This window comes from Anolis sagrei, chromosome 3, assembly GCF_037176765.1.
Source record: "Anolis sagrei isolate rAnoSag1 chromosome 3, rAnoSag1.mat, whole genome shotgun sequence".
NCBI lineage: Eukaryota > Metazoa > Chordata > Lepidosauria > Squamata > Dactyloidae > Anolis > Anolis sagrei.
The window spans coordinates 259,061,324-259,205,502 of record NC_090023.1 but is presented as its reverse complement, the minus strand read 5'-3'; positions in this window follow the sequence as shown (position 1 = coordinate 259,205,502).

Genomic DNA, 144,179 nt, shown 5'->3' with positions numbered 1-144,179 from the left:
TTGCCATAGATGCAGGCGAAACGTCAGGAGAGAATGCCTCTAGAACATGGCCATATAGCCCGAAAAAACCCCACAAGAACTGAGTGATTCCAGCCATTAAAGCCTTCGACAATACATTTAAAAAGAACCTCAAAACCTGGCTTTTCCGCTGCGCCTTTGGCGAGTAGGTGCTCAGCATGATATTTTATACCTCCTCAACGTTTTTGGCTAATGGAGTTCGTGCCCTCCAAATAGGATGTTCTGCCCCACAACTCTGTGTGTTTTACGAGTTCCATTTAAACTTCCTGCTAGAAAGTTCAATGAAAATGTTGATCTAAAGGCAAATTTTATGTTGGGTATAATTTGAAAATTACAATGGAGCTTTGGTATCCACAGGGTTCCAAGACAAACCAAAATTGGTGAATGCTCAGGTATATAGTGGCATAGTAAAATGGCCACCCTAGCAGATCTTAAAGCTCTAGTTGGCTCATAAAGGGATGCAGGATGTGCCTTCCTTGAGGCAGACCAGGAGAGGAACTCTGCTTAGTGAAGCCACGCAAACCTCCAGCTCTTCTCTTATGCCAATAAATGCCAAGGGAAGAAACTGCCCAAATTGTAGGGTGAATCCCTGGGGCAAAGGCATAGCAATTTGTCCCAGGGAACAAGGAAAGGCCTAATTTCCCATTTGGAACTTGCCTCCTACCTCATGCTGAAGCAGAGGGGCTTTAAATAGCCTGCAACTCCGCCTCTGTCAACCGCCCCCACCAAGTCTAGTCTCTTTCACGAGAACCTTCAAGTCCCCCCCCCCCCCATGCCTTAGGTTTTGCCTGCCAGTTATGGGTGGGCCAACTTGGTTGCTTCCACTATATCAGCTATTGCTGCAAGTAATGACAGTGTGAGATAGTGCTTGCAGTCCTGGAGGGACTCGTTTAATTTTTGCTTCTAATAGAATTAACGAGGGGATTTGGTTAAAATGGGGGGGGGGGGTTTGAACCCTTACTCCCACCCCTTGGCTACAGGCTTGAGTATCTTCTAAGAAAACAAGTGCAATGGCAGAGACAACAACACTGTGTTAGCAGTCGATTTCCTGTGTCTTTGGATGAATCACTACACACCTGTCTTACAATTCCATTTGTAAAACGGGAACAGCGATATGTGTTATATGTTTTCTGTGTGTATGATCAAGAGGAAGACTTTGATTCACTTTTTATCTATTTTATTCTTTCTAATATCTTCTTTGATAATTGGACAGTGAGCCGTTACATCTTGGGAGACTGATGAGTTCTATTTCTTCTTGTGTTATTAAAATATTGTTTACATTGTCCTGCTCAGTATTTATTTATATATCATGTCAGAAGCGAATTGGGAATACAGTGTTGCATGCTGCAAGTCGCTTCTGCATTAGAGAGAACCAGCAGTCTACAAAGATGTTGCCTAGAGGATGCCCGGATGTGTTACTATCCTGCAGGGAGGCTTCTCTCATGTCTCATGTCATCCGTTATCGTGGATGAAATCATTAACTCAAAAAAAAAAAAAGCAAAACAAAAACAATTCACTAGGCTTTATGCATTAATTCACATTTTCTCTCTGAGTTGTTCTATTTAATTGTTGTAGTTTGTTTTGTACATCACTGTGTGAAATTCAATTTAATATTTTGACCTTTCCCCCAGTGTTTTCTGTATTTTCTGCTTTTTTGGCATTATAGGTTGAGTCTTCCTTATCCAGAAAGAGCTTGCACCCAGGAGTTTGTGAGTAGTGTTGGTATCCTGCATTGTAGTTATGGATTTATAACATAGAATTACAGATCTGCAATTTTTCTGTATTCATGATCACGACACTAATATTGCAGTCATAATTGTACCCCCAAACCCACCTTAAACTCCAGGGAGCCACACCAAGAGATGGAGGTTTCTTTTGCAGGTGCATAAAGAGTTACAACAGGGGTCCTTCTTCACCAGTTTCTAAACAAATGTTAAAAAGCCTACTCTGAAATCCCTGTGGTTTGAGAGCGGGGGGAGGTATTTTGTTTTTGCTTTGTTTTCTTGAATGTATGATATCTGTCAGGTTTATACAAGCTGAGCATATAATGGACTGATAGCACCGAATGAACGTAATCTCTGGACGTTCGTCTCTTTCTCTGCAAAGGTAGGAGTTGCTAATGGTTTCCTTCTCAGTTAGGAAGCGTAAGTGTCAAAACATGCCAACAAGAGAATTAGGGGTTTACTTAGTATATTTCCCAGCAGGATCTGTTCTTAAAGTGCATCCCTTCCTTTCATTATAATTTTTTTTTTGTTCAAAGGCAGAATGTTGAACCTTTGGTCATTCAGATGTTGCTGCCAATCCATGTGATACTGTAGACTTTAACTTGACTTATCTTGGCCAGCGATAAGCGGTTATGGGAGCCGACGTCCAAAGCAGAAGGCAAAAGGTCACTCCATGTTGACCTAAGAGCTTAGATTGAAATTAATATCTAAGGTGGTCTACGAGGGGTATTTTTTAAGTAAGGTCCATTTTGTTGTAGACACTAGTAGTTCGCGCGCATACTGCAACGAACGCGTGCGTCATGTACCGCAACGAATGCGGTACCGCAACGAATGCATGCGTCATGTACCGGCATGCCTCGGGAACAACTGTGCTCAGTTTCCGCTCTGTAGCTAACCTGTACGGTTCTGTTCTGTGCTTTAAAAATATTTAAGACTATCAACTCACCCGCCGCATGTGTGGTTCGCTCAGTGATACGGTTTTTGTCAGCAAAGAACCTGCCTGCTGCAGAAATTCATCAACAGATTTGTGAAGTGTACGGTGATACTGTTATGAGTGAAAGCAAAGTGCGTAAGTGGGTACGACAATTCAAAGATGGCCGTGACAACGTCCATGATGAAGACCGCTCCAGTCGCCCTTCTTTGATTACAGACGATTTGGTTATCGGAGCAGGCGGCAAGTTTTTATGAAGAGGGTATTTTAAAATTGGTTCAGAGGTATAAGTGTTTGAACAAACTTGGCAACTATGTCAAAAAATAGAGTGAAGTAAGTACTTTCTGAAAATAAATTTACTTTTTTGAAATAAACTTTCATTGTGTACTTATGTTCCAACGGACCTAACTTAAAAAATACCCCTCATATGTAGGACAGAACTGAGCTGAAGTTTGTGGTACATATGAAAATGTCTTATATGACCTCAAATATTTCCCCTTTTTTTGCACAATATGGTCTCTTCTTATGAGCGGCACCTCTTCCCCTTTGCAGGTGGGCTTTCCAATCACCTGCTTGATCCTTTTAATGATAGCATTGAACTTGGGATGTTCTGCACGCAAAACATGGGATATACTAATTAAGTATGAACTCTAGCTGCATCCTGCATTGAGCAATGGGTTGAATGTGAAGGCCCACAGAGCTCTTCCAAATGTATGATTCTTTGATTCTTCTTGGCAAAAAGATATAATAAAAACGATTAGGCTTGTGTACAGATTCGGTTTGGTTCCCTTTGACCAATCCGGATGGTCGGATGGCCATAATGGTAAGGGCTCAGCCACCACAAAATTAGCTAGTCATTTTCTTCTTCTTTTTTTTTTTACAAAAAGAAATTCTACTAATGTTTTCTTTTTTCTAATCAATGCTGTGAAATCGTAGAAGTTGTAGTTTGCTGAGGCACTACCCTTCTTTGGCAGATAAGGTTAAATACCTTATAAAATGATGACTTCAATGATTCAGTAGCACTGAGTCATGGCAGCTAAAATGCTGTCAAACTGCATTAATTCTTCATTGTAAATGCTTCCCTAGTCCAGCACTCGAACCACTATACCATGCTGGTTCTCCTGATTTTACAACATGGATAGAAATGGAGCTGACTTTTTCTGAACTCTCCTTTTGTCATCTGGGAGTATCATAAATGATACTTGCTACACATCAGCGGTTCCCAACCTTCCTAATGCCAAGACCTCTTAATACAGTTCCTCATGTTGTGATGACCCCCAATCATAACATTATTTTTGTTGCTACTTCATAACTGTAATTTTGCTACTGTTATGACTTGCCATGTAAATATCTGATATGCAGGATGTATTTTCATTCACTGGACCAAATTTGACACAAATATCTGATAGGCCCAAATTTGAATACTGGTGAGATGGGGGGGGGATTGATATTGTCCTTTGGGAGTTGTAGTTACTGTCATTTATAGTTAACCTACAATCAAAGAGCATAGCTGAACTCCACCAATGACTTGGCACACAGAACTCCTAAGACCAACAGAAAATACTGGAAGGGTTTGGTGGCTATCCGTCCGGGGTGATTTTCTTGTGTCTGGGCAGGGGGTTGGACTGGATGGCCCACAAGGTCTCTTCTATGTTTCTATGACCTTGAATTTTGGAGTTGTAGTTCACCTACATCCAGAGAGCACTGTGGACTCAAACAATGTTGGATCTGGACCAAACTTGGCACAAATCCTCAATATGCCTAAATGTGAACACTGGTGGACTTTTGGGAAAATAGACTTGACATTTGGGAGTTGTAGTTGCTGGGACTAATAGTTCACCTACCACCAAAGAGCATTGTGAACCCCACCAATGATAGAATTGGGTCAAACGTTCCTTACAGAACCCCATGACCAACAGGTGATACTGTGTTTTCTTATGGTCTTTGATAACCCCTCTGACACCCCCTTGCTACCCCCCCCCAGAGGTCCCGACCCCCAGGTTGAGAAACACTGCTATATATGAATATAGTGAAATTCTTCTTTAAGACTGCATAGTGTGTAGAATGTGTTTAGAGAGTAAACTATCTTATCCCCATGCTACTTATCTCATTTCCTCCTTAACTATAATCTTAACAAAGCTTCTTAATTTGGAACCTGTGGACTTGACTGTATATTTTTAGCAGTGAAGGGGCTTTCTCCCTATGCGCCAAATCACTAATTCTCTGAACATGCAGGAATGCCTTTCAGGAAACTATGATTGGCGACCGTTCTCTAGGATGCATCCATATTCTGTATGTAAGAACATGTGTCAGCCTTTCATATTTTTTCCCCAAGATATGTGTAAGCCCTTAACTGCGAGAAATGCTGGCGCAGCCACTGTAAACACTTGAAGACACAGCTCAGAGTGTGAAACAACTCAGAAATATGATTTAATCGTCTGAGAGCTAAAAATGGCGAGCATTATATTTTTAAACGTCCTTATTCATTGGCTGCTTGAATGTGCAGTACAGGAAAAAGGAGTAAAAGAGAAGGAACCAGAATTTAGGTAGCAGCAATTATTGGCATATTTCAGATAGCAGAGTATGAGGAATGAAAACTGAAGAAAGATTTGAGAGCCAAATGCGAGGAAAGAAACAGAGAGTATATATACGAAAAGGCAGACTAAAAAGAGGTTCGATACATGGATAGGTATCTGCAGGAAGCGCATATTCTTATGTGAGGTGTGAATGACCCATTCTAGGGTAGGGTGCTATCACCATGTGATCTGCAGAATTTCTTCTCTCATCTGTGGCAAGTCTACAAGAGCAAATTAAAGTTTTTCGGGGGGGGGGGATCAATAAAGGGAGGGAGAGAGTGAAAAATATGGCGGGAACATGGTCTTTTCAGTAGCTGTATGATGGTCTCTGGAATGATTGAAGGCAAGCTGATATTGCTCAGCTCTTAGGAGAGACAGGCGGGAGGGAGAGATGCTCCTCAAATCAACACAAAACACAAAGAGGTTCTTTCTTTCATGGGTTCCTGGAGGAAATTTGCCAATTGGCCACCACTGGTTGAAGCAATGCTTCCAAGAGCAGATACAGAATATTTCTCAGTTGCAGAGGCAGAAAGCTGGGGTAGGGCAGCAGGCAGCAAAAAAATGGATGCAGAACACAATTCTTGAAACTGAAGGGCTTCCATAATGGAAGACAAACATTCCTGGAATGTATTTGGGTTACTGCTTTTCGTCTTGATTCCCCTTAAAAATGTAAATTCTATCACATTTATAAAGAAATTTGTGGATTTAGGGAAAGTTGTTGAGGACAAAGGAGGAAAGTTGGAGTATAAGAGAGAAACTGGGACATTTGAAAAGTAGCTTTATTTTATTTTTATTTCTCGTGTCAGGGCAGCCAGTCATTTATATTACATTTCTAACAGAACAAAGCAAACAAACAGAGAAAATACAAAATGTGTGAGTTTGGTAGTTGATTAAATGTCCTTTGACCAGTATCTGGCCACTTGGAGTGCTTCTGGTGTTGCTGCAAGAAGGTCCTCCATTGTGCATGTGGCTGGGCTCAGGTTGCATTGCAGCAGGTGGTCAGTGGTTTGCTCCTCTCTGCACTCGCATGTTGAGGATTCCACTTTGTAGCCCCATTTCTGAAGGTTGGCTCTGCATCTTGTGGTACCAGAACGCAGTTTGTTCAGCGCCTTCCAAGTCGCCCAGTCCTCTGTGTGCCCAGGGGGGAGTTTCTCATTTGGTATCAGCCATTGGTTGAGGTTCTGGGTTTGAGCCTGCCACTTTTGGACTCTCGCTTGCTGAGGTGTTCCAGCGAGTGTCTCTGTAGATCTTAGAAAACTGTGTCTGGATTTAAGTCATTGACGTGCTGGCTGATACCCAAACAAGGGATGAGCTGGAGATGTCTCTGCCTTGGTCCTTTCACTATTGGCTGCCACTTCCTGGTGGATGTCAGGTGGTGCGATACCGGCTAGACAGTGTAATTTCTCCAGTGGTGTAGGGCGCAGACACCCCGTGATAATGCGGCATGTCTCATTAAGAGCCACATCCACTGAAAAGTAGCTGAAAAAGTGAAAAAGACAGGGAATTAATAAGGTCTGTCAATTGGAACAGATGGAGAGTATGTTCCCAGCCACAATTACAGTAGAGTCATAGAAACAGTTGGCTTGACCTACATCATGAATCAATGGGTCTACTCGAGTTGGAACTAACAATTCCAGTTATGCAATGGCATGTATTTATCAGTGTATTCAATGTACCTCTCTCTGGAACTAAAGAACCAGGCAATGAGCATTCCTCACTGCACAATGGGTCAAGAAGCAGGCACTCTGTCCAATGTACTAAGACTTGCACACATGTTTTGTATTCTTCAGAAAAGAGGGTGTAGCCCAACCATTGTAGTATTACCTGATTGTGCATTTATACTGCACAGGCAAAATCTTGGCCTATATGTGCTAAATGCTCCGTGACTATTGTGATCACAGGAATTAAAACAGGTTGCCTGAATTTGTCCCACATTCTTGCCGAGTTCACACTGGCTCTCTTGTTTTTCCAAGCGCTGAGGTCCGTAGTGCTTTGAACGCTCCATTAGGGACTGGAAGTGGTCAGGAAAAGACCCGAACAGCAGGCTGGTGAGGACAGAGTGAGGTATTGTGGGTAATTAGAGATTAATTACAATCCCATAGTTTGTATCATGGTTCGGGGTCAGTGCAGGGTCAGTGCACATGGCAAACTTAGAGAGCTGTGACTAGATGGATGACGCCAACTCCGAGTGGCCTAGGAAAGTGAAGCGTGTAGAAATGAGGAGCCAGCGAGGCTGGGGAGTGGACTCACAGCCAGGGTGCTGGCGACAGCAATGACACAGGCTGCTGGGTGGGGTGGGAGGGAGTGGGGTGCAGGCTAAGCAGCAAGCATGTGGAGGAAGCGGCCGCTTCGCCTGCCTCTCGGCAGCCCAGCTTTCTCCAATTAACCTCTTCCAAGCACTCTGCAATTTGGCAAATCTGGGGCACAGTTCTGTTGTTGTCGGGGAAAGCTGTGTGTTCTTATTTTAGTCCCTTAAAAGGATCAAGTCAGAGAGAGGAGACATCACTTACCTCGACTTTCCTTTCCTTTGCTGGTTGCATTCAGGGAGTTGACTTGAAAAAGCAAAATGTTGCCTGCAGAGTCTCAGGTCTCAGCACCACAAAATACCCATAAACTGGATAAACGTGCTGGATTACCTTTCTTTCGCAATGAGAATGTTTTGTTGGCTTTTTAATATGCATGGTACCAGAAGCAGCAATCACATTTTTGTTCTGGTCGGATCATCCTGACCATCGTTATTTTCTTTAATCTGTCTAAATATTTGCAAATTGACATTCACGAGCATTCACCGCCACCCAAGAATTGCCAATGGCTCCTCTTCATCCTGGAAAGAAGTGATTAGCAAGGTGCCTCAAGGTCTGTCCTGGGCCCAGTGCTACTCAGCATCTTTATCTATGACCTGGATGGTGTAGTAGAGGGCATGCTTATCAAATTTGCAGATCACACCAAATTGGGAGGGATAGCTAATAACCCAGAGGACATGATCAGAATCGAAAATGACCATAAGAGATCAAAGAGCTGGGCCAAAACCAACAAAATGAATTTCAACAGGGAGAAATGTATGATACACTACACTTAGGCAATAAAATTAAAATGCACTGATATAGGATGGGTGACAACTATTGGAAATACCACAATCTGTTGGAAATTCAGTGCACCATAACCTTATTGCAAAGGTTAAAATGATGTCACCTCCGTTTGGCAAATGTGAATCTCCATAAACACAGAGACCGCCTGAAAACAACTACTCAAAAGAAAAGTATGGCCTTGTTAGAAGTCAACCCTTAAGACAAGTGATACAGTATTAATGCGTGACCGCATCTCCGTATACGAACCCACACGTTCCCTCCGTTCATCTGGAGAGGCCCTGCTCGCGATCCCACCTGCATCACAAGTGCGCTTGGTGGGGACGAGGGACAAGGCCTTCTCTGTGGTGGCCCCCATCTCTGGAACACCCTCCCCAAAGACATCAGACAAGCCCCAACGCTAGCAGTCTTTAGGAAGAGCTTGAAGACTTGGCTGTTCCGGTGTGCCTTTCCAGAATAGGAAACTCCCAGCATCATGTCCCATACGCACTTCATTAGAGATTTAAGATTGCCTGCACATTGCACCTACCCTAGAACCCTTACATTTTACCTTGTCATGTCCAGCACTTTTAACTGTACCCATTACATTTGGTCCGGCCCTAGTTTTTAAATGTGTCATGGTGTATTGTTTTGTTGTCTTACTTTTACTGCTTTAATGATTTTTGGTTTGCTTATGAGTTAGATAATTGTATTTGTTATGCTGTTGTTTTATTGAGGGCCTTGGCCTTTGTAAGCCGCATCGAGTCCTTCGGGAGATGTTAGTGGGGTACAAATAAAGATAATAATAATAATAATAATAATAATAATAATAATAATGCAATAGCACACAGATAGCTCAGCTGTTAAACTGAAGAACCATGTCTTTAAACGGGCAAGAATAAAGACAGGCCACTACAAAAATATATCTGGTTAGCAGAGGATGGTTCTTTCTTTGAAGTAGAATTTGTTGTTGTAATTGCCCAAATATATATATATATACACTCTCAGGCAAAACAAAGTAGTCTTCTTTGAAAAATAACATATTAGATTTCCTAACAAACTTGCATATATTCACCATATAGGCACATCGTCTTTTAAATGTCTTTAAGTACATCTGTAGTCACTCAAGTCTGAAAGAAGACAAATTGCAATCCACCTCCATTGAGGTCTAAAAGCAAACTTATAACATTGACGTCCAAAAGCGAACATGCATCCACCTCCACAGAAGTCTGATGCAAACCGAATACAAAATTGAGTCCTGTGTCTGAAGACCCTCCTGCACCAAAGAGGTACGGTCAAACTGGAAAACCCAAATGTACATACAATATAGGTTAATAATTATACACAGCGAAGGCTTGGAAGTTTGCTATTTCCAACAACTGGCTTGAAAACAATCCATGTGAAAGGGATCTAGGAGTCTTAGTAGATCACAAGCTGAGCATGAGTCAACAGTGTGATGCAGCATCTTAAAAAAGCCAATGAGATTGAGCTTCATCAATAGTAATATAATATCTCGATCAAGGGCAAACATAGTACCAGTCTATTCTACAGACCTCACCTGGAATACTGTGTCTTGTTCTAGGCAAAACAATTCAAGAAGGATATTGACAAACTAGCGTCCAGAGAAGAGCGACCTAAATTATCAAAGGTTTGGAGGCCAAGCCCTATGAGGAGTGGCTTAGGGAATTAGGAATGTTTAACTTGGAGAAAAGAAGGCTGAAAAGAGTCATGATAGCCATGTTTAAATATGTAAAAATATGTCAGATTGGTGTGGTGTTGGAGGAAAGTTCTGAGAGTGCCTTGGACTGCCAGAAGATCCAACGAGTCCATACTTCAGGAAATAAAGCCTGACTGTTCACTGGAGAGGAGGATAGTAAAGGCCAAGATGAAGTACTTTGGCCACATCATGAGAAGACAGGAAAGCTTAGAGAAGACAATTATGCTGGGGAAAATGGAAGGAAAAGGGAAGAGGGGCCGACCAAGAGCAAGATGGATGGATGGTATCCTTGAAGTGACTGGATTGACCTTAGAATCATAGAATCATAGAATCATAGAATCAAAGAGTTGGAAGAGACCTCATGGGCCATCCAGTCCAACCCCCTGCCAAGAAGCAGGAATATTGCACTCAAATCACCCCTGACAGATGGCCATCCAGCCTCTGCTTAAAAGCTTCCAAAGAAGGAGCCTCCACCACACTCCGGGGCAGAGAGTTCCACTGCTGAACGGCTCTCACAGTCAGGAAGTTCTTCCTAATGTTCAGATGGAATCTCCTCTCTTGTAGTTTGAAGCCATTGTTCCGCGTCCTAGTCTCCAAGGAAGCAGAAAACAAGCTTGCTCCCTCCTCCCTGTGGCTTCCTCTCACATATTTATACATGGCTATCATATCTCCTCTCAGCCTTCTCTTCTTCAGGCTAAACATGCCCAGTTCCCTAAGCCGCTCCTCATAGGGCTTGTTCTCCAGACCCTTGATCATTTTAGTCGCCCTCCTCTGGACACATTCCACCTTGAAGGAGCTGGGGGTGGTGATGGCCGACAGGGAGCTCTGGCGTGGACTAGTCCATGTGGTCACAAAGAGTTGAAAACGACTGAACAAATGAACAACAAACATGTCACATTGATGAGGGGGCAAGCTTTTTTTCTGCTGCTCTGGAAACTAGACTTGGAGCAACTGATTCAAATTGCAGGAAAAGAGATTCTGCCTAAAATTTAGGAAGAATTTTCTAATGGTAACACCTGTTAAACAGTAAAATCTACTGCCTCATGTGTGGGTGTGCATGTGTGGAGTTTCCTTTTCTGGAGGTTTTTAAACAGAGGCCAGATGGCCATCTGTTGAGAGTACTTTGAATGTTTCTGCATGCCAGAATGGGGTTGGACTGGATGGCTCTTGTGATGTCTTCCAACTGTATGATTCTGTGTGTGTGTGTGTGTTATTTTAACATGGATCGAAAACAAAGTTTTCAACTAAAAAATAAATGTATTTTTCTAGAATCATCTTAAGCTAGGCTTGCTTTGTCCAGTTTCAAATTACCTACTTGTCCCAGGATGGCTGGGATCCAAAACATGCTTCTTTTGAACCGAGTTCCATTCAACTGAATGGGATCTCCTTCCGAGTAATTATTCCCAGGACCAGGGAGATAAGAAAGCCAACTGCTGGTTGCGTTCTGCAGAGGAGGATGTTGTCACTTGCTTCGGCGGAGGACAGCTGCTCTGTAAGAGACATACCCATCCCCTTGTGTGCCACCAGCCGTGTCTGCAGGTGGTGACTGCCGCTGTGCTTTACTTGAATGAGGGTCTCTGTGAGTTCCTCAACATATGATCATCCGTTCCTTGTGCACAACAAGGGGGCATTTTCCCTTCTGCCTGGATTTGATATCCACATGCATCTGCGTGCGTTTCTCTGGTGCCGGGAGGTGCTTGCAGTAATTATGCTTTATCGCTGGAGCAGGCAGCCGTCACATTTCTATCGCTTATAAATAGCACAATCAAAATATCCTCCCACTGCAGGGTTTTTGGACACTTGACATTTCAGAACTTTGTAAATGACTTCATTATGAACACACACGAGTCTCTCTGCACCCTTCTCCCGGGTCTCCTGTCTTCATCCGTGCTCATGGCTGGAGGCTACTACATCTTTATCTGAATGCTTCCTTGTATGTTTATCACCTTGCAAACTCATAAAGTGTTTCTACCTGGGGCCTCTTGCTGTGTCTGAAGTTTGACATCACTGAAGGCAGAATTCCTAATTCCTTGATCTTTCCTAGCTATTACTGTCACAGCATTGTGTCCCCCTGTTCATTCCCATCACCAGTCTCACTGGCATGAAAACATGTCTTTATTTTCCATCGCATATTTAAAACCAAGGTTAAGTTCCACTCCATTTTCTCACCCCGCTCCCCAGATCTGTTGTAAACTCACTTGCCCTTCCTCAAAGAACACAGTATAAATTCAGATTCTTATGACTCTGTACTATTATAGCACTATACAGTGCAGCCCCCATACACGTGAAACTGGTATACACAGTTTCACCTACACACTGTCACCATAATAGATCATCCCTAGGAACTTTCTAGGTACTCCAGGGCAACCCTATGGTAATTTCTTTTGGAAGTCATTCATTTCAATAGGGTTTGCTATTATCCATGGTTTCCTGCTTCCTATTGGCACTTGTAGTTCTGAGAAGCCCAAGACCACTCTAGTGATAATTGTAAATTAGTACATCCCAAACTTGGGTTCCCCAGATGCTCTAAACATCAGCTCTCATAATTCCTGACCATTGGTCAAGGTGGCTAGGCCATCTGGGAACTGAAGCCCGGCAGACCAAAATCTGGGAGCCACTGTTCTCAGTGCTTCTCACTGAACCGTAAATCCCAGGAATTCATAGGATGCTTCTTTGGCTGTTAGCGGAATATACTGGAGAAGTGAAGAGACACCATGATAGTCATGTTTAAATATTTGAAAGGATGTCATAACCTTCGTGGAATGCTTTAGCAGACCTGGGCAGGACCATGATCCTTGACCTTCAACTGTTCTGTTAATCTATATTTAGCTGCCATATTGCTCTAATGAGACAGTTTTGTGCTCAGAAGAACAATGTATTAAAGCTGTTAATGGACTGTTAATGTTCTGCACCATTTCAGAAGTTTGCATTTGGGAATTTTTTTCTAAAGCAAAACAGTAATTCCCCATTACATGTCTTCTGTTTTCTTTGACATTACAAGGGCTTCCTGGTGGCACAATGGGTTAAACCACTGAGCTGCTGAACTAACTGACCGAAAGATCGGCGGTTTGAATCCAGGTAGCGAGCTCCTTTGCTAGCCCAGCTCCTGCCAACCTAGAAGTTTGAAAACATGCAAATGTGAATAGATCAATAGGTACCACTTTTGCGGGAAGATAACAATATACAATATTGTTATCATATTCATATTCATGCAGTCATGCTGGCCACATGAGCTTGGAGGTATCTACGGACAATGCCGGCTGTTCGGCTTAGAAATGGAGATAAGCATCACCCCACAGTCGGACATGACTAGACTTAATGTCAAACCTTTACTTTTTATTTGCTGAGTGAATAAAAAAAATGTGAAATTCCAAGAAAAGCTTTATCGCTGGCTAAATTGACTGCCCCTTGGTTATTTATGATCCAACTTGCTCGATTCTGTGGTTTTTCCCCCCAGTTCTGTGCTGAAAGTACTCACTGCTTTAATGAAAATTTATAACTTCAAAAAGCACCCCCTTTTAGAGCAAAATTCTGTTGGTTTTGTAATGGTTAATTCTCTTTGTTTGTTTCCAATGATGTTAGCATATAATCAGATTTGAGTAGTTTTGAGGTGATATGACATCAGAACATCATGATTTCCAAGTAGTGTATCGCTGTGTAAGTGCCTTCAAGATGCCTATCGACTGGGGGTGACCCAAAACATTTCATAAGGTTCCATAGAGGTGTTTTAGGCAAGAAATACTCAGAGGTTGTTTTGCCCATTCATTCCTCTGAAATATCGCTGACGGCGAATAGTATTCATTGACAGTCTCCCATCCAAGTTAGGCAACTCTTCATTAGCTTAGTATCACACCCATGTTCTGACTAATCAAGAAAACATCACTTTCCTCCTGAACTAACTGGTTTGATCCCAGTAATCTTAGCCCATTGTCATATCTGATTGGATATTTGTGGTTATGACATGATCACATTCATGGTGTGGTTCCCAATCAGCTAGAATTAGTGTAAAATGTTTAGGATAAGCAAAGTTTGCAGAAACTACTAGAACTAGTCACTAGAAGATCATTGGTCATCAAAACAGAGGCTCAAATCCTCTATTTGCTTTCAGAGTATAGATCTATATAATAATAATAATAATAATAATAATAATAATAATAATAATAACAACAATAACAACAATAACAACAATAATAATTGTGCGGTTTTCTGGCATTGTATATTTTTGCTGCTTCTGTGATGGTTCATTTGTATTTTGATTCTGTAGCTCACTTGTCGATGGATGTCCAGAATCAGCAGCATCCACCACGGTCCTTTTTATCCTAGGCGTCGATCGAGCCAGTATAGACTTCGTTTTGGTTTGCTTCTCCATAGTGCTAATGGGTTAGGTGCTCTTGGTTCCACTCCTCAACTGAGACCTTTCTGGCTTGGTTGGACCTGCTGGTAGTTACACTACCTCGAGCACAGCTCTCAGCATCCTTGGAGCAGTTAAACCCCCCACCACGACAAGGTGGCACCCATCAGGGGCATTTGGAAACAATAAACATCGACAAAATCACCATCTGTCAACTGCAAAAGGCCACCTTACTTGGATCTGCGCGCATCATTCGAAAATACATCACACAGTCCTAGACACTTGGGAAGTGTTCAACTTGTGATTTTGTGATACGAAATCCAGCATATAGATCTTGTTCGCTGTGACATACTGTGCTTTTGTGTCAATAATAATAATAATAATTTATTTATACCCTGCCACCATCTCCCCAAGGGGATTCGGGGCGGCTTACATGAGGCCAAGCCCAACAAAACAGCAAATCAAAAATACAACATGAATATAAACAGTAAAATATAATGAAAATAAATAATAATAATAATAATAATAATAATAATAACCCTTTATTTATACCCTGCTACCATCTCCCCAATGGACTTGTGCGGCTTACATGAGGCCGAGCCCAAAATACAAGAATACAAGCAATAACAACAACAATACAAGCAATTTAAAACAACAAAACAATAAAACAATAACATAAGCATTATCAAATAGGACAACACACTTTAAAATCTATGGGTAGGTCAAATGTAATTAAAATTAAAAATAATGCTGGACATGGGCAAAAAAGTGATGGGGCGGTTTGGGGAAACATACAAGCAGACCTAAAACAATATAAAGTGCTATATAAAGTGCTTTGGCGGACAAAGTGCTATGGTATCATTATTCTGGGAAGGCACACTGGAACAACCTCGTCTTCAATACAAAACAAAATAATTGAACACACCGAACAATATAAAATCACAGTAATCACAGTGGGCAGGGCGAGTTGCAAAGATTAAAAGTTTAAAATCCTGGGTAAACAGGCCATGTAATGTATCTAGAATAGGATCAGAGGGACGAAAGTAGTTTTAAATTGCTCTAGAAGATAGAATAATGCGCTTGTTACACCACAGTTGGGCTACCTTGCTGGATAGCAATATTGTATAATGGATTGTGTATCTGTCTATGTGTGCATTTATTGTACACAGTGCTTCTTTGTGCAATCTCAGTGAATAAAGTAGTACACTGAAGACAATGAGAAATAATAACCACCCCAAACATATAACTGTATGGCTTGAATCCAGTTCATTAGTCTGAACTAGAGCAGACCCACTGGATCAAATGCAGAATAGTATTGGTAATTCAACACAAAAAGAAAACTGCAAATGCTGGATGGTACTTGGAAATGTTGCCTTTTCGAGACTATAAATCCCATCCCTTCAGCCATCATCCTTCATTATGAGGTTTATAAAGCTATGGCAAATAAAGCTGAGGTTGTACAGGTCAATAGAAGAAGAAAAAGGGGAAGAAAAGCAGAGTTACATCATTGGAGTAAATCACACAGAAAGTAAAGAAGGAGTAGAAGGAGAATAAGAAAGGGGAGGAAGAGGAGGATGAAGAAAAGGAGGAGGAATAAGAATCTCCTAGGTAGGAAATGAATCCAGAAAAAGGGGAGGATAGGAGTAAGTGGGGAAACACAAACACTAGAACAAATCCTTTTGAGAAATCAGTTGAAAATTACTGTAGCCATTTCTTCAGCCAAATCATACTCATCCACTTGTCTGAAGCAAATAATTCTTATTTCTCTTGACAAATATCTTCCTTTTTTATTTAAAAAAATAATCCTCTCATCTTTATCATGATGGGTGAGTAGGTTTTGCACCTGGGCTGGCAAATTGTCTTGACAGCTCTGCACGGGTGAATGACTCACTGGAGCCCTGGCATTCATGCACTGCCGCTACAGCTACACAGAACCTTAAATGACTGTAGTTAATAAAAGCAAGATCCTGTGACACAGAGCAAAATGCAGCATAGGTGCAATTACAGCCTGTGCATTTGCTGAGTAATGAGCATGAAGCTAATTAATATCCTCCTGCCTCTTTGGGGATTTGAAAAATGTGTTTGGCACAGAGTTGGGTTGAGTCATTCCCATCAAGAAAATTGTTTCAAATATTGAAATATATATATTTATATTTCCATGCATGTATGGAAAAGTGCAGGAAACAGAGATGTGTTTTGGAAGAATCATCAAGGTGTGAACGGTAGGACCTGTGAAAATATTCCGCCTTCTTTTGATACTTTTGGAGAGGGGATGTCATAGAAACCAGGCAAACCTGGCAAACTGAGTTAATTTATGGAAAGCCATGGTTTGATTTGTTGAAATGTGTTTTTTGCCATGTGAATCTGTCTCTACTAGTTTGTTAACAAGGTAACATCACCATCATGGCATATATTTTACATCTTGGGTTATGAACTCTGCTTATTTGTTTACTTATTTATTTATTTAAAACATTTACAGTATATTCTGTCCTTTTCACCCCAAAGGGGACTCAGGGCAGAGCACAACATACAAACGGCAAACATTCAATGCCGGGACATGAATTAATATGCATACATAAACATTAGAAACATTCATCTCAGCAATAAACTACACTGCTGAAGCCGTCTCGATCATCTACATCAAATCTAATTGGTTTCCTATAGCTGCTTTATTGCCTTGTCCCGAAAGCTTGGTCCCACAGTTTTTAACATCCTTCTGAAGGACAGGAGGAAAGGTGCCAATCTGATCTCACTAGGAAGGGAGTTCCATAGCCGGGGGGGGGGGGGGGGCAATCACCAAGAAGGCCTTCCCTCTCATCCCCACCAATCACGCCTGTGATAATGGTGGGATGGAGAGCAGGGCCTCTTTGGAGCATCTTAATCTCCGATGGTTCATAAGGGAGATACGTTCGGACAGGTAATTTGGGCCAGGACCATTTACGGCTTTATAGGCCAAAGCCAGCACTTTGAATTTAATCCCTGGTTTGTTGTGAGGCTAGAAGTGATTAGAATAATAGAAACATAGAAGCATTGAGTTAGAAGAGACCTTGTGGGCCATCCAGTCCTATCCCCTGCCAAACAGCAGGACAATTGCATTCAAAGTACCCCAAAGCACCCTATCAAAATTGCATTCAAACCCCATAGTTTGTCCATGACTTCTTTACTCGGGTGTTTTCCCTGAAACAGGAGCTGGAAAAAAACAGGAGAAAAGTAAGTCAGAAATGGTTTATCTGGTCATTTGTCATGGAATTCGTGGTTTAGGCAACAAGCCCTGGTTGACACAAACCATGGCTTATTGTGACATGTCACTATAAGATTATACAACTTCTTTCATTTCTGTCAGTCAGTGATAACAATACTTATTTATGCAGTGCTTTAGCACTTTCAAATATGCAAAACATTTCATAAATTTTATTTTGTTATTCCATTACATCTTTGTCAGATAAGTCAGTATTGGCTGGAACGCTATTGATGTGTTTAGTTTACCTAAGTTTCCCCATGGAAATGGTTGGACATTGCTATCCAATGTAAATACCTTTATTGAGTTCAAGGTTGAAGAAACAGGACTGTACATAGTGGAAATCACTTATGTTATAAGAAACGGGACTGGCTTGACTGTTTTCTAGTTCAGCAGTCAATGCCTAGAAGGGCAATCGGGATCTACCACACAATGATGATTTTGCAAATAATCTAATACACTTAGCAAACTCAAAGTGCTGAAGCCCCTCCTATCTTAAGTGTTGTTACTTATTAGTAATTTTTGCCATCTTGACTGATGGCAAAACATATGCTGATGTTACTTGTCTCCTTGTGTCCAGATTTTCATTTGCAACATTTTGGAACCATGTACTTAATCTTGAAATTTGGAGGAATGGAAGGTGAGAGATAATATAGTGCCTAGATCAAGGGAAGTCATGGTAACCCTCTATTCTGCTTTGGTCAGATCTCACCTGGAATACTGTGTCCAATTCTGGGCAACACAATTTAAAAAAGATATTGACAACCTGGAAGGTGTCCAGATGAGGGCAACTAAAATGATCAAAGGCCTGGAGACCATGAATCCCTATGAGGAGAATCTTAAAGATACTTAGCCCGCAGAAGAGAAGGTTGAGAGGAGACATGATATGGGTGTTCATCAGGAAGAGGGAGCAAGCTTGTTTTCTGCTGCTCTAGTAACTAGGACTTGGAGCAATGGATTCAAACTACAGGAAAGGAGATTCCACCTAAACATCAGGAAGAACTTCTGACCATGAGATCTGTTCAACAGAGGAACTCTGCCTCAGAGTACAATGGAAGCTCTTTCCTTGGAGGCTTTTAAACAGAGGCAGGATGGTCATCTGTCAGGGGTACTTTGATTGTGCTTTTCCTGCATGGCAGAGGGTTGGACTAGATGGGCCATGCGGTCTCTTCCAATTCTATGATTAATCCATGTGAGCATATCTATAGAAGAGTAAGGGAAAGTAACCAGAGAAAGACATCCATCCCTTCACAAAAGCAAACCAACTAATTCAATGGCACAGAGATGAGGGTGTTTTTTTTCCTGAATTCCCCTTCCACATGAAGTACACCACATAAACCTTGGAATGTAAGATGATTCTTGAGAATGGCGGGTAAGGGACTGGGATGGTTGATGAGGAGGAAGAGGAAATAATATGCAGGATTGTTTGTAGTTAACCATTTAGTAACATAAAATTAAATTAACATCTCCTTTGTAAGCATTGGACCCCAACACTTGAGTCCCTGTTCACCTTGCCAGTTGCCGGTGCCCTTTGCCAACAACAAAAGGTTTAAAGCTAGAAATGGGCCCATTTAGCCTTCATTAATCATTCATACTGTTCAAACACATCATCCTGTAACTGAAGAGGGGCTAATGGTGGCTAAGCTTGAGGCTGTTGTCAAAAGTAGGTTTAACTTTCTATGAACTCACTGGACACAAAGAATGCAGCCTGCTTACTATTCCGAATGTCACCAGCTAGCAGCAAACCGATGATTACTAATGGTAATTAAATACCTCTGAAGCCATTTGTACCAATAACAAAGAGTTACTGTCAGAACTTGAATAAGGTCCATCTGCCTATTTGGAAAGAACGTTAACACCATGTAAGTGATAAAGCAGATGGCAACTCCCAAAAGAAATGGTTTGTTTGATTATCAAGGGTTTGTTATTAGAGTTCCACTTGTTCTCTGGATTCACTCAATTCTCCTTTTGAGACAAAAATGTTAACAGTTCAGTTGTTTAATAGCATCGTTTAGGTATTTATTCATGACTTTTTCAGGGATATCCAAAGAAGATGCTGAATGCACAGAGGGAAAGTGAATGTCTGTAAACTTCTACTTTGCTAATTCACTGGAAGAATGGCAGACTGATTTAGTGCTGCCCACTTGACCACAAGAAATCATTGGCTTGGGTGCTGAAACAGGGACAACTTTCCGGTGTTAAATATCAAGGCAGTCCAGTGCATAACAACTGCATTTTTAAAAATCAATGTTCTGTGACAACTAGACCAGTCCACTATGACTTATCAGCTCTGTATTATTATATATCAGTGTCATACCACTTTTATAAACTGAATTATGGTTCCCTTTTAAGGAATTTTATGAGGTACTTGCAATTTTTGTAGTCAGGAACTAGAGCTCCCTAGGAGGAAATTCAAGGTACCAAACTGCAAATCCCAGACTCCCATGTTGTTGTTCATTCATTCATTTGTTTCCGACTCTTTGTGACCTCATGGACCAGCCCACACCAGAGCTCCCTGTCAGCCATCACCACCTCCAGCTCCTTCAGAGTCAAGCCAGTCACTTCAAGGATGCCATCCATCCATCTTGCCCTTGGTCGGCGCCTCTTCCTTTTTCCTTCCATTTTCCCCAGCGTCATTGTCTTCTCTAAGCTTTCCTGTCTCCACATGATGTGGCCAAAGTACTTCAACTTTGTCTCTAATATCCTTCCTTCCAATGAGCAGTCGGACTTTATTTCCTGAAGTCTGGACTGGTTGGATCTTCTCACAGCCCAAGGCACTCTCAGAACTTTCCTCCAGCACCACAGTTCAAAAGCATCTATCTTCCTTCACTCAGCCTTCCCTATGATACAGCTCTCACATCCATAGGTACCTATGGGGAATACCATTGCTTTAACTATGCAGATCTTCATTGCCATTGTAATGAATCTACTCTTCACTATTTTATCGAGAATGGACATTGCTCTCCTCCCAAGAAGTAAGCGCCTCCTGATAGCCAAGACTCCCATAGTCAAGACAAATAAAATGGTTTGTGTGATCTTTAAAATCTTTAAGATCTTTCAGGGAGTCTCTCCTCTGACTCCCAACCCTGTCACAAGCATGGCTTGTAGAACAAAAGAGAGGGCATTCTTGACAGTGCCCTCCCCCACCGGCTCGGGAACCCTATTCCCTGGGAGATTAGGATGGCACCTACCCTGTCCACTTTTTGTAAAGATCTTAAAACATGGTTGTTCCACTGTGCCTTTGATTAAACAGTTCCCCAGATATATTCTCGAAGGCTTTCATGGCCGGAATCACTGGGTTGTTGTAGGTTTTTCCGGGCTATATGGCCATGTTCTAGAGCCATTTTTCCTGACATTTCGCCTGCATCTATGGCAAGCATCCTCAGAGGTAGCATCCTCCCTACCTCTGAGGATGCTTGCCATAGATGCAGGCGAAACGTCAGGAGAAATGCCTCTAGAACATGGCCATGTAGCCTGAAAAAACCTACAACAACCCAGTTCCCCAGATAATTTTGGCCCCAGATCTAGTCCTTGCACTTTACTACTGTCCCCTGCCCATAGATATAGTGTTCTACTTTGTATTGCCCTTCTGCTCCTAATTCTGTCATCTGACTTTTGCACTTTATCCATAAGCCCTGTCCTTGCAATGGATTGCACAAGCCCACCAACCTGAGCCCAGTAAATGTTTACTATGTCAGGCAACTGGTTGTTTGCTCGATGGTTGTTTTTATACTGTGTTATGATGTTGTTTGCTTACATGGGGCTTGTTCCCATGTAAGCTGCCCTGAGTCCCTTTGGAGAGAAGTAGTGGGGATACAAAACTAAAGTTATTATTATTATATTATTGCTATAACTGTGTAGAGAGCCAGCATGATGTAGAAGCTTGAATGCTGGTCTATAAATCTGGAGAACAGGATTCAATTACTGTTCAGCTATGGAAGCCCTCTGGGCAATCTTGGAAGAATCACAGACTCTCAGCTTCAGAAAACTCCATAGGGTCACTATAAGTTGGAAACAGCTCGAAGGTACATAATAGCTCTGTAATATATATGCCTGACAAGTTTGTAAAACAAATAGCTCGATGTTAGGGCTAGGTTAAACCATACAATTTGGCAGAGGTCATGTTTTCTGCTGCTTCAAAAATTACAAAGAGAACCAAGGGATTTAATTTTCAAGAAATTAGAAAAAAATGTTTGTATTTGCTCTTTCCTCCTAATTGACAGTGGAATAGAGTGCCTCAGAGTGTGGTAAGCTCTCATTCTTTGGAGGTCCTTAAACAGAAGTTGTAGAAGCATCTTTCGGGATATCTCTCCATCACTGTTTCCCTTCTCACTTACAAATCTGTAGCCTTAATCATTTTACACTCTTTGCAAAGGAGTGGGGGATCACTAGCAATGATGATGATGATGATGATGATGATGATGATGATGATGATCATCATCATCATCATCATCATCATCATCATCATCACAGGGTTCTAAAACATTTCTGAAAAGTTCCTCTCTCCTTTTCCTTCTTTGCACTAAATGAAACAGATGTTTACAACCTCCCTTTTTCCAATTAAGAACAAAGATGAAGAAAGCCAAATGCCTCTCTTTAAAAAAGAATACTAACTGCCTCTGTTTTTTTTAAAAAAGAAAGAAAACCTTTTACTGGCTTTTTATCCTAAGGGCAAGTAAAGAGAAACTGTTCTGTTGTGAAGTGCACTGCACACAAAAAACAGTGCCTGAGGCATTTTAACTCCTCATTAAATCCCTGGCAGACAACCAACATGTCATATATTATGTCTTAACTGCAACATCTGCATTTGCATCTGCGTTTCTGCTTTTAAATGCTCTTCTCTGCATGTGCCACTGAGAGGCAGAAAAGTGGGGTGGGCAATATGTCTTTTCAGGACAATGGGACGTGTAGCGAAACCACCTTGCTGTGTCCTGGTACAGGTCTGCTCTCAGTGCCATTTGAGGTTGTGGCAATAGTTCTATGATTGCAAATGTGAATACAGAAGTTATGAGGCTACAAGGCTAGCTCATGACATTGCCTACAACCAACTGAATGCCAGATAATGACAATAACCACCCCTCCCTTTCATACTGGAAAGTTGTGCTGCATGTGGGATACATTGGGCAGGTTTTGACTCATGTCCATGCAGTGAGTTTGAGGGAATACGAAAGCCACCACGAAAGCCACCACTGCCGTATAATGTATTACATGGTTCGTGTAGACTCATATAATGCAGTTCAGTCCAGTTAAACTGCATTATATGAGGCTGGATATTCATTGCCATATTTTTCTAATTGTGTCAGAAGCGACTTGAGAAACTGTAAGTTGCTTCTGGTGTGAGAGAACTGGCCATCTGCAGAGCCGTTGTCTAGGGGACATCCAGATGTGTTACCATCCTGTGGGCAGCTTATCTCATGTCCCTGTTTGGGAAGCTGGAGCTGACAGGCAGGAGCTCACTCAATCTCATGGATTCAAACCACCAACCTTCAGGTCAGCAGTTCGGCCGGCACAAGGGGTTAACCCATTGTGCCACCACAGCTAAACATTGCCATATAATGCAGTTTCACAATGTAAATTAATTACATTTAACAGGATTATATGGCAGTGTAGACTCATATAACCCAGTTCAATGCAATTAATCTGCATTCTGAAACTGCATTATATGACAGTGTAGATAGGGTTAATTATGGGATGTGATAATATCCTATTTTTGATCTTGTTGAGATTACTCTGAATCTTGACCTACATTTCCTTCCCATCTTTTTTTAAACTTCTGGTTGCATTTTCCCTAGGTTACATATTTATTTGTGCAATATACCTAATAGGTGAAATTTCATTTACCTAATATATGCAACTTCATCTATTATTTAAGTTATGTTTGGGTGCATTTTTCTCAATGTGCACATTTTATGTCTTCTTGCTGTAAAATACGCACATTGCTTTTTGCAAAGTTTATAACTCAGAAGTGCCTTCCAATCCTTGTATCAATGTGGATGGTCAACCAAGATGTGCATCTTCTTGTGAATCATAGAGTTGGAAGATATCTCATGGGCCATCCAGTCCAACCTCCTGCCAAGAAGCAGGAAAATCACATTCAAAGCACCCCCAACAGATGGCCATCCAGTCTTTGCTTAAAAGTCTCCAAAGAAGGAGCCCCCACCACACTACGGGGCAGAGAGTTCCACTGCTGAACAGCTCTCACAGTCAGGAAGTTCTTCCTAATGTTCAGGTGGAATCTCCTTTCCTGTAGTTTGAAGCCATTGTTCCATGTCCTAGTCTCCAGGGCAACAGAAAGCAAGCCTACTCCCTACTCCCTATGACTTCTTCTCACATCTTTATACATGGCACTCATCATGTCTCCTCTCAGCCTCTCAGATAAGTGTTGAAAGGTATAAAAATGCAACTTTGCCACAACCTTGGGACTGTCAACTTACCCTAATTTCTTTCAATTCCTGCTACTTTTCAACTAGCTAGTGTCACACCATAGGAACCTGGACTGTAAGATCTATGAGCCAGGGCAAACTGGATGTTGTTACTGGTGAGATGTCAAGACTAAAGATAGACATTTTGGGGTCAGCGAATGGAAATGGACTGGAATGGGCCACTTCACATCAGATGACCACCAGATCTACTACTGTGGACAACAGGAACACCAAAGAAATGGAGTAGCCTTCCTAATTAATAAAAAAGTCGCTAAAGCAGTGCTTGCATACAACCCAAAAAATGACAGAATGATCTCAATTTGAGTGCAAGGAAAGCCTTTCAACATTACAGTGATCCAAATATACACCCTAACCACAGCTGCTGAAGAAGCAGAAGTAGATCAGTTCTATGCGGGTCTGCAGCACCTACTGGATAATACACCAAAAAGAGACATTATTTTCATTACAGGAGACTGGAATGCCAAGGTGGGAAGTCAAATGACAACTGGGATCATAGGCAAGCATGGTCTGGGTCAACAAAATGAAGCGGGACACAGGCTGATAGAATTTTGCCAGGAAAACCCGCTATGTACAACAAACACTCTCTTCCAACAATCTAAAACACGGCTTTACACATGGACTTCACCAGATGGTCAACACTAAAATCAGATTGACTACATCCTTTGCAGTCAAAAGTGGCGGACATCCATCCAGTCGGTGAAAACAAGACCTGGGACTGACTGTAGTTCAGATCACGAACTTCTTATTGCTCAATTTAGAATGAAACTAAAGAGATCAGGGAAAATACACAGACCAGTTAGATATGATCTCACTAACATTCCTAGCGAATATACAGTGGAAGTGAAGAACAGATTTAAAGGACTAGATTTAGTAAATAGAGTTCCAGAAGAACTATGGACAGAAGTCCTCAACATTGTTCAGGAGAAAGAAAAAGAAAACCAAGAAGACAAAATGGTGGTCTGCTGAGACACTGGAAGTAGCCAAGAAAGGAGGAAAGCAAAAGGAAACAGGGATAGGAGGAGATATGCCCAATTAAATGCACAATTCCAAAGATAGGCAGGAGAGATAAGGAACTATTTTTAAGTGCCACCATTAACTTTTCTTACAATGCCATGGAAAAATGCTACCTTATGTTTTTGGCCTTGTGTGATGACACTGAAGGGAAACTGGAGGGGCAAGCAATAGTCGAGAAGAATTATAAGAGCATCAATAAAATCCACCCACTCCCAGAAGCCTCTCTTGTGTCAATCCTACATTGCCCTCCTCAAGGCTATTTTTTCTTGTATGGAAAAAAAAACTTCACCAGCAGAGAACATATAATAGATGGCAGTGGAAGTTTGGGTTGGACCCAAGTCAATTGTGTTTGGACCCCCTCCCAGTGTTGATACTGACCTATTTGGATGGAGGAGTTCACATTTCAAGTCTAGCTTTTCTAATATTCATCCCATTGTGTGTCGCGGGGATGTGTGTGTTATTAGGTCTGCATGATACTTTTTCATCATAAATATTTCAATTATGTTGAAATATAGTTAGTTTATTTGTCATCAATATTTAAAGCATATTCATGTGTCAAAGGTGCAGGGCCTTCCATTTCTGCTGCAAGATGATTCCAAAAATATGAATTAGGAATGGGAAGCTAATGCTGTGGTGTGGCTCAGATGGAAGAATTATGGGGCATGACACACGAATACCCCCCCCCCCACCTCCTGAAGTCTTAAGGGATGGCTGTCTGTCATGTTCTACAAAGGGCAGTCCTCCACTTGAAAGTATAATCTCTATAAAGGGTGCCACATTGAAATCTAAATTAAAGATTTGTAGGGTTTGTCTACACTAGAATTAACACAGTATGACAGAACTTCAACTGCTATGTATCAGTGTCATCTAATCTTGGTGGCCATAGTTTGGTGAGACAGAAAAGGCTAAAGTAAAACTAAACTTTGAGGATTCCATAGTATTGAGCCATGGCAGTTAAAATGGTATTAAATTGCATTAATTCTGCAATGTAGATGCACCCAAAGTTGTCCTTCAGCGGTAAGAGCAGAGCCAGCAGAGTATGCAAATATGTGCATTACCTGCCTGCAATCTTCCCTACTAGTTAAGATTCCCAAACTTCCTGTTTTCCGTGGGACATCCAATGTTTTACAGTAGACTCAGTTAGTGCCCCACTTTTCATCCGCTCCTTTTTTCATGTCAGGAGTGACTTGAGAAACTGCAAGTCACTTCTGGTGTGAGAAAATTGGCTGTCTGCAAGGATGTTGCCCAGGGGACGCCCGGATGTTTTGATGTTTTACCACCCTTGTGGGAGGCTTCTCTCATATCCCTGCATGGGGAGATGGAGTTGACAGAGGGAGCTCATCCGTGCTCTCCCCAGATTCAAACCTCTGACCTGTCAGTCTTCAGTTCTGCTGGCACAAGGGTTTAACCCATTGCACTTACCAGGGGCTCCTAAGTAAATGTAATCACCTGCCTAGGACCTAATTGCATATGGAACATAGGAATTCACTACTGTATATACACATGTACAAGTTGGGCTCATGTATAAGTTGAGAACAGATATTAGGCTCAAAATTTTGGATTTTGATATAACCCATGGATAAGTCGAGGTTCATTCTGCACAGAGAGGAAAGCGGCAGTACCGCTTCCAAGGGGCAGACACTTTTCTCACCTCCATTTTCCATCAAGAAACTCAAAAAGGCCAGAAGTATCATGGTAGTAGAGAATGTAGAAGAGTTGGTGCTTCTGTTATGTTTGCCCAACTAAGCTCTCAGCTTTCACCACCCTACTCAGAGAAGATGTTCCTTTTTTTAAAAAAAAATAGAAATGAAATACAGTACAGTTCCTTGGATAAGTTGGCCCAGATTTTTTGGGTTGATATTTCGACTAAAATTTCTAGACTTATGCATGAATATATGCAGGAGGTTAATGCAGTAGGTGATTTTGATGCAAATTATTTCCAATTTTGAGAAACTAACCCCTAAACATGTATATTTAAAAAGGAAAAATAGGAAACATCAATAAACTGGTACAATTTTACTACACCATTAATATAAACTTTGCATTAGGGTTGCACCTTTGAAATGAAATGTTGTAAACAAGATTATAAATATCCTTTCACTACCTCTGCCACCTCACCTACTCTTTACAGGGTGAGACATTCTGAAACACGGACTTTCTGCAATCTTGAGAATGACTCTTTAACCTAGTATACCTTCTCGGGTTCGTAAATTCAACCGGAACAAGCAGAACATTTCCCTTGGCAAAGAACACAGCATTACAACAAGGTACATGCCTAGAGGTCAAGCAACGGGCTGAAGCAGACATGAGAAGCAGAACAATTGAAGGAAAAGAGATGGACTGAAAACAAGTCAGGGAAAACCAAGCAACAAGAGCAAAGCAACAAAGGATTATATAGAGAAAGGAAGAGGCAGCCCTGCCCACCCTTTGAACATTTACCTGTGAAGCACCTGTCAGGTAGACGAACAAAGATTTCCGTTCTTGAGATCTCCATGCGGCACAAAGGCCATTCACCAACACATGGGAAGGTTCTGAGGTCAACTGAAGGTTCCTATTGAACCCAATGTATAACTATTTTCCTACCATGGTTACAAATATGTATAAATAGTGTTGAACAAAGGGGGCAAGATATAAACATGAGCATCAGTTCCTGCATTAGCTGAGTCCCCTTTACACATTTATCAGCAAGAAAACAATCATGGAAGGGACTGCTAAATTGTATTGTTGAAGATGACAGAGAAGCAAACAGACAACAATAAATAAGGTTTTGCATGAGGAATAGCTAAAGTTGCTCAGGCTCCATCTACACTGCCATAGAATCCAGTTTCTGAATTCAGAATAACTGCATTCAACAGGATTGTATGGCTGTGTATATCTGGTTCAAAGGAGTTAACTGCATTCAGTGTAGATCCAGCCTCAGATTCCATGGATTGCTCATATCTTTGCTGCTCATCCTATCATGTCCTCCTTTTTAAGGCCCCTTCTACACTGCCATATAAAATCCAGATTATCTGCTTGTTGTTGTTCATTGGTTTCCCTTTATAGATGATAACCTGCACCTTGAATTGAGATTGGAAGCTTATTGGCAGCCAATGGAGCTGTGTAAACAGGGGGATTGATGGCTCCTGTAATTCACTCCAGATAACAACCTGGTTGTTGACCTTTGTACTGTCTTCAAAGGCAGCCTCACGTAGAGTGCATTATAGTAATCCAGCCTGGAGGTAACTAAGGCATGGACCACCATGGTCAAGTCAGACTTCTCGAGGAATGGTTTGCAAAAATGCAAAAATTGGATGATTCTGTGCATACTAGGCTATGTAAAATTATAACTTAAAAAAATCAGTCTGGATTAAACACAAAAGTGGAAGTATGCTGTATGCATTTGGAGTGGAGGGCAGTTGACTGAGTAGGGAAAGCACCTCAGCCTGAAATGGAGAAAGGATGCGCGTATCCCCTTCTGCTCGGTTTGCAAGCCTCAGAGATGCCAAATTTGGCCATTGTTGGCTGCGACTGTGTTAGAAAGTTCAGTGGATTGTAGCAATGAGTGATGGTTTTTCCCTCCCCATCCCTTCGGAAGAGGTGAGTATCTAGATACGCTCTCTTTTGTGCTAAAAATAACGAAGGGCTCTATTTGAAAGAAATCAGGATAGGGGAACTGATCCATTATTGATAGAAATTTCAAGCTGGCTTGCCAATCTGTTTTGTACTGTGGTCAACCCTCAATTTTTAATGAAGGAACTTATGAAAGTCATAGAGGGTGTAAACTGGTGACCTCTCCATGATACTTTGCAGCAAAAGTTCCCATCATAGAACGGAGCTGCCTGCCCTCACATCTTTTTTCTGAGCTTTACCTCAACCTGACCTTGGCTTTTGAAGGTAAAAGAAACAATACCGGCGTCAGGTACAATACCTTGACTCAGACAGGAAAGGCAGATTTAGGAAGATGCGCCGCACTGAAAGAAGACTAAACAAACCAACCTGCTCACCTATTGTGCGCAGTTTCCATACATTACCCTCCGATTAATGCCCTTGCTCTGTTTTGCTGTGCACTCCTCCTGTTTATTGAGACCCTGTTTAATCAAACAGTTTTTATAAAGACAATTCTCTTGGGAGACTGGCAACAAAGGCGGAGGATGAGCCACAGCCCAGAGTAAAGAAAGAGCAGAGATGAGGTCAGGAAATTTCAAGATGGGCTAAAGGGCATCAGCATGCCAATATGGAGAAAGAAAAAACTCAAAAGAGAGCATTGTGTGTATGGCGAAGGGGATAAAGTGCAGCTCTGGAACAGGATCTGCATGCCGTATGCAGGTCTGCCAGGTCAGGATGATCACAGATCCTGGGATTTCAGGGCCTAAACCTGAGACGTGGGGATGTTATGTTGCAGGAGACCCCAGAGTTGTTATAAGAGTGGGTATTAAAAGAGTAGTCTCATTCAACATGCAAAGGGACATTGTAGTACTTCTGAGGCTAACTGAGAACCTAGCTGCCAGCATTTCACAAATTAAAATTGGAGCACATTTGGCTAAGTAACATCAAAGTGGACTTTGATGTTCCTTTGCTTTTTTACCACAGGACTTTGCTTTTGGCTATGCTTACTTGGAAAGGTTCGAATCTGAGAAGCGAAGTGATCTCCCGCTGTTAGGCCCAGCTTCTGCCAACCTAGCAGTTCAAAAACATGCAAGTGTGATTAGATAGATAGGTATTGCTTTGGCTGGAAGGTAACAGCACTCCATGTTGTCATGCTGGCCACATGACCTTGGAGGTGTCTATGGACAATGCCGGCTCTTTGGCATAGAAATGGAGATGAGCTCATCCCCCAGAGTCAGACATGACTAGACTTAAAGTTAAGGGGAAACATTCACCTTTACTTTAATGGGAAAGGTAAGACTCTGCTCCTTTCTCACCAAGAAGGTTAACTGAGTGTAACTACTTTTGAACTTTCAACTTAATTTGCAGCAATTAAAAGCATGAAGGCAGACAGTGGGAAGAAAAGAGAGAAACCGGGACATTTTTGAAGCAGTCAAAAATTGGGAGGACAGAAATTAAATCAGGACAGTTGGAAGATATGAAGGAGGGAGAATATGCTTTCATGCATTCATTGTATTTTGCCTGTCTGAATAATTCAACATGATAGGATCATTCAGGATGAAACATCGAATCAATCACTGAATATACCATTTAAATAATAATAATAATAATAATAATAATAATAATAATAATAATGGGTTGTTGTAGGCTTTTCCAGGCTATACGGCCATGTTCTGGAGGCAAGTTTTCTCCTGATGTTTCGCCTGCATCTATGGCAAACATCCTCAGAGGTATCCTCTGAGGATGCTTGCCATAGATGCAGGCGAAACGTCAGGAGAAAAACTGCCTCCAGAACATGGCCATATAGCCCGGAAAAACATACAACAACCCAGTGATTCCGGCCATGAAAAGCTTTCGATAATAATAATAATAATAATAATAATACAACCCCAAAAGCTAAATACCATTTAACAAATAAAATATAGACACGCTTTTCAAGGTTGTGATGTTCCTGACATTACCTATCACCAGAAGAGGAGCCAAACCTGAGATCTGGGATGCCCAGCTGCATGCAAAACTCTGCATTTGAATCAATGTTCTTATGGTTACAGGATACAGGCAGCCCTCCAGATTCACAAGTTAGGGCCTCAGGACCTCCATGAAAGTGAAAAAAATGAAGCAAAGGCATTGCTACTTTTTTAACCTGAGAGGACACCTCTCTATGAATGCCTAGGTCTTCCAGCACATCCATATAGTTGATTTCCACTGGAAGCTGACCACAGAACTGCATTGGAGGATCTCAAGATTCAATGAGAGATATTTCTTTCGAAATCCCTAGATCCTCCAGCATGACTGAAGGAAGTTGACTATAGAAATAACACTGGATGACCTAGAGTATGGTTCACAACATGCGGATCCCCAGGTGTTTTGGCCTACAACTCCCAGAAATCCCAGCCAGTTTACCAGCTGTTAGGATTTCTGGGAGTTGAAGGCAAAAACACCTGGGGATCCACAGGTTGAGAACCATACTCTAGGTCATCCAGTGTTATTTCTATAGTCAACTTCCTTCAGAAATATCTCTCATTGAATCTTGAGATCCTCCAATGCAGTTCTGTGGTCAGCTTCCAGTGGAAATCAACTATATGTGCTGGAAGACCTAGGCATTCATAGAGAGGTGTCTTCTCAAGCACCACTGACATAGAGGTTCTTTGGGAGAAAATTTTAACACATGAATAATCAAATCCACAAAAGTCAAAACTACAAATGTAGAGAGACAACTGCATTTAGCAACAGGGCTTGGGCGGGATGTTGGTATTAGGGTGTCTGTATATATGCCTATGTGTTATATGCATTCCATGGCCAATTGTGGCTAGTAAATAAACATGACTGGCTAGTAGTTACTGAGACATCTTTTCCCACAGAATACGTAGACCTACTTTGTTTCTTTCCCAACCTCCAGAGGTTTTTTTTCCATGTCAGGAGTGACTTGAGAAATTGCAAGTTACTTCTGGTGTAAGAGAATTGGCCATCTGCAAGGATGTTGCCCAGGGGATGCCCAGATGTTTTGATGTTTTATCATCCTTGTGGGAGGCTTCTCTCATGTCCTCACATAAGGAGCTGGAGCTGACAGAGGGAGCTCATCTGCACTCTCCTGGATTCAAAACTCTGACCAGTCAATCTTCAGTCCTGCCGGCACAAGGATTTAACTCCACCTCCAGAGTGCTTCTGTTCCATTCCATAGTTTACATGTTTTGGTTATCAGATCATTTGGGGGCAAGAATTGTGTGCTTTTGCTACCCCAATCATTTTCATCCTTAACATTATACTTTGAAGAAACTTCACCAGAGTGTGGCTGCAGAGAAAGCATTAAAGACTTCAGCTTTACCTGGCAAACGGAAACAACAACCCTTTTTAATCTCTGCCCTCTAATTATCAGAAAACAAAACACAAAACTCCTACTTCGATTCTTCCTTCACTCTGCCAATCTCTCCAAAGGAAAGTGATTTCTACCGAACACAGCCACAACCTCCATTGTTACAAATGCTGTCATGAAGTGTTGTGTCCTTACTATTCCTGTCGAAATTGGTATAGTTTTAGTAATATTTGCAAGTGGACAAAGCGGAATTACAGAGCTGCACTGAAAATGCTCTGAATTAGAACAAGGGGAAAGGTTAGTTTCATGAGTGCTATATTCAATATTGCAAATTGCTACACTCTATGGACACTGGACTCATAAATTGAATTATAGAATAGGTTAACAAGTGTGAATCATGAGGTGAAACTATTCAAAGGTTCCCCGAGTACAAATGAAAACATTGTATGCAACACAGGGTTTTATAAAACCATGCATAGAAGGACCAGGTTCCATTACTTCAACTCAGTTATTCCCAAACTTCCTAATGCCAGTTCTTCATGTTATGCTGACCCGCAACCATAAAATTATTTTTGATGTTGCTTCATAACTGTGATTTTGCTACTGTTATGAATCATAATGTAAATCTCTGATATTCAGGATGTTTTTTCATTCACTGGACCAAATTTGGCACAAATATCCGATATGCCCAAATGTAAACACTGGTGGAGTTTGGGGAAAATAGACCTTGACATTTGGGAGTTGTAGTTGCTGGGATTTATGGGTAACCTACAATCAAAGAGCACTCTGCACCCATCCCACAATGTAGCTGCACCAAACTTGTCACATTACGTACATGGTCAACATTGAATACTGGTGGGGCTGGGGGATGCTGTTTTTGAATTCTGGGAATTGTAGTTCACCAACACCAAAAAGGAAGAGAAGGACAGGCAGAGAGATCTTCGGCTTTCTCTGCCAAAAGGGTTCCTAACACTATCTGATATAGGTGTTTTCTGAAGCTCTTTGGAGATCCTCTGAAACCCCCCTCATGACCCCCCTAGGGGTCCCAACCCCTATGTTGAGAAACATTGCTTTAACCAAATGTTTCATTTAGATTAGGAGCTGAGAGTCTTCTGAGGGTCGTGGGGCCTTTTTGGTCCTCTCCTTTATCTTGACAGGTTTTTGGAGGGTGTGTTTTGAAGACATGGGGCCAAATCAAATAGAAAATCATGTCCCACATACACATTTTGGAGCCAATATTTCTAGAAAGGATCCACCTGTCCTATAACGTTTCACAGAGGAAAACTAGGATATGATGCCAGTCAACACTGGAATCTGGTCAAGATGGTAAATGTGATTATTGAGGAAAGACATACTGACTAGAAAAGGCTACAACAGTTTGTTTTTGTCTGTCAACTGGAAAAAAATAAGATTCTGCCTCTCTTCCCCTCTCCTCTCTCAGAAAGTTAATTGAGAACAAACTGCTTTTGAACTTTCACTTCTATTTTCAGCATTTGAAGCAAGGTGAGGACAAAGGAGAAAAGTGGGACAGCATAGGATTAATCAAGACTAGATTCAGGGCATTTGAGAGGTTGGAAGCTCAAGAGCAAGGCCCTACAGAAAGGCTGGGCTGTGCCCTCCATCATAAAGAGATTGTGATGTGATTGGACAAACCCTACTATACATATTCTACCCCAGAATACATATTTCTGCCTGACCATTGTCAATGTATCTACAAATATATATATATATATATATATATATATATATATATATATATATATATATATATATATTCAGTCTGCTTATTCCAGTAATAGCAAGTTCTGTTTGTGCTACCGTTCCCACATGACAATCAAGCATTTATTTCAAATAAAGGCAAATTTTGCTTTCATTTTCATTGTGTCATAGGTTTTGTGACCTTAGGTTTGTACTGTTCATATAACTTTTTTTAAAATGGGAGGAATTCCAGGAAAGATGACTCTATAGTAGATTTCTCTGCAGCCTCGAATGGCCAAGTATGTTGAGATAAAATCAATATTTAAACAAAATTTTAAAGGAGCTGGGGGTTTGAATTGTTATTATATCCCTGTTTCCCCCCTACCTTGTAAGGCACTGATGTCTTTGTGTGTAGATATGTGAGTGCATGTGTGTGTGCATATCAAACCAGAGATCTTCTCTCTTCTGCCACCAGCACTTTGTCTTCTCCTTCTAACCACACTTTGATTTCACTTTAACATGAATGCCGGCATCCAAAGCAACCCATTTGGTGAAACAATCTCTGGCAGAAAACTTTAAATAATTCACTGACTACAATTCCCTGGATTCCATAAGATAGATCAGGCATGGGCAAACTTCAGCCCTCCAGGTGTTTTGGACTTCAATTCCCACAATTCCTAATAGCCAGTAGGCTGTTAGGCTGTTAGGAATTGTGGGAATTGAAGTCCAAAACACCTGGAGGGCCAAAGTTTGCCCATACTTGGGATAGAGCCATGGCTTTCAAAGTGGTATCAAAGTGCTATATAGTATAACAACACTTATCTGCAAGTGATATATTCCTGGACTTACTGTGGAAATTCAATTGTGGAACAACTTCCAGTGGAAACATACAGAATCACTCTGGAGGACTTAGAAAATGCCTAGAGATAATTGCATTCTAGCATTTCTAGATCCTCCAGTGCAATTCTAGTCAACTTCTGACCAAAGCATACCATAGAATTCCACTGGGGGACCTAGAAAAGAAGCAAAAGCATGGATATCAGTGTAAGGATATGGGGATTGCTCAATATAAACCATACCTCTATCCATCTGATGTCTGATCCTTTTAGAACAAATGTTAAGTATTCAGTCATTGGACCTCCACAGTCAAACCATGTTCCCCAGGATAGAACTGTTTGTCTCTGGTTGGAAGGCACGACTTGCCTAAGCAATCACTCCATTGAGAATCAATTACTGCTTTTGACTTTTTTCTATTTTTTACTATTTTTCACTATGCAACTGTTTCTAGTCTCATGTCTGGGCCCTGACTATTATTGAATCTTCACATTATTGAATCTTCACATCTGTAGCTCTTGTTCCTTGCTGAACTAGACCTAGAAGTTCTCCCTTTGGTTTTGCATTTGTATTCTTCCTTTATATATTTGGAGAATTTTGTATTACAGGTATCCCTTATCCAAAATGCTTGGGACCAGAAATATTGGAAATTTTGGCTTTTTTAAATTTTGGAATACCGGCATAATGAGATATTTTGGAAATAGCAGCCAAGTCTGAACTTGAAATTCATTATGCTTTGCTGATGTTTCCTACATATAGCCAAAAGGTAATTTTAAATACGGTGTTTGTAATTATTTTGTGTATAAAATCATCTTTCCCTGAATGCCCCTTATCCAAACCACTTGGATTTTCAGAGAAATTCGACATACCACCTGTCACACCCAGCACTTTTTAATCTGTACCCATTACTTGGCCCGGCCCTAGTTTTTATTGTGTTATGGTGTATTGTTATTGTGTTATGGTGTATTTGCTATGCTATTGTTTGTTGAGGCCTTGGCCTTTGTAAGCCGCATCGAGTCCTTTGGGAGATGCTATCGGGGTACAAATAAAGTTAATAATAAAATAATAATAATAATAATAATAATAATAATAATAATAATAATGTTTTTTAATGTCTGTATTTGTATGTACATACATACATGTATACATGCATAATGTACTGTCCAGGAGACATGAAACATGAAAATTCATGTGTGTGTGTGTGTGTATATACATATATATATATATATAGCACATGAATTTTCATGTTTACATTTGATTCCCATCTCCTGGACAGTACTATCTATCTATCTATCTATCTATCTATCTATCTATCTATATACACACATAGTCTGAAGGTAATGTTATATAATATTTTAATCATTTCATGGATGAAGCCAAGTTTGCACACACTAAACCATCAAGAGCAATAGTTTCTCAGCCCTCCATGTGGACACTTGTAAGTTTAGAATTCCAAATAAGAGATGCTCTACCTATAGTGCATGTAAACTGGGATTTCTAAAAATGTTTTTTGTGGTTATATCAAACTATGGGGATGTTTTTAAGATAAAAAATAGTAAATCTCTGCTAAAACACTGAAGAAAAATATATAGACAATTCATTTTGTTGTCACTTGCTTTGAGGGTGCCATCTGGTGTGGTTTGCACCCCTCAAGTCCCCCTAATGATGGCATTGCACTCTCTTTCTCTCTCTCTTTCTCTCATCTCTCTGTGTATGTATCTCCCAAGTCTCACATTCATGTGGCCACATCCCACCATTTCAGAAGGACTGGCTTAGCATATGTGTTGGTTGCAGAATGAATGAACAAACAGTATTCCCTTTCACAAAAAGTGGGGAGTGCCTTCGCTCCCCTCTCCCTCCCTCCCTCTAGTTCTGAGGGTTAACTTTTTGACACACTTGACTGATGGGACAATGTTGGATTTCAGACCCCCGAGCCCACCTTGCATGCAGCTCGAAGGAAGCGCGAATTACCAAGATGTCCCCGATAATTTGTGTGTTTCTCATGCAGTTCTGTTTACCTTGGAGAATAGCTCGGATTCGTGGGGTGGCTCATCTGTTTGTTTCCCAGGAGTGTCCTCCTCCTCAGGTACAAATGGCTTGTTGTTTCCCCAAGCCTGTCTGCCTCCTTGGTGACTGATAGATGAGAACCATTCCCTTTGCTTTGGGAATCTAATGTGATCTGGGTCGTTTCGGTGGCGGGCACAGAGCTGAAGGGATTTAAAGGGAGGGCACTTAACACACGGTGAGAACTTGAGCAGGCAAGGAGCTTCCTATCTGTTTCCTGAGCTGTGGGATTGTGCGGCTTTTAACATAATGCCTTTCCAGAATTTGCAGCAAAACAAGTACCTGCAGGGGGAAAGCATAACACAATGGCCAGTCGTAAACAGAGCAGACTGTCAATTCAACTCCATGAAGACTCAATACACTTGGCAAGTTTATATTCATATTTTGAGTTTGATTGAAAGGTACCAAAGGGTCGTCCTTCCTTCACAACAATCGTGATAGGTAGTTGATGAAAATAGAAAATGACTGGTAGCTTCATGTCTCAGTGTGGATTTGGAACCAGGTCTCTCCATTCCTTTTCCAATTGTCTAACCAAGACATTGTACTGTATCTCTACCAATAATGATCCATAGGGCAGTGGGACAAATTGTGGGAAAGCAGGACTAATCTGTCACCCAGCAGGACTAATCTGTCACCCAGCACCCTGCATCACCCACTTGCCCATCACACGCTGCAAAGCGTACCATTCCAGCTTGTTCTTGCGCTCTCCCCGGCATTTTCAGTCTGAACATGGGTAGTCTCCTGTGTTCATTTTCCCTTCACCACTGCAACCAGCATGGGGCCCTGCTGAAAGTAGATGTGCATCATGTAATGAAATCCAGCAGGCTCTGTGCTGGTTGCATCAGCGATAAGTCTAGTTAAGATAAGAATATGTGATGAGGTCACAAGTCACAATTCAACTGTAAAATACCCCATTTCCCCAAGACATCCCCTGAAAATAAGACCTAGTAGAGGTTTTGCTGAATTGCTAAATATAAGGCCTCCCCTGAAAGTAAGACCTAGCAAAGTTTTTGTTTGGAATTAAAAATCTGGATGTTCCGTTGTGCTTTCAATTAAGCAGTTTTCACTGGAGAATTATTTCAATCCTATTCCAAGTCCTGCACTTTATTGTGGCCCTCCTATCGGCTTACTATGACACGTTCTCTAAGGATATTCCTATTCCTTAATTATTTGAATCTTGCACTTTCGATTGGCCCATTTAGGAAGCTTTGCCCTTATTCGTACCTAAACCCAGCATCTTGTGCATTGTACATAAAATTCAAGTAGGTAGCTCTTGTAGTTTTTTAAAAAAATATTTATTTATTTAGGGCATTTATATCCCATCCTATCTCACCTCCACAGAGGGACTCAGGGCGGCTAACAACCGGCACAGCATAGTGCCCACAATAAGAAAAGCATAAATATATATAATATAATACAAACAGTATAAAAACAATATAAAACCATTAAATTAAACGCCAAATTCAGTGGTAAATGTTGTTTATAAAAAACCGTATATAAGTAAAACATTCCTAAATTTGGTGGGCTAACAGTGGTAAATGTTTTCTACCATTGTAGCAAGTTTCATTCCAATAGCTTTAAAATGAGGGAGAAGAAAGCCTCTGAAGTTTCATCAATTATAGTAATTATGTGCAATTACTATTTATTTATTTACTTCATTTATACACTCCGCAGGGGACTCAAGTCAGCTTACAAACTCCCAACAAAAATTCAATACCGTATTATGAACATAACAATAAAAACACACCACATCAAACTATAAACGAATTAAAACACATAGGCAAATAAACACATAGAACAATAAAACAGATTAAAAACATATAAAGTGCAGAGTCTCGATACTACTGTGTTCTTTTGCTACTTCGTGGTTCGCTTTTGGTGGACTCGCTGTTTCACGGGTTTTTGAAAATAGAAATAAAAATTATAAATAGATAAACATATAAATATAATGTAAGGTAAAGGTAAAGGTAGTCCCCTGACATTAAGCCCAGTCATGTCTGACTCTAGGGTGTGGTGCTCATCTCCATTTCTAAGCCGAAGAGCCAGCGTTGTCCATAGACACCTCCAAGGTCATGTGGCCAGCATGACTACATGGAGCGCCGTTATCTTCCCACCGGAGCGGTACCTATTGATCTACTCACATTTGCATGTTTTCGAACTGCTAGGTTGGCAGAAGCTAGGGCTGACAGTGGAAGCTCATGCCGCTCCCCGGAATCGAACCTGCGACCTTTCGATCAACAAGCTCAGCAGCTCAGTGCTTTAACCCACTGCGCCACCGGGGGCTCCAAATGTATAAACATTAAAATTAATATGGTGTCCCTACTGCACGGATTTTCACTTATCATGGGTGGTCTTGGAACAGAACCCCCGTGATAAGTGAGGGAACACTGTATAACGAAATAGTAATGAAATTTTGTTACTCTCATTATAGTAATGAATTTTTCACTAACTATACTTTAGAAACACTTCAGAACTGAAATGCCATAGCCTCCCAGTTTTGTAATTACTTTTGAACCATTTTTAATGGATTGCACATCCCTATTAACTACGCAACTGGATGTAAACCTCTGTCTGTGAAGACTGTGTTGAACAGGCGTGCACTAATCTCCACATATAATACAAATTCACGCACAGGTGTCTTCCAAGAAAAGATCTGGGAACTCTAATCACAATACTCATAAATATAAGTTTGGGGGGGGGGGACACACACCCAAATGTATTATGTGCAGCTCCCCCATCCTCATTGAATGAGAATATTGTGGATGAAGGAGGTGTGTTGCTTAGATTTTTTTAGCCCAGTTTTAAAACCCCTCTGAGTTTATTTTTAGCAAAATTTGTGCCGCTCTATTTGGGCATGTGATAGAAGCCAGGCAGGTTTGCCCACTCTGCCTTCTTGGATGCCTCCGGCTAGGGGTGGGAATCCTGTTGATTTGATTCTCCCCTCCCCCCCCCCACCCGCAACTTGTCCCTCCATTTGAAAACAGAATCTATGATTTCTATCATTTCCACTTAGAGAGAAATATGTTGTGAAAGGTAATTTTATTGCAGAGAAATAATCTTCCTAATGTCAGCCATTATTTCACTCTCAGTGTGACAAGCAGGGTAAGTGTTGGAAATCGCTGTATATTTCAGCTAAAGTATCTTGACAACACAAACCAAGAGGAGAGAGGCAGTCTCTTTTGTTAATGAAAACTGCACTGTTATTTCGGCGTATAATGGAGAGATTCATGTAAATGATTGCCTGTCGTCTGCTTGAAAGAAAAAGAGAGGAAGGAGGGGGGAGGCAAGGAAGAAATAACACCCATCAGGAAAAACGATGGCTGTCCTTCTTCCTTGAATATCTTAATCTTGTGTGCTCCCCCCATTTATATATTTGTTGTTATTATCAACATCTTGATAAGCCAGCCCCCCTGGGTGGAAAGTACTACTGTTGAATGCCAGGTGAATAAATGGGGAAACAACAGCCATCCAGGGCTTGATCTCAGATGATTCAGCTGACCAGGCTTGGATCGCAGAAACCATATGGATGAGATGGTTGTGTATGTGTGTACTTTCCAGTTTTGTTTCCCTTGGTTCTCTGTGATGTAGCAGGTAAGAGCTGGGTGGTAGGGATGTGGCACAGTGATGTCACAAAGAGGAGTATGAAGGGTGCGAACCAGATCAGGTGACACCATCAGGAGAGTAACACCAACATGGTTGTCTATAGGCTCATAGAATCATTGAGTTGGAAGAGACCTCATGGGCCATCAAGTCCAACCCCCTGCCAAGAAGTTGGAAGATTGCATTCATCCCAACAAACGGCCATCCAGTCTCTGTTTAAAAGCCTCCAAAGAAGGAGCCTCCACCACAAACCTGGGGCAGAGAGTTCCACTGCTGAACAGCTCTCACAGTCCGGAAGTTCTTCCTTGTTTTCAGGTGGAATCTCCTTTTCTGTCGTTTGAAGCCATTGTTCCACGTCCTAGTCTCCAGGGAAGTAGAAAACAAGCTCCCTCCCTCCTCCCTGTGACTTCCCCTCATACATTGATACATTGATATATGGCCCTCAACATGTCTCCTCTCAGCCTTCTCTTCTGAAGGCTAAACATGCCGATAAAATCTTTGTGTAGTGTTTTAGCACAAAATACATTTTCATAAGCCCAGCTTACCTGTACTGTATCAGTATATCTACAAGGCTAAAACTCTACACATGTGCTCTGATCTGAGCTGTCATTATTACCCAGTTATGGTTTTTGATGCACACCCCACAAGTATGCACTGCTGTTTTATGGGCACTGATTTCACCAAGTTTTCTGGAATTTGTAGGTACAATATTATTATATGGTTTGGTATCAAGAATTTTGAGTACAAAATTCTCGAATATCCCAACCTGTGGATAGGTTGGGTCATTTCACAGACGGGAAAGTGCCATTGTTTCCTCAGAAGCCAGTTGACACCATTTTATCCTCATAAACATTCAAAAAGCAAAAAAACAAAAAACAAAAAACTTCAGTGCTCTGTTGTGATCCTGTCCCAATTAGTAAGTGCAAAACCTTCAAGTTTTGAGGATACATATGACCACTCTTCTCTGAAGACTTGACATCTATGGTTTTACTTACCCACACTAAAAACAAAAATCTCCCAGATGTGTTTTGGACTCATTTCTATTCTATGATTTGCTTCTGGCTTATGTATAGTCAAAACAGGTTTCACTATAATCCATTGGTTAAATTTCGGGAGCGGGGGGATCTTGGAACATATCTGTTGTGGTCAGGGGGCTGTACTGTATGTATCTGAAGATTATTGTATGTATCCTTAAAATCAGCAGGGGAAGGTTTTCACTTGGTCCTGTCCACTATTACAGGCTTGCTTGGAGAAGATATGAGAGAGGGGCTTCTCAATGGTGATTCTCAACCTCTGGCATAATCTCCTGCAGCATACAAGTCTGGCCTCTATCAATGGACAGACTTCACAATCTGAAGTCTGTCCATTGTCAATCACCTGTCATATACATGATTATCACTGCGTCTGCTGCTCAAATGCTTAGTCCCACAACCATGATGTATTTTTTTTCCTAAGTGATAGGAGGGAGGGGCCAACCTGATCTTATTACGGAGGGAGTTCCATAGATAGGGGGCCACCACTGTGAAGGCCCTGTCTCTTGTCCCCACCAATCACACTTGCGAAGGTGATGGGATTGAGAGCAGGTCCTCCCCGATGATATTAACCTCTGAGGTGGGTCAGAGGTTAATATCGTTCTGACAAGTATGCTGGGACAGAACCATTTAGGGCTTTATAGGCTAAAGCCAGCATTTTGAATTGTGTTTCTTAGGCAGAAACATGAACTTTGTGTAGAAAAAAAAAACAGTAAATCTCCACCTGTGTATTTCTGGTTGTGGTTTTGGGAGGTTCTCAAAGTTGACCCTTGTTTCCCAACATCTTGGACAATCTGCAAAGCCAATTTGTTCTGGTGGTAGAACTCAGAAATGGCAGCAGCCATTATGCTTCTGTGGCTATAGTGTTCAGTAAAGGAGGTACAGTGGGCCTCTGGTATTTACTGGAGTTTGATCCCAGGACTCCAATGAATAAATACCAACACCTATGGTCACTCGATTCCCATTAAATGCAATAGCAAAGTAAAAATGCTGACCTTGACATGAAATGGAAAAATCAAGGTTTGTTTTTTTGTTTTGTTTTGTTTTTGTTTTTTTTGTTTTTTTGCATTCTTGCATTATTCTTTGCATGGCAAGGATGGTTGAATCCATAGATGTGGAATCCATTAATTTGGAGAGCCAATTGTACTGGATTATTTCTTGTTTGACTGCAGGAAACAATACTTATGTTGTTATAACCAGTCATATAAGTCATCAAAACACTTCTGCTCTTTGTCTTTATCTTTTTGTAATATCTTATTTCTCCTGTTCTCACCAGTGTTGCCTGCTTGAACTTCTTTATTTGCTAGACACTGGTCTTCCCAGGCCCTAGAAAAAGAGTAGAGGGGACTTGGGCACCGAATATGTTTATGTTGGGTCTTGTTTTTCGGGGGCAGGAAAGGGAAGCAACAGACAATCATTGTGTGCTTACATTTCTTAGTCCGTTCCACGCATCTGATGAAAGTAGCCCATGAGAAAATGTACCCTTAAATACAAATGTGTTGGTTGTTAATCCTTATTGTCCCCCCATGTTACTAGTCCTTGCATTGGGTTTCTTCTCCTTCTTTGATCCGCTGCCATTGCTTCAGATATAGCTCCATCTCGTCATTGTTTCTTGAAATGCTCCATTTTATTTGGTGTTCTCATGATACTTATCAATGTAGTTTGTTACCAGGTGTGGGTGGCACAAGACTGATATGAAATTCCTTCTTCAAACAGCCTTCTCATGTATTCTGAAAACTGAGTCACATGCCCCTTTTTGCCGAGCTTCTGGAAATTTTTCTTTGCCCTTATCTATCATTTCCTTGCTGCATTTGCTCCTTGATTTACTACCTGTTTATATTTTAATGTGTGGGACACCAGATCTCCTCCCTGGGGAAGGACTTGGCTGTAAGTTGACTAAAAAGTTTCTTTCAGGTTGGAAATCTCATCTTGATTTCTCATTGTATTCAAGGTGCAGTTTACAAACTCTGTGGGACAAGCCCACTCCTCTGTTTGATTTGGAGCCTAGTCATAAAAGCACCTCTGAGACAATTCACACGACCTTTGCTCACTATTTTAAAAAGTAATGTTTCAGATAGTTTAACTGTCGAAAAAAACATTCAGATCAGTTCTGAATTTAATTTAGAGTAAATATTGAGCTGGCGTTTTCAGATCTAGTGGCCAGGAATCAATGTATTTCCTCTGGATCCTGCGGTTCCCATCAAAATCAGTCCCTCCTTTCTTCTTTCCCTCTTGTCTGAATTGAGACCTGATGGCTTTGGTCCACAAGGAGGTGAATCTGCCCTGAATATTAAAGGAGTTGTCCAAGCTGTAGAAAACTATCCCAAACTAGTTCCAAACGAAAGCATAGAATTGATCCATAACCTCACCATAGTTATGGTTTTTGATCCAGAGCCCCACCAAGATGGGCACAACCAGCTGCCTTCCGACCATACACCTAAAAAACCACTGTGGAGCCAGTGCTGACTTTACAAATAATTAACATTTAAGGAACACGAAAGACACTGCAGACTTCTTCAACCAGAGAAGTCAGCCATAGCAGATGAACCAACCTGGACACAGAATATTATTTAATAACACTGAAATGCTGGACGACTCTAACAACTACCATGTCAGGCTACGGAGAAGCCACTGCAACAACACTGTGGACAATTTCAACAGAAAGGAAGAAACCATGAAAATGAATAAAATCTGGCTACCAGTATTTGAAAACACTCTAAAACTATAACAGTAAATAAAGAACAACACTCAAATACAGGGGAAATCCAAACAAGAAACAATCAGGGACTGCTGATCACCTCTCAACAAAAGATTCCCCCAGGCAGTAAGAAGCCAGACCTTGAAAGTGTCAGCCCATTAAATGCTAATCAAGGTGGTCAATTGAAACATTCTCACCTACCTCAAACAGACAAGAGTTCTTTCTCCCACCATTATATGAACCCAATTTTCCTAGTTTCCAACAGACCTCACAACCTTTGAGGATGCCTGCCATAGATGTAGGTGAAACATCAGGAGAGAATGCTTCTGGAACATGGCCATAAAGCCTGGAAAACTCATAGCAGCCCAATTAACATCCATACTGTCTGTATTTTGGGATCAAAATGTATACAGTGAGCCTTTGGTATCTTCTGGGGTTTGTTTCCAGGTCCCCTTGTGGATAGCAAAATCCATAGATGCTCAAGAAGGTATGATCATCAAGTTTGCAGACGACACCAAATTGGGAGGGATAGCCAATACTCCAGAAGACAGGAACAGAATTCAAAATGATCTTAACAGATTAGAGAGATGGGCCAAAACTAACAAAATGAAGTTCAACAGGGACAAATGCAAGATACTCCACTTAGGCAGAAAAAACGAAATGCAAAGATACAGAATGGGGGATGCATGGCTCGAGAGCAGTACATGTGAAAACAATCATGGGGTCCTCATGGACAACAAGTTAAACATGAGCCAAAAATGTGATGCAGCAGCAAAAAAAGCCAATGACATTTTGCCCTGCATCAATAGGAGTATGGTGTCTAGATCCAGGGAGGTCATGCTACCACTCTATTCTTCCTTGGTTAGACCACATCTGGATCACTGTGTCCAATTCTGGGCACCACAATTGAAGGGAGATGTTGACAAGCTAGAATATGTCCAGAGGAGGGCAATTCAAAGGATCAAGGGTCTGGAGAACAAGCCCTATGAGGAATGGCTTAAAGACCTGGGCATGTTTAGCCTGAAGAAGAGAAGGCTGAGAGGAGACATGATAGCCATGTATAAATATGTGAGAGGAAGTCATGGGGAGGAGGGAGCAAGCTTGTTTTCTGCTGTCCTGAAGACTAGGACACGGAACAATGGCTTCAAACTACAGGAAAGGAGATTCCACCTGAACATTAGGAAGAATTTTCTGACTGTGAGAGCTGTTCAGCAGTGGAACTCTCTGACCTGGAGTGTGATGGAGACTCCTTTGGAGACTTTTAAACAGAGGCTGAATGGTCATCTGCCGGGGGTGCTTTGAATGCAGTTTTCCTGCTTCTTGGCTGAATGGGGTTGGACTGCATGGCCCACGAAGTCTCTTCTAACTCTGATGATTCTATGATTCATCACCTGTATGTGGGTGACCCTCCTTTCTTCTTTTCTGTGTGTCTTCCCTAACCAAACAGGGACTGCCTGTGAGAAGATCATGATTCCCCTTTCTTGTCTTCCTTAGCTTTCTCTGACAGCATCACAGCTGACCCAAGTCTTGCCGGGAAAGATAATAGTTTACTGCTATCAAAGTCTGCACCAATCAGAAAAGAGGACACAGTGAAAATTTTCATGCTACGTCCCCACAGCATGTGGTTTGGTGAACCTAACATAACAAGTTCAGGTGAATCGGTGCAAACTGGCAGAATGATATCTCTGTATGGAGAGCCAAGAGTAGGTTTCTGATGCCTCTGAAGACCATAACAGAAAGGGAAGGAAGAAGAAAGTCCCAGTTCCGCTGGTGCTGGACTTGGAAATGTACATTGGATTTTGGACTCTTCTTTACCCGCTCCATCTTAAGAGAATGGAGGAATCTTCCTAATTTCAACTGAAGTCTGATGATGCAAGTCAAGGTCATATCAGCGGTACACTTATGCAAGCCCTTTTCAACATGTCATTGCTGGGTGAAGAAGTCAACTTTGATTCAACCCGCACCATAACCACAGCAACATAAAACATCCATCTGCCCTCAGTGTCCTTAGTGGAAACATTTCCAACTTCAGTATGTAAGGTTTAAGCAATGTTGTAACAAGGTTGTGCCCTTCAATGCTGGCTGCAGAAAATAGGTCAACCCTTTTGTATTTGAAGCAAACACATGGGAACAAAGTATACCTGTGAAACAAATGACTCTCCATTTTGTAGAGTCTCTGGAAGTAGTTTTCAGAATTTTTTTAATGGCTTAACATGACACGTTTTTGCGGTGATGCCGAAATTACATTGCAATAAAGATGCAAGGAGCTAGTCTGTGTATGTGGAGAAGAACTGGGCACATATCCTGTGCTTCATTTATTGTTTGAAGCAGTCACTCCCAAAGAGACAATTGTGTTTAGAATTTCGTATTGTCTCTTTGACGGTGGGAACATCTTGGGCAAAGCAAACACATACTTAGTTGTGTGGTTATTTCCACACCCTCCATCATTTTACCCTATGTGAGTCAACATCAGAATGGTCAAGGTGGCAAAAATTATCAGAGTGGACAAACACATAAGCTAGAAGGGGCTGTAGTCGTTTACTTTTTCCTGAGCCTACTGGAAGGTTTTTTGCCACCTTCTTTTCTCTCTGCTGCTACTAATTTAGTACAATCTGCTTGTGAACTTTGAATTCAGTTTGCAGCAACTGAAGTAAGCTGGAAACATGGGGAGAGAGAAACTGGGACATTTTAAATTAGCTGAAAAGGTGGCTTCACAAATGATCAATCCAGATAGTTTCCTTTTCCCCTGAATATCCATACCTCTATTTTGGCTGCTGGCCTTTCACAGTTCAAGGCCACCCTGTACAATATTTTACTCTCCAGACATAAACTTTTCTCCATTTCCGAATTGTGTTAATGCCAACCTCTTTGCTCTCTAGTGAGGATGGCAGATCAGTTTCTCAAAGGGGCAGAAAATATATGAGAAAATGTTTTTTTTAATGATGTATATTTTGGACTGCAATAGTAATAATACATCTCTTGAAGCAGTAGTTACAGACAGATTGCTTGGATCAAGCACACCACATATCTGACTTTTCAAGACCGGAGCAGGACTGCCAATCATCTCAGCTCATGGAGGTCTCTCTGTCACAGAAACACTATCAGCCATAGGCACTTGAGGGCAAATAACAATAGGTAATATCAGTTTGGTTTTACTTAAGACCTGCAAATATGCAAAATAAATTATAACCTTAGATTCTCTTTCCTGGAAATATGCCCTGTTCAATTCACAAGTGTTATATAACTTCATACTTGCTGTCCTTTGGTGGGAAATAGCAAAAAGGAGTACAAAATATATATTTCACCCCAATGCACATGACCAACTGTAATACGTTTAGCAATGCAGTAGAAACAGTCTAACTTTGACCATCTCAGATGTGTCAAACTCAAGGCCTGTGAGCTGAATCCAGCCCACAATGTCATTTTATGTGGCCCTCCAGATGCTGGGCTTCAACTCCAGTATTCCTCATCATTAGACCTCATGCCTAGAGCTGTTGAGAGTTGTGATACAAACCGCTTTGAGTCCTCCTAGGGGCGAGAAAAGCAGTATATAAATGCTGTAAATAAATAAAATAAAATGTGGAAGGCTGCAGTTTGTTCTGTTCAGTCATGGCAGTAGAGATTGAATTTAGATACAAGGCTTGTGGTTGATGCTGACTTCAAAATATCTTTTAACCTTTTCCCAACCTTAGTGCCACAAGTGCTGTTGGTTGCAATTCCCATTATTCCCAGTCCACATGGTGAATAATCAAAAGTGATGGGACCCCAAGTTGGGTAAAACCTACAGAGCACTGATTGTTATGTAAGCTGGCCCTCTGTATCCACGGATTCTCCTTCTATGGATTCAACAGCCCTTTGAAGGCAATTGTAAAGCTGATGTGACTCTCATTGAAAATGAGCTTGACACCCCTGAGCTAGAGCATCCCCAGCCTCCGAACTGTTCAGCCTCTTTTTGGAGACATCCAGAGAAGTAGACTCTACATACAGTTCAACTGCATCTCCATACTCTCCAACTATCCTGGTTTGATAGGGAGTGTCCTCATGTCTTCTGTCATCCCACCTTTTTGACTATTTTTAAAATATCCCAGTTTCCTCCTCCTTCTCCCACTTTCCCCTCTGCTTACTTCAAATGCTGCAAACTGAAGTCAAAGTGAACCATTGGCTTGTACTTGATTATTTAGTAGTGGGGGAGGAGCAGAATTTTGCCCTTGCCTGTGGACTCAGGCAAAGGCAAACTGCTGCCACTTTTCCTGGTTTGAGTGTTCTTCTGCATATACTTGACTACACATGTCCTGGTTTTTATGTGTGCAGATTAAGAGTGAATTGAATTATCATCATTTCTCACAATGGGCTATACTGGCTAGGGTTACTAGAAGTTGTCTTCCAACAACATATACCACCTATTTCTGGAAAGTTAGAAAAGTTACTGTTGTCTATAACTCCCAGTATCTGCGGAACAATATGGGTGTTGTAGTCCAAAAACAACTTCATTTTTTGTTAATAGATTTTGCATATTTGTGTACCTATATGGCTTGGATTCCAGCTATTTGGAAACTGGACGTGATGGACTTTTAATAACGTGCAATGTTGTTTTTGATGAGTCCCAATTTCAGAAGAAATGTATTTGATATAAATCAAATAATGTAATAAGGTAATAAATATAAAAACAATATAGCTCTGATCATTGTGTTTTAGACCTCACAACCTCTGAGGATGCTTGCCATAGATGCAGGCGAAACGTCAGGAGAGAATGCCTCTAGAACATGGCCATATAGCCCAAAAAACGTATAACAACCCAGTGTTTTAGGTTTGTTGATTTGCATATCAGTGTTTATTAGTATTAGTGTTTAGTATTATTCTAAAATTTATAAACATTAGGGATGATGAGAGATTGAAAAAGGTTTTGGTTTTTTTGGTATGGACTACAGCTCTCAAAATTCTCATGATAGTTGGGACTTTATGGGAGTTGTGGGCTGCAAAAAATAAAAACATACTCTTCCTCACTGGAATTTAAGCATCAAAAAGTTAATTTTCATGTTTAAATGTCTTAGTTTAAATGCCCCGAAGCAAAAATAGCTTGGAAGTTTGAGATTTACAGACATGAGTGGAAGCCACACAAGAATGCAACTTAACTACTATAAGAAGCCCTTTAATAATGGAGCTTTTCATACAAAAGTCAATTGTGGAATGTGTTCTGAATGCTGTAATTAAACATTTTGGTGATATTTTAAGTACTCTGGTCAATGATATGACTTTATACACGGCAATGCTGACTCAAATGCTGGGACACAGAGTGCATCTACACTGTAGAATTAATGCAGTTTGACACCACTTGAACTACCCTCACTCTATGCTACGAAATCATGGGAGTTGTAGTTTGGTGAGGCACCAGCATTCTTTGGCAGAGAAAGCTAAATATCTTGTAAAACTACAACTCACAAGATTCCATAGCATTGAGCCATGGCAGTCCCAGGGCCCTTCCACACAGGCTAGAATATCAAGGCAGAAGATATTTATTTATTTATTATTTATTACTGCGCTTGTATACCGCTGTTTCTCAGCCTACATTGGCGACTCAACGCGGTTTACAACACTACAATAATCAACAATATTCAGTTTAAAAAGCATAAAAACACATACACAATACACAATATTGGGCCACCAATAACAAACCAATGCATCTCTTAACTAAAATCACAATCCAATTTCATCGTCTGTGATTACCAATCCTTGATCATCAAATTCATTGCACCGGATTAGCCGAATGCTTATTCGAACATCCATGTCTTCAGTCTTTTTCGAAACACCATCAGCGAGGAGGCTGATCTTATCTCTATGAGGAGGGCGTTCCAAAGCCGAGGGGCCACCACAGAAAAGGCCCACCACAGAAAGATCCCACAATATCTGCTTTGAACTGGGTTATCTGAGTCCACACTGCCATATATTCCAGTTCAAACAGAGATCTGGGATTTTCTGCCTTGATATTCTGAGATAGAGGGCTGTGTGGAAGGGCCCCACTTAAGAGGTGCTTAAGTGGTGTCAAACTCACAGACATAACACATGTATGAGACAGTACAATAACAGTTACAGATTAAACAAAGATATGTTCATGAATATTACTTTACAACTTAATCCTTATCTCCTTACTATCATTGTTTCTTTCATTCTAACTATACAAAAAGAAACAGTGCAAATTGATCCAGAAATTAATCTTGCAGAGTTCAGCAGCATTTACTCCTGGGTAGTTTTGAAGAAGTGTTAGCGCTGTTGTAGTGTGAGTATTGGACTAGGACTCTAGGAAATCAGGGTTCAAATCCCCATTCAGATATGGGGACCTAATTTTGAACAAGTGACTCTCTTAGCCTCAGAAAAAGGCAATGAGAAACCACCTCTGAATGAATCTCACCTAGGAAAGGTTTGTCATAGGTTTGAGGGCCCCGCCACACAGCCATATAACCCAGAATATCAAGGCAGAAAATCCCATATCTGTTTTGAACTGGGTTATCTGAGTCCACACCAGAGGTGGTTTCTCATTGCCTTTTTCTGAGGCTAAGAGAGTCACTTGTTCAAAATTAGGTCCCCATATCTGAATGGGGATTTGAACCCTGATTTCCTAGAGTCCTAGTCCAATACTCACACTACAACAGCGCTAACACTTCTTCAAAACTACCCAGGAGTAAATGCTGCTGAACTCTGCAAGATTAATTTCTGGATCAATTTGCACTGATTCTTTTTGTATAGTTAGAATGAAAGAAACATGTATAAATATGTGAGAGGAAGCCACAGGGAGGAGGGAGCAAGCTTGTTTTCTGCTTCCTTGGAGACTAGGACGCGGAACAATGGCTTCAAACTACAAGAGAGGAGATTCCATCTGAACATTAGGAAGAACTTCCTGACTGTGAGAGCCGTTCAGCAGTGGAACTCTCTGCCCCGGAGTGTGGTGGAGGCTCCTTCTTTGGAAGCTTTTAAGCAGAGGCTGGATGGCCATTTGTCAGGGGTGATTTGAATGCAATATTCCTGCTTCTTGGCAGGGGGTTAGACTGGATGGCCCTTGAGGTCTCTTCCAACTCTTTGATTCTATGATTCTATGATTCTATGATTCACACTGCCATATATCCCAGTTCAAAGCAGAATATGTGGGATTTTATTCAGTTGTGTAGGAGCCCCCGGTGGCGCAGTGGGTTAAAGCACTGTACTGCTGAACTTGCTGACCAAAAGGTTGGCGGTTCAAATCCAGGGAGTGGCGTGAGCTCTTGCTGTTAGCCCCAGCTTCTGCCAACCTAGCTGTTCTGTCGCACGCTGGGCCTGTAACAACTGTCTATACTTTAAGCCCAGCGGGAAGCCAGGGGCGCCTCAAAGAGAGGTTCTCAGGGATTTTATTTATTTATTTGCTTCGCTTTTATACCGCATTTATCAGCCTATTCGGCGACTCAATGCGGTTTACAGTACAATTTATGTAACAGTGACAATAATATAAAACACACCAACACAGACAACACACACATAATCATCAACGCCTCATTGAAATCAGATCCTGTTCTCATAATCCTTCTACCGTTCCTTGTTCAATTATGCCGTCTTCATGAGTTCAGTTGCATCATCGGCCGAACGCCTGTTCATAGAGCCACGTCTTGACCCTCTTCCGAAACACCAGCAACGAAGGGGCCTGCCTGATGTCCGCAGGTAGGGCATTCCATAGCCGAGGGGCCACCACTGAGAAGGCCCTGTCTCTCGCCCCCGCCAACCGCGCTTGTGACGCTGGCGGGACCGAGAGCAGGGCCTCCCCGGACGATCTTAACGTCCTCGCCGGTTCATAGGTGGAGATGCGTTCGGAGAGGTAAGTGGGGCCGGAACCGTTTAGGGCTTTGTAGGCTAAAGCCAGCACCTTAAATTGTGCCCGGTAGCAGATTGGCAGCCAGTGGAGTTGGCTCAACAGAGGAGTGGTGTGCTCCCTGAGTGCCGCCCCCGTTAGCAACCTGGCTGCCGAGCGCTGGACCATCTGAAGCTTCCGGGCAGTCTTCAAGGGCAGCCCCACGTAGAGCGCGTTGCAGTAATCTATGCGGGATGTGACGAGAGCATGGACTACCGTGGCCAAGTCAGACTTCCCAAGATACGGGCGCAGCTGCCGCACAAGTTTTAGTTGTGCAAATGCTCCCCTGGAAACCGCTGAAACCTGGGGTTCCAAGCTTAGCGAAGAATCCAGGGTCACACCCAAGCTGCGAACCTGTGTCTTCAGGGGGAGTGCGACCCCGTCCAACACAGGCTGTAACCCTATACCCTGTTCGGCCTTTCGACTGACCAGGAGTACCTCTGTCTTGTCTGGATTGAGTTTCAATTTGTTAGCCCTCATCCAGTCCGACACAGCGGCCAAGCACCGGTTCAGGACCTGAACAGCCTCCTTAGTAGTGGGTGGAAAGGAGTGACAGAGTTGGACGTCATCTGCGTACAGATAACACCGCACCCCGAAACTCCGGATGATCTCTCCCAACGGCTTCATGTAGATGTTAAACAACATGGGGGACAGTATTGAGCCCTGCGGGACCCCACAAGTCAATGGTTGTGAGGTCGAACAGTTGTCCCCCAGCAACACCTTCTGGGTACGATCCTCTAGGAAGGACCTGAGCCACTGTAAAACACTGTAAATTTTTCTGAAGTGATGGTCTTTAGAGTCTTTAATGATACAACAAAGTCTTTATTATGGAACAAACAACAAGTCTTCAATGGTTCAAACAACACTTCAAGGCTTTCTTAGTCTAGTCCTCAATGGACTTGTACCTGACTTTGATTAACTGTACTTTCTCTGTAGGAAAAAAAACCCTATTTAACCTCTCCCAGGCTGTTTACTATCTATGCCTCATCGGTGTGGGTCCTACTACCAATTCCAAATGCATCTGGGTATCGAGTAGACCTACCAGCCGAGGCTTGAAGATATTTCAGCTGGAGTTCCATGGATCTGTAATGTTGTCCTCCCTCCGAGAATTCTTTGAAACTTCAGGGCTGTTTTCCCTCTGATTGCTGTGAGGCTGAGAGGCTGTGAGCTCTCAACCAGAGCCTTGGGACCTTTTCCCTGGAATGTCTGTTTCTGTTTCCCCGGATGTTCTTGGGAAAAGAAGCTTTTCTACGGGGACGAGCTGGTCTACGTCCTATAGTTTAGCTTCCTTATGAGAGACTGCCCAAAAAAGGGGCTCTTTTCCCCCCAGAGCCCTGAACAAGGGGCGGAACCCAAGCTTAATTATGATGGACAGGTGGCGTGCCCTATGACTGCAAACAGATAACAGAAAGAAAATAAAGTTGGAGCTCCTGGTACAGCCGTATCAGCACACTAGCAGTTTGAAAACATGCAGATGTGAGTAGGTCAATAGGTACTGCTCTGGCTGGAAGGTAACAGCGCTCCATGCAGTCATGCTGGCCACATGTTCTTGGAGGTGTCTATGGATAATGCCGGCTCAAAAATGGAGATGAGCAGTAACCCCCAGAGTCGGACACGACTGGACTTAATGTCAGGGGGAAACCTTTACTTTTACCTATTCAGCTGTGTGGAAGGGGCCTTAGTCACCTTGAAGGGAAGTGTCTAGGAAATTATGCAACCTTATGCAAACATTTCGAGGCATAAGCCCCTTTTAACTAAAGTGGGCTTACATCTGCATATGATAGTAGTGTAATCTTCTTATCCCAAATTTTAATGAGGAATGAAAATCATTCTTAAAGTGATGTAGCTGTCACATACATTCATAATGAAACCTGTTTTCCTCCTAAATCCTCACTCTAGGTAAGCTTAACGTCTTGGAAAGTTTGGACTACAACCCAAAGCAGATTTACCATCACCTCGACATAGAAGCCACAAATTACCATTGTCGGCTAGCTACTTGGAAGAACTAGTAATTATTTATTTTTTCCCCAAAAAAGAGACTTTTAAAAATAAGGAATAGCCTTTGATTGAGCTGAAGATTCCAAGAGAGAACTCCTGCATTCTGAACTGCCCTTTAATCCAAGGGATACAAGTAGAGTGAGTTGGTCTTGAAATTCAGAGCAATTCAGAATTTGGCGAGGAATCTGGAATTCATTCAGACGGAACGAATTTCTCAGGCATGCCTAATAGTACCACTAAGCCTGTAATATACACTTCCTCAGCCTCTTAATACGACTTGCTTTACTTCACAGTACAATACTTTCAGCAGCTGAGTTCACTTCATCGTCAGATCAGCCCAATTAATAATTCTTAAGACCACGGTACTTTCTGCAGTATTGAAATCAATGATCCCATATCCTCAGTATATCTCCCTTGCCATTATCAAATGAAAGGCTAATTCAATTCCATGTGTCTAACCAGATCATGACATAGCGTGGGCCTACATTGGAAATAAAAGCCTCCAGGAATGGCTGAAGCAAAAATATGTGTGTGAGTACCAATTTATGATATTCTGAGCCGCACGCTTCAATATAACTGCTATACTCCCCAAAACTGCAATTCCATAAAAGTGTCTAAGATGTGGTGCAGAGTCCCTTTGCATGTAATAGGATTTATTGTGTATAGATATCTATAGAATTGCAATGCCCATTTAATTGGGGCCAGTGGACATCAGCATGACTTAACATTCAGCTGCATTGGGACAGATCTGTTCTTACGTACTTAGGCAATCCCTTGTAGCCTGAGGATGATGGTTCTCCAAGGTCAGTGCCTTGGCGGTGAGTCTGTAGGTGGCTGTAGAGCCCTAATCTTGATCCGCCTGTTCTCCCGCAGTGAGGACATCGGTTTCCAGGTGGAATGTGGTCCTGGTCAGGGTTGGCTTGATGCGCCTACCTCTTAGCACATTTCTCCCTTTCGCTCTTCATTGGTGCCTCTTTGAATTCTTCAGCACTCCTGGTCACAGCTGACCTCCACTTAGAATGCTCAAGGGCCAGGGCTTCCATGTATAGCCATGTATAAATATGTGAGAGGAAATCACAGGGATGAAGGAGCAAGCTTGTTTTCTGCTTCCTTGGAGACTAGGACACGGAACAAAGGCTTCAAACTACAAGAAAGGAGATTCCATCTGAACATTAGGAAGAACTTCCTGACTGTGAGAGCTGTTCAGCAGTGGAACTCTCTGCCCCGGAGTGTGGTGGAGGCTCCTTCTTTGGAGGCTTTTAAACAGAGGCTGGATGGCCATCTTTCAGGGGTGCTTTGAATGCAATATTCCTGCTTCTTGACAGGGGGCTGGACTGGATGTCCCATGAGGTCTCTTCCAACTCTATGATTCCCAATTCTTGGTGTCTAAGCCACAATTTTTAAGGTTGGCTTTGAGCCCATCTTTAAATCTCTCTTCCTGTCCACCAAAATTACGTTTTCCGTTCTTGAGTGGGGAGTATAGTAACTGCTTTGGGAGATGGTGATTGGGCATTGGAACAATGTAGCCAGTCCAGCAGAGTTGATGGAGTAGGAGCATCGCTTCAGTGCTGGTGGTCTGTTCATGGATAATAGGGATGTATACATTTGTAATTGTTCTTATAGTTCTGAAATCTAGATTGTATCTACACTGTGAAAACATGGGAGTTGTAGTTTTCCAATGTGTACAGCTTCTCTGCAAAAGAGTGCCGGTCTCTCACCTAACTATAACACCCACGATTCCATCACATTGAGCCATTGCAGTGAAAATGGTGTCAAATTGCATTAATTCTGCACACACACACCCCTGAAATATTCTTCTAAATTATATTTGGAATTCTCCAGGCTCCCTTTATCAGGCTGCACATAAGAGTTTCAAGGATTGCAATTTTGCTTTATCTATCTATTGACTATTTGATCTAGACAGGAACATCTAGATTTTTCTTTCTTAATCATCCATGACCCATTCCACACAGCTGAATACAATCTCACATTTTCTACATTGAACTGGGATTTTTTTTTGTCATGTCAGGAGCAACTTGAGAAACTTGAGAAACTGCAACTGGGATAACAATGTTTTTATAATGTTGTCTGAATTTATGTTTATTGATGTTTGATATTGCTTGTTTTTCGATGCTTGTTTTAACCCGTTTTGTTGGCCATGTCCCTTTGTAAGCCGCCCCAAGTCCCTTTGGGGAGATGGAGGCTGGGTATAAAAATAAAGTTATTATTATTATTATTATTATTATTATAATAAAACTCAGCACATTTCGTCCCAAACATTTTGCAGCCTGTACTGAAAGTGTGAAACAGGAAGACAAGGATATTTATTGGCTTCCTGAATCCCTGTCCCATTTAGATGTGGGAAGTTGGAAGCTTATAGCTCCTGGTGTTAATAGCAGCACTCAAAAGAAGAAATCAAAGTATTCGGCACAGTTTGTTAGGATCTCTCCCACTAGAGGGTGCTGCCATTTCATCGCCAACTTGTACAAAGGACAAAGGAGGAGGCTGACCTGGTTGTTTAACTTACATACAGTGGTTTCAGAAAAACATTTAATCACATTGGCATAGTGGGACTTTGAGCAGTGAGTGGCTCATAATATCCAACAGCCAACTAAAGGTCTTCGTCTGTGAGCCACAGATCAGAGCTCTTGGATTCTGGTTACTGCCTTCTAGACTACAATGCTACTTTCTGCTAAGCCTCTTTCCTTGTATCAGGCTTCTCAAAGAAGAGTGGCAGATTGGAAATTAATCTCTGTTATGGACAACCTGGTTCTTCAGAGATTCCGCTGCATGGTCTGATGTTTATTGTGAGGCTATGAGAGAGCTAATGTGATGCAGAGCTTGGAAAATGTCCTTTTAAAAAATGGGAACTCCTAGAAACTCATAGTTCAAATATGGACACATAGCTATGATGTCTTCACTATACATCATCTCCTGATATTGCCCCCTAAAACCCACCTTAAAAGTCAGGCAGCTATACTCTATGAAGGAGCTTAATATGTAAGGTCCCGAAGAATGCCAAGTACATCCCCTTCCTAGTATGTTATGGTCTTGGTGTGACAACTGAAAACAGAGATTGTGTTGCAACCCCTTGTTGCACTGTGACTTGCTGGTGGAAATTGCTGAGCAGGTCGCTCTTGTGATTGTGTCTTGTTAATTTTATGTTTATGCTGTTTTCTTTGAATGTATTGATGATGTTACTTGGAAACCGCTCTGAGTCCCCTTGGGGAGATAGAGTGGTATATAAATAAAGTTTTGTTGTTGTTGTTGTTGTTGCTCTACTTGCCAATGTTGCATAGTCCCTTTGCTCTTGTAACTGCATGGCTTTCAAGGTGGATTATAGAGGCAACAGCAATATAGTGGCAATCATATATGTAAACATAAACCAGATACTATATCATGTTGTTGTTCATTCGTTCAGTCGTCTCCGACTCTTCGTGACCTCATGGACCAGCCCACGCCAGAGCTCCCTGTCGGCCGTTACCACCCCCAGCTCCCTCAAGGTCAGTCCAGTCACTTCAAGGATGCCATCCATCCATCTTGCCCTTGATCGGCCCCTCTTCCTTTTGCCTTCCACTTTCCCCAGCATAATTGTCTTCTCTAGGCTTTCCTGTCTCCTCATGATGTGGCCAAAGTACTTCAACTTTGTCTCTAGTATCTTCCCCTCCAGTGAGGGAATCATACATATCATACATCTTGTCTTTCTAACAAGGTGCCAGCCAATGTTTCCAAGCTCTGGGGGTATAGTACAATGTTAGATTAACAGGAGAGATATGAGTTCAAATCCACACAGTACTTTGATTTCTACAGAAGAGCCCCATGAAAAATCCTATCTTTCCTCTCTCAATTCTCCTAAAGGCTATTTATGAGGATAAAATGGGTTTATAGTCTCTTACCTTCAGTTCATACAAAGTGCTCCAAAAAAGATTGGCCCAATTTGGAATCACTAAATCTCTACAATCATGTATCACACATAAATGAAATGGTTACTTCTTGAAAAGCTGGGCCATAGAGTTTGGTTACTGCTAAATGCCTTTCCCAGTGCACAAACAGCCCCTAGCCTCAGTCATTCACAAGAGGGCAACCCCATATCATAAGGGATACGAGATATTTTTTCATTTGCAATTCTTTAGATTTATTTCTGGCTTAAAATGGTTAATAAAACTTGATAACTTGTTAAAGCATTTTTAACTTTTTGTGTAATTGTAACATGTTGGCATTGTGAAATACAATGTTCTGAAATTGGGTCCAACATTTTGAAATTCTGTATTTCTCAAAAAGTGTAGGATAAGAATCAGATGTATTAGGGGTTCAGTAGATAGGGCAAATTACTTCTGTGGTACCCACCAAGGGCTGAATGGACTGTCACAAATGGAAAACTAAGCCAAATCAGACGTAGCCAAAAGTGGTTGAGATCCTGCATCATCAGTCATAACTACATGGAGGGAGCTCTGCTGTTATGAATGACAGTACCACTCTGACCTGTTGTTCCAGCCTGGGAGCACCACAAGTAAAGATTGCCAAAGCAATCCAGATCAGGCCATTGGTGGATGAAGTCTGCAGGAATCTGCTGGTTGCACAGTGCAGTGACAACAGGCTGCTGGTGAAGCCCCTTGGAGTGGTTTGCCCAAAGTCTCCTTCTGTGCAGCACTACTAACAAGTGCGAGTGATGGTATCACTGTTGTTAGCTCCGAGAGATCACCCACCAATGTCACACCCACTAATACTGCTACACAAAAGCTGTTTGACACATTGATTCTGGCTCCTCTGCAAAGGACATGGAAGACCTACCGGCAACACAGCTACCATCAGCCTAGCCTCTTGCTTCACTAGAGCACCATGGGAAGATTTTGACGTGGAAGGATTTAACAAAATATATTCTATACAATGGGTCTTGTTCTGGGTTTACAATGGGGTTTTGTATTTCCAAAATGCAGGATCAATTTTCTTCTGCTTTTCCTCCTCTCAAAAAGACTGGTGGATACTTTGGATGAAATTGAAACCATCTCATCATTTACATGATGTCCCATTTGAGTTCTGGCAGATCCTTTCTTAATGGTAAGAGTGGTTTGATGGTGGAATATGTTGCCTCAGAGTGTGGCAGTCTCCTTCTCTGGAGGTTTGCAAGCAGTGGCTAGATGGGCATCTGTCAGGAGTGCTTTGACTGGATTGCCCTTGTGGTCTAATTTTATTCTTCTCCTCATTACTTGGTTATCTGTAAGATAACCTCCAGACAGCAATTATTGGTAGTGCCACATGTCCCAAAGGTCCTTTCAGCAGCCATTCAAAGCAAGACTCTTTAATATGGAAAATAATTCATTTTCATTATATGTATGTGTAAGATAGTCTTAGTTTTAGACATATGTTTAAACATACTTGTTAATACAAGAATTCCTTATTAAATCCAAACAAACATCTATTTCATGGACTTGTTGCTGTTGTTTATTTGTTCAGTCACTTCCAACTCTTCATGACCTCATGGACCAGCCCACGCCAGAGCTCCCTTTTGGCCGTCACCATCTCCCAGCTCCTTCAGAGTCAAGCCAGTCACTTCAAGGATACCATCCATCCATCTTGCCCTTGGTTGGCCCTTCTTCCTTTTCGCTTCCATTTTCCTCAGCATCATTATCTTCTCTAAGCTTTCCTGTCTCCTCATGATGTGGCCAAAGTACTTCATCTTTGCTCTAATATCCTTCCCTCCAATGAGCAGTTGGGCTTTCTTTCCTGAAGTATGGACTACTTCAGTGTGGACTATTTCATGAACTACTTTGGTTTTTAAGGACTTTCTGGAGTGGAGTGTTTATTATGAGGTAAAAAAAAACAAACAAAATACTTGTACCACTTGTAATATTTGGACAAGACCCAACAAGATGTATTCTCAGCTGATAGATATATATCTAATATAACCAACAGTTAAGCAGAGAAACATAGCAGAAATATAGTCATGTAGATTTTTATTGTTGTTGTGTGTCTTCACTTTGTTTCTGGCCTATAGCGAACCTAGGGTGAAGCTATCACAGGGTTTTCTTGGCAAGTTTTGTTCAGAACAGGTTTGCCATCGTCTTCCAGAGCAATTGATTCAATTGCAGGAAAAGAAATTCCACCTAAACATTAGGATAACTATTAAAAATATTTTACTGTGGAATCTCTAGAGGTTTTTAAACAGAGGCTGGATGGCCATCTCTTAGAAGTGTTTTGATGGTTCTTGCATGGCAGAAGGGGTTGAACTTTACCAACATGATGATTCCTCTGAGGCTGAGACAGTGGGACTTGCCCAAGCTCAACCAGTGGGTTTCCTGGCTGAGAAGGGATTTGAACCTTGGTCTGCAAAGTAGTAGTCCAATGCACATACCCATACATATGGGCCATTCATAAATGACTGTGGAAATGTCATACAATTGATATCTGGAATCATAGAAAATTGGAGCTCCTTTCTTATGCCATTATGTACTAACTGAGTTTACCTAGCTGTTGATTCAGCAGATAGTTCTACTAAACTTGTTGGGGTTAACCAACAGGATTCCAACTATGCAGCTGTGAATCTTGAATGGTGAGTAAAATATCTGTTAGTGTCATCCAAATATCACTTTATTTATTTTCAGAAATGGGTACTGTGCATTCCCAGTTGCAAAATAGGATAATAAGAAGCACATTAGCAGGCACATAGTCAATTGCACAAGGTTGGTATTCAGCGGAAGAATAGGATAGCACAACCATGTTGTAGCTGCATCCATTTAGAAACACAGTGCACAAACACAATATGGGATCTGGGGCAATAATTTGTTGCTGTCCACATGGGGGCATTCAGTGGAGATTTTCTCCATTTTATTCACACGCCAATTCAGCTAATCCTGGGTACTATACAGATTGGGTATCCTTTATCCCAAATGCTTTGGACCAGAAGTGTTTGGGATTACAGTTTTTTCCCCCCAGATTTTGGAATACCTGCATTTACATATACATACACAATGAGGTTTCTTGGAGATGGGACCCAAGCCCAAGCATGACATTTATTTATGTTTCTTTTACACTATATAGCCTAAAGGTAATTTATGCACAATATTTTGAATAATTGTATACATGACACAAAGTTTGTATATACTGAATTATCAAAAAAAAACAGGTGCTGCTATATCAGCCACCTATGTGAACAATTTTGGATTTTGGAGCATTTCAGAGTTTAGAATTTCAGGTAAGAAATGTTCAACCAGTATTTTAAAACTGTCCTATCTTTTCTCCTCACTTGCACATAACCTTCTATCAGTTATATTAACATTGAGAAGGAATGTTTCACTTGGGGATTACTGGCATCACCTGTTGAGTAAATGTAAATTAGTCCTCAAAAGGGAAATCTGCATTTCTTTTTCTTTCTACTAGTTTGTATTCCATGAACCTAGGGAGGCGAAGGATAGGAAGATGCAGAATATATTCCTTCCCAGAAGAGTCAAGAAAAGTGAACTTCAGCAGCCTTCCCTCACTTGTGTATTCTTTCTCGTTCATAATTTTTGCCATCTTCACCTCTCTCTGATGTCACCTGACCACAGGTTTTCTTCTGTGAAATGTTAGAGAGTATGGAACCATGACCTTATGTCATAGGAATGTCAAAGGTGCAGAGCCTCACAGAGAAAACAAGTAGGAACCTTCAATTCAGCAAGAATGTGAACTTGGGAGTCAGTATGATGGAGTGGTAGAAGTATTTTGAATCATCAATTGGTCATGGAAAGTCTTCTGGGTGACCCTAGGCAAATCATATTCTTTCAGCCTCAGAGAAGGACAATGGATGCTTCCTCTGAGTAAACCTCACCAACAAAACTCCATGGCAGGGCTATAATAAGTTGATTTGCAGGAATGTTAGAATAACAAAGAGACAAATGCATAAGATTCCCAAACTAGAGGTTTAAGAGTTGTGGACCAAGATGGGCAAATTTAGCAGATTCATTTTCAAATCCATTTTTAAAAAGTTGTTTACATCTCATTTATGAAGAAACTTTTGTTTTCTTATTACTAAATCCTTTTAAATGAATTAAAATGAAAGTCTTGCCTACTTTTTTCTACAGGAGCAGTTTTTGTGTGCCTTCAAGTCAGTTTACCTTATGGCAACTCCAAGATGATCCTGTCATGGGATTTTCTGGGGCTGAGAGTATGTGACTCAGGCCTCTTCTACACAGCTGAATAAAATCCAACATTTTCTGCTTTGAACTAGAATATATGGCAGTGTGGACTCAGATAAACCAGTTCAAAGCAGATATTGTGGGATTTTTCTGCCTTGATATTTTGGGTTACATGGTTGTGTGGAAGGACCCTCAGCCAAAATCACCCAGTAGATTCCCATGGCAAGACAGGGAATTGAACCATGTTTTATTGAGTCATGGCCCAACATACAAACCATTATATCAGATAGATTCTCAAAATAAAAAAAAACTCACGCTGACTGTTGTCAAATATTTTTAAAAAGCATCGAAAGGCATGCATATATGAATAGCTGGGTTTGTTATGAACCTTGGACATGCCTTTCATACACTTTAAATGTCCACTGGACCATAGCAAACTTGTATCAACCATTTCTCAACTTGTGTGTGAGGAGCTGCAATCCTAATGATGGGTATATAGTCAAATATCTGGCTCCCTTCTCATGTCAACTCACAATCCTACTTTTATTACCATTCAGTGCAACCTAGAGAAAAACAGCTATTTCTCTAACCTTTTTTAGTTGCAGAAATAACAGGAGAATGATAGTACCATAAACCTGGAAGATATCCTCCTGCCACTCCCAAAGCACATCTGGAAATTGGCAATCTAACATCTGTTTAAAAACTCCCAATAAAGGAAAGACTTTCACCTTCTGAGACAATGTCAGACAAATTCTATGGCCAGAGAAAACCATATTCATTGAATTACAGAGTCAGGACAAGGGGCATCTAGACAATCCAGGAAGAAACACTCCTATGAGAGATAGTCATCCAACTTCTGTTTCAAGATCTCCAGAGGAGTGTCCCTCAATTGTTTCCCATAGAGTTTCATTTTCATGTCCTTTACAACACTTTTCCCTCCTCTAGTCATGCCCTCTCTTGGCAATATGTGGTGCATAGAATTTAACTGTGGTGCATAGAATTGGGTCCCTTTCACACTATGCAGTTATAACACGATTCCACTTTAACCGCTATGGCTGTTAAATTTCGACAGAATCCTGAGCTTTGTAGTTTGGGGAGGCACTAGAGAATTCTAAATGCCTATTTCCAAACTGTAGCTCCTACATTTGCATGTTAAAGTGGAATCATAGCCTTATAATGGCATGGTGTGTGCATAATACTCTAGGTGAAGTTTGACTCAAGCAGAGGAGAATAGTGCAGAATGGAGAACAGAAGATCCTTTGTGCAAATTTTGTGAATGTTTTCCACAGGAAGGGCTTCTGTAGAAGAAAAAGTTTGCACATTACATATAGATTGTCACTTACATCTCACTCATCTCTTTTGCTGTCATTAACCATAGCTATAGCAAAGATAAACTAAAAAGAATATGAATGCATGTAGCTGCTTGTTTTTTATTACTAAGTTTTGAAGTAGTCCTAAGTGTCTGAAGTTAGCAAAAGCACACTTGTTTATTCCAAGAGAAAGAGCGAGGGACATATATCGGAGATATTGGTTGAGTATTGTGTTGTAAAAAATAGGATATGCCACTTCCTAGAAAAGTATGATTTGTCTTATATAGCTCCTGCAATCAAGTTGTCTATCAATGTATACTTTGTCAAACTGTTGCTGTCAAACATATCCATATGTTCACTGTTTGATTCCAGCTATCTCCTTTTCTAGTCATTTCCGTACACCATCTCCTAGACATTTCCCAGAAACGGATGTAAACATTGTATATATACGAATGACTGGAGTCAGTCTTGGGAAAGCAGAAATATATTGTTTAACAACACTCACACTGGACCCATTTGAAAAGCACCACTGAAATGTTTCTACCACTTTCTCTGCTAGCTAAGCGGACTTCTTTGGTTTTCAAACTCTCCTTCCATTTCCTCTAATAACTGTGAATGTTTGGTTTTCATATTCAGAAGGAAAGGGTTTCTCTATCCCATCTTTATGTGTCACACGGCGTGCTCTTTGCAAGGGGAAAAAAATCCTTCAGCTCTGGGTTCAGCAAAGGTTATGCTAAGTTTTGTCAGCCTCGGATCCTGGTGACCTCATTGTTGTCACAGATGCTTACTTTCGGCAAATGGGGGTGGGACAGAGCAGTCGGCCAGGCCAGCTTGCGGGAAGGCTGCTACCCACAGCCCACAGGGCCAAAAAAGAAAAAAATGCCAGATAGTTCCCACTAGGTTCCGGTCGGCTAGGTAACGGCGAGTTATTAATCTTGTGTCAGAGAGCCAGCTGCAACCGTGGCAGTTACCATATCTCACCACCAACTTTATGTCTGGACACCGCCATTGTCCTTTTTTGGCATGAAAAGCTCTACAAATCAGCTGCTTTCTCTCCCCTCCCCAGCCCTCTCCTCTCCTTCCCGCCCCAAGTCCCCTTTCCATATCTATGGGTCAAAATTTAGCTTTCGGAGGAGGGGGAGGCCTCAGAAGGAGTTCTGGGAGAGCCGTTGCCCACACTGTGGCCAGCTTTACTAATTCAGAGAGTCTTGCCTAGTTTCCAACTTTAATGATATTCCCCCAGCATATCACTCCGGTTGCCTGGAGACCAGATTTGAGCTGGGCCTTTCATTTGATTCCCACACATCAGACTCTGAAAAGCCCTCTTTCCCCCCTCTCCGCTCCCTCCCTCGGCTTTTGATTCTGCCTCTTCTGAAACCCTTCCCCCTGCGGTGTCAGTCTGGGTGGGCAGAATGGTGGTAGAAAAAGGCCAGGGGTGGAGGGCAGCCCGGAGGCTATTGCTGGTCACACATCAAGGATCGCAAACAAAGCCACTGGGAAGTCTTCCTGACAAACATAAATTCGCAGAAAGCAAATTTAGTCTTCCCCTTCATAGGGTGGGTGTCATTTTAAGACTTTTCTCAGATACTTTATTAAATCTGACGCTGTCCCTTGTTTTTGCAGGCCGTTCCTTACAAAAGACTTCCGATTATCAACAAGTTGCCCATTGGAGTAAGCAAACAGCTTGTGAAGGGCTGACATAATCTAATAAGCACTGGGCTCTTTATGCCTTGTGCCTTTGCAGGCTACGGGAGTTCATTCATTTGGGTTAAGCCATCTTTTTGCCGTGGTTTGCTGAATCTCAAGCTCTCCTTCTCTTCATCCACCCCCCAATACAAGTGTACCTGGCATTTTCCCCTCAATCAGATTTCCCTCCACGTTCATAATCATGTTATTCATCTTCTTTTATGGAAAAGCAAACTCTCAACATGGATTAAGACCACTGATATGATAAAGACACAAAAACTAGGCACCAAAATGTCATCTTCAACACCAGTCAACAAAAAACTAACATGAGCGTTTCTCCTCTCCTATACTTTAGATTCCTTGCAATTATTACATGTGGTCCATTGGCTGTTTCTTATCTGGGAAGAAGAGTGTTTCCTGGTTCAACAGGACTTTGCTTGAGCAGAAAAGTATATCTGATCTTGGTTGCCTTCCGGTTTTCCCCCTTTGGTGCAGTCCCTCATCTCCAAGTTTGCTCACAATCAAAGAACCATATGTAAGATCCACTTCTGGTTTGTCATTCATTTTTGTCAGATATGGCATGTTCACATACAGTTAAAGTGATAGAGGTAGAGCTGCAGGTGCACCTTGCACATGGCTATGCATGGTCATTCGGTTGTTCAGTTGCATGATGTTTGCATGTCTAAACTCCTCCTGGTGCCATCTCCACAAATAATGTCGATGGGAACATGTTGTTCCATCTTAATTCTATCTTGGCTGCCATAAAACCTCCCTCCCAACAGCATATTTCCCTCCTAAACCTCCGGCTTTGAAAAAATGGCTTATCATAGAATCAAAGAGTTGGAAGAGATGGGCCATCCAGTCCAACCCCCTGCCAAGAAGCAGGAATATTGCATTCAAAGCACCCCCAACAGATGGCCATCCAGCCTCTGTTTAAAAGCTTCCAAAGAAGGAGCCTCCACCACACTCCGGGGCAGAGAGTTCCACTGCTGAACGGCTCTCACAATCAGGAAGTTCTTCCTCATGTTCAGATGGAATCTCCTCTCTTGTAGTTTGAAGCCATTATTCTGCGTCCTAGTCTCCAAGGAAGCAGAAAACAAGCTTGCTCCCTCCTCCCTGTGGCTTCCTCTCACATATTTATACATGGCTATCATATCTCCTCTTAGCCTTCTCTTCTTCAGGCTAAACATGCCCAGCTCCTTAAGCCGTTCCTCATAGGGCTTGTTCTCCAGACCCTTGATCATTTTAGTCGCCCTCCTCTGGACACATTCCAGCTTGTCAATATCTCTCTTGAATTGTGGTGCCCAGAATTGGTCTATCCTAAGCGGAATAGAGGGGTAGCATGACTTCCCTAGATCTAGACACTATGCTCCTCTTGATGCAGGCCAAAATCCCATTGGCTTTTTTTTTTTTTTTTTGCCGCCACATCACATTGTTGGCTCATGTTTAACTTGTTGTCCACGAGGACTCCAAGATCTTTTTCACATGTACTGCTCTCGAGCCAGGCGTCCCCCATTCTGTATCTTTGCTTTTCGTTTTTCCTGCCAAAGTGGAGTATCTTGCATTTGTCACTGTTAAACTTCATTTTGTTAGTTTTGGCCCATCTCTCTAATCTGTCAAGATTGTTTTGAATCCTGCTCCTGTCCTCTGGGGTATTGGCTATCCCTCCCAATTTGGTGTCATCTGCTACTATCTGAAATGTCTGGGGAACAGAATGGCTATAAATCCAAGACCCACTTCTATTGCTTACCCTTGATCTAGATCTAGGCCCTGATATATGTTTCATGCCAGGCCCTTTTTTGAGTCCTTTAGCATGATACCACAGGGAAGACCCCTTTCCCTCCAGTGGGTCACCTTGGAAATGCCATAATCTTCCCAAAACAGATCATTCGTTACCTTCAGGTCAGGAGACCTTTTTATTTACTCATACCTTCTGGTTTGTCATTCATCAGGTTCAAGGACTTGAGCTTCGTAGCAGAGCATATTGCTGGATGTAAAGGGTACCCATTTTAGTTTACTGCAGTGGTTCTCAACCTTCCTAATGCCATGACCCTTAATACAGTTCCAACAAAAATAGAAAGCAAGGGTTCCCTGAAATGCAAAAGGCAAAAGGTCCCTAAGACCAAGAGTGAAACAATTATGTATATTATATCTTGGCTTAATAGCTACAACATTCAACGTATAGGAATCTAATACAAGTTATACAGCATACAGTTCTCTGAACCAGAAATTGTTTATCTAGTGTAGTATAAACAGCAAATCCTTACAGCAATATACACAACTGTTTTAAAGTTCTTTTGAAAATAAATTTGTCAATAACAATACACAGTTTGTGAACCTTTTTACAAGTCTCTTGATTCAGAGCTTCTTGATTAGGTAAAGTTTGCCCACGGCAAAACACAATTTATCCGTCCTTTTTTTTCACAGTTTGTCAAGCACAGTTTATCAGTCCTTTTTCAAAATCAATATTCATCAACCACAACCGGTTTCGACTATATGCAGTCTTCTTCAGGTGGTGATCCAAAATAATAAGTTTTTTTTAAAGTGGACAATTCTTCAAGTAAGTAAACAATCTTCAAGTAAGTAAACAATGATGAGGACCTAAAGGGAACACATTCAGTGGCTAAACATAGTAAGGAATACAATTACCAAAAAGTAAAAAAAAAAACATTCAAAAGTAGAATGAAAATACTCACATAGGTTCTCCTACAAGGTGCTCTGCTTATTAAGTATATTTCTGTGGCAAGCACAAGGAAAGCAGGTGGAGATTTCAATATATAAAGAGAAAATAATGGTGTATGAGTTTTGGAGTTGCAATTCATCTACATCCAGAGAGCACTGTGGACTCAAACAATGATAGATCTGGACCAAACTTAGCATAAATACTCATTATGCCCAAATGTGAACACTGGTGGAGTTTGGGGAAAATAGACCTTGGCATTTGGGAGTTGTAGTTGCTGGGATTTATAGTTCACCTACAATCAAAGAGCACTCTGAACCCCACCAATGATAGAATTGGGCTAATCTTTCCACACAGAACCCCCATGACCAACAGAAAATACTGTGTTTTCTGATGGTCTTTGATGACCCTTCTGACACTCCATCACAACTCCCCCAGGGGTCCCAACCCCCAGGTTGAGAAAAGCTGGTCTATTGCATCTTCAAGGACACTGCCTACAATTTCCCATTGCCACTGCCATTTAATATAAAGAATACTGAATCTGAGAAACCCATGGACAGATACCCCCTCCCCCACTTCTGTGTGAGTGTATGTGTGTCTGTCTACCAGTCTCTTCTGACTTGATTTACAACAGTTAAAATAAGACACAATTGAAAACCTGATGACACGTTTTTTTTAAAAAAATAGCTATCATGTAAAAACCACCCATAATTTAAAACACTGTAAATGCAACACACAGCCCATTAAATGGCTATAAATCATTTAAAGGATATAATAATAGGGATAAAAATCCAACACACAGCCCAATAAAACCCCTACTGCTAAAACTGCTAATTATCAGAAGCCTTTTTTTCCAAAAAGGAAGTCTATTCCTGCTGGTGAAGGGAGAGCAAAATGGACACTGGGATAGACTTCCACGAGAGGGAATTCTACAGTCTAGGGGCAGCCACTAAGAAGGCCTTCCCATGCATCCTCTTCATACAAGCCTGTAATAGTCCTAAGACCCTTCTAAAGACTCCCCCTGAGGTTTTTAAGACTTAGGGAGGTTTGTACTTTTACTACTTACTTAAGTGATCCATTGAAGCCTGAGGATGATGGTCCTCCAAGTGTAGTGTCTTGGCAGTGGGTCCGTAGGTGGCTGTGGAGCCCTTTTCTTGATCCGCGTGTTTTCCCGCAGTGACGACATTGGTTGCCAGGTGGAAGGCAGTCCCAGTCAGGGTTGGCTTGATGTGTCTCTGCAGCACTGCTGGTCACAGCTGACCTCCAGTTAGAGCACTCAAGAGCCAGAGCTTCTCAGTTCTCAGTGTTTATGCCACAGTTGACTTTAAGATAAAAGGTAAAGGTTTTCCCCTGACATTAAGGTTGGTCGTGCCCGACTCTGGGGATTAGTGCTCATCTCCTTTTCTAAGCTGAAGATCTGCCGTTGTCCATAGACACCTCCGAGGTCATGTGGCTGGCATGACTGCATGGAGTTGTTGTTCATTCGTCAGTCGTCTCCGACTCCTCGTGACTTCATGGACCAGCCCACGCCAGAGCCCCCTGTCGGCCGTCACCACCCCCAGCTCCCTCAAGGTCAGTCCAGTCACTTCAAGGATGCCATCCATCCATCTTGCCCTTGGTCGGCTCCTCTTCCTTTTACCTTCCACTTTCCCCAGCATAATTGTCTTCTCTAGGCTCTGCTGTCTCCTCATGATGTGGCCAAAGGACTTCAACTTTGTCTCTAGTATCCTTCCCTCCAATGAGCAGTCGGGCTTTATTTCCTGGAGGATGGACTGGTTGGATCTTCTCACAGTCCAAGGCACTCTCAGAACTTTCCTCCAACACTACAGCTCAAAAGCATCTATCTTCCTTTGCTCAGCCTTTCCTAAGGTCCAGCTCTCACATCCGTAGGTTACTACAGGGAATACCATGGCTTTGACTGCATGGAGTGCCGTTACCTTTGCCCATCTTTAAATCTCTTTTCCTGTTCCACCAACATTACATTTCCCATTCTTGAGTTGGGAGTATAGCAACTGCTTTGGGAGATGGTGATCTGGCATTCAGACAACGTGGCCAGTCCAGTGGAGTTGATGGCATAGGAGCATCACTTCAGTGCTGGTTGTCTTTGCTTCTTCCAGCACACTGAATTCCCAAATCCACCTGTCTTCCCAAGAGATTTGCAGGAGGTTTGTATATGCCAGTGGTCCCCATCCTTTATTCCTCCAATTACTTTGGACTCCAATTCTCAGAAATACTAAATGACAGAATCCATGGCAAGGGATACAAGAAATGAAGTCTACAACATCTAGAGAATCAAAGGCAGAGGACCCCTGATGCAAACTGTTTGCTAGTTCAAGGACACCTCTGCAATCTGACAAGATCTTGAGGAGTTCAGGAATGGAAAAATGTGCGGTGATTCACCTTTGTGAGAAGGTTCTGTAGCTATCCATATGGAGGGAAAAAAAACCATGATCCACTCAATCATTTCAAGAGTGATTTTTCTTGCCCTGCTCCTCTCAAGCAAATGCAGGTCAAGTTGTAAGTTTTTAGTAGAAGTGTTTTTGAATTCTTACATAATGTTTCCTTTTGCACCCAGCATTTGTATTTTATCTCTCTCCCCCTCCCCAGGCTATTTTCTGAACATGTTTATTAACACTTTAAATGTGTACTGGCATTGAACAGATGAGCAAAAGGCAAATCTATTTATGCATTCTGTTGATGTAACGAGAGTGCAATCCACCTCTATTCAACTTGAGTGGAAATTTTCCCATTTACCCCGAAGGCTATACAACATATTCTTAGCTTGGCAGTATTCATGTTCTCGCTCTCGTTTGTGCTCTCTCTCCTTTCCCTTTAGCACCTACTCTGTTGAACTTAAAATGAAATACAGAATTGAGAAAGTGAAATAACCTCAATGGTCAATTTCTTGTCTGGCACGACCGCTCAAATCTTATATTGATATTATGCTGGGGCTAGAATTCTGTCGGTGGCATGGACCTATGTAAGTACACTTACACCAGTAGTTGCACTTTTAAGATGTTGCTCAAGAGTCATATCCAGGCAGCTATGGAGTTATTATGCACTCAACATTTAGTGCAATCTTGCTCATATATTATGAGTGCACAATCCGCATCCCAGATTGAGTTGAATTTCCTTCTATATATATTTTGGTGATGAGTGTATGTGCCTTCATACATGGTGTAACATTTTGGGATGTGCTGTGTTAAATTACCTGTTCCTGAATGAATAATTTAATGATTTTTCCCTATTGTAAGATGTTTTTGAAAACTATAGCATTTTTGAAGAGGACTTATGGTGATGAAAATCTTGAACAGTAGCGAAGTGGAACCAAGTGAGAGAGGATCAAGAAAAGCTATAGCCTCCTTCTCCAGCATGACACTGGAAGGATGGAGAAGGGTGGATGCATTGCGAAAGAAAATCTTGAGCAGCAGAGAAGTGGAGCCAAGTGAGGAAGACCTCAGAGAGGATCAGGAAAGCTATAGCATTCCATAGTAATCTCTCAGCTCCCTCTTGCCTGCCTCAAATGGTGTAATGAGAGTGAGCCCAAGTGATGGTTGTAAAGAGATACCATATGACACAAAAAGAGCTTATTTATTTGTCGTATCAGGAGCGAACCAAACAGTTGCATTGTATTTTTTTAAAAACTCAAAGTTTGCAAACTTGGCATTATATTAAATGCCCTTTGACCACTAGCTGGCCACTTGGAGTGCCTCTGGTGTTGCTATAAGAGGGTCCTCCACTGTGCATGTGGCAGGGCTTAGGTTGCATTGTAATAGGTGGTCTGTGGTTTGCTCTTTTCCACACTTGCATGTTGTGGACTCCACTTTGTAGCCCCATTTCTTAAGGTTGGCTCTGCATCTCGTGATGCCAGAGTGCAGTCTGTTCAGCACCTTCCAAGTCACCCAGTTTTCTGTGTGCCCATTTGGTATCAACCATTGATTGAGGTTCCAGGTTTTTGCCTGACACTTTTGGACCCTCACTTGCTGAGGTGTTCCAGCGAGAGTCTCTGTAGATCTTAGAAAACTATTTCTTGATTTAAGTCATTGGCATTCTGTCTAATATCCGAACAGGGGATGGGCTGGAGATGTCATTGCCTTGGTCCTTTCACTATTGGTTGCTACTTCCCGGTGGATGTCAGGTGGTGCAATACTGGCTAGACAGTGTTATTTCTCCAGCAGTGTAGGGTGCAGACACCCCGTGACAATGTGGCATGTCTCATTAAGAGCCCACCCATTGTTTTAGCATGGTGAGATGTGTTCCATACTAGACATGCGTATTTAGCAGCAGAGTAGCAAAATGCAAGGGCAGATGTCTTCACTGTGTCTGGTTGTGATCCCCAGGCTGTGCCAGTTAGCTTTCGTATGATATTATTCCTAGCACTCACTTTTTGCTTGACATTCAAGCAGTGCTTCTTGCAGGTCAGAGCATGGTATAAGGTAACTCCCAGGTATTTGGGTGTGTTGCAATGCTCCACTGAGGTTCCTTCCCAGGTAATCCTCAGAGCTCAAGATGCTTGTCTGTTCTTAAGATGGAAAGTGCATGTCTGTGTTTTAAATGGATTAGCAATCAGCTGGTTTTCTCTCTAATAGGCAGTAAGAACACCTAGAGCTTCAGAGAGCTTCTGTTCTACCATCTCAAAGCTCTCTACTTGAGCACTAGTATTGTGTAATGATTTCAGACCAACTTTATTTGTTTATTTGAAACATTTATATTCCGCCCTTCTCACACTACAGGGGACTCAGGGCTGAGCACAACATATATACAGTAAACATTCAATGCCGGGACATAAAACAATAATACACACAAACATTAAAATCACTTATATCCACTTTAACATCAGTTGCTTAAAAACCATCTCAGGACACCGTTTTATTATTGCCTCATTGCACTGCCCCAAAGGCTTGGTCCCACAGCCAGATCTTCACCGTCCTTCTGAAGGACAGGAGGGAGGGGACTGATCTAATATTGTCAGGAAGGGAGATCCATAGACGGATCACTGAGAAGGCCCCATCTCTTGTTTTCGCCAAATGCACCTGTGACAATGGTGGGAATAACTTAGTCTTTCTGATGGTTCATAAAGGGAAATGCATTCGGACAGGCAAACTGGGCCGAGGCCATTTAGGGCTTTATAGGCCAAAGCCAGCACTTTGAATTGTGCCCAGTAGCAAACAGGCAGCCAGTGGAGTTGACATAACATGGGTGTTGTGTGCTCTCTGTATGCCGCCCCAGTTATTAACCTGGCTGCTTCTCGTTGGACTATTTGAAGCTTCCAAACAGTCTTCAAAGGCAACTCCACATAGAGCGCATTGAACATACAGCGCATTCCTGGATGTAACTTTAGGAAAGCAGGATTTGATTCTTTTCTTAACTATAAATATTGTTTACAGAAGGAAGAATCTGCCAGTTTCATTTGCTCTTGTATTTTCTTCCTTGACTCACTAGAAATCTTGAGTTCTTCCCAAGCCTAATAGGAAGAATTGTATGAATTGTCATAAATCTCTTCTCCCAAAGTACTTTGAAATAAACTCCCCCCCCCCCTCAAATTTTCACTGGCCAAATTCAGAAGGTACTTACTTACTTAGGCGATCCCTTGTTTTCTGAGGAGGATTGTCTTCCAATATTCTTGTGGGTCTGTATGTGGTTATGGAGCCCTATTCTTGCTCTGCATCTTCTTCCACAGTGAGGGCATTGGTTTCCAGGTGGAAGGCGGTCTTGGTCGGGATTGGCTTGACGCGCCTTCCTCTTAGCACACTTCTCCCTTTCGCCCTCCATTAGTGCCTCTTCAAATTCTGCAGCACTGCTGGTCACAGCTGACCTCCAGCTGGAGCGGTCAAGGGCCAGGGCTTCCCAGTTCTCAGTGTCTATGCCAGAGTTTTTAAGGTTGGCTTTGAGCCCATCTTTAAATCTCTTTTCCTGTCCACCAACATTCCGTTTTCCGTTCTTAAAATTCAGAAGGTACAGTTATTCTGTGTATGGAAAGGACCATGTTGTACCTGCCAGCCATCCAGATATTAAAGTTGATGAGTCTCTCAGAAAAAAAAAGAAGTGGCAACCATAATTCAGCACTGATACACCACTGAGAACCAGTATAATCAAATGGTTAGAGTACAGGACTAGAACTCTGGCAACCCATTGGGGAAAGTTGGGCAAGTTATACTCTCCCATCTTTAGATAAAGGCAATGACAAACTCCCACAGCCACAGGCCCATCGTGCCAAATCCCAGAAGCAGATTAAAGACCCTTCTTCCATTCCAACTGCCACTGCCTTGACTTTGGAAGGAGAGGGGGCAGTTTCTGCTGGACTTAATCTCCACCTCTTTGCCATTCCCAATTCCTTTTGTTTTTCATCTTAACTTGATTGTAAGGCCAGGAAACTGTTTTCCCTTTCACATACAAAGTGCCAGGTGCAGTGGTGAAGAAGTGGAAGGAGGAAGAGAAACTTTATCTCAGCCTGTTCACTTCTTGCATCTTGCAGATTAGATATATAATTGTCCCAAAGTCCCACATTCCACCATTTCTTCCAGTTTTCCACAGAAATGTTATAAAATTATGTGTTAATGCAAAAAACAACAACATATATTTCCATTCGAAAAACAATTAATTTTTTGTCTTTTTGGCACACATGATTTTCCCCCATAAAATTCCTTGAAATGGTCAAAACGATGTAACACTAGTGTAATATTATGTATGTAAGTAAAGGTAAAGGTTTTCCCCTGACATCAAGTCCAGTCACGTCCAACTCTAAGCCAAAGAGCCAGCATTGTCCATAGACACCTCCAAGGTCATGTGGCCGGCATAACTGCATGGAGCACCGTTACCTTCCCACTGGAGCGGTACCTATTGATCTACTCACATGTGCATGTTTTCGAACTGCTAGGTTGGCAGAAGCTGGGGTTAACAGCAGGAGCTCACCCCGCTCTCCTGATTCGAACCTGTGACCTTTTTGTTAACAAGTTCAGCAGCACAGTGCTTTAACCCACTGCACCACCTAAAATGACTTTTTATTACATGCAGGAATGGAAACAAAATAAGATCCCTATACATTATATAAGCTGAAAAATGGCAGAACATGTAACATGTGTGGAAATGATTGCTTCCTTTAAGACCAAGCTTTTGGAACTTTCTGCCAGTGAGGTAGAGCTGACCTTCTGTCCTTTTTATGCTGAGAGTTAAAGACCTATTTCTTCAAACAGGTATTTGGTATCTAAACTGATTAATAGTTGATGGTGCTTTTTAAAAAAGTGCACTTTTAATCATTTATTTTTACATGATTTTTTTTTTGTTTCATAAATGATCTTACATGTGATTTTTGAGCAGAATGGAGGGATGTAAATGTGATGAATTAAGAAGGAGGGAAGATTTGCCTGAAATGTGAGTACTTGCTTTTGTCATTCTGGAGGGACCCCTTGAGCACAAGAATTCTCAAAGAGACAAAAAGGTGGGACTTTGCCTTCTATCGCAATCCTCAAGATGGCAATCTTTCATTTGCATGATATACAAATACCAAATATAACCAAACACAGCTCTTCCATTGTGCCTGCAAAATAAATGAAAGGTGGTAAAGGTACCACAGTCCACTCAGTATGGATCATGTGTGCAAAAAGTATGGCTTTATAAGTCTGGCAAGGAGGTTGTTGTCTCTCTGTGGATGTCTTTCTGTGCAATGGCTGGCATCCATTCAGCAGTTGTAAGCTTCTGCGCAGGACCTGCAGTATCATTTCTGCCTGGGGGTTGACATTTATGATAGTTAATGTCCGAATGTGGTCTTTCCCCAAACCTACCTTTTCAGCCCTGCAATTCCAAGCATTTCCAAGGCTCTGGGACAAATAATAATAATAATAATAATAATAATAATAATAATAATAATGGACCCTAAGGGTTTGCTCTAGATGCTCATTTTCTATGTGTTCCACAATTAGAAGAACACTGCAGATCTTGACCTCTTGTGCCTCAGAAACACTTTGTTAGACTGCAAAGGTAGGGTTTTGGGGAGTGACATCATTAGATATAATTAAGATGATGGAACTTTATATACTACTGAAGCTATTTGTTATTACAGAGTGAGCATCCCTTATCTGAATTCTGAAATCTTAAATGCTCCAAAATCCAAAGTTATGTACATGGGTGGCAGAGATAATGACAATTTCACCTATTGATGGTTGAATGTATGCTAACTTTGTTTCTTGCACAAAATTATTGTAAATATTGTATGGAATTCCCCTTCAGGGTGTGTATATATGATGCCAATGAAGCATTAAAATGTAATGGTTAGACTTGGATCCTGTTTCTAAGGTATCTCATTGTGTATGTATACACAAAAACAATATTATTTTTTAAAAAATAAAATCCCAAACACTACTAGTTCCAAGCATTTTGGACAAGGGATAATCAACCTGTATTTGTTCCCAAGTTTAAAAAAATGGGTTTCTTGACAGTTGGGAAACCCTGATGGGAAGAAGAATAGAACAGCAAGAATCCATTTTTCCAAGTATTCAAACATCCTGAAATGTTGTGATGGAATTGTTTTACTTTCTTTAAAAGTGGGGTTTGTAGGGAAAATCTGTTTTCTGTTATAAAAGGCAGTATTTCTGAGACAGGAAACTTATTTCTGTATAAATAATATTTCTGCAAAAAATGTGTATTCCCAAGCAAAATAAATTGCCCACAACACAAAATAAGTTGCTCAAATGCAAACAGAGTGTTGTAGAAGAATATTTGTTTTCTCCAACAATGGGAGAGCAAACTATTGTAATTTTTTTGCTTGTGGATGTAAGAACAAAACAGCTGAAAACAGACATTGCTAGGGTCCTTGTCAGAAATAGAGAAGGCGGAAAGTTTGAGACTGGTAATGTTGTCCCCTTCACTTTTGATCAACTTACTATGCCTTCTTTAACAAAGCTTGGAAACGTTACTTTTTCTATGGCAGATGCTAGGAGTTGTAACTGAAAAAAGAATGTTTCTCATGCTCTGCTGTATATAATATATTCGCTGCTCTCCCACTGTAAGCCGGGTTACAAAATCCGTTGTCCACCCTTTGCGAGCCCTGGTCACTCCACCTCTGCATTCCGGGGCACTGATGTAAGCTTTCAAAATGAGTTTGTCCAGATTAGTCAGGTTGCCAATATCTAGGGAGGCACACTAACCCCCTTTTCCACTTCAGCGGGCTGAGCTTTTGACACTCTGAAAAGCACCATTTAGAATTAATTAAAGTCCTGTCTTTTGCATTCGTTCTCGCTGCTGCCGCTCTGCTACTGCAGCTGACCACGGCATATATTTTGCTTTATGGGGTGGGGATGGGGTGAAAGGTTTTTGTTGCTCTTTAAACCCCGGTGCAATGCCTACTAATCATGCTATATTAATCAAACTAGCAGGTTGAGGGTGTTTTGCTGGATAAATGGAGAACTTAATTGTGCATTTTAGATAGATTGTGAGAATGGCTTGGGTCTTTGCATTGCATTTCGTCAAGGGTGCCTCCTCTACAAGTGGCTTTTTAACAAATGTAGGGAAAATTGCTGTAGACCGCTTGTGTAACATTTTACTTGTCACATTAGTTAAAACATGCACAGGCAAAGTTGTAATTGTTGCAAAACAGTTTCACCTAATTCTGATTAAACCTCCTCCCAATCTAGACTCTTGAATCCGTCTGATTTATGAATAATAAAATTGTTGACAATTGTAGGTAGAGAGAGTGAAAAGGAATTATTGGAGAAAAATGTGAGACGCTGATGCAGTAATTCAAGGAGAAGGCAATTCAGTTAAATGTTTAATTTTTTTTTGTTCATGTATTTGTTTCATTTCATTTTCTTTTCCTGAATGTCATGTTTCTGATTGCTAATTCTATTTACTTGAGAGTAAATCTCATGGAAGTCAATGGGTCTTCTGGTTAGGCATATATATGGGCATGGATTTCAATATTTGTGACAGTTAAATCTTTGGTTCTGCTTTCAAGTCAATAATAATGTTAGGGCATTACTTATTTATTAATTCTCTGTTTTGTCAACAAGAGGAGGAAGGGAGGGAGGAAGGAAGGAAGGAAGACCAATATTTGGATACTAGCAAAATGCCTTTAAAATTATTATCATCATCTTAAGTCATCCCTGCTGTTTTATTTTAACAATCTGGTAAATATAAGAAATTGGAAAGCAGCCTATTCAAGTACCCGCCGCACAAAGAAAACTGTACAAACCTTTACAATCATGTGGGAGAATATTAGGTGGGAAGTAAACACATGACAGCAAAGTAATCCGTGACACATTCGAGTGTTCTTCAGCTTGTCATATTTGGCAAACAACAAATTTCTCAGCTATCTGCAAAAAATGTAAATGGGACACTTGAGATTCAGGCAAACAGCGGGACGTCCCATACAGAATCAGTGTTGTGCTAATGCTTCAGCATTGATTGGGGTTCACTAGAGGTACTTATTGAGTAGCTTCAAAGAGGATGTTGACAAACAGTCAAGGCCTGCTGCTGAACGTGCTAGTGGGAATATCCAAGCTATACAAGTCTCCGTGTACCTTCATAATGAATTAGTGAATTAATTCAACTCTCAACAACAGAAGGCAGTGAAAAGAACGCTGAATGATAAAACCCTTGCTGATAAATGAATTTTGATAACGGTATATCTTCTCAGTCCTACCACCATCACAAGAACATCTGGAAGAACTTGGTAGAGGACTTTCTCAGAGGAGGCTCCTATGTTTTGGACTTCCTCCTACATAAAAAAGCTAATGTTTCCTTCCTTGATGCCCTTGCATCAGTCTGTGATTTTTCTTTTCTATTTCAACAGGTATTACAGAACCAACTGTAGGATTTTTAACAGTGTAATATTTTATTGGCATATTGATATAAAAAACAGCTTTGCTCTCCTGATATCACATCCTCCCAGCTTGTTACAAATCTCCCATATTGACAGATTCTGTATCCACAGATTCAACCTTGCATGACTTCAGAATATTCAAAAAGAAAATTTCCAAAAACAAGTCTTGATTTTGCCGTCTATATATATATATATGCTCTGTGCATAATGAGTACCTTATAAACAAAAGAACCAATGAACAAAATCACACCAAATTTGGCAAGAAAACATCTCACAACACAAGGAGTGACCATCACTCAAAAATTATTATTTTGTCATTTGGGAGTTGTAGTTGCTGGGATTTATAGATCACCAACGATCAAAGAGCATTCTGAACTCCATCAATGATGGAATTGAACCAAACTTGGCACACAGAACTCCTATGACTAACAGAAAATACTGGAAGGGTTTGGTGGGCACTGACCTTGAGTTTTGGAGTTGTAGTTCACCTACATCCAGAGAGCACTGTGGACTCAAACAATAATGGATCTGGACCAAACTTGGCACAAGCAATCAATACGCCCAAATGGATGGAGTTTGGGGAAAACAGATGGAGTTTGGGGGAAATACACCTTGACATTTGGGAGTTGTAGTCACTGGGATTCACAGTTCACCTACAATCAAAGAGCATTCTGAGCCCCACCAATGAGAGAATCGGGGCAAACTTCCCACACAGAACCCTCATGACCAACAGAAAATACTTAAGACCATCCAATCCAATTCCCTTCATCAGAGCAAGAAAACATAATCAAAGTCCTCCTGACAAAGAGCCATCCAGCCATCGATATATATAGATAGATAGAGAGAGAGAGAGAGAGAGAGATGATTCACATACAGAGAGATATAGTATCATAGATTTGAAAGGGACCCTTAAAGAAGGACAATGATATCTTGTATGTTCCAGGGTGGGCAAAACAGACAAGCTCCACATCAACACTGACAAAGAAGCAGCAAGAAATACTGTTTACCCACAAGCATGAAGACATTACATATATTAGAAATCAACACATTGCTTTATTTTCCAGATCAACAGTCTGGGCTACAGCAACGCGTGGCAGGGGACAGCTAGTTGTATATAAAGGACATCATTTTACTCTGTACTATTGTACATAATGGGACTTGAGCATCCACAGGTTTTGGTATCCACAGAGATTCCAAACCTCATAGATACCAAAGGGATCACTGTAACTATATTGCTCTGAGCAGAACTCTACAATGCCTTAGCAAAATCTAGCTTCCTGCACAATCTACCTCCAAAATTCCACAATAGCTCAAGGATTGTGGTACAATAGAGTCTCGCTTATCCAATATAAATGGGCCAGCAAGCGAAAATGTTTGATAATAAGGAGGGATTAAGGAAAAGCCTATTGAACGTCAAATTATGATTTTGCAAATTAAGCACCAAACATCATGTTTTTCAACAAATAGACTCTAGAACTCACTTCCTAAGGACATCAGGCATGCCCCAACTCAGGCAGTCTTTAGGAAGAGCTTGAAGACGTGGTTGTTCCAGTATGCCTTCCCAGAATAATGATCCCATAGCACTTTGTCCTCCAAAGCACTTTATAATGTTTTAGGTCTGCTTGTATGTTTCCACAAACCGCCCCATCACTTTTTCGCCCATGTCCAGCATTATTTTTAATTTTAACTACATTTGGCCTACCCATAGATTTTAAAGTGTGTTGTCCTATTGATAATGCTTATGTTATTGTTTTATTGTTTTGTTGTTTTTAAATTGCTTGCATTGTTGTTGTTATTGCTTGTATTGTTGTATTTTGGGCTTAGCCTCATATAAGCCACACCGAGTCCCCTGGGGAGATGGTAGCAGGGTATAAATAAAGTGTTATTATTATTATTAAAAAGCAGTTCATTACACAGTAAAATTATGTAGTAATTACTGTATTTACGAATTTAGCACCAAAACAGACAAGGGTTCTTTCTTTCTCCCACTCTGTACATTATTCCGGGTGGGAGGCAGACTGTGTTGGATAATACAGAATGTTGGATGAGCGAAGGTTGGATAAACGAGACTTTACTGTAATATATTTCATCCTTGCGGAGAAAAATGAAGGGGGGGGGGAGCTGCTGATATAGTGCCTCTTGCCTTCTAATGCTTCTAAAATGTAATATGTGAATTATCTCTTTCCTGAAGAGGTAACTGATATGTTTCCACATTGCCTTTGGTCTCAGATGCAGTTTGTATACTATGGATAGGGCAAACTTCCTGTCTGCTGCCACGCACTGCAACAGAATAGAGCAAACACATGTCCAAAGACAAGACAAGGGAAAACATTGTAAGGACACTGTTTCTCTGACTCTGACTCTGAATGGACTCAACAAGGGAGTAATCCCCCTGGAGCTGCATTCCCTCTCCCCCAAACCTCACTTCCCTCCTGCATGAAAGACTGGGAGCTTTTGCTTCCCTTGTTTTGACCAAACAAGTCTTTGAAATATATCAATTCACCCTGCAGGCTTTCGGAAGTTTGCTGATCCTATCAGTCTGATAGCACACAGCTCCATTCAGAAGGAGGAGGGTTGCTGCTCTTGACTCTTCGATCCTTCTTCTGAGCAGAACAGGGCAAAAACATTAAGCACTTAAAACTGTCTTTCACGCCCCCTAAAAAAAACAACAGAAACATCAAATACCCAAGAACTAAAACCCAAAAACACCAAAACCTGCAAACAGAGTCCCGCAGCAAGATGTAAAGACTCTCCGACCTCTTTCCTCAAATAGTGTTCTATTTGTTGTGGCATCTTGCGTCTTTATTTATACTACCAACAGAAAATTATTATGGAATTGATACCCCTTTAACTCCACAACCATCACACCTATCATGAATTCTGGACCCAGAATACAATTTTAGGGATGATAGTGGTTCCCAAGCAAACTCTGCCAATTTGAGTTACGCTAACAAAACACCAGCATTATTTTCCTTCTGTTTGCTTATTATTCATTGCTTACCATTGATGCCCTGCTTCCTAGCTGAAAAGGGCCTACAATAAAATAGGATGAAGTACATCCAAAATAAAAGAATGAAAGGGCAGAAGAAAAACAAATAAAACAAAGCAAGAAGGCAAAGCATACAAATTGTTTTATTAGCCCATGTAGGTTGTTAAAACCTTTCTAAAAAAGAAGAACTTGATCAGCAATAGAGAGAACGCTCCTCTGTATTCAGGTTATACCTGCTCATCTCTCAAGATAAAATGGCATTGACAGCTTGGGAAAGTTGTATCTTTGTAAAGGGACTAGACTGGCAAGTGGATTGTGGGAAATGGAGTCCAACATCGTCATTTTTCTGAGCACAGTGGTGGGTGCAGTGGAGAGAGGGGGCTTCTATGTCAAGGGTACAGTGCATCTACTCTGCACTCTGCATCAGACTTGATAGGTGCTATTCAAGGCGGTAAGTTTTGTCTCAAAAAGATGTTCAGCTTCATTAAGGTGTGAAACAAAACTTTTTGAGCAAAATGACCCCAAATGCTGGTGCCACGGCAATGAAAGCCCTTCAACCACTTTAGATCCCTTTAGAAAGAGAGAGGGGTACCATAACTGAACCTTACTTAAGTATTAATTTTGAGAGTTTTTTTGTGGAGGAAGGACAAACTATCAAAGGCTTTATGATAATTAATTTGAGTGCCTTGACATCACATTGGTGGGGGGGGGGGGCATGCCTTTAAGTCACATCAACTGTTCAGTCTCCCAGGAGCCTGGTTTGCCCTACCTTTCAGCGGTTTGAGGCTGCTTTCTTTTGTATTTTGTCCCAGGGCTGCTGCAGTTTGCAAGAGCCCTAAAGGTTAATAGTAGCAGGTTTGCAAAGCCAGTCTGCAGGCCTCCTTTGCAGTTATTGGCCCAGAGAGTAACTTTTGAGCCCGCCCCTTTTACCAGGCCAGACCTCCATTTTGGCGTTCTCCCCACCTGTTCAGTTCTGAAGAAGGAATCTGATGTGCTGGAGGCCAGAAAGGTAGCTCCAACAAAACCACTACAAAAACAATTGAGAACTATTGAAAACAATAAAGAATAGAGAATTGAGATATTATAGTTAGATAAGCTTAATTGAGCTATAGTTAATAGATTATAAGAGAGTTATGGAGTATAAAGAAAAATAGATATTGAGCTTTGAGAATTGAGTTTTATAGAGTCTTATAGAGAGAGAGACTGCATTGCCTTAGGGTGAAGGATCCCCAGATCCCTTTGCCACTTGGGGAAAGGCTGACTCAGTAAGTGGTGGAGAAGAGAAAGAAGAAATATCTATTTGGTTCATCAATTGACTGTTCTGTTTGCAACTTTGAGAAATAAATATCCTTTTTGATGTTCAGAACTTGTAATAGATTCAGTTACTGAGAATCTCAATCTTCTCAAGAAAAGCACCAGCATTTCACCCAGACATAGGGAACAGCACATCATAGTTTTGTTTTTATAAAAGCATCTGTGTGTAACGGTACATCAACCTATAGCAACCTCATAATTTCATAGCTTTTCCACTGGCAAGGAATACACAGAAGTGATTTCCTCATATCCTTCCTCTACAATACAGCCTACAGTACCCGCTATTCCTTGGTGGTCACCTATTCAAATTCTAACCAGGCTTGACTTAACTTCCAAGATCAGGTGCAATCTGGTGCCTTCGGGGCACTGAAGCCTTTGATATTCATTATCAATACAGCCCTTATCTGTATGTAATGCAGTGTAAGTTTGATATGTTTGAAATGTTTTAATATGTATATCTTTTAATAATTTGAAAGACTATTTTAATTTATATGCATGTGGTTTTTTACAGTTTTATAATATTGTGTTCTATTGATATTGATATTGTCTGAATCTGGCACTGAATTACTGCCATAGTTTCTCCTTTGGGGTGAGAAGGGCGGGGTATAAATCTAGCCAATAAATAAATAAATAAATATTTAAATCCTAACTTCCCTCCACAAACCCAGAACTCAAGATAACTATTAGGATTGTGCGTAGAACCGTTTTCCTTTATTTAATCTGGGGTTTTTTTTGTTACTTTTGCTCCCTTCTGGAGCACATAACAGGAAGCCCTGTCCCAGTATGAAAATCAGCACAACACAAAAGGAAGTGGGAGCTGATCCCGGCTCCTTGCTTGCTTTTCGTTAGCAGTCTCCTTGCCTTGGAAAGTGCATGTGGCATGGAGCAGGCCCAGAAAGCATGCCTCCCTGCCTGCAGCGGAGTGTCTCCTCTAGAGTAAGAAACAGGTAAGAAGCCTCCTTAAAGTGCACACTTGCCTGCATCTGCTGCCTGTCTCTCCTCTAGAGTAAAAGAGCTTAAATGCCCAAAATGATGGGAAGGGGAGCCTGGAAAGTGCCCTCCCCATAATGGGCTGATAGAAAATTGATCTTTTGGCACTTCAGAGTGAAAACAGATATCTGCCCTCCCAATTTCAGGAGGCTCCCAAAAAACGGATCAGGCCTCCACTGAAAGCCAGGACACAAAACTGGTCAAGGTTTACCTTGAAAGCACAACCCTAGTAATTATGTGTTTTCAGCATTCTTTAATCACATGGATAGCTGGGGGAGAAGTAAAAATGGGCTTAATGATTCAATTGAACTCAGCATTGGGAAGAAGTATTGGCAAAAGTATGATAGCTGGGACCCCACACTATTTGTGCAATGAGGGTCAGAATTAATGAAGGGAAAACGTGTGCAACGCGGGTCAGAAAGGAGGGGGACAGAAAAGGGGGGGGACAACAAACAGCCAAGCATAGTGCTTAAGGCGAGTTAAGTAGTGTTATTTACTGTTAAATGATAAACAATGAATTATGAAGATGGTAAACGGGATAGAAATGTTTCCTTTCCCCCTTTCTGGTGAACAATATTGCCATGACTCTGATGCAGCTGCATCTCTTGCTCACTGCGTTGTCTCGTGCATGTGTTTCCCTCATTAATTCAGACCCATATTGCGCAACCAGTGTAGGGTCCCAGCTATCATACTTTTGCCGAAGTATCAGGCCATTCATAAAGACAAAATAAGCTATGCCACCTACATACACACAAAGTACTGAACAGAAAAAGTTTTCTTCTCCTTTTTATAGTTTACACAAAACAAGTAGAAATTCTATTCTGGCATAAGGGAAGTTCAAATATAACTCCCACCCTTCACACATGCTTCAGGGAATAGCAAGGTTCTCCAGTTGAAGCCTAAACATTTATTTCCCGACCCAATGCTGTATTGGATAAAGTAGACCAATGGTTTAACTCAGTATAATGCAAACTTCCCATGTTGCCATGTTCAACTCCATTGTTACATCTCTGACAGTACCACAACATCTGGAATATTATATGGATGATTTGGTGAGTGCAAGGAGGAAGGAAAGAAAGAAGAAATGTTTTAGAAAACCACAGCGTTTAAAGGAAAATAATATGAGGATAAACTCAGGCCAATCCCATTTGTTTACACCAATTTCTTATTTCGAGGTTATAATCTTGCATCTGACTTGTTGAGAAGTCATGCCAGTTGGAATCTGATATCACTGTTGTTCACTGTCAGAGAAATGCAGCTTAAAGTCAATAGGGTTGACCATCTAATGATAATTTAAATATTCTATAAAATTTGAATCTCTACAATGCTGGTTGAGATTCATTCTGACAAACAAAGGTAACAAAAGCCTTTTGTGCATTTGTCACTCATTTCCACTTCTCTGCTGTTGTGGTGTCAAATAATGTCAGCGAATTCAGGGCAATTACTGTAATTTTAAACTCTCAACAAATTAAATTATAAAGACTAGTTGTCCAAGGAGGACGCTACCCTGTTTCCCCCTCCCTGTTTTACGAGTGCATTTTAATTGATGGAGAGTGAATTTCATCCTGACTGATTAGAAAATTGACCCATTTCACCACTAACAAATTTGGTTCCTTACAAATAAAAGCTGTTCCTTACAGGTATTTTTAATTAATTTCCCTGTCTTTTGAGGTGCAACGAAGATTTAAAGATGTATTGGGGGGGGGGGGGTAGTCCAGAAGTAACAATGTCAGCAAACAGAATTCCAAGTAGTTCAGTCACAGCAGGCTTTCTGATTCCAATGGAATCAGTGTCAAGATCGAGAATAGTCATAGCCCCACTGTATTCCCAATTCAAGGTGCAGGTGATGACCTATAAAGCCCTAAATGGTGTGGGTCCTGCCTATCTTTCCCTATGAATCGGCGCAAGCTCTAAGATCCCTCTGATCGCTTCCTCCACGGTCACAGGCACGGCTGGTGGGGATGAGGGAGAGGGCCTTCTTGGTTGTGGCCTCTTGACTTTGAAACACCCTTCCCAGGGAGATTAGGCAAACCCATACACTGTCCTTCTTTCGCAGGGATCTGAAAACCTGGATGTTCCAGCAAACATTTGAGAACAACTAGTCCCTCATTTATAAACATCCAGTCCCTAGGTCGCTGGAGCCCCCGGTGGCACAGTGTGTTAAAGAGCTGAGCTGCTGAGCTTGTTGACCGAAAGGTCTCAGGTTTGATTCCGGGGAGCGGCGTGAGCTTCCGCTGTCAGCCCTAGCTTCTGCTAACCTAGCAGTTCGAAAACATGCAAATGTGAGTAGATGAATAGGTACCGCTCCAGCAGGAAGGTAACGGCACTCCATGCAGTCATGCCGGCCACATGACCTTGGAGGTGTCTATGGACGTGGAGGTGTCTATGGACGACGACGGCTCTTCGGCTTAGAAATGGAGATGAGCACCACACTCCAGAGTCAGACATGACTGGACTTAATGTCAGGGGACAACCTTTACCTTTTTTTACCCTAGGTCGCCAGATAGTACTCTGTTCTCTTTACCTCATCCAATTCCCTGGCCCTATGGTGCGCTGTTTTGCACTATCCCATGCCTGACCCTTTTATAGCCTGGTCACACTCTTATTTTAGTGGTGTTTTTATTTTAATGGATTGTTTTGGGTTTTTTTGTCTGTAGGACATTCTCTCCCATACTTAAGCTACCATGTTTCCCTTCAGGGAGATGGTGGCGGGGTATAAGAATAAAGTTGTTCCTGTTGTTGTTATTTTACTGACACAAAAGCACAGCATGTCACAGCAAATGAGATATATATGCTGGATTTCGTATCACAAAATCGCAAGTCAAACACTTCCCAAGCGTCTAGGACTGTGTGATGTATTTTTGAATGATGCACACAGATCCAAGTAAGGTGGCCTTTTGTAGTTGACAGATCGTGATTTTGTCAATGTTTATTGTTTCCAAATGCCGGCTGAGATCTTTTGGCACGGCACCCAGTGTGCCGATGACCACTGGGACCACCTGTACTGGTTTATGCCAGAGCCTTTGCAGTTCGATTTTGAGACCTTTATGATGGTGAGTTTTTCCTGTTGTTTTTCCTCAATGCGACTGTCAGCTGGTATGGTGACATCAATAATCCAAACTTTTTTGTAGAATTCTTTTGCTGTAGAATTCTAAGAGGCACAAATGGAGGGCGAAAGGGAGAAATGTGCCAAGAAGAAGGCATGTCAAGCCAACCCTGATCAGGACCACCTTCCACATGGAAACCGATGCCTTCACTGTGGAAGAACATGTGGGTCAAGAATAGGGCTCCACAGTCATCTATGTATTCACTGCCAAGATACTACACTTGGAAGGCCATCAGACTTGGACAATGAGGGAGCACCTAAGTAGGTAAGTAAAAGGTAAGTAAGTCCAACACACAAACCACTATGTCAAACTGGTTGTCCTATCTATGCAGACAAAGTGCATCAACAGCATTTTGTCTATTTTCTGCTTGTGCCAGGGTTGTGACACACACTGAACCATAGATATACAGTGGCAGATCTGTTAAATTGACTGAATAGGTCAATATTTATTTATTTATTTACTGTATTTGTATACCGCCTTTCTCAGCCAATTGGCGACTCAAAGCGGTTTCCAACAAATCAGTATACATAAAACATAATAGATAAAAAAACATTAAACAGTATAAGAACATCACAAAAACAATAAAAGCAACATCATCAGCATCTCGTTATTCTCAAGCATTGTCCAATTCCATTGTCAGGTCATTCGATTTCCTATATTAGCTACTCTATATTTGTAAGCGCTTGCTCGAATAGCCACGTTTTAACTTGCCTCCAAAACGTCAAGAGGGAGGGAGCAAATCTGATTTCCCTAGGGGAGGGCATTCCATAGCCGAGGGGCCACCACTGAGAAGGCCCTGTCTCTCGTCCCCGCCAAATGTGCTTGTGACGAAGGCAGGACCGAGAGCAGGGCCTCCCCAGATGATCTTAAAGTCCTCAGTGGTTCGTAAAGGGGAGATATGTTCGGACAGGTAAGTTGGGCCAGAACCATTTAGGGCTTTATAGGTCAAAGCCAGCACTTTAAATTGGGCCCAGTAGCAAACTGGCAGCCAGTGGAGCTGGCTCAACAGAGGAGTTGTATGCTCCCTGAGCGCCGCTCCTGTTAACAATCTGGCTGCCATTCGTTGGACTAGCTGAAGCTTGAATCGTCTTCAAAGACAACCCCACGTAGAGAGTGTTGCAGTAGTCTATATGGGATGTAACTAGAGCGTGGACTACCGTGGCCAAGTCAGACTTCCCAAGGTACGGGCACAGCTGGCGCACAAGTTTTAACTGTGCAAATGCTCACCTGGTCACCGCCGAGACCTGAGGTTCCAGGCTCAGCGATGAGTCCAGGATCACATCCCTTATTCCTGAAGCAGGACATTTGAAACCACTGGGTCTTTGATTTCCTGGTCAATATGATGTTCATATGCAGAAGAAGCATAAGTAGACTGGTGACAGTCTTAACACAGTCTCATTCCAACACTTTTTAAAACCCACAGGAAGCCCTGTTGCTCTTATGAAGGAGAGGGTGCAATGGAGAATATTGCAATCTTATTCATTCCATTTGTGTAAAAGCTTTTTGAAAAGAAAACATTAGCTTCAAAGTGAGCCCACTGTTTCACCACAAATTTTTTATTATGTCCCAACTGAGTTTTGTTTAATGGAATTAAATTTCACCCTTTCTAATTATCTTTTAGAGAAGACAATCTTTACAGAATCATTAGTAACAGAAGTACACAATGGATCTTTGTCTTTACTATGACAAAAGAAATCCTAGAAGCAGCACTAAATCTGAAGGAGAGATCACACAAAATACAAAATATCTTCGCTCACTTCCCCCTAAATTATGTAACTTTCTGTAGAGTCAATGTAATTTAAGCACAATGGTTGTAATTTAACTTCTTTAAAATGGCCAACTTTAAGTTTCCTTTAAAGAATAATATCTGCCGTTCTTTTCTAATTAATCAAGTCTACAGATAAATAATCTTTTTGTCTTTAAATTAATTTCCCACACATCAAAATCAACAGACAAATGCTGTGTTATCAAAGATTCTTGTTCTGAGTGGGCTGCTTCTTTTAATCTAACTCCCCACCCCTCCCCAAAAGACACAGAGACACAGATATGTATACTCATAGCATTCTTATTTGCTTGATTGTTTTAGCCCATTTATTCTATCTACAAGAAAAGAAATATAACTCAGTTGTAACCTTCCCTGCCCCAATTAATAAATGCACCACCATCCGTAGTTCTGGGATCTAATTAAGTCGTAATGTCTTCAAAATAGGCAATTATCCTTGCAAAAGAGTTCTGCCAATAAAGAAGTTACAATGGCCCCAATCCTGCATCAAGAACTAACAGTGGTTCTCAACCTTCCTAATGCTGCGACCCCTTAATGCAGTTCCTCATGTTGTGGTGACCCCCAATCACACTTTACTTAGGCAATCCCTCGTTGGACGAGTAAGATGGTCTTCCATGATGGGTTTCCTTGTGGATTCATAGGTGGCTGTGGAGCCAATCACAACATTATTTTAATTCATAACTGTAATTTTGCTAATGTTATGAATCATCATGTAAATATCTGATATGTAGAATGTATTTTCATTCACTGGACCAAATTTGGCACAAATACTCGATATGCCTAAATTTGAATATTGGTGGGGTGGGGGGATTGATTTTGTCATTTGGGAGTTGTAGTTGCTGGGATTTATGGTACATTTAAATTAAAAGAGCATTCTGAACTCCACCAATGATGCAATTGAACCAGACTTGGCACACACAACTCTCATGCCCAACAGAAAATACTGGAAGTGTTTGGTGGGCATTGACCTTGAATTTGGGAGCTGTAGTTCACCTTCATCCATAGAGCACTGTGAACTCAAACAATGATGTATCTGGACCAAACTTGGCACAAATAATCAATATGCCCAAATGTGAACACTGGTGGAGTTTGGGGAAAATAGACCTTGACATTTGGGAGTTATAGTTGCTGGAATTTATAGTTCACCTGCAATCAAAGAGCATTCTGAACCCCACCAATGATACAATTAGGCCAAACTTCCCACACAGAACCCCCATGACCAACAGAATACACTGTGTTTTCTAATGGTCTTTGGCGACTCCTCTGACAACCCCTCATGACTCCCCCAGGGGTCCCGACCCCCAGGTTGAGAAACACTGGATTAAGATGCATAACTTTACAATTATGGAGCTATCTCACTAACATGGTATGCAGCCTATGTTGGAGAATTGCAACTATTAGCAATTGTTGCAATTTTCTAACATAGGTTGCACACATGTTTCATAGTATCATGTTGTGTCCCCACAACATGATACAATGAAAGCTAGGGGCATCTTTTTTATATGGGCACCGAGCACTCATGACTTCTCATTGCCCTCCATTCTGCATTTATTTATATGAGATTTAGCAGTCATAACCTTTTCTTAAAAGGCTATCGCACTGATACATGTTATCCCATTCTGGGTTGTTGTAGGTTTTTCAGGCTGTATGGCCGTGTTCTAGAAGCATTCTGACGTTTTGCCTGCATCTATGGCAGGCATCCTCAAAAGTTGTTGGAAACTAGGAAAATTGGGTTTATATATCTGTGGAAAGTCCAGGATGGAAGAAAGAACTCTTGTCTGTTGGAGCTAGGTGTGAATGTTTCAATTGACCACCTTGATTAGCATTTGATGACCTTGAAATTTTTAGGTGTGGCTTGTTACTGTCTGGGGGAATCCTTTGTTGAGAGGTGATTAGCTGTCCCTGATTGTTTCTTGTCTGGAGTTCCCTTGTGTTTGAGTGTTGTTCTTTGTTTACTGTTTTAATTTTGGAGTTTTTTAATACTGGTAGCCAGATTTTGTTCATTTTCTTCCTTTCTGTTGAAATTATCCACATACTTGTGGATTTCAATGACTTCTCTGTGTAACCTGACATGGTGGTTGTTAGAGTGGTCCAGCATATCTGTGTTCTCAAATAATATGCCATGTCCAGGTTGGTTCATCAGGTGCTCTGCTATGGCTGATTTCTCTGGTTGAATTAATCTGCAGTACTTTTCATGTTCCTTGATTCATGTTTGGGCAATGCTGGATTTGGTGGGAGACTTGTCTACAGCTGCATGGTATACGGTAGAGGTGAGAGGATCCCTCTTGTCCTTTGTTGAACGTAGCATTTGTTGGATTTTCTTGGTGGGTCTGTAGATTGTTTGTATGTTGTGTTTCCTCATCAGCTTCCCTATGCGGTCAGTGGTTCCCTTGATGTATGGCAAGAACACTTTTCCTCTGGGTGGATCTTTGCTGTCTTTATTGCTGTTTCTTTCCACAATGGAAGGCACATACACTCAAATTTCTGAATCTGGACATTGATTTGGGACCAAAGATTAAACAGATTGCCTCCAAATCACTCCACCTTAAACTGGGCTAGATGTTCAAAGGGCCAATAATTAATGTTGTGGTCAGTTCATGACTTTGCTGGTAATCTTTCCTAATTTTCAGAGGATAGTCATCTATCTGCAGGTGTCCTCTGCTTTAAAAACTCCCTGGTCCAAAGATAAAGAATTGTAAGAAAGGAAGGCTGGGGCTTCGAAACTGTCCAGCTGCTTTTAGTAGAATATGCAGACACACAAATCTCCTGGTCTGGTTCCTCAGGTTGAGACATTTTGTAATTTCAATTATAGTAACAATTCTACATTTTCAGTTATGCCTATAAGTTCATATATGCAAACACTATGTAAACCTGCGAAAGACTGCTCAAACTTCCGTACAGTGGCCCTTATTTCTCATGCCAGTAAGGTAATGCTCAAGATCCTGCAAGGAAGACTCCAGCAATACATGGAGCAAGAGTTGCCAGATGTTCAAGCTGGGTTTAGAAAAGGCAGAGGAACGAGAGACCAGATTGCCAATATCCGCTGGATAATGGAGAAAGGCAGGGAGTTTCAGAAAAACATCTACTTCTGCTTCATTGACTATTCTAAAGCCTTTGACTGTGTGGATCATAATAAATTGTGGCAAGTTCTTAGTGGGATGGGCATCCCAAGCCACCTTGTCTCTCTCCTGAGGAATCTGTACAAGGACCAAGTAGCAACAGTCAGAACTGACCACGGAACAACAGACTGGTTCAAGATTGGGAAAGGCGTACGGCAAGGCTGCATCCTCTCACCCAACCTTTTTAACTTGTATGCAGAACACATCATGCGATGTGCGGGGCTTGATGAATGCAAGGCTGGGGTGAAAATTGCTGGAAGAAACATTAACAACCTCAGATATGCAGATGACACCACTCTGATGGCCGAAAGCGAGGAGGATCTGAGGAGCCTTCTAATCAAGGTGAAAGAAGAAAGCGCAAAAGCCGGGTTGCAGCTAAACGTCAAAAAAACCAAGATTATGGCAACAAGAATGATTGACAACTGGAAAATAGAGGGAGAAACCGTGGAGGCCGTGACAGACTTTGTATTTCTAGGTGCAAAGATTACTGCAGATGCAGACTGTAGCCAGGAAATCAGAAGACGCTTACTTCTTGGGAGGAGAGCAATGTCCAGTCTCGATAAAATAGTGAAGAGTAGAGACATCAGACTGGCAACAAAGATCCGCCTAGTCAAAGCCATGGTATTCCCTGTAGTAACCTACGGATGTGAGAGCTGGACCTTAGGGAAGGCTGAGCGAAGGAAGATCGATGCTTTTGAGCTGTGGTGTTGGAGGAAAGTTCTGAGAGTGCCTTGGACTGCGAGAAGATCCAACCAGTCCATCCTCCAGGAAATAAAGCCCGACTGCTCACTGGAGGGAAAGATACTAGAGACAAAGTTGAAGTACTTTGGCCACATCATGAGGAGACAGGAAAGCCTAGAGAAGACAATTATGCTGGGGAAAGTGGAAGGCAAAAGGAAGAGGGGCCGACCAAGGGCAAGATGGATGGATGGCATCCTTGAAGTGACTGGACTGACCTTGAGGGAGCTGGGGGTGGTAACGGCCAACAGGGAGCTCTGGCGTAGGCTGGTCCATGAGGTCACGAAGAGTCGGAGACGACTGAACGAATGAACAACAACAACAATGTAAACCTGCATCCTGTTGGGAAAGTGAATGCATTCCCACCTCCCTACATTGTATAATGTATATGCAGGTGCATCAGTGTAGCACAGCTAGGTCATGTGTGCATGTGCCTTCAAGTCACCTGTTGAACGATAAGAACAAAAGACTGGGAAGAGATCTGGAATAAAAAGGTAAAGTGGACAAACTCATATGACCTGCGAGAAAACTGGTTCAAGATGATGTACCGTTGGCACATAACACCCAACAAACTAGCAAAATGGTATAAAAACATATCGGGACTATGTTGGAAGGGCCAGAAAAAAAGGGGGAACCTTCTTCCACTGCTGGTGGGCTTGCAATAAAATCAAAAGATTTTGGAAGCAGATACATGGCATAACAAACAAAATCCTGAATGTAAAGAAAGAGATGAAGGCAGAATATTTCCTCTTGGGCATTTTTGATTTCGAACTAGAGAAGAACAAGGACAGACTTCTTTTCCATATGATAACTGCGGCAATGATAGTGGTGGCCAAAAAAATGGAAGAACAAAGAAATTCCAACGATCGACGAATGGGCATGCAAACAATTGGACATAATGAACATGGACTGCCTAACAGAACACCTGAAAGATACGTAAACAACGGCGAAAAGTAAAGTCGACTGGTCTCCAGTCAAAAATCACTTTAATATCAACTAATTACAGAACAAGGAGAAGCTCGTGAAAGAAATTCTACCTAAACCAATACTAACATGCGCAACGGGCTATAATCATTAGATAATATTGCTAACTCTCCTCCTCCGCAACCTCCATCCTCCCCGCACACTCTTCCCTTACTTTACCTACACCCCTCCCCACCCCTCCCCTACCCACACTCCCACACCTCTACACCCCAACACACCCTTACCTCGCGCTTTTATTTCTAGATACATTGATGATTGACACTCTCTCGATGTACCCTTTTAGAAACCATCAATAAAAATTACTTTTAAAAAAAGTCACCTGTTGATTTGTGAGGACCCCATTTATTTCATAGGATTTTCTTAGGAAAGGAATACTCAGAGCTAGTTTTGACAACTGGGATATCTACAACATATTAAAATAGAATTAATCATACAAATCAATTAAAATCACTTAAAACATGTGAAACTGTTAAAAATTAAAATACTTTATGGGCATTTTACCTATTTGCATGAATGGTACTAACGAGATGCCACCCATTATCTCATGGTCAATCAGCAGAACCAAGGCATCTAAGGGTCAAATCAGATGTGACATCAGTCATGCAATTGCCACTTCCTTTTGTTCCTCTTAAGGAACAAAAAAGGGATATTGGTTATCCGATGCAGATCTAGAGCTTGTAGAAATGTGAGTGATGTTTGTGTGTTAGGGAACTTTAATTCTTTGCTTCCTGCTGCCGTTCTGAATCTAATTTGAGCCCCCTTGCGTTGGAGAAAACTTATTTTGTTCAGCTTGTGGCATCTACAAAACCTACATACATGACTCACAGGTGCAATGCTCTGCCCTGACTTGCTGTCAGAGTGCGATTTCACACTGGCATTTCAAATGAGAGGAACCTGTACAACAGGGAGTGATTCAGATGTGAGCAGCACTAGGCATTTACAGCCCATGGTAGCCTTTGAAGATAGATCAGCCACACTCGCCGAAGTGATTGTAGGCTTCCCTTGCCTTTTGACACATCAACTTTGTGACAACTTGCCCTTTCAATATATCTAAATTATACCCATGTATCACACTTTCAACCACTGGTCTTCTCTTTCAAACACACACTTGAAAGAGATTCAGTATTCAGTCTTTCATTTGCAAACTAAAAAAGGACCAGGCTCCATTTATCAACCTTTGCCAGTTTCTGACAGTGCTTTCGAATAAGCAGAGGAGGCCTGCATCTTACAGCAGTAGGTCAGGATCATTTTGACTCCAAAAACACAGGATAAGAAGTAACTTCCAGAATGGTTTTGCAGGTGCGAGGTTGCCAATGGGAACAGCTTGGTGTTCGGCTGTTGTTGACTACAGTCTCATAAAATGTTAACTAAAGAATACTAAAAACCAAAGGTTAAGCTAACAAAGCATCTTTGTGGCATGGGCAGCCAAGCTAGAGAATTGGCTAAGGAACTGAGATGCTGCAACTAGTGTAAACAGGAAAGTTTCCAAAGCAGGATGGTTGCTTAAGAGTTCTGCATTCCCCTTCTTCACTCCACTATAGAAAAACTGCATGTGTTGATGTATATGTATGAAGGGAAATCGAAAGTATGTATGCATATATGTATCTATGTTTGTATGTGGTTTCCAAGATAGCTCTCACATCTAAAGAGCCTTGTGACTCCCACTAATGATGGATCTGGACCAAACTTGACACACAGACCCACCATGATCAACAAAAAGAAATTACTGGATAAGTTTGAAGGGAATTGACTCCGGGTGATAGGAATTATAGTCCACCCAAAATCAAAGAGCACCCTGAACCCCACCGACAATAGATCTGGACCAAACGTGGCACACATACCCACCATGATCAACAGAAAATACTGGCAGGGTTTGTGGAGGAATTGTCTAGGGATGATGAGAGTTAAAGTCCACTCCACATCCAGAGAGCTCTATGAATGCCACTAAGGATGGATCTGGATCAAATTTGGTACACATACCATAACATTTAAATATTAGAGGGGTTTGTGGGGGATTCACCTGATATGATGGGAGTTGCAGTTCACCTAAATTTAGTGAGCGCTGTAAACCCCACTGACTATGTATCTGGACCAAACTTGGCACACATACCCGTCATGAGAACTTTAAGTATTGGTGCAGTTTGGTGGCAATGACAGAAGATTATGGCAGTTGTAGTTTACCCACATCCTTATCCATTTTCTAATGGAACCATTCATCCAATGCAAAAACAAACAATGACTATTTCTAATAAATAGCACTCCAAAAGACCAAATCCAGGCATTGCCAAGTACCTAACCTAGTTTAGAAATAAAGTACATCTCATCATAACAAGGAAGACTGGGACAAAAGTATCTACTCTGTTCACTTCTGGAAATATCTAGGTTTAACAGCTGAGAAATGTAATTTCCTTGCATGAATACTCATGGATATTTAAACTAAGGAGAAGATTGATAAAATTGAGTCTTTAATTCTTCTCAGGGAGATTCCTGATTTTCCCAAAATGGTGGTGAATGCCATTTTCCAAAAGGTTGTGGAGATTTCAATTTCCCAAAAGGTTATGGCATTTTTCCAAAGGGTTATGATTTCTAACAAGGCCATGCTTTTCCAAAGATCATAATTTCTCTAAAATTGAGCATTGGGCCATTTAACGAAGACCGGAGTCATGAAAACCCACTCAGTTACCCTGGAGAAGTTACTCTCTCAGTCTCAGAGGAAGGCAAAGGCAAACCTCTTCTGAATAAAACTTGTCAAGAAAACCCATGAAAGAGTTGCCTTCAGCTGAAAATGACTTGAAGACATATAGCAACAACAATGTTGGAAAACAATCCTGAGAGTCATTTAGTCTGAGTACCTGCAGATGGAGGGACTCCACATTTACAGCATCCTTGACAGATGGCCATCAAACCTCTGCCTTGAATCCAGCTCACAACAAATGTGTGGGAAATTTTGAGTTTGATCAATCTCCCACAATTCTTTGATGGGTGTGTGTGTGTCAGATGTTATGCACTTATTTGGTTAGGCTGAAACTTTACTGAATCATTCTGTTGTTGCCATGCTTTGATCTTTATTCCCCCAAAAACGAACAAGGAGAAAATTATTTATTTATTATTATTTATTATTTGCACTTGTTAACCGCCACTCTCAGCCCGAGGGCGACTCGTGGCGGTGTAAGTCCATCACCAATTGAGCTATGTATTTTTTAATGGTCTAATCAAATGTAAGCCTGCAAAACAGATAGTGCCTTACTTAATACATGTTGTGAACATGTGCTAATTGCAATAAGAATTCCCCAGCCATCACTGCTCTCTTCCAGGATCTAATTTTTAAAATGTTTTTAAAGCCTCTTGAGAACCATTTGGAAGCACCGTTCGTGCCATTATCCCAAAGGAGAAAGGAGGTGCTTGGCAGCACTTTCCGTTCTTAGGGCTGCTGTTGGCTTCACCCGGCAAAGGTTTGCAGAATGACTCAGAGGTGAATCACAGGTTTCTGCAGGTGTACGCTGGGGAGGGTTGGCCCATTTCCATGTCTCGGCGGTGGCAAATGTTTACTTCATTAGTTCACGGGGTTACCCAGCAGTCCTCGCCAATTCTATTTCTCAACATTAATGGATGCTTAGGAAAACAAAACAAGACAAGAAAGCCCAGGGCCCCACGGCTGTTCAAGAGAGTTCCACTGCTTTGAACATGTCGCTTCCTAATGAGAAAATTTTTATATTTGCTTGAGCAATGGAACAGGGCAAGTTTAATGCTCGCGTCCTCTGATTGTATCTCCTCTTTCATGTCTCTTTATAAGCTTGTTCAGCAGTGACTTCTGCTATCTGTTCTCCTTGTCCTGTGTTTGTGTCTCTGAGCAGCAAAGCTTCTGTTGCTTTGACTGGATTAGCTGCCTTGATCAAGAGCATATTAATCTGCTATTCGTGGAATGAGACCCTTGCTTCATAGAATTATATAATGTCTAACCCAGGTAAGGTTGCTTGGACTATGACTCCCAGAATCTACCAGGAGATTTGATGAGTCCTGATGAACCAGATCCTGTTTGTTCCTGGAAGCTAAACAGAATCAATCCTGCATAGGGCATGGATGGGAGATTGCCAGTGAATACCAAGTGCTGTAAGCTATATTTCAGAGGAAGGAGCTGCCCAAACCACCTCTGAGTATTCCTTGTCTAAGAAAACCCTATGAATTTATTTATTTATTTATTGACAGCTTTTATATTCCGCCCTTCTCACCCCGCAGGGGACTCAGGGTGGATTACAGTGTACACATATATGGCAAACATTCAATGCCAATTTTTGACATACAAACATATACAGACATACACAGAGGCCTTTTCTGGCCGCCAGGGGAGCTGTCGCTTTCATTGTCCATCTGCGACGCTGGTGAAGCACTTCCACATTCCCCGCATGCTTCCCCACTGGAATGCTTTGCTGGAGTCTTCTTTATGGCCTCATAAATCAGTTAATTTAGCCTCCCCACACTTTAAGGTGGTACCTTATTTTCCTACTTGACAGGTGCAACTGTCTTTCGGGTTGCAAAGATCGACAACAGGCTACACACAATTGGTTGGAAACCCACTCCAACCCGGGCTGGCTTCGAACTCATGACCTTTTGGTCAGAGTGATCTTAATGCAGCTGACACTCAGCCAGCTGCGCCACAATCCCGGTGCATGGGGTCAGTTGACAGGCAATTTGAAGGCACATATACACACAGAGAGAGAATTCAAAATACAGTAGAATCTCGCTTATTCAACATAAACGGGCCATCAGAAAATTGGATAATCGAAAATGTTGGATAGTAAGGAGGGATTAAGGAAAAGCCTATTAAGCATCAAATTATATTATGATTTTACAAACTAAACACCAAAGCATCATGTTTCACACCAAATCGACAGAAAAAAACAGTGCAATACAAAGTAATGTTATGTAGTAATAACTGTATTTATGAATTTAACACCAAAACAGACAAGGGCTCTTTCTTTCTCCCACCAGACTGCGTCGGATAATGCAGAACGTTGGATGAGTGAAGATTGGATAAGGGTGACTCTACTGCAGAGGCAACTTTCTGAAGCTCCCCTAAAATGGCTAGAAACTTTCTATGGCTTCAGACCTAGCCCTCCTTTCTCAGATTCTTTGAGTCCCTCCCCCCTCTACCCACACGTCTTAACTTTCTGTAATAAAACCCCCATAAGTTCGATATAGAGGGCCAGTGTGGTGTAGTGGTTTGAGCATTGGAAAAGTCACACTTTCTTAGTCTCAGAGGATAGCAATAGCAAACCCCTTCTGAACATATCCTATCATGAAAACCCTGAGATAGGATTGTCTTAGGGTCGACATAAATGCTTTGAAGTCACATAGCAAGAACAAGCAACATAGCTGTGATATGAATAGGGTCTTCCCAGGCTTTGAATTTTCCTCCCAAATAAGTTAGGTTGCTCCTATCCCTGTTATCCTTTCATGGGTTGGTGAATATTTTTCCCTCTAAGTTCAGCCATTCAATTGATTAGCACTAGGTGGGATTCGAAATTAGAACTAGGTACCTCTTCTCACAGGAGCCCCTGTGAGTTAAACTGCTGAGCCGCTGAACATGCTGACTGAAAGGTTGGCAGTTTGAATCTGGGGAGTGGGGTAAGCTCCTGCTGTTAGTCCCAGCTTCTGCCAACCTAGCAGTTTGAAAACATGCAAATGTGAGTAGATCAATAGGTACCCCTCTGGTGGGAAGGTAACGGTGCTCCATGCAGTCATGCCAGCCATATGACCTTGGAGGTGTCTACGGACAACACCGGCTCTTCAGCTTAGAAATGGAGATGAGCACCAACCCTCAGAATCTGACACGATTGGACTTAATGTCAGGAGAAAACCTTTCCCTTTACTTACCTCTTCCCACTTCCCACATCCTGACTTGCTTTGCAAAGTCTTCTGAGCATGGAAAATATTTTGAAATGCGGCGTATTGTGGGGTGGAGGTCAGAGGGAAGTTTCCCTTTGAAGAATTAGAAAGCCAAAGCTTCCTTTGGCGAATTGGTTCTTTGGAAACTTGCCATTGGCTATTGTTCTGAACAATTCATTGAGCCTATCTAATAGTATACATGTCAAAAACTCAAATCGCTTAATTTAAAAGGCTGAGTGTTTGATCTCTGTTGATATCATCATTATGAGGTATAACAAAAGTAACCACAACAAATGCTCTTCAAATACGCTGCTTTCTTCCCAAATCATTTCTCTTTATGAAATATGATTTCTGCTTTCAGATCCTTCCTTGTGGCCATTTCTTTGCCCAGTTCTTCCTTAGTCTCCCTCTCTTAATTATCACTCCACTTTCTTCTGATCAGGATAAAGTGGCAAAATAGAGAACATAGTTCCCACACTAATGTCTTGTTTGTGGAATCTCATTGCCAATAGTAGGAAAATAGATGGTGGTATAGAAATCTTTTGTTGAGTCAAATAGGCTCTTCTTTTTTTGGGATAGGTGGAAATGTGGCCCAGAAGTTGCAAATGCTCCCAAGGGTACTTTTGTGATTTTTCTCTCTCCAGGTGCCTTAAAACACCCTTTTCCTAGCCAGAAAAAAATTATACAAAAACCTAGAAGAACTCAATTCTCTTATAAATAGCTTGAACTCTTCACACTGCTTAGCACAGTGGTTCTCAACCTGTGGATCCCCAGATATTTTGGCCTTCAACTCTCAGAAATCCTAACAGCTGGTAAACTGGCTGGGATTTCTGGTAGTTGTAGGTCGAGACAATTGGGGACCCACAGGTTGAGAAACACTGGCTTAGCACCCAAGATTCCCCCACCCCCCAAAAGTGCCCTCAAATCACTTTCATGTCAGGAACGATTTGAAAAAATGCAAGTCACTTCTGGTGTGAGAGAATTGGCTGTCTGCAAGGACATTGCCCAGTTTGCTACCAAGCACCTATAAAGCCCTAAATGGTTCTGTCCCAGCTTACCTGTCTGAAAGTATCTCTCCCTATGAACCATCTGGGAATTTATGATGATCTGGGAAGGCCCTGCTTTCAATCCCACCTTCAGGGCCGTAGCCAGAAAAAAATGTCAGGGGGGGGGGCTGAAAATTTTGTGTGTGGGGGGGGGGTTGAAACCTGCCTCCTAGCTCATGCTGAAGCCAAGAGCACAGCAGAGGGCAGAGCAGCCTTCCATAGCCTGCAGCTCCGCCCTTGTCAACCACCTCCACCAAGTCTGGCCTCCTTAATGAGAGCATTCAACACCCCCCCCCCAACTTGGTTGCTTCACTAGATTGGTTATTGCTGCAAGTAATGACAGTGTGAATAAATTGTCAATATTTGCTTGAGATTCCGCTTGCAGTTCTGGAGGGACTCTTAATTTTTTGCATCTCATAGACTTAGCATGGGGATTTGGTTAACCAGTTAAAATTCATGAGTAAACCAGGGTTTTTTTAACCTGAAAAATTTGGGGGGGGGGATGAACCCCTAACCCTTCCCCCCCCCCCCCCGGCTACAGGCCTGCCCACCTTCTTCTTAGGTGCATCTGGTGGGGATGAGAGACAGGGCCTTCTCAGTGGTAGCCCCTCAGCTGTGGAACTCCTCCCTCCTGACCTTTTGAATAAAAGTAAAAACCTGGCTCTTTGAACAAGCCTTTGGAAATGCAGTGCTATAGACAAACACAGAATTCTGTAAGTTGAAATATGGAATGGCTTAGACCATGCTACTGGAAAATGAGGTTAACAGGAAGATATTGGTTATTATATGATTTTAATGGTTTTTGAGTTGATTTCACTGTTGATTTTAAATGTTTTAATTGTATATTGTGGATTGTTATGGCATGAAATGGCTGTCAATTTGTAAGCCGCCTTGAGTCACATTTGGGCTTGAGAAAGGCAAGATAGAAATATCGTAAATCAATAAATAAATAAACCTGGAGGCCCAGGTGTTGGAGGTGTATACTTGTATATTTGAAGTTGTATTGACCTGTTTTCTGCTGCCCTTGAAACTAGACCTAGGAGCAATGGGCTCAAATGATAGGAAAGGAGATTCCGCCTGAACATGAGGAAGAACTTTCTGACCATACAAGCTGTCCAGCAGTGGAACTCTCTACCTCAGAGTGTGATAGAAGGTCCTTCCTTGGAAACTTTGAAACAGGGGTTGGATGGCCATCTATTCGGGGTGCTTTGATTGTGCTTTTCCTGCATGGCAGTGGGTTGGACTAGAAGGGCCATGTGGTCTCTTCCAACTCTATGATTCTATGTTGTTCATTCGTTCAGTCATCTCCGACTCTTCGTGACCTCATGGACCAGCCCATGCCAGCGCTCTCTGTCGGCCATTACCACCCCCCAGCTCCTTCCCACCCCCAGCTCACCAGTATTACCACCCCCAGCTCACCAGTATTATTCATTGCTAGCATTAAATCAACCACTGATATATACAGTCCAGTCACTTCAAGGATGCCATCCATCCATCTTGCCCTTGGTCGGCCCCTCTTCCTTTTACCTTCTACTTTCCCCAGCATAATTGTCTTCTCACTATGATTCTATATCTCCTGCAAATATGGAGATTGTACTGTATAGTGTCATTCCAAATAATACTGTCATTTCTGGTGATAAAAATCAAATTTAAGTTTATTTTAAAGATTTTTAGCACAGACAGAAATTAATGTTACCTGACCCAATCTCTCTCTTTAAAAAAAAAAAACAAAAAACAGAAGAGCTAAGCTCTAGTTTTTATAATATTCACATTTGCTATCGCCAGGTCTTTTGATGTTTATCTGTTCCCCAAAAAAACCCTCTCGTTGTAGGCTATATATATGTATACATAGAAACAATAAACACAATGCAAATTACAAGCATAATCATTGTAGAATTCCTTCTTGTGATTTTCTCACTTTGGAGAACTAATTAGAACCTCCTTCTGCACAGCCATAATCCAACTCTACAAAGGACAACAGAGTGGAAATTCGCAGAGAATCCCTTTCCCTTTGTTAATAAGGACCATTTAAACAGATTGCTCTTATGCGCAAGAATACAAGCTGTCATTTCATTCATTAATAGCACTGAGGTTTTTAATGAATTACAATTAGGTTAATTTTCGCTTTCTCAGAAGCGTTAGTCAATCTTTCACCAGTATTATTCATTGCTAGCATTAAATCAACCACTGATATATACTGCAATCTTAGTTTGCACTATGTCATGAAATTCAAAGAGGTTTCATATCTACTTACAGTATATTCTGGCATATAAGACTACTTTTTAACCCAAGAAAATCTTCTCAAAAGTCAGGGGTCGTCTTATACGTGGGTGTAGTCTTATGCATGGGAGTAATCTTAACTCTGTATTTTAACTGGAAAAGTTGGTGGTCGTCTTATATGCCCAGTCGTCTTATATGCCAGAATATATGGTACTTAATTTCTCCCCAAAAATCCCTTGTTTGATGTGCAACACCGCATTTTGCTTCCCATTCCTTACCATCTAGTGATAAATGGTTGTCCTTTGGTGGCAGAACACTTACTTCACATAAAATTCCCCCCGGTTTGGACCAGTGCATAGTTTCCCCCATTATGTAATCAGTTCTAATGGTTTTTTTTTTTAAAAAAAATCCAATTGAAACAAATGGGACACATCAGTTGTTTCTTAAGTTGCAATTACATTGATAGGTCTTGTACAGTTCTATGTATGTCTACTCAGAGCATGTTGCAATGAGTTCTATGAGGCTCACCTCCAGTGCAGATTATTTATATTTGTTGATTTTGTTGTGTGCCTTCAAGTCACTTTTGCCTTGTAGTGACCCCTAGGTTGATCAAAAATGATAATAAATACAGCTGTAGACTCATATAATCCAGTTCAAAGTAGATAATCTGGATTCAGAAACTGGATAATATGGCAGTGTAGATTCAGCCTGGGTATGAATTGGCTGATTTGGACCCTAAACTCTCATCATCCTACTCTACCATTCAACCACTACACCATGCATGGTCAGGATTTATGTTATACTTTGCCAACTGGATCAGTGCTTTTCTTCTTTTACTTGAGAACCAATATCTTAAACAGTGAAAGTGAAACATTCTGTTTGGGGCAGCTATTTCATAGCAGCAAGCAAAAGGGAAGTATTTTTTTTTTAAAAAAATAAGGGGGATAATGATCTAAAACTCAGCTAATTTTAGGCTCAGAAGATAAACAGACAGAAGACTTAATAACAATGTAAATGCGCTAGTGTTCTATTTTGGTTGTGATCTCAGATTTCCTCCCCATTGTTCAAAGAGTTTGAACTCTTGCATCAGAGTTTGTTCAAAGAGCTGGTGCTTTGTCCGGTATTCGAATGCATAGGCGAGATTCTTAAGCTGATTAGCGCTTGGAAGCATAGTGGGCAATTGAGATATCGCCAAGAACAGATCTCTGCCCCAAGCATCTTACAATCCCCAGACCTTGCAAATAGGTATTATTTTCAGTGCTGGGGATTTTCCAACAGCTATAGTACCACATGCACGTGTGCACACATGCTTTCAAGTCGCCCATTGACTTATTCAAGACTTTATGAATTTCATAGGGCTTTCTTAGGCAAGGAAGACTACGAGGTGAATTTGGCAGTTCCTTCCTCTGAAATATAGCCTGCAACACCTGGTGTTCCTTGGCGGTCTCCCATCTACAGTAGCCTCTGGTAAAGCTGTCAGAGTTGCATCTGACAGCAACGACAACAGACACAAGCTTATTATTTTCTATAGCATGCTTAACAGAAGCTCATTTTACCCTTAAGGGGTAGAAAATGTTCACAGCTTTATCTGCTGCTCCCATCTCTGTCAACATTAAAAAGACTATAGAGGAAATGGCTGGACTTTTCAATGAGTGGTGGAGGAGGGTGAAGGTGAGAAATGACTGCATACCATTGCACACTAAGTTTCCTTTCTCCCCTCAAGCTTCTTCAATGAGAGTCAACATGATGTAGTAGTTTGAACATTGGGTTATGATGCTGGAAACCAGGGTTTGAATCCACACTCAGCCATGGAAACTCACTATCAACATTAAAAAGACTATAGAGGAAATGTCTGGACTTTTCGGTGGGAGGTGGAGGAGGGTGAAGGTGAAAAATTGCAAACTAAGTTTCCTTTTTCCCCTCAAGCTTCTTCAATGAGAGTCAGCATGTAGTTTTTTGAACATTGGGTTATGTTGCTGGAGACCAGGATTTGAATCCACACTCAGCCATGGGAACTCACTGTCAACATTTAAAAAGCTATAGAGGAAATGGCTGGACTTTTTGGTGGATGGTGGAGGAGGGTGAAGGTGAGCAATGAGTGCATGCCATTGCAAACTAAGTTTCCTTTTACCTCTCAAGCTTCTTCAATGAGAGTCAGCATGATATGGTAGTTTGAGAATTGGATTATGATGCCAGAGACCAGGGTTTGAATCCCCACTCAGACATGGAAACTCACTGTCAACATTTAAAAAGCTATAGAGGAAATGGCTGGACTTTTCAATGAGTGGTGGAGGAGGGTGAAGGTGAGAAATGAGTCCATGTCATTGCAAACTATGTTTCCTTTTTCTCCTCAAGCTTCTTCAATGAGAGTCAGCATGATGTAGTGGTTTGAACATTATATTATGATGCTGGAGACCAGAGTTTGAATCCACACTCAGCTATAGAAACTCACTGGGTGACCTTGGAGTAGTCACACTATCTCAACCTCAGAGGAAGGTAAAGCCAGGCCTCCTTTGAAGAGATCTTGCTAAGAAGAAATATGATAGGTTTACCTTGGTGTCACCATAAGCCAGTGGGTTAAACCCTTGTGCTGGCAGGACCGAAGACTGACAGGTCGCAGGTTCAAATCCGAGGAGAGCGTGAATGAGCTCCATCTGTCAACTCCAGCTCCCCATGCATGGACATGAGAGAAGCCTCCCACAAGGATGGTAAAACATCAAAACATCTGGGCATCCCCTGGGCAACATCACTGCAGACGGCCAATTCTCTCACACTAGAAGTGACTTGCAGTCCCTCCTGACATGGAAAAAAACCCCATAAGTCTGAAATGACTTGAAGGCACACAACAACAATAAAGTTGCTTCATCCATTTTTTTAAATTTTTTATAAAAAAATAATCTCCAAATCCATGCTAAGCAGGCTGTCATTTCTTAATGCAAAACCCAGAAGATACCTTCAAAGCATGTCATAGCACGATACAGCTTTGCACAGCCTGATGCAGCAAAAGCTATTGTGTGCCCTGTGATATCCACCCCCCAAGTATCTTATGCACAGATCAGAATTTTACACTGTTTTCATTTTTATTTTTATTTTTTTTTTAAATCATTAGTATATCTGACATTTATTTAAGGCCAGAACTAAACACTTAAACATATACACACATCAAGGAAAGTGATTATATTCCCATTCCAATGGTGAGCTTCTTGCCTTCAGGCTAAATGAACACACAGATTTAATTCATCTATAAATATCCTGAAGTTGTATTCTGCAGAACTCAAGGTGTGCTGCTTTGGCATTTAACCTGGGGAAGTCATGTCAAGTTTTATGCACACACACATCTCCCTGCTGTTTGGCAGCTCTGTGCTAGAATGCAACCACAGGTTTTTGCCAAAACTTGACTCGGCTCCCATCAGATTAACTGTCTCCATTAAACAAACTGGCATTTCTTCTAAGGATTTGGAGTAAAAGGATAATCTTGAACGACACATGTCTTAAAGAGATGAACCTGCTCAGAGGGTTGTGATGATTAAGCAATCCGGTCTACGGACATTTCCAACGGCTTGGGTCAGATGCCAATCAAACTTTAAACTCTAGAAAGCTCCATGCCCTGTGCTCCAGAATTGTAGCACTTATAATAAATAATAATAAAAACTTTATTTATAGACTGCCCTCTCTCCCTGAGGGGACTCATGGCAGTTGAAAACACAAAAAGGTAAACATGAAATGCCCAGATAAATACAAAAACACACACATACACAATTACAATAATGCAATATAATAAACATAAAAATGACAGTGACGTTATAGTATAAAAATTGACATCAAAATGAAAAGCAAAATACAAATAATCACATAGAAACAGGTTATACAAACCACCTTCAGGCTGAGAAAGGCGGTATATAAATATGGCAACTAAATAAATAAATAAACAAATGCATACTCAACATTAGAACATCTCAAATGAGAAAAACAATTAAAATGAATGGAAATTGGCTGATTATAGTTGTTCTTGAAGTGTACCCAAGTGGCCACGAGGTACAAGTAGGCAAGCCAACATTCCAATTGATCTAGAAGGTCCTCCTCCTCCTCTCTCTATGCCAAAGTGCCAAGGTGCGTCTTCAATAGTTTTTTTAAAGGAGAGGACGGTGGGGGCCATTTTTATTTCTTTGGGGAGGGGGTTCCAGAAACAGGGAGATGATCACGGAGAAGGCCCTTTCTCTCATTCCCACTACCCAAGCTTGTGATGGGGGTGGGACCGAGAGTGGAGCCTCCTCCGCTGACTGCAGTGCACGGGATGGTCTATACTTCCTTGAATGGATCATCCAATTTCACTTGATCAGGACTAACTAGTTAATATCCTTTCCTTTGCTCCCTCATACTCCTCTAGTTCCCATTATTCCAGGTTTATGACAGTGTTCAACCACTGAAGAATGACTGATGTTTCTGTAGATAAAGACTGCCTTAATGATACCTACTCATTAACGTCTATGGGATGGAGATATAGTTTTGAACTTGGGAATGTAGTTAAGGGATGGTGTTATTGTCTGTTTTATTAAGACCTTTGGTAGAGAGTATACTTTGGATCAGGGTTAACTGGTAACTCCAATGTTAAGGAGGCAGTAAATCCATTCTAGATTTTAGTCTGAACTTTACAGGAGTCCTCCAAGGTGTAGAATCTATTTTGGGACTAGAATTCAAGATATTGGATAGATTTAGTAAACTAAATTAGAAATGAACCCAGAGTATCACTTGCGTCACTGATATTGGTGACACACCACCCCTTGCATTCAGACAAATCCCAAATCCGGAGTTAATTCTGGTTGATATGGATAGATTTAGGAAATGTCTGAATTAAAGAGCGGCTCCTCCAAAGGAAATTGAATTGGAAATCTTTACATTTCAGAAGACTTGTTAGCAAGTTGGATTTATGTGACAGAAAATACATAAGTGTGTCTCCAGAAAATGATTAATTTTCCCACAAGATCTCTAGCCTTGGCTGAGCTTTTGTGTTTTCTTTAACTATGTGCTATTATTGTAATTTTCTCCTTTTTTGCATGCTGTCTTGAGTCCCAGCCTTGGACAGAGGTGGGATATAAATAGCGCAATGAGTAAGTGGATGGATGGATGAATGCAGGGAGTTCTGAATGTCCAGGAGCTGTATGGACTCCTTCCAAATAAAATCTGATTTGTTAGTCCTCCATATCCACAGATTCTTCATCCATGGATTCAACCATCCACAAGTTGAAAATATTCAACAACAACAACAAAAACACCCATGGATTTAGGTATTCCCGGGATCCTGGAACCAAACCCCAGAAAATATAAATATTCCGCTGTAATTAATTTTTTCTCTTTCTCTTTCTTGTCTTCTTTTGTCTTCCCCTGTGGTTCAAGAATTTTTCTACTTCCTCAAAAGTTTTACACAAGTCACAGCTTTTATTCACAGATTGTAATACACTGCAAACTGAGTCTGTTTCTATTTGCATGGCCCCACTTTAATTTCCATTAACTCCTCCTGTGGTTCTGCTTCTTGGTCATTGTCACATGAAGTTGGAGATCATGGTTTTACAGCCAATGCCTCAAAATGGCTATCTCACACAACTGTAGTATATATAGTCTAAGCCTTACTTCTGACGTTTCCTATAAAAGTCAAGCTTGGTTATTAATTTTCTTATTGAAAAGACAACTCTTGAATGATTACTCGCATTAGTACCACATAGACTCAATTTCCATTAGGAATGTGGTGCAAACATTCCTCTAATTGGTCCACTGTTACCTTTTGTCCACCTTTCAGAATGGGATATTGAAGGAGCCAGAATCAGTCTGAATGCTTTTCTTTGTTAAATTGGATTAATTAGCATTATCATAAAAAGAGCACAAAACTAACCAGTATGTGGAGCATTAATCATAGCATGAGTAATTAGTGCCAGAAAATAGAACTACAAGGCAAAACAGGGAAGCAAGAAAATAATTCCACAGTCTAAGCATGGTCTGTTTTCAGAAATATTGTCATAGAAATACTCTTGCAATCCAAAGTTCCATGTATTAATAGGTCATAGGCAAATTCTACACATCTGGATCAATCATAAATGAATCCAATCAGCATATGACAACATTATTTGATCTGGTACAATTCTAGTTGTCGTGAGCAACCGATGCTGATATATGATAAAATTCATATTGCCCATTGCTTTAAGTGAACTCACTCAAAGAAGAAGGAGATGGATTAAGTGTAGCTCACCAATTGTATTGCTCTATGGCACACCCAATTTTTGCAACTTCTGCCTGATTTGCAGTTCTAACACACAGTTCCAGCAATGGGTTAAGTAAATGGAAGCTCCATGCACTAAAACCTATGCAATTTTGGGAGATCTCCAGCATGTGAAAAAGATCTTGGAGACATTGTGGACAACAAATTAAATATGAGCCAGGAATGTCATACGGCGGTAATAAAAGCCAATGGGATTTTGGCCTGCATAAATAGGAGTCTAGTGTCTAGATCCAGGGAAGTCATGCTACCCCTCTATTCTGCCTTGGTCAGATCACACCTGGAATACTGTGTCCAATTCTGGGCACCACAATTGAAGGGAAATGTTGTCAAGCTTGAATTTGTCCAGAGGAAGGCGACTACAATGATCAAGGGTCTGGAGAACAAGCCCTATGAGGAGCAGCTTAAAGAACTGGGCATGTTCAGCCTGAAGAAGAGAAGGCTGAGAGGAGACATGATAGTCATGTATAAGCATGTGAGAGGAAGCCACAGGGAGGAGGGAGCGGGCTTGTTTTCTGCTGCCCTGGAGACTAGGATGCAATGGAACAGTGACTTCAAACTACAGGAAAGGAGATTCTACCCGAACATTAGGAAGAACTTTCTAACTGTGAGAGCTGTTCAGCACTGGAACTCTCTACCCCTAAGTGTGATGAGGCTCCTTCTTTGGAGGCTTTTAAACAGAGGCTGGATGGCCATCTGTCAGGTGTGCTTTGAATGCAATTGTCCTGCTTCTTGGCAGGGGGTTGGACTGGATGGCCTATGAGGTCTCTTCCAACTCTATGATGCTATGATTCTATGATCTGAGACATAGCTATCAGTGATCTGCAATGAGTTTCAGTGGTATGGCACCTGTCAATTTTATTTTCTCCTGTTTCAGATTTTATTTTGTTACATTCTGCCCAAATTCTATGAATATTCTCATCTCTGGAGGGTAATAATATCTGCCAGTTTGCCTTTCTTCAATATTAGAATATTTACATATTTTGGAGAATTATGATTTTAATCAACCAACTATAACAACATTCTTGTTCTGTCCAACTCAAGGAAGAAGGAGTTTGTGAATTATGTTGGCTGACCTAACTGCACCCTCCAGTTGCTTGTAAACTTATGGTGACCACATGAATTTCATAGGCTTTTCTTGGGCAAGGAATACTGAGAGATGATTTGCCACTGCCTTCCTCTGAGCTATAGTACATATCTCCTGGCATTCCTTGGTCATATTGCATCCAAATATGGTTTTGGATTTTGCTGGTTTTGCTTAGCTTCAAAGTTTAAACAGGATCCAGTACCTTCAGGGGATTTATGCCATATTTTAACTAGTGAGGCTGGTATAAAAAGATCATTGGCACATTGTCCTTGAATGACATAAAGCACTAGTGAAATAGGCTGCTTGGAGTCAACATATTTTGTCAGCCTTCCTTTACTGATCCTACAGAGTTCCAGAAAAAGTACAACCAATAGTATTGGTATGGCTGATCCAGATTTTCAGAAAAAGTACAACCAATAGTATTGATATGGCTGATCCAGATTTCCAGAAAAAATACAACCAATAGTATTGGTATGGCAATCCCTTCTAGATTGTCATCAAACATTGGATTAGAGCATTTCTCTCCTCTCCTATCAAGCTCCTACATTGTGCAAATTTACATGCACATAGATAGTTGCATTGCACGACTCTTCTGTTGAATGCCAACATTGTGCAACCAATTGCATATGTTTCAGTGAACCCAACGCTTATTGCCTCATTGTGCCATGGGGATGTACAATGATTGCTTTTGAAATCTAGGCTGAATCAGAATACATTGGGAGATGCTTACAAACAGTTTCACACTATCCAAGCATGTGCAACTGCATGTGCAACAATGAGGTTTCCAGAACTCTTTTTATCAATGTGGGGTTGCCTCTGAAAACTGTTCGGAAGATTCAGCTAGTCCAACGCTTGGGAGCCAGGTTGCTCACAGGAGCGGGATATCGAGAGCACACAATGCCCTTGCTATGCCAGCTCCACTGGCTGCCTATTAGTTTCCGAGCACAATTCAAAATGCCGGCATTGCCCTATAACGCCCTTACTGGTTCTGGCCCAGTTTACCTATCCGAACGTATATCCCACTACGAACCACCTAGGACCTTAAGATCATCCAGGGAGGCCCTGCTTGCTGTCCCCTCACCATCGCAATCACGATTGGTGGGGACAAGAGACAGGGCCTTCTCTGTGGTGGCCCCTCGGCTATGGAATTCCCTCCCAAGTGAAATCAGATCCGCTCCTTCCCTCCTGACCTTCCAGAAAAAGATGAAATCCTGGCTGTGGGATCAGGCTTTTGTGGACTGATCCTACAGCCATGATGGTAGAGCTATGGTTTAATGGACTCTGATGGACTCGAATGGACTGTGTGTAGGACGACGATTCAATTCTGGCAATTGTTCTAATGTTTTACTGTTTTGATGATGTTTTAAAAATGTTTTATACTGCTTTTATCTAAGATGTATATTTATGTTTTTGTTGTCAGTCGGCCCTGAGTCTGAAATAAATAATATAATATAATATAATATAATATAATATAATATAACCATCAACTGAATATGTTATACTAGTATCAAAAAAGTATAACTACATACATTAAGGGAACTCATGAATGCACATAAATCACCAAAAGAATTCCAGCCTGGTATACTGTGATCTCATATCCCAGGTGAAATGTATTTTAGAAGCAAATAATTAGTATACCACTATGTTGCATAAATACGCAGTAAACATGATTGACTGGGATGTTGAACAAGAAAATAGAACTGTAATCATGTAAGAGAAGATTTGCCCCAAGCTGTGTTCTCTGTGTTTTCTTTCTTTGTTAAATCAGGCATCAAATAAAGAAACAACAAAGAAATACGAGCGTTATCATCAGTTGTTGACTTGTGTTTTATGAGGATAGTTGTTATACATTACCCCACGGGTTCAAAACACTAGTTTGGAATGCAGCAACCTTAGTGACAGCACTGAGTAGGATGCAGTTCGACAAGCTGTTCCATGGCTTAATATCAATTACAGAGTTTAATTAACTAGATCAAGTGAAGCAACACTGGTTTCAATTAGACTAAATATGCTGTTTGAGCATGTTGGGTGGGAGAAACACAGGGAAGGTGGCCAACTTGTATTTTCAGATATGCTCCAGGCTCTCAGCAGTTCTTCCTCACTAAGATGCAAGTCAATATTTCAAGCAATCTGTCATATCAACAACAGAAGGCTGAGCAGACATTCCCCGTCAGGCACTTGGCCAATTGAAATTACAATCCAAACAGCAGAAATGCCAATACAGAAGGCAATCGTTCTGTATTTTAATAAAATACTAGCTTGGGGACCCGGCGTTGCCCGGGTTATTAGAGAAAGTGGGTAATGGCGGTTCTGTATGCCAAGTTTGGTCTTTATTGGTCTTTGGATAACGGCTGCATTATTTTCAGGAAGTGAGTGAAGGTACTTGAAGTGCCATCATCCATGGCCCATCCTCCTACAAACAGCAGCAGGATATAGAGTGGGTCATGGGGGCTCTGTGTGCCAAGTTTGGTCTTTATCAGTCATTAGATGAGGGTGGCAGTGGTGTCAGTAAGTGAGTGAAGGTACTGCAAGTCCCATCATCCAAAGTCCATCCCCTTTCAAACTGCAGCAGGATGTAGAGTGGATCATGGGGGCTCTGTGTGCCAAGTGTGGTCTTGATTGGTCATTAGAAGAGGGTTGCAGCAATCTTTGGAAGGGAATGGAGGTACTTGAAGTCCCATCATCCATGGTCTGTCCTCCTCCAAACTGTACCAGGATGTAGAGTGGGTCATTGGAGCTCCATGTTCCAAGTTTAGTCTTGATTAGTCATTGGCGAGGGTCTCAGTCGTCTCAGGAAGTGAGTGAAGTGACTGCAAGTCCCATCATCCATTGTCAAATTCTTCCAAACCGCACCAGGATGTAGAGTGGGTCATGCTGGGTCTCTGTGTAAATTGTGTTCCTGATCCATCATTGTTGGCAGTTGTAATGGTCTTAGGAAGGGAGTGCAGGTATTGCAAGTCCCATCGTCCATGGTGCATCCTCCTTCAAACTGCACCTGGATGTAGAGTGTGTCATGGAGACTCAGTGTGCCAAGTTTGGTCTTTATCGGTAATTGGATGAGCATTGCTGTGGTCTCAGGAATTGCACAAAAGTACTGCAAGTCCCATAATCCATGGTCTATCCCCAGCCAAACACACACCAGGATGTAAAGTGGGTCATGAGAGGTCTATGTGCCAAGTTTGGTCCTGATCAGACATTGGATGAGGTTAACAGCGGTCTCAGAATGGGAGTGATGGTACTGCAAGTCCCATCATGCAAAGTCGATCCTCCTTCAAACTGCAGCAGGACGCAGAGTGGGTCATGGGGGCTCTGTGTGCCAAGTTTGATCTTGATCAGACATTAGATGAGGGTTGCAGCCGTCTTGGGAAGAGAGTGGAGGTACTTCAAGTCCCATCATCCATGGTCTGTCCTCCTCAAAAGTGCACCAGGATGTAGAGTGGGTCATGGGGACTCTGTGTGCCAAGTTTGGTCTTTATCGGTAATTGGATGAGCGTTGCAGTGGTATGAAGAATTAAGCAATGGTACTGCAAGTCCCATAATCCACGGTCCGTCCCCGGCCAAACCACACCAGGACGTAAAGTGGGTCATGAGAGGTCTCTGTGCGAAGTTTGGTCCTGATCAGTCATTGGATAAGGTTAACAGCGGTCTCAGAATGTGAGTGGTGGTACTGCAAGTCCCATCATCCATGGTTCATCCCGGGTTATTAGAGAAAGTGGGTAATGGCGGTTCTGTATGCCAAGTTTGGACTTTATTGGTCTTTGGATAATGGCTGCATTATTTTCAGGAAGTGAGTGAAGGTACCTGAAGTCCCATCATCCATGGGCCATCCTCCTACAAACAGCAGCAGGATATAGAGTGGGTCATGGGGGCTCTGTGTGCCAAGTTTGGTCTTTATCAGTCATTAGATGAGGGTGGCAGTGGTGTCAGTAAGTGAGTGAAGGTACTGCAAGTCCCATCATCCATTGTCAAATTCTTCCAAACCGCACCAGGATGTAGAGTGGGTCATGCTGGGTCTCTGTGTAAATTGTGGTCCTGATCCATCATTGTTGTCAGTTGTAATGGTCTTAGGAAGGGAGTGCAGGTATTGCAAGTCCCATCGTCCATGGTGCACCCTCCTTCAAACTGCACCTGGATGTAGAGTGCGTCATGGAGACTCAGTGTGCCAAGTTTGGTCTTTATCGGTAATTGGATGAGCGTTGCAGTGGTCTCAGGAATTGCGCAAAAGTACTGCAAGTCTCATAATCCATGGTCTATCCCCAGCCAAACACACACCAGGAGGTAAAGTGGGTCATGAGAGGTCTATGTGGCAAGTTTGGTCCTGATCAGACATTGGATGAGGTTAACAGCGGTCTCAGAATGTGAGTGATGGTACTGTAAGTCCCATCATCCAAAGTTGATCCTCCTTCAAACTGCAGCAGGATGCAGAGTGGGTCATGGGGGCTCTGTGTGCCAAGTTTGATCTTGATCAGACATTAGATGGGGGTTGCAGCTGTCTTGGGAAGGGAGTGGTGGTACTTCAAGTCCCATCATCCATGGTCTGTCCTCCTCAAAAGTGCACCAGGATGTAGAGTGGGTCATGGGGACTGTGTGCCAAGTTTGGTCTTGATCAGTCATTGGCAAGGATCTCAGTGGTCTCAGGAAGTGAGTGAAGTGACTGCAAGTCCCATCATCCATTTTCAAATTCTTCCAAACCGCACCAGGATGTAGAGTGGATTATGCGGGCTCTCTGTGTAAATTGTGGTCCTGATCCATCATTGTTGGCAGTTAAAATGGTCTTAGGTAGGGAGTGCAGGTATTGCAAGTCCCATCGTCCATGGTGCATCCTCCTTCAAACTGCACCTGAATGTAGAGTGCGTCATGGAGACTCAGTGTGCCAAGTTTGGTATTTTTTGGTAATTGGATGAGGGTTGCAGTGGTCTGAAGAATGAGCAATGGTACTGCAAGTCCCATAATCCACGGTCCATCCCCAGCCAAACCGCACCAGGACGTAAAGTGGGCCATGAGAGGTCTCTGTGCGAAGTTTGGTCCTGATCAGTCATTGGATAAGGTTAACAGCGGTCTCAGAATGTGAGTGGTGGTACTGCAAGTCCCATCATCCATGGTTCATAGTCCTCCAAACTGCAGTAGGATGTAGAGTGGGTGATGGGGGCTCTGTGTGCCTATTTCGGTCTGTATTGGGAGTGTTCTGACCCAGCCCCCGGCCTTTCCTTTCCTCTCTTTCTCATCTCGGAATGTTGGATTTGAGGCTGGCCAATCAGAGACCATATGCAAATTTCCTTCTGTCATGCCCCGTTTCTGCCATGAACCCTCTTCTCCACCAGGGGCTTCTCTTGAAGCTGGCCAATGAGAGACCATATGCAAATAGCACCACTGCGGCAGCCAATCCGAATGTTGGAACTTTCAGGCTGGCCAATCAGAACGCTGGCACATACACCTTCCGCCCTCCGCACCTCTGTCCTTCCCATACAAACACTCTTCTTTATTATATACTAGCTTGGGGACCCGGCGTTGCCCGGGTTATTAGAGAAAGTGGGTAATGGCGGTTCTGTATGCCAAGTTTGGTCTTTATTGGTCTTTGGATAACGGCTGCATTATTTTCAGGAAGTGAGTGAAGGTACTTGAAGTCCCATCATCCATGGGCCATCCTCCTACAAACAGCAGCAGGATATAGAGTGGGTCATGGGGGCTCTGTGTGCCAAGTTTGATCTTTATCAGTTATTAGATGAGGGTGGCAGTGGTGGCAGTGAGTGAAGGTACTGCAAGTCCCATCATCCAAAGTCCATCCCCTTTCAAACTGCAGCAGAATGTAGAGTGGATCATGGGGGCTCTGTGTGCCAAGTGTGGTCTTGATTGGTCATTAGAAGAGGGTTGCAGCAATTTTTGGAAGGGAGTGGAGGTACTTGAAGTCCCATCATCCATGGTCTGTCCTCCTCCAAACTGCAGCAAGATGTAGAGTGGGTCATTAGAGCTCGATGTGGCAAGTTTAGTCTTGAGTAGTCATTGGCGAGGGTCTCAGTGGTCTCAGGAAGTGAGCAAAGGTACTGCAAGTCCCATCATCCATCTCCATATTTTTCCAAACAACACCAGGACGTAAAGTGGGTCATGAGAGGTCTATGTGCCAAGTTTGGTCTTGATCCGTCATTGGATGAGGTTTGCAGAGGTCTCAGAATGTGAGTGAAGGTACTGGAAGTTCCATCATCCATAGTCCACCCTTCTCCAAAACTGCAGCAGGATATAGAGTGGGTCATGGGGGCTCTGTGTGCCAACGTTGGTCTTGATTGGCCATTAGATGAGTTTTGCAGCAGTCTTGGGTAGTGGAGGTACTTGAAGTCCCATCATCCAAGGTGCATCCTCCTTCAAACTGTACCTGGATGTAGAGTGCGTCATGGAGACTCAGTGTGCCAAGTTTGGTATTTATTGGTAATTGGATGAGGGTTGCAGTGGTCTGAAGAATTGAGCAATTGTACTGCAAGTCCCATAATCCACGGTCCATCCCCGGCCAAACCACACCAGGACGTAAAGTGGGTCATGAGAGGTCTCTGTGCGAAGTTTGGTCCTGATCAGTCGTTGGATAAGGTTAACAGCGGTCTCAGAATGTGAGTGGTGGTACTGCAAGTCCCATCATCCATGGTTCAGTAGGATGTAGAGTGGGTGATGGGGGCTCTGTGTGCCTCTTTCGGTCTGTATTGGGAGTGTTCTGACCCAGCCCCCTTTGGCCTTTCCTTTCCTCTCTTTCTCATCTCGGAATGTTGGATTTGAGGCTGGCCAATCAGAGAGCATATGCAAATTTCCTTCTGTCATGCCCCGTTTCTGCCATGAACCCTCTTCTCCACCAGGGGCTCCTATTGAAGCTGCCCAATCAGAGACCATATGCAAATAGCAGCATAGTGGCAGCCAATCAGAAAGCTGCCACAAACCTTTCCGCCCTACGTCCTCCCTCCGTCCTCCCTCACATACAAACACTCTTCTTTATTATATATATAGATATAGATATAGATTAGTACATGAAAATCTGAGGTGTGTGCAGTTCCATGCCCCCATGTTGATTTATTATTATGTGATTTCAAGTTGTTTCCAACTGATGGCAAGCTAAAGCTGAAGGCCCTTCCACATGGCGCTATATCCCAGAATATCAAAGCAGAAAATCTTAAAATATCTTAGTGTGGAGTTAGATAACCCACTTTTATTTTATTTCACATCAAAAGCATTGCATAAATTAGGATAAAAGAGTTAAAAATAGAAGGTGCACAAGCCGCTAAATATCTTTTGACCAAAAACAGGCAACAGCAACAGCATTGTCTATAGTCTCCAACAGTTCTTCCTCTGTACATGAAGGAGGGCATAGTGGACAAGCATACAGATGCGGAGTTGTCTGTTCTGCACAAAGTAGATATTGTGAGATTTTTTGCCTTGAGATTCTGGGATATAGGGCTCTCGGTTTTCTGAGGTTGAAATGGTAAAACATGGCTAGGGTCATCCAGCAGGTTTCCATGGCAAAGCAGGATTTCAAACCTTGATCTTCAGAGCTGTAATCCAATGCTATTACTGAACAGGAGGACAGGAAGGTGGGTCTTGAACTAAGTTCTCCTTCTGTCTCAGTTGTGTTCGAGGGAATACTCCCCACTCTGATAGCTCCATTTGTCTGTTACCTCATCACCATGGTGTGATCATAGAATCATAGAATCAAAGAGTTCGAAGAGACCTCATGGGCCATCCAGTCCAACCCCATTCTGCCAAGAAGCAGGAATATTGCATTCAAATCACCCATGACAGACGGCCATCCAGCCTCTGCTTAAAAGCTTCCAAAGAAGGAGCCTCCACCACACTCTGGGGCAGAGAGTTCCACTGCTGAATGGGTCTCACAGTCAGGAAGTTCTTCCTCATGTTCAGATGGAATCTCCTCTCTTCTAGTTTGAAGCCATTGTTCCGCGTCCTAGTCTCCAGGGAAGCAGAAAACAAGCTTGTTCCCTCCTCCCTGTGGCTTCCTCTCACATATTTATACATGGCTATCATATCTCCTCTCAGCCTTCTCTTCTTCAGGCAAAACATCCCCAGCTCCTTAAGCCGCTCCTCATAGGGCTTGTTCTCCAGACCCTTGATCATTTTAGTCGCCCTCCTCTGGACACATTCCAGCTTGTCAATATCTCTTTTGACTTGTGGTGCCCAGAATTGGACACAATATTCCAGGTGTGGTCTAACCAAAGCAGTTGTAAGCTAACTTGAGTTAATTACATGTATTATTCACAAAGATTATGCATTCTGGCCCATGAGTATCTAACACTACCTAGTAGTTTACACTCACTTAACTATGAATTTTAAAATCAGATTCTATGTTTATTATGCTTTAATTTCTGCTTCATGTATTTTAGCATGTGTATGTTTTAATATGTGCTTTTATGGAACGTATTGTAGTATTATGTTGCATTTTAACTATGTTGTGCCCTGCCTGAAGCCATAAGGAGAGGCAGGCAAATAATAATAATAATAATAATAATAATAATAATAATAATGACAACTTCCGAATTCAGATCGATAAGAGTTTTGGAGCACAATACTCCTGACCTCAAGATTGTGTTAAAAAACCAAGTATGGATTGTCAATGTTGCTATCCCAGGCAATAGCAGGATCAATACTCTTGACCTCAAGATTGTGTTAAAAACCAAGTATGGATTGTCAATGTTGCAATCCCAGGTGACAGAGAAACAACTGGAAAACTGACACAATAAAGGATTTAAAGTTCAAATTCCAAAGACTTTGGCACAAGCCAGTCAAGGTGGTCCCAGTGTTGATCGGCACACTGGGTGCAGTGCCTAAAGAGCTTGGCCAGCACTTAATCACAATTGGCACTAACAAAATTACCACCTGTCAGCTGTAAAAGGCCACCCTACTGGGATCTACATTCATTGTTTGCCGATACATCAGACAGTCCGAGACACTTGGGAAGTATCAGAGATGTGATCCAATACAACAGCCAGCAGAGTAACCTTAGCTGCTGAGTACTAATCTTTTTGTGTTTCAAATAATAATAATTGATAAGAAACAACTGGAAAAGCTTACACAATACGAGGATTTAAAGATCGAACTGCAAAGACTCTGGCACAAGCCGGTAAAGCTGGTTCCAGTGGTGATTGGCACACTGGGTGCAGTGACTAAAGATCTTGACCTGCACTTAAAAACAATCGACACTGACAAAATTAACATTTATCAGCTGCAAAAGGCCACCCTACTTAGATCTGTATGCATAATTTGCCAATACATCACATAGTCGTAGACACTTGGGAAGTGTCCGACATGTGATCCAATACAAAAGCCAGCATAGTGATGTTGTTTGCTGTGTACTAATCTTATTGTGTATCAAATAATAATACTACCACTAATAATAGTAGTAAAACTGTCATCTTAAGAGGGTCACTATAAAAAGCAATGAGACTGCTCAACCCTCACAAAAACCACCTGAAATTCCACAAGTTAAGAACATTAATATGTAGTATTGAAGTTAAAATGGCTTATCTTGTTTAATCACTGTCATGAGTTGGGCATTAAGATGACCAGAAGTTTATAACTGAACCACAGACAAAATCCAAAATAAGATTACTAGATTTAAAGATCCTCAGTCTCTTAGTCTAAGAGATAAATTAGGCCATTTTTCATAAATCAGCCTTCTGTTTTTGTTGTTGTTCATTCATTCAGTTGTTTCCGACTCTTCGTGACCTCATGGAACAGCCCACACCAGAGCTCCTTGTCAGCCATCACCACCCTCAGCTCCTTTAAGATCAATCCAGTCACTTCAATGATGCCATCCATCCACCTTGCCCTTGGTCGGCCCCTCTTCCTTTTTCTTTCTATTTTCCCCAGCATCATTGTCTTCTGTAAGCTTTCCTTTCTTATGATGTGGCCAAAGTACTTCATCTTTACCTCTACTATCCTTCCCTCCAATGAACAGTCGGGCTTTATTTCCTGAAGTATGAACTGGTTGGATCTTCTGGTGGTCCAACTTTTCTCCAGCACCACAGTCCAAAAACATCTATCTTCCTTCGCTCAGACTTCCCTATGGTCCAGTTCTCACATCCGTAGGTGACTACGGGGAATACCATTGCTTTAACTATGCAGATCTTTGTTGCCAGTGTGATGTCTCTACTCTTCAATATTTTTATCAAGATTGGACATTGCTCATTGTACAGCCTTCTGTACTTCATCCAAAAAGAGAGAGATGTATATGTAACCCACACCTAATGTACATTAAAGTCACTAACAGCAGGATCATAGCCAAGACTGCATTCTGCCAGCATAGATGTAGATTCCTGGGTTTCCCTAGAAACTTCCCCAGAGCAGAGTAGATGAAACAGAAATAGAACATCTAAAACCCAACTTTATTTTACTGAATTGTTTTCATATATTTAAACCCTATCATTAGCCTCTGCATGGAGTCATTACCAAGAGCTTATCTGAATAAACTATATATCAGGGAGAGAGATATGGCTACCTGACTAGAGAGATAAAGGAAGAGGTGTGTTAAATGAAGCCAAATAAAATTGAAGCATAAGTATGGAAGCAGCAAAACAGATGAGAAGCACCTAAGAGAATCTGAACTATCTGTACCTCTGTTGTCGCCTTGAGACACATACAAGTCACTTCTAGAAACGTGTACCTGTCCACCTGTATGAACAGAATGACAGAGCAGTAACACCTTTGGTCTCATTTTGCTTTATTCTGCTGGTATTCTTACTATCAAAAAGGAGGCACAAGACCACACATATTTTTCTAAAATTTGCATAAGCTTCTTCATATGTAAAAGGTAAAGGTAGGTAAAGGTTGTCCCCTGACATTAAGTCCAGTTGTGCCCAACTCTGGGGTGTGGTGCTCATCTCCATTTCTAAGCCAAAGAGCCAGCATTGTCCGTAGACATCTCCAAGGTCATATGGCTGGCATGACTGCATGGGACGCCGTTACCTTCTTTATATGTATAGGTGCAAATTCAGACCACTTTCCAAATGGCCAATGGCCCTGGTAATTATTTAGCTATTATGTTTGTCTTTCTCATGCCTCTTAGTGTCTGTTCTCACCCTCACATCCATTTCACACTCATTCAATCCTGGGATTTGCTAGCTTCTGTGTTAGCAAGCTTGAAGTGTGGTGGGGGTGTGGTTTCTTCCCCACCCAAGAAATGTAGGGTACATCTACAGTGCAGAAATATGCAGTTTGATACCAAAATAGAGAAAGAAAACATCTCACTGGAGAAGACTATGACCATGGGACCTGTGCATTCATTCAGTTTGTTGCCCTAGTGCCAATGCTGGATTTACCATTGTGTTTGGTGTGCTTAAAGCACAAAGCCACATTGGCTGGGTGGCCTATTTTCCTGCTCCATTTTTTTAATGATTGATTTAGCTTATATAATGCAATTCTAAATGTGAAGGTATTCATTTTCAGAGAGATTCCAGACATAATGACGGAGTTGGTAGTCTATGGGAGTATAGACCTACTGGACCTACCTTCCAGACACAAGTAAGGGGCCTCATAACCTAACTAGCACATGACCTCATTTGTCCCAAATCCATCACAGACTAGTGTTAATGCTAATGGCTCTTGTTATTCCTTTGTAAAGTCCAGACCTCTAAAGCAGAAATGGACTGGAGAGTCTTTGAAAAAGGGACACCTTCAAACAGAGAATTCAATAGAGGAACATACGGAGGGACGTTTCCCTTGCTGCACGTGCCTTAGTATGAATATGATGATGATAATTATTATTTATTCATTTATTTGACCAGTCATATGACCATTTCAAAATATAACACGAGTAAAAGACAAGGCAAATAGGAGAGAACAACAGCTGACCTTCTATTTACAGTCAGAATCTTATTTTCCTGGTTCTTCTTTCAGGAAATGTGCTCTTTTCTAGATAGCTTTGAGAATAAGAAAGCTTACTCTGATTACGGTGGATCTTTCCTGTCCTTGCAGGAGGAATGTCAGAAGATCATTTCTGTTGGGGGACTTGCAGTTGGATAATATTGTATGTAAATATCTGTATTGCAATTCAGTATATGCTGGACAATCAATTAAGAAATGTTCGATATCTTCCACAGTTTGTTCTCCCCAAACGCAGAATCTCTCACTTCTTGGGATGTTACAGTAACACCTGGTTTGCATCATAATATCGAGTTGTTCAAACCTAGCCCTAGTATATATTCTCCTTAAGAGTAGTGGAAGTGGAATAGTCAAATAGTGATCTAAATGAATATTCCTTTTGTGGGAAGCTAAAAACCTTGTGGCAGAAGACCTACCTATGCTTGCTAGGTCAAACTGAGCATAGATATCTCGAGTGTGTTGCATGAGCACTTGTTTTGCCTTAGGTCCTAGATCGTTCAGAAATGGTAAAGGCAGGCCAATTTTAGCCAACTCATTATTTAGGGGGCTGAGGATCTACCCTAGCAAACCTTTTGTATCGTTATCCCAATACCTCCATGCATATGGGATATATTGAGTATAGTGATCAGATCATGATATAAATAAACATAACAGTTGAAATAATGTTTCAGTAAAGCCTTCTCATGGACCACCCTGAGATTTGGGGGGGGGGGGTTGAAGCCCCTCAACACCCCCCCTCCCCCAGGCTACATGCCTGTCTGGCAGATATGGTTGACTCTTTTTGGTTCATCCCAATTAGCTTTGGCTAGTTCAAGTTCAAGTTCACCCTTGGCTAGTGTCTCTTATTTCAAGGAATAGTCTTTGAGTGCTAAAAAGTTAATCCTTATAGTGCAGGGAAGTATCCCTTATTTAATGGGATGTACCCAATTTGAGGCATGGAAAGCTTTCCCTTTCATCTGGAGATACAAAAATATCATATTTTGGGGTGAGGGCCTTTCATAAAGACAGAAATGTGTGCTTTGTGTAATTTATTAATGTGGACTTTGTGTTAATTTTGCAGATAAATACTTTTGGCTATGTTAACTAAAATCAATGCTTTCATCTTGTTTAGGTAGAATAAGAACTTGCTAAGCATCATTTCCTTATTGTCAAACCTGCATGTCATGAATTTCAAGTGATACTTCTTGCTATTTTGAAACTTGGCAAGACAAGTCCTAGCTGGAGTGTATGTGCGTTTGTGTATATGTATGTGTGTATGCCTTCAAGTCACCTATAGACTTATGGTGACCCCATTAATTTCATAGGCAAAGGATACTTTAGCCACAGCACCTAGTATTCCTCTCCCTTTCAAGTAGTAATTAGTAGGCCTGTCGGTTTTAGTTCGTTAATTCGTTATTTCGTAATTAAATCGTTATTTTTACCATTTTCGAAGCGATTTCGAAACACTTTTTCAAACCCGGAAGGGTTTAAAAATATCGAAACAGCAGCCCCATATATTTTACGAGCTTCAGCTCGTGTCGTTAATGGGATGGAGGCTGCTGTGCTGCTGACTGAGTGCTGCTGCTGGTGCCTGGGAGCCAATCCGGCGCTCCCAAGCACCCCAGCAGTGCACTGTGGCAGAAGCCGGAGCCGATTGGATGGCGCGCGCGCGCTCACAAGCGGCCTCCGCGCGCCATCCGGCTTCTGCGCCCCCCTCCTCCTCCTCCTCCTCCCAGCTGTGTTGCAGGAAGTGCTAGGAGGAGGAGGAGGAGGAGGAGGAGGGGGGCGCAGAAGCCGGATGGCGCGCGGAGGCCGCTTGTGAGCGCGCGCGCGCCATCCAATCGGCTCCGGCTTCTGCGCCCCCCTCCTCCTCCTCCTCCTAGCACTTCCTGCAACACAGCTGGGAGGAGGAGGAGGAGGAGGAGGAGGAGGAGGAGGGGGGCGCAGAAGCCGGAGCCGATTGGATGGCGCGCGCGCGCTCACCCGAGGAGGAGGAGGAGGAGGGCGCAGGAGCCGGAGCCGGATGGCGCGCGGAGGCCGCTTGTGTGAGTTTTCAGGGCTGTATGTATGACCATGTTCCAGAAGCATTCTCTCCTGACATTTTGCCCACATCTATGGCAGGCATCCTCAGAGGTCTGTTGGAAACTAGGCAAATGGAGAGTTATATCATCTAATATTAATATCTATGGAATGTCCAGGGTGGGAGAAAGCCATTCAGTGCTAATCAAGGTGACCATTACTGCAACATTAGGCCTGTTTGATCAAGAAAAAATTTGTTTCTAAAATGTTTTGTAAATATTTACAAAATTTCGTAAATAACAAAACATTTTTTTTGGAAAGTTTTGTAAATATTTTAAATATCGAAACAAAAAAACACCCCAATTACGAATCGAATTTAGAAACAAATTTTTTCTTGATCAAACAGGCCTAGTAATTAGGGCTGACTCTGCCTAGCTTTCAAGATAAGATGGGATCTAGTGCCTTTATCTAGAATGGATCCTATGGAATCAATTGGTGAATAGTGGGTATTCATTGGTGGTCTCTCACCTACTCTATGGTAAAACCATTGCATAATGGGTTATTGAGTATGGAAATAGGTAAAGGTAAAGGTTTTCCCCTGACAATAAATCTAGTTGTGTCTGACTCTGGGGGTTGGTGCTCATTTCCATTTCTAAGCTGAAGAGCCAGCATTGTCCATAGACACCTCCAAGGTCATGTAGCCAGCATGAATGCATGGACCACCGCTACCTTCCTGCCAGAGCAGTATTTATTGATCTACTCACATTTGCATGTTTTCAAAATGCTAGGTTGGCAGAAGAATGGAAATACCAATGATTTAATAGGTCTGCTATAGTGGTGATATAAATCTTTTTTGCCGTGAAATATTTTGGTAGAAAGGTTAACACAGTGAAAATGTTATGAAGCAAATAATAATTAAATAGTGTTTTTATATTAACTGATTCAAAGGCAGAGTGCATTTTATGGAGAAAATAATAGCAAATATTAAAGAGGTAGTGTGGTGTAGTAGTCAGAATATTTATCTAAAGGTCCATATTCAACCATAGAAACCCATTGGGTGATCATGGATGGGTCAGACTCTCAGAGGAAGGCAAAGGCAAACTTTTCAATAAGTATTACTATAAGTCAGAGTCAACTTGAAGGCACCTAACAACAATGGTGTTTTATATGGTGGAGAGTGCTGATCACAGTACAACATGGTAGATAATTGCATTCAATGGAGAGCTTCCCCAGGAAATCTTGATTTGGGAAAAATCTGTGGATGTCTGAATTCATTTTAATGTTTCACCTTTTGTAAAACTCTTCCAGTAATTCAGTCATCAATGGATGACTGCTTCAAGTAATAATTATCCTCCATTTTGCATCTAGAGTGCAAAACAGAGGGATGACTTTTCCTACATGATTGAAAGTAAAAGCGAGGCTTGGTTTTGTCTTCCTTCGCCAGGCTCTTTAGCGAAAGAGATTTCTCACTGGAGTGTCATGTTCTCTTTGATAACCGATCATTCTACATTCTTCATATCTCCCAGCCAAAAGGGACTCACCTATTATCTCCAATTGCAGGCAATTCAAACTTTAAGCAAGCCTGTCTTTATCAACCACTGTTTTAACAGCTGATTAATTAGGGCTACAGGGAATCCAGTGAAGGGCTTTATCTGAAGAGCAGTTCAACCATTAGCAGAAGAAACTTCCTTGTACACTCCTAGCTCAGATAACAGAGTAAGATAATAGCCCACAATCCTTTTCTGGTGAATTCAAATAGAGGCACTCCCTCTTATACCAACACAGAGGAGATCAAACAAACCCCCACCATAATATACCATTATAGTTCTGCATTGGGTAAAGCAAGTAAATACAAATGGTAAAAGACACCTGAATGTCAAATCATGGGAGTTACAGAGTACTAGCTGACATTAAAACAAAAGAAAACAGTGAATGTGCCCCCCCCCCCCCCCGGTGCTTCACGTTATCACCAAGGGCTTGAAATATGAGTATGAGTCTTGCATGGACTGTACCCCATCTGATAACCAGCTACTGGGTGTATCTGACATCATCGTGTTGGATTTGCTTGAGATGTGCCATCATGACAGTCACTTCTCTTCAACATGCTGTGGCAGATCACTTCCTCCATTTAAAAAAGAAATTACAATATTGGGTTGTTGTAAGTTTTTTCGGGCTATATGGCCATGTTCCAGAGGCATTCTCTCCTCTCCATTTTTCTGTAGGTGAGGTTGTCTATTTTGTCCCAGTCCTGGGAATTCATCTTCTGGTTGATGTTGATATGGAGGTGCAACAGTTCCTTGTCTGTGTTTGCAAGTTCTTTGCAGATGGTGTGAATTCTCTCTCATAAGAGTTTGCGTTCCAGTGAGCCTGTGGTGTTTTGAAAGTCCTTTTGGCTGCGAGAAATTGTGGGATGGTATCTGTGTCTCTGCAGCGTAGAAGGAAAGTCAGGGAGCACAGTAGATGTGCTTTCTTGGTCCTTAGTTTTTCCAATTTTTGTGTGTCTTGGAACAGTTTCTCCCCGTAGAGATAATCAATTTATTGTTGAAGGATTTCATGGTTGGAATATTCCAGCCATGAAAGCCTTCGACAATACATTAATTACAATATTCTTCTTAAATGACATGTCCATATATAGAGAGATAACATAGTCCTACCACCCTGACTTGGCTTCATTGAAAATAGATGTCCATAAAAGCATGAAGAATTCATAATGAACTCGTGGAAATCTACTGATTGGTCCCTTAGAACATTCCACTCTGGCAGTTCTCCATCCCCAGAATGTCAGTGGAAGAGATTTCCTTTGGTCTTGGTAGGAAACAGCCTAAAACTATACCCTAGAGAGCTGTGTCAAGAAAAGACAAGTTTCTTTCTTCCATCTGAACATGAGGAAGAACTTTGTGACTGTGAGAGCCGTTCAACAGTGGAACTCTCTGCCCTGGAGTGTGGTGGAGGCTCCTTCTTTGGAAGCTTTTAAGCAGAGGCTGGATGGCCATCTGTCAGGGGTGATTCGAATGCAATATTCCTGCTTCTTGGCAGGGGGTTGGACTGGATGGCCCATGAGGTCTCTTCCAACTCTTTGATTCTATGATTCTATGAAGCTTGCCTTGGTGTTGTAATCATCATAACAACAACAACTTACAAAGGGAAAATCATATGTAAATAAAATTAAACAGTATAAATATATCTCTAGGAATTTTCCAAGTACCTCATGGCAATTTTGTGTTAACTTCCAATGGAATTAACTCATTTTAATAGGTTTTGCTATTATCAGTGCTTTCCTGTTTCCATGGTAAATTTAGGAATGCATCCCTCACAGATACAGAGGTGTTCTATAATTGCTTTCATTGCTTAGTCCTAGTTATGTGACTGAGAAATAAGTCTTACTGTACTATGCAGTTGCATCGAACACATTGGGGTTTTTTTCTGAGTACACATACATAGTGTTGTATTGTCAATGTGCTGTCGCACGCTGGGCCTGTGCATATGACTGTAGACAGGACATAAATTCTGTGTGCCCAATGGGATGCCGGGGCTGCCTCAGATTAAAGGCCCTTGGACCTCCTCAAAACAAAGTTCTGTAGAGGGTTGAAGTAAGTCCAACAAAGTTCTTTATTAATGTAAACAAAAAGCATTCTTAACAGTCTATTGGCTCTTGCAATCTTGTTCACTGGGAACAGGCACTATCTTCATAACTGTATACTAACTAATGGGGAAATCCTTAACTTCTAATCTGGGCAGTCTGTACTTGCCTCTGTTGGTGTAGAGCCCCTGCACCCGGTACCCACTGCGTATGGCTTCCGCGAGCGATCCTTGCCAAGCAGAGCTTTGTAGACTTCCAGGGGAAAAGAAGGAGCTGTAAGGCTGTATAATCCTTGGCCAAGCTGTGGGCTGTAAATCTCCCCAGCCAAGCTGTAGAAGAAGAAGCTTTCTACAGGAGCTCTTCGTTTTATGTCCTGTGCAAAAGGCTTCTCTGTGTGGACTGACTCAAAAAGGCTCCTATTCCCTCCAAAACTCAAAAAGAGGCAGGACCAGGGAACCTAATGATAATTGACAGGTGGCTTGCCCTATGATTGCAAACTATAACAGGAAGCCACCCTGCTGCAAAATCCCAAGCCTGGGATGGCAAACAAACATTTAATGCAAAGCAATCAGAATTGGAGCTCCTGGTACAGCTGTACCAGCATAGTCAACATCACTGGAAAAAAAAAGAGAATCTAACGAATGTCAACCAGGAAGGTGCTTCAATCCTACAGTGCCACCACTGAGAAAATCCAGCACTCATGTTTACTAGCCAAAAAATGAACAGCAGCGAAAACTCATCCAGCAAAGAACTCAGTGTGGATCTTAGAACTTTGGAATGCCAACATAGAACTCTTCTGTCTTGGTATAGCTTGTCGAGGCCTATCAAAATGAACAAGACAATGCTTAAGGAAGTGGCAACTCAATGTCTCCCTTGGCATCACCACACCAGAGGACAACATAGGCTCTTTGCTGCAAGTTACATATTTCTGTGTTAGTGGTACCCTGGAGTAGAATTGTATCCGAAGAGCTCTGCCAAGGGATGTAGGACCAATATCCCCTCACCATTTCCAGTTATGCCACCAATAACATACTACATTAATGCAAGTAGGTTCTTTAGAGGAAGGAAGATCTTATAATGAAAATTATATTTTGAATTAACATTACCCATGAAATCCTTTAGTGTGAGACTCATTGATATTAAATGGGCTTTTTCTTCTACATTTCAAGGAAAGAAGAAGGGGGGGACCTATTCGTATGCTCTATAATTAAGTATTTCGCAGAACCCCGTTCCCCAGATATCTCCCATGAAATGACTGACATATGGTATCACTCTTAGATCTGCAAATCACAAAGAGAGGAAGAGGGCCCCTTTTATTATACCATAATAACACGCTTGGAATATTCCAACAGCTATAATGAAATGTGATAAGTATGACAGCCACAATCTGCTCTCGGAGATGTCTTGAGCCGTTGGTTGAATTGCCACACTTCAGAAAATATGTCATGTCAGAGCTAAATGCAAAATTCACAGAGGTTCGGAAGGGAGGGGTAAAGCAGGGGGAACCTTAATTTCCACATTTCACTGTGTACAGCAATTTTCAAATCACCACTTGTCTGGAAACGATACAATTTTGGGGAGAAAACTTGGTTGTCAATTTAGATTGCAGCTTCCTTATCATCATCTTGGGACGGGGACACCAGAAAATGTTTGTAGAAGTGAAAACAACCAACGGTATTGTCGTCCCTTGAAGATTATTTGGTATAAGATTTCATACATTCCAGCATACCTTATCAGATGGATCAGTGGGCCTGAATCACAAAAGCTTCTGCCAAAGAAAATCTATTAGTCTTTAAGGTGCAACTCTTTGTTATTTTTGTCGCAATAGACTAACATGGCCTTTCTCCATGAATTGTTTTAGAAGTGCTGACTTTTCAAGAAGCCATGCGGTCTTCCATGTGTGCTTGCAGTGCTGTGAGTTCGTGAAGAACAGAAAATGCTTAATTTTAGATCTGAGTTTTCTATAGGTGGTTGCCTGTTAAAAGTTCTGGATGGTTCAAAGGAAGCCTTAAAGCAAGTATAAAGGATAAAACCGACTTGAAGGAAAGATTATACAGAGTGTCAGGCAACAGGTAGGAATTAATGCCAACCAATGCAAAAGAAGATTGAATGTTTCAGGGAGGCAACATTGGCCTTGAGCGGGAACATCACTGGGCTGCATTTTGACCTAAGGATGGCTGTATCAGGGCTGCAAATCTTTCTGAATTTGATTCTCATAGGCACTTTCTCTTTACAAGTGAGACATTTTTTTAAAGGATTCATTATTTCATCATTGTTATCTGCCCATTTGCCACATGCTCATCTTCCATTGTGACTAGGAATGATAGCATCCATGGTCCAACACATCTGAAAGCCATTGTCAGGTTGTGAAAGCTTATCTAAGGGCAGGGGCAAAGAACCTCACAACCTGTGAGGATGCCTGCCATAGATGCAGGCGAAATGTCAGGAGAGAATGCTTCTAGAACATGGCCATACAGCCCTACAATAACCCAACCTCTGGTTCTCTAGAAGTTTTAAATTTCAATTCCAAAAGCCCTGGACAGGACAATAAATATTAAGGGGTTGTGGAAGTTTTTAAATGTATTTTATTGCCTTTTTAATGTATTTTATAGATGCTGATTTGTTCATAGAATCATAGAGTGGGAAAAGACCTCATGGGCCATCCAGTCCAAACCCCTGCCAAGAAGCAGGAATGTTGCGTTCAAAGCACCCCTGACAGATGGCCATCCAGCCTCTGTTTAAAAGCTTTCAAAGAAGGAGCCTCCACCACACTCTGGGGCAGAGAGTTCCACTGCTGAACGGCTCTCACAGTCAGGAAGTTCTTCCTCATGTTCAGATGGAATCTCCTTTCTTGTAGTTTGAAGCCATTGTTCTGTGTCCTAGTCTCCAAGGAAGCAGAAAACATTGTTGTGTTCTGTTTCTTTGTTGGGATCTAATGACTACCAATTGTAAACCGTCCTGAGTCCCCCTTCGGGGGTTGAGAAGGACAGGATATAAATACTCTAAATAAATAAATAAATAAGTTGTACTCCAAACCTCTGGAGGGTGGACTGTTTCTCACTCCTCAAATTTGTAGAAACTATCTAGGAATTCCTTTGCTTATATGTTAACATAAAAAGGGTTTCTTGAAGGGTGACCATTAGAAAACCAGTGATCTAAAGCAGTGGTTCCCCCAACTTTGGTCCTTTGGATCCTTTGGGCTTCATTTCACCCAAATTCCTGACTGTTGGCCAAGCCAACTAGAGCTTCTGGGGACTGAAGTCCAAATTATATTTTGTGAATATTGTAGGGTATGGAAAATTACTATTTTGAGCTACAACTCCCAGAATTCATAAATGAGCATGACCAACTGGGGGATTCTGGGAATTGTAATTAAAAAAATCATCTCCCACCTTTGGAATACAATACAACTATACAGTGTTCCCTCGCTACTTAGCAGTTCACTTTTTGTGGACTCACTGTTTTGCAGGTTTTTGCCTCCCAGTATGTGAATGGTTGCCATTGCCCAGAGTGGCATTCTAATCCCACCTCCTGGCAACAATGGAGTGTGAAAGGGGTTTTCACCCTCCACCTCGGGAAAGAGGCAGCAATCAAGAGAGATTGCAAAGCAAAGTAGACATAGCTAGCAATAAAAAAAAGGTGCATGGTGCCTTTAAATCTCTCCTCGCTTCTACCTCACCCTCAGAATGTGATATACATATATAGCATCCCTACTTTGTGGATTTTGACTTTTTGCGGGTGGTCCTGAAAGTAACACCCGTGATAAGTGAGGGAACACTGTAATACCATTATGACTGTGGTTAGATTCCCCGTCTCCTTTCAACCAACTATAGTGGATGAGCTGAATCATACTAGATTCCAAAGTCAAATGGTAATTTCAGCTTTCCAGCTTGATATTTCAGTCTGTCAAAGGTAACATTGCTAGTCTCTGCAGGTACCCTTAAATATACCATAGTAAGCCACATTGAGTTCAGCAGGGCTTACTCCAAATAAGTACAGAAGTATGTACTCTAAGTAAGAACTCTGAGATTTTTTTTAGTGGTAATGCACACGAGTTTGAGGGAGCAACAAAGGATGTTAGAATGAAAATAAAGCTGTTTCATATCCCCTGGAAAAAAAATAACCAGTAAAAATGGAAAAGATTGCAACTGAAGACCTGTTTTGATAAAGTTGACTGAACTGTAAAGACATTCAAAAGCTGGTGTTTATGAATGGAGATGTCAGATGTATATCCTTGCCAGCTGGGAATCGAGGAGTAGCCATAAATGTGTCTTTGCAACACAGAGATTTTGAGAAGTTTGAAAAGCATGGAGTAGTCCTGGAGGGGTTTCCTGGCTGCCTCCTATTCGGCTGCCCTGAAGCCCCTCTCGGCAAACCAGCCAGCTGTTACATGAACGTCCCACTCCCATCGCAACATGCAGTTAGAGAATAGACTCTCCCTTGTTCCAAAAAAATCAGTTGGGCAATTGTCTTAACATTGACTGACTGTGTGCGGCAAATGTAGTTTGAGAGGGTCGGCAAATTATCTTCTTATCATCTGAAGGCTTTCCCTCAACTTGAAAGGTACGTGGGTCACAGTGGCAGGAAGTCGTATTTTGAGATCTTGCTATGAAGATATATGAATGGCCTGAAGATACAAACTGTACATCAAATAGATGACCTTACCATACTTGTATTCTACAGGTCAGAGAAAGTTTTTCCTGCCTTTTAAAGAAAATGTAGAAGAAGCTGGGAGGCCAGAGAAGTACCGGCGCATGCTGCTGAATGATCCCCTTCACTCAAGCGCTGGAACAAAGCCCTGCTTCTGCAAGGAATTCTGGGAAAATACCCTGAGCAGTTGAGGAAGTCTCGCTCGCTTGAATAGCCATAAACCTCTCTGACCAGAAAGACGGATTATTATTTTTTTAGATGTAGAAAACAGTAAGGCTCTTTTAAGTACTGAAAAGCAGAAGGAAATAGAGTCCTTAATGCTTGTCAGATACTTAAGTTTGGCCAATACATGCAAGCTAAAGTTTAGCAATGAGGCCACATGGGAGGGAAGGGATATCACTTCTGAATGACCCCTGGTAGAAAAAGAAGAAAAAGTTGTAGCATATAGAAAAGCAAAGCATCAGAGAAGGAAATTCGACCCACCCTTTGCCTGAATTGTTGGTTTTCTGATGAAATTGGAAAGTGTCTCTTAAAACGCACGGGAACATTCAAAAGTTAACCTGCAGAATGAAATCATAGAAGTATGCAGTCTTCAGGGTTCACAAGGGCAATCTAATCCACACCTCTGACATGTGGTTTAACTATGGTTTCCCTTGACATGCAGGAAACCATAGTTAAAGTACTCTGAAGATATGACTATCCAATCTCTGTAAAATAAAAAAAGGAAAAATCAAATGGAGGGGAATTTTCACCTTCCATGAAAATCTATCCCACTGTCTGTAAGAATATTGGGGGAAGTGGGGGGCAGCTTTTATTGCTACTACCACACCCAAATACCTGGAAGTGACCCTGGACTGTTCTCTGACCTACAAGAAGCACTACTTGAATATCAAGCAAAAAGTGGGCGCTAGAAACAATATCATACGAAAGCTGGCTGGCACAACCTGGGGATCACAACCAGACATCTGCCCTTGCGCTTTGCTACTCTGCTGCTGAGTACGCATGCCCAGTGTGGAATACATCTCACCATGTTGAAACAATGAATGTGGCTCTTAATGAGACATGCCGCATTATCACAGGATGTTGACACCCTACACCACTGAAGAAATTACACTGTTATGACTCAGCTTGACTCTGAGTCTGAAGCTGAGCCCTGTGGGCTTTGTGAGCCAGAATTCCTACAAGATGATGATGAGGAGGAGGATGGCTTACATATTTCTGTACATGTTTCAGACAGGGTTGATGGTGAGGCTGCAGAAGGGGAAACAGCAAGTCAGTTCTCAGGGGAAAAGAATGTTAGTGAGACTGATAATGAGAGTGAATTCCCACACGGCCAGGCGGAGATGTCTTTGCCTCCTTTGCCTTCCCACAGTGATCTGGTCCAGCTGCAGGACCAAGATAAGGGGTTAGAGAGCCTTGAAGGTAACGAATTAATGAGCAGGCAAGATCATCTGCAATTAAGGGTCCGAAGAAGCTCTCGCTTGGCTAGCAAACGAGAAGCCAAGTCTGCCAAAGGTCATTGCAATGCGTTCATGTCTGCAAAGGGTATTTAGCCTTCTTGCTGACACACAGGGGTTGTCAGTTCAATGTAGCTCTTTCCATGCAAACTTCTATGGATTAACCTTGGCTTTAAGCAGCACACTTCTGGCTTCCTGAGTCTAGGATTTTGGGTCTTGTGTTCAACTGTTTTTCCATGGACTATTGTTTGACCATTGCTTAAAGGATTATGCTTCATGTTTTTGCCTTTGGATCTTGGAAACTGTGTCTTTGCATTTAAGCCTTATGGAACTTTTGTATTCTTCATGCTATGTTTTGATTTTGCATTTTTCTCAATAAACTACAAAATCTACAGCTTTGATGAGGTGGTGTTTGGGAGCAAGGTGAAAACTACCCTGAGTTGCAACACCCCTATTCCGTGGATGCATAAATTGAATTTCTAAATGTTCAATTAAAGTTTTAAATTACTGTCATGCTAAATATTAGATGGGGTGAAGAAACATTTCATTGGGGAAATAGTTTCCTTGGGGGGGGGGATGCCTTCATTTTGCTTCTTTCTTTCTGTCTTTCTTTCTTTCAGCATCTAATGAAGATGTTAGGCTTTTTTTAAAAAAAAGAGTGGCAGCATGTAAATCTACTTGAACAAGTTTCCTTTCTAATTTCTCCCAGTTCTGCTATTCCATTTCATTACTCCCATAGGAATTTAGTTTGAACAGAGAATGTCCTTGTAATTTTCCTCCCTCTGCTTCTCTGCAGCAGTAAACACCTGCTTTTTGACAAAATGGATATTTACCAGCATTCGGGTTCATGGTTGAAAATGTTGGTATGTTTATATATATAGTTTTATATAAATTATCTTTGTATGTATGTTTGACATAAAAACATTCTATATGTATTTGTAGTCTTTTGTCCTACTGAAATCTCTGTGCTACATTGGGATAGAAGACCCTCATTTTGCTTCACCTGTATCTTTTGTTCAAGGCTACACAATAGTTTCCATCTGAGGTGTGGGTTTGTGAGGTATTTTTAAGTGTGCAAAACATTATGAATAATGATCTACAGTGGGTTACATGCCCCAAATAAAACAAAACATCCTAGTACCTTTGGCATTTACACAGAAACAAAACAAGACTATCCTTGATTTAAAAGACTGACATGCTTTGATCTGTCAGCACACGGTTCCTTTTCCTCCAAATGAATGCACAGCCATTACTAAACATCACCTTTGACTCGCCTCCAGTTTATTTAGCTGGAGGCAGGTGTAGTGTGTGTGTGTGTGTGTATTTTGCATTTTCCATTACTTGTGTAGCAAAGATTTCTTGCAAACGACAATCCACATAAGAGGACAAGTTCCATTTTTGTTGAGTCTTTTGGTAACCATCACTTTTCAGTGTTTATTTATTTATTTATTTATTTACAGTTCTTATATTCCGCCCTTCTCACCCCGCAGGGGACTCAGGATGGATTACAGTAAACACATATATGGCAAACATTCAATGCCAGTTTGACAAACAACATTTAACAGACAAAGGCTATTTAACTTTTTTCTGGCCGCCAGGGGAGCTGCTGCTTTTCATCGTCCATCAACGACACCGATGAAGTTCTTCCGCATTCCACATTCCCCGGAGTCTTCTTTCTTTATGGCCTCATAAATTAGTTAAATTTAGCCTCCCACACAAGGTGGTACCTTATTTTCCTACTTGACAGATGCAACTGTCTTTCGGGTTGCAAAGGTCGACAACGGGCTACACAATGGCTGGACACCCACTCCAGCCTGGGCTGGCTTCGAACTCATGACCTTTTGGTCAGAGTGATCTTTAATGCAGCTGACACTCAGCCAGCTGCGCCACAATCCCGGTGCTGCCTTGAAAGGAACTCTAATCTTCAGTGAAAGGCTTTTTTAAGATAGAGAAAAAATCATATACAATTGGCTCTCCACATTTGTGGTTTTGATTTTTACAGATTTGAGAATTCACAAAATAATAATAATAATAATAATAATAATAACAATACTTTCTTTGTAGACCACACTATCTTACTGAAGGGGCTCAGTTTGATTAAATGTTCACTATAGGAATATCCTTTTGGATATTCAATTCTCAACTTTCTCCACACAGGAGGACCTAGATCAGTGGTTCTGAACCTGTGGGTCCCCAGGTGTTTTGGCCTACAATTCCCTGAAATCCCAGCCTATTAACCAGCTGTTAGGATTTCTGGTAGTTGAAGGCCAAAGCATCTGGGGACCCACAGGTTGAGAACCAGTGACCTAGATAGAAATTCCTACAGAAAACATTAGAAATATCTAGATTCTCCAAGGTGATTCTATGGTCGGTTTCCAGGAGATGTTGAGCATAGAGTCCGACTGGAGGACCTAGAAATTTCTTAGAGGTGAAAAAAAAGCACTTTCTTCAAACTGTAAGTTGCCCATGTCCCTTCAGGGAGATGGAGACGGGATATAAGAATAAAGTTGTTGTTGTTGTTATATTATAAAAGTCAACCTATAAATACAGCAAGTAGAATGTATTTTTTCTTTTCTATGTCTAGCCCACATCTGTTATTTGTTCCAATGCCAGCAGGAGCTGGGCTCTTATTGTGTTGCTTACTTCCATAATAGTGAATTACAGAGAAGAGAGACAGAACAGATTTATCTAGATAAGTGGTTCTCAATCTGTGGGTGCCCAGATGTTTTGGCCTTCAACTCCCAGAAATCCTAACAGCTTGTAAACTGGTTGGGATTTCTGGGAGTTGTAGGCCAAAACACTTGGGGATCCACAGGTTGAGAACCACTGATCTAGATAGTGTCTTCTTTCATCTTCAATTTTATTGCCATTAGTTCTCCTAGAGCAATGTTTCTTGTGACCCCTGTGGGGGGGGGGGTCACGAGGGGGTGTCAGAGGGGTCAACAAAGACCATCAGAAAACACAGTATTTTCTGCTGGTCATGGCAGATCTGTGTGGGAAGTTTGGCCCAATTCTATCATTGGTGGTGTCCAGAATGCTCTTTGATTGTAGGTGAATTATAAATCCCAGCAGCTACAACTCCCAAATGTCAAGGTCATTTTTTCCCAAACTCCACCAGCATTCACATTTGGGCATATTGAGCATTAGTGCCAAATTTGATCCAGCTCCATCATTGTTTGAGTCCAAAGTGCTATCTGGATGTAGGTGAACCACAACTCCAAAACTCAGGTAAATCCCCACCAAACCCTTCCAGTATTTTCGGTTGGTCACAGGAGGTATGTGTGCCAAGATTGGTTCACTCCATCGTTGGTGGAGTTCAGAATGCTCTTTGATTGTAGGTGAACTATAAATCCCGGCAACCACAACCTGCAGTTGATAAAACCAATCCCCTCCCAACCCCACCAGTATTCAAATTTGGATGTATTGGGTATTTGTACCAAATTTGGTCCAGTGAATGAAAATACATCCTGCATATCAGATATTTACATTATGATTCATAACAATAATAATTATTATTATTATTTATACCCCGCTACCATCTCCCGCAGGACTTGGTGCGGCTTACAAGAGGCCGAGCCCAAAATACATCAGAACAAAAAAAACATAACCACAACAATAGTACAACAATAAATAACTCATAGCAAAGCAAAAACAGTAACAAAATAACACGATGCAATTTAAAAACCTGGCAGGGCCAAATGTAATGATTAATTTTTTTTAAAAAAATGCTGGGCATGACCAGGTAAAAAAGGGTGGATATTTTGGGGGGTAAGTGGGTGTGCAGACTCTCTTAAAGTGCATTTGGGACATATTGCTTGGGATTCCTTAATCTGGGAAGGCACACTGGAACATCCATGTTTTCAAGCTCCTTCTGAAGACTGCCAATGTTGGGGCCTTATGTCCTTGGGGAGGGAGTTCCAGGGTCGTGGGGCCACGACCGAGAAGGCCCTGTCCCTCATCCCCACCAATCGCGCTTGTGATGCAGGTGGGATTGTGAGCAGGGCCTCTCCAGTTGAACGAAGAGATTGTGTGGGTTCGTAGACGGAAATGCGGTCACGCAGGTAGGCGGGTCCCAAACCGTTTAGGGCTTTGTAGGTAAGCACCTGCACCTTGAATTTGGCCCAGAAAATGAACAGCAGCCAATGGAGCTCCTTAAACAGGAGGGTTGACCATTAACGGCCGGGCTGCCGCCCATTGAACCAACTGAAATTTCCGGGCCGTTTTCAAGGGCAGCCCCATGTAGAGTGCATTACAGTAGTCCAATCTGTACAGTAACAGTAGCAAAATTACAGTTATGAAGTAGCAATGAAAATAATTTTATGCTTGGGGGAACTGTATTAAGGGATTGTGGCATTAGGTAGTCTGAGAAACACTGACCTAGAGTTTGTGCTTATCCTGCACTGTTTGGAAGTGAAAACTTTATTGGAAGTGGTACAATTGTGCTTGTAATAGTGATCATGCATCACCAAAGGGCAACAGAGATAACAACAGGCAGGAGGTCCTCTTTATCTTGTCTTGTTTTTATGCATGATGTCACTTCATCTACCTGCCTAAATATGTAGCCAATGGCAGCACTATTTACCTTCTTCTTTTTTCACTGAAACCTTTCCTTACAGTTTTTCTGCTGCACATCTACTTCAATGTTAAAATTACCAGTTGCTAATAGCAATTCTAGGATGGAATTAATTGGAATATAGCAAGTCTTAAAATGCAGTCCTTCTTATGAAATCTGTATTGCAGTTACTGGATTGATTGAGTAACTCCTCCTTGGCATCAACAACACATTATAAGCTGCTGATTAAAACTGAGCATAGAGCTCATGATTAAGTTTGGAGACCAATTTGAGATGAGCTTTGGACCTGATTCGATCTACATAATTAATCAAGGTGCTATTATTTCACAAAGTTTTATCCTATGGAATCCTGAGATTGGCAATGGAGAGAGTAGCCTTTAGTATTCTCAGCCAGAGGGCTCCAGTGTCTTGCCAAATTACAAACCCTAGGATTCCATAGGATGCAGTCTTTTAAACATGAATGTTAAATGCGTGTTCTTTGTTTAATCTTTGTGTATTTTAAAGAAATACGTTTTAATATGTACCTTTTATAGAAATGATAGAATCACAGAATCATAGAGTTGGAAGAGACCACATGGGCCATCTAGTATTCTTACAATGTTTATGTGTTTTAATTATTCTGTAACCTACCTCAAGACATGAGGAGAGGTGGGTAAGAAATAACATCATTATTATTATTATTATTATTATTATTATTATTATTATTATTAGAAACACAACAAGATGAGTCCACACCAAACAAGATCACTTTGCTGGCTATTGTATTGAATCACACGTCAGACACTTCCCAAGTGTCTAGGACTGTGTGATGTATCAGCGAATAATGCATGCAGATCCCAGTGAGGTGGCCCTTTGTAACTGGCAGATGGTAATTTTGTCAGTGCCGATTGTGTTTAAGTGCAGGCCAAGGTCTTTAGGCACTGCACCCAGTGTACCAATCACCACTGGGACCACTGGGACCACCTTGACTGGCTTGTGCCAGAGTCTTTGCAGTTAGATCTTTAAATCCTCATATCGTGTCAGCTTTTCCAGTTGTTTCTCTTCAATCCTGCTGTCGCCTGGGAATGGAACATCGACGATCCATACTTTTTAAAAACACAATAATGAAGTCAGGAGTATTGTGCTCCAGAACTCTGTTAGTCTGAATTCTGAAGTCCCAGAGTAGTTTGATGTGTTCATTTTCTGCAACTTTTTCCAGCTTGTGATACCACCGGTTCTTTGTGGCACAAGTTCCAATAAATCACCTGAGCAACGGTGTTATGCCTCTGTTTGTAGGCTGTCTGCACGATCTTTTTGCAGCAGCTGAGGATGTGATCTATTGTTTCATCTGCTTCCTTGGAGAGTCTACACTTGGGATCTGTCACCGACTTTTCAATTCTGGCTTTGATGTCATTGGTTCTAATGGCTTGTTCTTAGGCTGCCAGAATCAGGCTTGATTCCAGGACTCTCCGTGGATACCAAAACCCATGGATGCTCAAGTCCTATGTAGATGGGTGTAATAAATTGTTTCCCATATATAAAATGGCAAATGCATGGTTTACTTTTGGGGGATGTGTGTGTGTATGTGTGTATTCAAGTCATTAATAGTTGAATCCATAGATATGGAGAGCCCACCTTATTCTTAGCCAAGCTCTGCCCTAGATCATTTGCTACCTCCAGTGAAGCCAGATAGCAATCCTGGTATCTGCTCCCAACTCAACATGGCACCAGACCGTGCCTTGCTTCTGCGGGCTAAATTTCCTGCATTCCAGCTACGACCTAAATGATAACAACAATTATAGTAATTGATGTGTGTTTTGGATAAGTTGTTCTTCCAGACTTATTAAACAAATTAACAAGAAAGGCAAACCAAAGATTAAGGAAGGCTATTCAACGAAACAAAAAAGATATTATAAAGAGAAATGCCAGCTCAGATACCAATAAACAACTGCCTATCCCTCACAGTAACTTTTGTTTTTACAGTTTGCAGTAACATAGATGTGGAACAAGATAATAAGACATAAATGACTTCATATAATCCCTCTTCATAAGCAATGTGACTGCAGAGTGTTGATAAAACAGAGCTGCCAAGTACAAAACTCAGTTTCCCTTCTCTCCTCTGTATCATTTTGGCATCTTCCTTGTATACACTGTCTGTTTCCCCCCTCAACCCATTTAATGTCTGGTTCTCGGACAGGAGGACAGGAGCAGAATTCAAAACGATCTTGACAGATTGGAGAGATGGGCCAAAACTAACAAAATGAAGTTCAACAGTGACAAATGCAAGATACTCCACTTTGGCAGGAAAAACGAAATGCAAAGATACAGAATGGGAGACAATGCCTGGCTCGAGAAAAAACATCTTGGAGTCCTCGTGGACAACAAGTTAAACATGAGCCAACAATGTGATGTGGCGGCAAAAAAAGCCAATGGGATTTTGGCCTGCATCAATAGGAGCATAGTGTCTAGATCTAGGGAAGTAATGCTATCCTTCTATTCCGCTTTGGTTAGACCACACCTGGAATATTGTGTCCAATTCTCGGCACCACAATTCAAGAGAGATATTGACAAGCTGGAATGTGTCCAGAGGAGGGCGACTAAAATGATCAAGGGTCTAGAGAACAAGCCCTATGAGGAGTGGCTTAAGGAGCTGGGCATGTTTAGCCTGAAGAAGAGACGGCTGAGAGGAGATATCATAGCCATGTATAAATATGTGAAAGGAAGCCACAGGGAGGAGGGAGCAAGCTTGTTTTCTGCTTCCCTGGAGACTAGGACATGAAACAATGGCTTCAAACTACAAGAAAGGAGATTCCATTTGAACATGAGGAAGAACTTCCTGACTGTGAGAGCCGTTCAGCAGTGGAACTCTCTGCCCCGGAGTGTGGTGGAGGCTCCTTCTTTGGAAGCCTTTAAACAGAGGCTGGATGGCCAGCTGTCAGGGGAGATTTGAATGCAATATTCCTGCTTCTTGGCAGGGGGTTGGACTGGATGGCCCACGAGTTCTCTTCCAACTCTTTGATTCTATGATTCTCGGATTATCCCAAAGAGCTTTAGAACATATTATTTTACTCTGGCATCAAATTGGCCCATTCTGTTTCAATCCAAAATACGTACAAATCAATCCGAAACAGCCTGATCCAATTCATTATTAGGTGTGTGGCCAAACAGATCATGCAACCCTACTGCTGATAATGAATGAAGCGAAAGTAGGGGAGAAAGTACATGGATAACCATGTGGGGTTATTTAGAAAGGGATTTTCTCATTCCAGAGCATTCACACCTTGAATTAGCCTCCTTCTGCAAAGTACACAGAATTTTGTTACACAGCAGCGAAGCTGGAATGGTTTCCAAGATCAACATTCCATAAATCTATATCATGTTCTACTGAATGCCAAAAAGGGAACGGAAAAAAAGAATTTCTCTTTTGTTTTGTCCTTTCTGTTTTACTTTCCTCTGATCTCTCCATGAAAGGGATTCATACGCTTCCTTCTAAAAAGAATATAATGTTAATAAAACTTATCACATCTGCTGACACACACATATATATCTTGCATGGCTTTAAAAAAAATCCAAGTAAAAGAAATATGTACTTATTCCCAACTGCTAAGTGCTTACTCAGACAGAAATTTGTGAGTTTGAATATAATAATCAGCCTTTTGAATTAATTCATCTTCACTTCAAGTCTGAAATCGAATGTAATGTGTTCCAATTGAACATGTCATGTGAGTGGTATTCCCCGGGTGACCTGGGACTGCCCATGACCACAATACACTCATTTCTGGCTGTATATGTGTTAAACTTGCCTTTAATTTCTTGTCTTTCCATTTATTAAAATTGCATTTTGTAAGTCATTTCAGGCAATGCAGACTGTCCTGCAGAAATGCACATATTTATGCGGTATATATATATGTGTGTGTGTGTGTGTGTATGGTGTTGTTTGTACAGTATATCCATTTTGGGTGTTGATTGTATTTTTGTATGTATTCTTATCAATAGCTGCTTAAATTCATTTTTATAGAAAGGTCAGCCAATAAACAAATCAATAAACTAGAGGCAGTGTCTTCATATTTTTCTTTTCTTTTTCATTATTATGAAGGTCCCAATAATTATATTTTTAAGTGAGAGAAAGAGAGAGGGAAAAGGAAAATAAGATGTATAAAATATGGCCCATGGTACATTTGAGTTACCAGGAAATTCTGAAACTAAAAGTACCAAAGCCTCCTGGACTTATTCAGCACTGTCCATCTCAGCATAGTGGGCATCTCAATAGAAAGTTTATCACAAATAATAATAATAATAATAATAATAATAATTTCAACAGAAAGGAAGAAACCATGAAAATGAACAAAATCAGGCTACCAGTATTAAAAAACTCAAAAATTACAACAGCAAAACAACAGAGGGGAAACAAACATGCACATAAAATCACTCACAACAAAAGATTCCCCCCAGGCGCTTCCAAGCCATTGAATGCAAATCAAGGTGATCAGCTGAAACATTCACAGCTAGACCCAGCAGACAAAAGTCCTTTGTCTCACCCGGGTCATTCCACAGATATATAAACCCATTTTTCCTACTTCCAAGAGACCTCACTACCTCTGAGGATGCTTGCCATAGATGCAGGCGAAACGTCAGGAGAAAAATTGCCTCCAGAACATGGCCATATAGCCCGGAAAAACCTACAACAACCCAATAATAATAATAATAATAATAATAATAATAATAATAATAATAATAATAATAATCTTTATTTGTACCCCGCTACCATCTCCCCAAGGGACTCGGTGCGGCTTACATGAGGCCAAGCCCAAAGTACATCAAACAAAACATCAATAAGCACAACATCAATAAACAATCAATAAAATAATATAAATCACATAAACAAAAAACAATCAATAGTGACAAAAACAATTTTAAAAATGACCGGGCCAAATGTAATAGATTAAAATTTAAAATATGCTGATGTGAACAAGGTAAAATATAACTAGGATAGGATTTTTCGGAGAGAAATGAGGGAGCACAAAGAAATCAGATATCTATATCCAATTGTCCACTACAGCAGATGTTTTGAGTCAGTTGCTGATTTGTAAGTCAGTGCTATGTAAATCCAGGTTTGGAGCAAATAACTGGATTCGAGCTGAAGAAAATATAAAAAAAATACTATTTCTCCAGATGGGCTGGTTGCCTTCCTTGGCTAGACTGAAGAAAATTGTTAAAAATTGTTTTGTTCTTTCAAAGCCTGAGTTCAATTCATACTTCTCTTATTCTTTGTTTCATTTTTTGTGCCTGTGAGTTCATTTTTGTTACATTTTCTGCTCTTTTACAGTTAACTTTTATACATTTAGTACCAACTTAGGTAAAGGTTTTCCCCTGACATTAGATCTTGTCATATCTGACTCTGGGATGTGGTGCTCATCTCCATTTCTAAACAGAAGAGTTGGCATTATCCATAGATACCTCCAAGGTCGTGTGGCCAGCATGACTGCACGGAGTGACATTACCTTCCCACCAAGGTGGTACGTATTGATCTACTCACATTTGCATGTTTTTGAACTGTTAAGTTGGCAGAAGCTAGGGCTCACAGCGGGAGCTTATCCCGCTCCCTGTGTTCAACAGCTCAACAGTTTAACCCTCTACACCACCAGGGGCTCCTACTTATTAAAACATAAATTAGGGACAGAAAGAACATGGAAAAGATTGTTGAAAAGCATGTGTTTTTTAGTGTCAATCCTGGACCAACAGTAATCTTCTCAGTACATGACTTATGCTGCAAAAGAATTGCATGTGATTATTATGCCCCAGAAACTATTTTCTGCAAATAAAATATTTCTATGCAGAAAAATGCTGTAACTGGGACTTATTCGGAGTAAAATTGTATGTGGTTGCTTGCGTAGAAGAGAACATAGAAACAGTTTTTTCTGCACAGAAAATAATATTGCTGTATCGAAGCGAGTATTATATTTTCTGCATAACAAATACTGCAGAAAACAGTGTTTATTCTACAAAATATACACAAGTAAATTCTGTCCAGAAAAAAATCCAAAATTGTGAAGAGGGTTCAAAAACTGGATAGTTTTCATATACTTTTTTTCTGCACAGAAAATAATATTGCTGTATCGAAGCGTGTATTATATTTTCTAAATAACAAATACTGCAGAAAACAGTGTTTATT